The sequence below is a fragment of the Haemaphysalis longicornis genome, unplaced genomic scaffold (assembly GCF_048455015.1).
Source record: "Haemaphysalis longicornis isolate Haplotype H1 unplaced genomic scaffold, Haemaphysalis longicornis Haplotype H1 scaffold_1, whole genome shotgun sequence".
Lineage (NCBI taxonomy): Eukaryota > Metazoa > Arthropoda > Arachnida > Ixodida > Ixodidae > Haemaphysalis > Haemaphysalis longicornis.
The window spans coordinates 18,964,432-19,090,277 of NW_027526203.1; the positions used below are offsets into that span (position 1 = coordinate 18,964,432).

Sequence of the window (125,846 nt, forward strand, 5' to 3'; positions counted from 1 at the left end):
ACCTTGCAGATATTGCATTACTTGTCCCATTGCATAGATCAATCTACCGCGCAGGGCCACGCCAGGATGTTCTTAGGCGTGTCAAAAGAATGGCGGTACCGCCATGGGTGAAAACATTTTTCTTTAAACTTCACGCTGGCGTGCAACCCGTAAAGACGTGGCAGAAAGAGAAGGGTTTGTACCTTTCAGGGGGTGTTCAGTGTTATCCGTGCAAGAAACCCGAGCCGATCGAACATGTGGTTTTAGATTGTTGGGATGGGGTATTTTTTCTGGGACGTGCTTCAGCGCACATTATTGAAATATTTCCCGCTAGACGCACACGGAATCCGTTTTTTGCCCATCGAAAGTGAGTATGGTGTACCGTACGACCTCGTCATGGTTCTGGCGCTGCACGGCATTTGGAAGTCGTGTATGGCCATACGCCATCGTGATGTTGGTGCCAAACGCTCTAAGGAGTATTTTTCTGAGTCCATTCGGTTGATTATTGAAGTATGGAGGGCTCAGCCCGAGCCTCCAGAATGGTTGCTTGTGATGGAAACATTAACAAGCAGGAAACAATTTTAGCTGGCCTTCGGCTACCCAAGCGTCGCTTAGCAGTTTCATCAATGTAGTGTTTTGTTGTGGGTGTTGGTATTGTCAAAGTAAGGCAATAAAGAAAAAAAGTGTCGGAATGGCGCAATCGTATTGACGTCGGCTACATATCGCGAGGGACCCAGGTTCGAATCCGAACACGGGAACCGTTTTTTGTCTTCCATTCCCACACTATCATCACCATCGCCAGTGAAAGTTGGCTTTCCTGCAGTGCGTTTTGTGATCACTCCACGACATTTTCCCACCAACGAGAGGTATACAGCTTCGCTGTAAAAAGACCGAAGGTTCGTCGAGGAAGGCCCAGACTAGCCGTGGGAGCTTGTTGGAGGTAAGCCTTTCGTTTGGATAAGATTTATTTTGAATTACGGATGCCCTGTAGGTAGTATTGCCTGCTCTGACTGTTATTTAGGTACCGGTTACGGTAACTTCGCGTCTCGTGCAGTTCTCTTTCTCCCCCTGTCCCTCTTTTTAGACACGTGCGTGAAAGCTTGATCGGCAGCGTGCGATGTACCGTTGTTTGCGGATCGTCCTGGTTCCCCGGTGTCGAATGTTGCATCCACGCACACCAAACGTAATCTAATTAGCAGTTATCAAGCCGCTGGTGGTTTGTGCATACTCAAGTTGTAGTTATACAAGGCGCCGGATTCTTTAAACTGGCGGCCGTCTTTGGGAATGACGAGATTGTGGCGTTAGAAATGCGTGTTTTTCGTGGTTCGGGAGTCCTGTGATCGTATCGTAGAAAGCCGATAAAAATAGCGCCGCTCCTAAAGAGGAGCAAAACGACAGCTCGAAGCGACGCGACACTGGGCGCAAAAAAAATAAAGGAGAGGAAAACTGAGAGCAATTTTGACGAGGAGGAAACGAACCAAGGAACGCGACGGTTTCGCTTCGAGTCACTGTAATTTGGCTTTGTAAATATTCCTACAACATTGCGTCTTTTGTTGGTGAGCTTCTAGGTGCTTTCATCTACTTTGCGTGCGAACTAAAGCTGCTCAATTTATCGTCCGTAGACGGAAATATCGCAATCCTAAACGTTATCGGCATGTTTTCTGCATGCGCGTGAGGGTTGAAAAGCAGGCGCTGGCTGTTTAACGAATAGTCATTATAGCTGTACTTGAACCATGATCATCTCGTCCAAACATACTTTAGTGACAATTTCCAGAAGCAAATGCCCCATGCAAAGACAGAAAGAGCTGGACTGTTACATGCTCCAGCCTCCCCCCCCCCCCCCCCCCAACTTTGATCTCAGCATATGAATGACAATTATTCACATGTCTAGTAACAACGTAGTGCGGACAGGGTGCAGAAAAAAAAACCTTTTTAAAGCAAAGCTTTTTACCTTTACCCCCCAAGGGTTCTTTCGCGACCGTTGGTGTCACCAGAAAACTCCAGCGAACAAATAAAAGAATTTACTGGCACCACTGGGAATCGAACCTGGAACTAATAGACTAACAAAGCGGGAGCCCGTTGTCTTACCGATTTAGCTACGAGCCCACACGAAGACGGGGAAGACAGGTGGTGTACTCACCAAGCACATCTACGGGTTTACCCCCTGCGTTCTCCCTGAATGCCACGTGAAAGCATGACGCGACCACTCACGCTCGTCTAGCAGCCCTGTGCGCACCTTGTTCATATGCTAAGAGTTACAAAAATTAAAGGAAGCTCACACCAATGCATGGCATCTCACTTCTAGTACGCCAATGTGCTAAAGCCTGTGGCCTCCAGTGTTCACTTAAAAAATCCCAGCTCCTTGTCGTCCGGCCTCACGCCAAATCAAGGAATACATTCAAATACTCCTTGATGGCCAGGCCATCACTCCAAGCACCAGGGTCAACATCCTGGGCCTACATCTCGAGGCTAACACCAAGAGTGACGTCTCCTTGCGGCGCCTCAAAAACAGCATTAATCAAACCATACACATGATCGGGCGAGTTGCCACCAAGAAGCGAGACCCTAAAATAATCCGGTACCTTTCGATTAATTGAAGCTTTTGTCCTCTCGAGAGTCACTTACGTCAACCCCCTGTCTTCTCAACAAGGAAGACATAGAGATGCTTTATATAATGATTAGAAAGGCGGTCGAGCAGGCCATTGGTCTTCTCATGAGTGCGTCCACACAGAGGCTGCTTAGCACGGGGCTCCACAACACGGTGTAAGAGCTGATAGAAGGCCATCTTTCTAACCAGAAGGTCCGACTCAGAACTGCAGTGGGTAACCGCATGCTTCACCAGATTGGCTGGGCAGCCCAGAATGTCACTCCACTTGACGTACTCCCAGACTCGGCGACTAAAACTAAAGAAGCTCCCTTTGCTTAGAAATATGAACCCCTCACAGGACGAGAGTCACCGAAAAGCACGGGCTCAAGCGCTAAACACCACCCTCGGTGGGGATCATGCAGTTATCTACACAGACGCCTCCAAACATCGAGGGCAGCAATACGCCATCATCGTGGCTACCTCCAGAACCAACCTCCTTGCGTCTACCTCGCTTAGGACCCAAGAAATGACGACAGCCATCGCCTTGGCTCTCGCTAAACCAGGGGTTCGGAGGATAGTCACCGATTCCCAGCAAGCCTACTGGAATTAACAGTCGGATTGGGTGTCCTCACCTGCACTGCGCGTGCTAAAAGAACACTCTCCAAACGGTCCCATTCAGCTCATCTGGACACCCCCTCACGCTTCAATGGAGGGCCACAAATACGCCCACCCAACAAGCCTGCGCTTTTACCTCCCGTGCTATGGAGCTGCACGAAGACAGTCACCCGCTTGTCACGTTCAGGCAGATAACCCAGCATTATCGCCTTCTGAGACAGACCGTACCTTCGCCTTACCCTGACCTTTCCAGAGAACAACAAACTACCCTACGGCTCATACAATCCGGGCTCCTTCCCACACCCTACGTGTCTTCACTTAATGCATCCGAATTGCTACGACGCAGAATGTAAATTTTGCTCAGAAGTAGGAACACTGCACCCCGTAACCCGGGTGTGCGACTTTAGCCCTGAGCACGCTCCTCTCTTTCCGTCAACTACCCAAAAAAGAGCAATGAGAGATGCTGGTGTCCAGGCCCTCTCAATCTACCCAGCTTCAGCGGGTGGACAGAACACAGGCCGCGCGGTCTGCATACGGGCCCCACAGAAGAATGAATCACTCCCCAGGGCTGCACTCTCGGCCGTTCAGAAATCTGAACAGAAGTACTTCTTCCTCCTTCTGCTCCTTCTCTGCCGCAAACCTCGTCGCCTCTGTTCGCGGCGCAGAGACGGAGAAGTCAGATCGTCTAACACCGGGTTGGAGCTTTAATTTTATAGAAACATTTTCCACTGTTGGGCTACACCAATACAACTCAACCAAAAACCGTTCATGCGTCATGCATTGATTTAACCTTACCAAGAATACCTCTTTGAAGTAATAAATGGCGTGGTTAAGTGCATTTTACTTTTCTCTGGTTTTACTACTTGTAAAGTAATGTGAGTGAATTTAAGTGACGTCGCATGGGAAATCGTTTATGGGTGCAGGTTACAGCTTTGCTTTCCAACCACATTCACGGGGTGGATTGGCGCAATTTGTTTGAACTTCGCCTTTACTTTAGAAGGCGCAGAACGTACCACGTAAATGTTGGGCCTGCCTGCCACTTTTTAAATGCAGAGCATTTCTTTAACTCACGATGTCACCCGGCGTTGTCGGCGTGCCTCGGCGTCCGCAACAGCCGTTCCAGGTGCGCCCTCCCCCCACTCCTCCTCTCCCACATCACGCTACCCTCCTCGCTCTCAACAACAGCTCCGCACCCCTCCCCCTACACTATACAAAAAAATATTACTTACCGGCGCCTGGTTTCGATCCCACGACCCTGCGGGCGGAACGGAAGGTACATGGTGCTCTACTCACTGCGCCACAAAGCCGACACAGAATGGAAGGCTACGAACGCGCCTTATATCCTTGACTCATTCAAACTACGTCAAGAAGCTGCTGATACAACGCATTCACTACCTGTTGGCGGAACGCGAGGTACATGGTGCTCTTCCCACTGCGCCACAAAACCGACACAGAATGAAAGGCTACGAACGCGCCTTATATCCTTGACTCATTCAAACTACGTCAAGAAGCTGCTGATACAACGCATTCACTGCCCCCAACTCCCCAAACACCAAACGTTAACGCAATACACCCACCCCCTATGCGACGCATTTACTCGAGTCCCCCTCGCGGGGAGATGGGCCCTTTTAAAACTTTTTTTGAGAGTTTAGTATGTGGAGGAGGGTAGTGCTGTCGTTAAACCGGTAATATTGAGTGATATCTTGAAAGTCAGTAGAGGGACGGACGGTGCGGTATCCTAGTAGCCTGGAGCGACAGAGCGCAGGCTTGCCGTTGAGCAAAGTTATTTTTTTTACCTCTACCCCCCAAGGGTTCTTTTGCGACCGTTAGTGTCAACAGAAAATCCCGCGTACAAATAAAAGAATTTACTGGTACCGCTTGGAATGGAGCCTGGAACTAATAGATTAACAAAGCGGGAGCCCCTTGTGTTACCGATTTAGCTACGAGCCCACACGGAATCCGGGAAGACAGGCGCTGCACTCACCAAGCACATCTACCGGTTTACACCCCCCCCCCCCTCGGCATTCTCGCTTAATGCCACGTGATAGCGTCACGCGACCTCTCGCGCCACTGTGTGCTCTGCCCACGGCACGTGTAGGAGCCCTGTGTGCGCCTTGTGCATGTGCTAGGAGTTACAAAAATAAAGGAAGCTCACACCAACGCGTGATATCCTCCAGTGTTCATGTAAAAAATCACAGCTACTTGTCGTCCGCCCTCACGCCAAAGACACAATAAGGAACATATTCAAATACTCCTTGATGGCCAGGCCATCACTCCAAGCTCCAGCATCAAGATCTTGCACCTACATGACTACATCTCCTGGCCAACACCAAGAGTTACGCATCAATCAAATCATGCACATGGTCAGCCGAATTGCCACCAACAAGCGAGGCCTGAAGGAATCGATACCGTTGTATTAATTCAAGGTTTTGCCATCTCGAGAATCACTTACGTCGTCTGCTCGGCAAGAAGGACATAAAGATACCTTATTTCATTATTAGAAAGGCGGTTGAGCAGGTCGTTGGTCTTCCCATGAGTATGTCCACAGACAGGCTGCTTAGCACGGGGCTCCACATCACTGTGGAAAAGCTGATAGAGGGCTATCTTTCTAACCAGAACCACCGAATGAGCAGAACTGCGGCGGGACGCCGCATCCTTCACCAGATTGGCTGGGCCGCCCATAATGTCACTCCGCTTGATGTACTCCGTGACTCTCGGCAACAATAACTAAAGATGCTCCCATTGCTTAGAATAATGAAACCCTCACATGACGGGGGTCTCCGACAAGCACGGGCTCAAGCACTCAACACCACCCTCGGTGGGGATCATGCAGGTATCTACACAGACGCCTCCCAACATCGAGGACAGCAGTACGCCATCATCGTGGCTAACTGCAGAACCAACCTCCTTGCGTGTGCTTCACTCAAGACGCAAGACATGATGGCAGCAGAAGAGGCAGCCATCGCCTTGGCTCTCACTCAATCATGGGTTCAGAAGGTAGTCACCGATTCCCAACAAGTCTAGCGGTATTACTAGCCGGGTTGGGTGTCCCGACCTGCACTGCGTGTGCTTAAAACCACTCCCCAAACGGTCCCATTTCGCACATCTAGACACCCGCTCACGCTTCCATTGAGGGCAACGAATACTCCCACCAACGATCCTGCGCTTTTACCCACCGTGCTGTGGAGCTGCACGAGGACAGTCACCCGTTTGTCTCGTTCGGGGGCATAACCCAGCATTATCGCCTTCAGACCCAGACCCTACCTTGGCCTTACCCTGACCATTCCAGAGAACAACAAACTACCCTACGGCTCATACAATCCGGCTCCTCCCACACCAGACGCGCTTCACTTACGGAACGTAAATTCGGAACGTAAATTAAATGGTTTTATTCAGTTTTCCCAGAAGCATCTGGACGACTTCCTGGCTAAAAGCTGCTTGAGCAGCTTGACAAAGGCGCAGGAAGCCGTTACAAGGCATGGAGGACGGACCACGTAACACAGATGTAATCATAAGTAACAAAAAAACAAAAATAAAACACGATTTCAATTTAACAAATCAGTTCTACAAATTTTATCAAAGATAATCAAAATTAGATGAAGGAAACAGAGATTAGAGAAACAGGCCAGGAACAGAATGAATAGTTTACATTATCAATAGGAGATTCAAGCACACTCTAAATAAAAATAAAAAATAATACGCTAGAAATATGTAGGAAAAAACATGATTCAGAACACAGTGCATAATCGATTCCAAACACACAGTAAACATACAACAGGACAGAAATAGAGAAGTAAAAACCAGTTAGGTTCAGTTACAATAGGCCAGGAATACAGAAGTAAAAACAAGCTAGGTTCAGTTACGATTGCAGGATGTATGTTCGAAGTTGTTTTCTACTGTACCCAGAAGTATGTTGGTGTCTATTTAGTGTCATGGGAACATTATGAGATAATGACCCAAACTTGTAATTTGTACGAAAATGTGGTATAGCCCATATATCGGTGCTGCGTGTTTTAAAAATCGATGAGTAATGTTGCAATGATGCAAGAGAAGACAGGTAATTAACGATTTGAGGTGAGGAGCAATTAAAGATCTGTAATAACCGAAACTCATACATTTTATCGGCGCGAAGTACATTATTCACTAGAAATGCCTCTTTTGTCGTGTCGGTGCGTTTAAGATTTGATATTTGTCGTATAATTCTTTTTTGTATAGTGACGATCCTATTCATATTTCTTTTAGTTGTGGTAGCCCAAACCAGGTTGCAGTAATTTATATGTGAGTAAAATGAAGCATAGTAAATTTGAAGCTTTGCTTGCTGCGGAAGAATACTACAGCAGAGCGACAGTACCCCTGTCACTGCAGATAACTTTTTACTAAGAGAATCAATGTGAGTGTCCCAATTCAAGTTTGAAGAAAAATATACCCCTAGAATTTTGTGGTCACTGACAATTTCCACAGGCTGATGTTCATAACTAAGGTGGTAAGACGAGGAAACTTGTTTGTTTTTAGCACGGAGTATGATGGCCTTGGTTTTATTGGGATTAATTTTGAGTGTATTTATTTTGGACCACGATGATATCTTATTGAAAAGTTCATTGCATTTTAGAATTATCCGATCTAAATTAGAACCAGAGACTGTAAAAGTGGTATCGTCGGCGTAGATCATAGATTTAACTTCGGGATCAATCAAGACAATGTCATTAATATAGGTATTGAATAACAGTGGACCCAGTATGCTACCCTGAGGTACACCGTGAGTAACAGGTAAAAGAGGCGATTTGTGGTTGTTAATAAAAACACATTGCTGTCGGCCCCGCAGGTAAGACTGTAGCAAGGCTAAAGGGCTCCCGCGAATCCCGTATTGTTTAAGCTTTATCGTGAGAATGTCATGGTCTATTAAGTCAAAGTACTAAAATCTAAAAAAAACGACCTACTGTATATAAATTTTGTTCATTGTTTCCAAGGATGTTTTCTTTTAAAGTTAATAAAGCCAATTCTGTGGATTTTCCCTCTCGGAAGCCAAATTGAGACTCAGTTAGCTCATTTTTTGCGTCGAAGAAATTTGTTAATCGTGAACATATAATTTTTTCTAACCCTTTAGAAAAAACAGGTAGAACAGAAATCGGTCTATAGTTCGATGGATTGTTCATGTCTCCCCCTTTGTAAATCACTGATACCCTTGCTTTTTTCATGGCATCGGGTAAAACGACGCCCAATGTAAATTTTGCTCAGAAGTAGGAACACTCCGCCACATTATCCGGGTGTCTGACTTTAGCCCTGAGCCCTCTGCTCTCTTACCGTCAACTACCCAAGAAGAGACAAGGCAGATGTTGCTGTCCAGCCCCTCTCTCGGCGCCTCCGAAACTAAAGGCGGTGTGCGTATGATTTGTCTGACCCACTGTTCCTGTCATTCGTCCAAGGATTCGGCGCACGCTAAATTTCAATTATAGGCCATACCATCTAGCCCCTACACAAGCCTTTTTTAGCTTCAACGCGGCTTTCATGTGTTTCAATAGCAGTTTTTTTTTTATTCTGAATGTTATGTTCCGGTGTCAATAGTAAAGCTAACGTGCCGCAGTCCGAGGGGTTTTCATTAAATTTCGCTGAACGAGCAAGCGGCAAACAGCGACCTGGCACAGCCCTCACACCTAACAGTCAGGAGGAATCAGTTTTCGAAACTGCTCCCACCCCCCGTACCCCCGAAACACGCTATCGTCAAGCAGCGTCGGTTGCGAAAGGGTCCGGCCCTTATCATTCTCAACCTGGGCCGGATTCATTTATCATTCCACTCCAGCGCAGGCGCATCCTTCTTCTCAACGCCTACTAAGGCGAAAGCTTTAAGTGCCCCAGTCTGCGAAAAAGTGCCGTTGTCGTTGTTCGGTAGGAAAAAGGGCCGCCGCTGTAAAGAGTAAATAAATAAAAAAACACTTGTCGTTCGTTGGGATTTCAACCCGTGCCTCCAGCGCCAGAGAAACGTGCGTTACCAACCACGCTATCTCCGAGTTTGCCAGCGGTGGAACAAAACTTGTTAATCCTTTCTTCGTGGCACATACCCGCATGGGTATTGGCCAGGAATCGAGAGCTTTCAGGGGCTTATGTGCCCACTTCACAAAATTTACAAAAAAAATGGCTTACTATTACGCTACTCCATACTGCGAAATATGACCACAGCCGTTTAGCTGGTTAGACTTTCCAATATATGTTGAGGCAAATAATTTCGGAGAGACGTATGTGTACGGTTACAGACCACATTTATTCTTGACATGTTACTCCTCCTTCGCGGTAAGACTGCCACGTTAATCCGGACATCGCGGGAGCCAGGGAGGGGGTGCTGTCCATCGCAGCGTCGCAGACACGTCCTGTGATGCAGCGCTTTGTTTCCACATTGGTATCGGTGGTCGTACTACGCATTAGTGATCGCGTCCTCGGCGAACACACAACGGCACGCAGTACAGTTTTCCTCTCTCCGGTGTCCTCTTCTTTCGACACACGGCGGCTCGCGGCGAACACACAACGGCACACGCTACAGCTTTGCTATCTACGGTGTCCTCTTCGCTCGACACACGGTGCCTCGCAATGCCGCTTGCCTCGCGTCGGTGTCCTCTTCGTTCTCTCGACACACGGCGGCTCGCGCCACCGGTTTCTCCTCGGTATCCTCTTCGTTCTCTCGGTTACACAGACGCCAACGCCTACGCCGCCAAACCCCGGGAGCGGAGGAACAAGAGCTGCGCTCTAAAATGTGAATTGAACCTCAAAAGTTGGAACATAGTTTGTGCCGCGTGACACCTGAACGTGATGGCACGTGAGTAGAACAGGTGCACACCAGCCCCACAGAACCCTGATTCTCGGAGAGCTGTGGCGGGCCCCAATCAGCTTGCTGACGTAAGCAGTGAATACAACAATGCAATAATGGCTAACGCTAATAATGGACAGTACTTCCAAGATATTCGCACTTTCCAGCAACGGTGGCGCCACCGCGCGCCTTTTTTCCGAAGCTGTTTGTAGATGATCGGCGTCCAGGGTCCAGGGCGGAGGCCGCCGGAGCGTTCGGAAACGTGGGGATTGAGAACGTGAAACCAAAAAGCAATCGAATGTGCTGTGTAGCGCTGTATATAAATCGCTCAGTGCCCGGAAAAGCCAGCGTTCATACCTTTCCTGGAGATAAAAAAGCCCGAAAGGTTTGGATAACTATGCTCCGCATTGGAAAAGGTGTCCGCAATACAATGGGGTTTGCAGTCGTCACTTCAGGAAAGCTGACTTCTTGTGGAGCAATATCCGTAAGTTTAGTTTATCCGTAACGTAAGTCTACCCGTAACGTGCTGGTTTTTGCTAATAAATGCTGCATTCCAGTTGCATTTTGTGCTTTGTTGGGTTGTTTGTATTTCGTTCTCTTTTTAGCATTATTTGTGATTAGTGTTTCGAACTTGCTGCTTTTTTTTTTTCGTTCTCAAACGCCCCACAGAAATGGGCGATGTAGGTATTTGTAATAAATGAAAAAACTTGTTACTGCGGCATCGTGGTTTCCGACAGCGCGCTGAAAGCGTACCACAGCTGATGTAACAGGCCCTGCCGTAATTTGATTGATTGATTGATCGTAGGGTTTAACGCGCCGACGCAACGCAGGCGATGAGGCGCGCCGTAGTGGAGGGCTCCGGAGTAATTTAGACCATTTGGGGATCTTTAACGTGCGCCGAAATCTCATACACACGGGCGTTTTTGCTTTTCGCCTCCATCAGAAAAGCGGCCGCCGCGGCCGGGAATCGAACCCGCGACCTCGTGCTCAGCAGCGCAACGCCTTAGCCACTGAGCAACCGCGGCAGGTAGGCCCTGCCGTAGAGGCGTCAGTGTGTGATATTCAGTTTCGGTATATATTTTTTTATTATTACCTGTAATCTGCATAAACGCCGTTGGATATTTCGTTGTAAAAACAACCCACAAAACTATTATTTACTCGCATTAATCGCACTTAACCCGACACAATTGCGCAAGTGGAAATAACAAAACGCTGCGCTTGGTTGCGTCTACCGAGCTCAGCTTGGAGCCTAATAAATATTCGTAAAGTATGCTTGAAAAATTTTACGACCATGGATAGAAGTGTAGCATCCTTTATAGAACCCGTAGTGCCAACAAACCTTCACGCATTGCGGTTGGCTGGTGACGCCATTCGGTTGCAGGCACAATAGCTGGATGCTGAGCATGTCATCGTTGGCCTCCCTTATGCCGCAAAACACTTTGTGACTGGCGTTATAAACTGCTTCGCCTTCGACAAAGCACCTTCGTGTCTCATCGGCAAGGGAAAAATGATATGAAGAGATACTAATGGGCCAGTATCGGCTTTTTCCTCGAAACACACGCGCTTAGCGACGTCCCGATCATCGTCCCGTCCTCCATTTTGGATACCCCGTCGCGCCACCTATATAGGGAGGCGAAGCTAAAGTTTGCCGGGCGAAGGCAGCGCCGCACTCTCCCCTCCGCGGGAGTACGCGGGGGCTGCCGTCGTCAAACGTCGACAAAAATGAACTCAGTAACTACTCTAAGTTTAAACCGAACTTGCTGGACACGTGCTGACGCGTATGGTTTCATAAGTCAAAATAAAATTTTTACCCTGCCCTCTTCCTAGCGCGAAAAATGCAGCAGGCGCGCAGCGAAAAACGCACATGCCGAAGCGGCGGAAGCCACCGCGTACTCCCGCGGAGGGGAGAGTGCAGCGCCACCCGGCGATTGTTCCGGAGCCTATTCGCTGGAAAGTGGGAATATTGGTTCGGAACGTTTGAGGCACGCACTCCGCATTTAGCGCGTGTATGATAACAAGAAGCTGAAGCAAGAGCACCTGCGGGCGATCTGACATCGCCTTCACTTTTTAACAGGTGAGCTGTTTAAGCTTGCAATGAGTTCCATCCGTGCCTGGCATCGCTCAAAACTCGGTGCTGCAAAATGGAGAGGAGGAAAGTGCAACGCAGGCGATGAGGCGCGCCGTAGTGGAGGGCTCCTGATTAATTTTGACCACCTGGGTAACTTTAACGTGCGCCGAAATCTCGTACACACGGGCGTTTTTGCTTTTCGCCTCCATCAGAAAAGCGGCCGCCGCAGCCGGGAATCCAACCCGCGACCTCGTACTCAGCAGCGCAACGCCTTAGCCACTAAGCCACCGCGGCGGGTAAGGAGCCGACGATTAGTAGTAGTAGTAGTAGAGCCACTTTAGTTTGCATAGGGTTCAGGGTAGGGGGGTGGCGGAGGGCCAAAGGGCCCCCGCGACGTCCAGGGCTCTGTCCGTGATGGCTTCTTGCGTTGCGAGGTCAAAGCACCCCAGAGCCTGCTCCTAATGAGAGGGCGAGGGGAAAGGGGGGAAGAGGTCGCGCGGACACTCACAGAGGGAGTGGAATAGTGTGTCCAGCGCGCCACATGAGGGGCACTGAGGAGAGGCGAATTGATGTGGGTGGGTGTGCACAAGGAGAATGCGGTGTGGAAAGTGTGGGTCTGTAAGAGGCGCCACATGTTCGCTGCCGGCGGAGTAAGTGAAGAGTGCGAGGGAGGGAGGTTCCTGCGGAGGATGCGGTAATGTTGAGTTATGTCCCTGTACGTAAGTAGGTACGCGTGGGACATTTTGGTGATGCGGTGTGTAGGTGTAGAAGAAACGGGAGCCCGGGATATCAAAGCTCTTGCGTGTTGGTGTGCCGTCTCATTACAACCTACGCCGGTGTGGGCCGGAGTCCACAGCAGCATCATGGGGTGGGCAGGGGGTTCAGCAAGGCTTGGGAGTGGGCTAGTTGGTGTTTTAGCATCTTGAAGTGCAGAGGTGCGCTGCCTGACACGAAACGTAGGACAGGGTTAATACCACAAAAACAGACAAAGTGAGGCGCAATGTCTGTTTTTGTGGTATTGTGGTATTGTGGCCTCACCTTGTCTGTTTTTGTGGTATTAACCCTGTCCTACGTTTCGTGTCAGGCAGCGCACCTCTGCACTTCAAGGTGGGCAGGGGGATTCTTAAGAAGAATTTTGAGGACAGCTACGGAAGTAACGCCCTTTGTGTAATTTCGTATGGCAGTTTGAGAGTCACATAAAATAATCTGGGGGTAGGTGATTGAGTAAGGGCAAGGGCAATGGCCGCCTCTTCCGCAGTTACTGAAGAGGTGGTGGCGACTTTAGCTGAGACCTAAGGGATTGATGCAGATGCGCCTACTACAGCGAGTGCGAAGGCAGGACGGGTTGCGTAGGCCGCTGCGTCTACGTAGAGAGTGTGCTCAGAGGGAGAGTAGTGGGAGAGGTGTGCTTGGGCTCGGGCTAGACGGCGTCCGTGGTGGTAGGCTGGATTCATATTTCGCGGAATCGTTCTTAATGTGGAGATGTGCACGGAGAAGGCGGTGGATGTGAGCTGGAAGATCTAGTAGAAGCGGGGGGTTGGCACAAATTCTATCGAGGATTCGCCGACCAGTCGGGGTCTGAGAAACGCGCATGAGCTGGGCCAGGCGATGGGCTTCGAGTAGTTCATCTATGGTATTATGTATACAAAGCGCGAGGAGTCGTTGGGTGGGGGCATGCGGGGGAAGTAGCAGCAGAGAGCGATAGGCTCTTCGAAGTAAGGCATCGAAGGAAGTGCGTTGAGAGGGCGTGAGCTGTGCGTACGGGAGGTGATAGCAAAAACGGCTCACCATGAAGCACTGCACAAGTCGCAGCCGTTCTACTTCCGTTAGTCCATGTCTCCTAGATGCGATACGTTTAATGAGACCAATAGTTTGGATGGTGTGAGTGCGCAAGGTATTTATAGTGGCTGTGCTGTTTCTGTTGGCTTGGAGATGCATGCCCAGAAGACAATGCTGGGAGACTCAGAGGATCGGTTGTCCGTCCATCATTACCTGAATGGAGGTCGAGGGAGTGGGTCTAACCCTAGGTGGAGGAAGGAGCAGGAGTGCTGGTTTAGTAGCTGAGCAAGTCAAGCCTGCTTTTGCAGCAAGATGGGAGACTGTGGCAGCCCCTTCTGAGAGTGTGGCCTCTATGTGGGCGTCGCTGCCTTGCGTGACCGCGTATATTGTGGAGTGGAGGGGTGGTATATTTTCTAGAGCGTTCGCGAGAGGAAGCATGGCGAGATTAAATAGTAGAGGCGAAAGAACGGCCCCTTGGTGGGTGCCTCTGTTAGGCATGTCGAAAGTGTTTGATTTGACGGTGACCAATCGGAGAGTGACGGTGCTATCGGAGAGGAAATTACGTATGTAGGTGTATGTGCGATCACCTAGCTGTAGCGTGTTAATGGAGCTAAGAATGGCGGAGTGCCCTACCTGATCAAATGCCTTATGGAGATCTAAAGCGAGGATTGCCGCATAGTCTGTGGTGGGAGCGTGTTGTAGAATGTCATGGTGAATTTGCAGAAGCGCGTCCTGTGTGGACAGCCCTTGGCGGAAGCCTATGAGGTTGGGGGGAAGGAGGGAATGTTCTTCAAGGTGTGCGGATAGTCGATTGTGATTGACTTGTTCGAAAAGTTTTCCGAGACAGGAGGTGAGCGAGATTGGTCGGAGATTGGGCAGGGCGAGAGGTTTGGCTGGCTTGGGAATTAAAGTGATATCCGAGTGTTTCCAACTCCGAGTTAGTGCACAGGTAGTGTTCCAGTGTGTATTAAAAAGTTGGGTGAGGTGGTCTATAGATTTGTCATCCAGATGGCGAAGACGTTTATTCGAGATTTTGTTCGGGCCAGGAGCTGTTTGCCGGCGAAGGACGCGTAATGCTGCCTCTACCTCCTCTCACGTAATTTCAGCATCTAGCTCCGAATTGGAGGTGCCGGTGTAGAAAAGAGGGCTGGAGTAAGAGGGAAATGGCTTCGGAATGTATGTAGCGTGGAGTTGGCAAAGGATATTCTCTTGGGACAGGTTTAAACCACGGAGAAGCTGGGTTTTACGCATGTGTTGATGCGTTCGAGACTTTGTGGGGTCGAGGAGATGGCGGAGTAATGCGCATGTGCGTCGCGTAGAAAGCTTGCCCTTCATATTATCGCACAGTTGGATCCAGCTTGTTCTGGCCAAATAGGTGGCATGTTTTGGGATTTCCTGGTGAAGTAAATTTAACTTGCGGCGGAGGCGACGGTGGTATTTGTGACGCTTCCACCGTCGCTTGAGACTACCATACGCTTCCCAAAGGTGAAGCATTTTGGAGTCTACAGACTCCGTAGGAATGTCCGGGTTGATTGGGCGTTCGTGCTCTCGTTTTGTGCGAAAAATGGTAGAGACCCAATCCTTAAGTTCTACTCTGTGCCACTCTGTGGGGGTGGTATGTGTTGGCTGTGTAACGGAAAGCGTCCCAATCTGTGATCGTAGTGTGAGTGGGATATTCATGGGGAGATAGCTGCAGTGTGGTGTTGAGTTCGGTAGTATAATGGTCACCTCCAAGTGTATGTGAAGTAGGTTCCCAAGTGGCTGGACCAAGGCAGTGGGGGAGTGTAAGGTCAGGTGCCGTGTCGCTTTGGACGCTGGTACCGACTCGGGTGGCTAGATCGGGCTCATTGTGTGTTGTAATGTGGAGGGCTTGAATAGTGTCCCAAAGGAGGCGGCCTCTCTTGGTGGTGCGGTGATAGTCCCAGGCGATGTGAGGATCGTTGAGGTCACATAGAATGACGAGTGGATGACGTTTGGAGATTGTGAGAGCAGAGGAGAAGAGGTCTCGAAAGATGTGTTTTGTTTCTTCGGAGAGCTGTATGCATTAAGACCGTGGAGTCTGGTCTGTCCAAGTTTCTTCGCCAGTATAACGGTGAAAAGGGGGGGATGTCCGAAGAGATGGTGTGCTGCTCAACGCTACAATTGCGTTGAATTAGTGTGGCCACTTGAGGAATGTAAAGGTTAAGGTAGGGTGTGTAATTTAGGAGTTTTACTTTCGGTCCAGTATCTTGTAAAGCTATATTATCAGGGGTTTTCGGCAATGTGGTGAGGAGCGCCTGCAGGGTGTACCGCCTGTTTCGGTATCCATGGCAGTTCCATTGCCAGAAAACAGTACATTTGGAGTCCTTGGTCGGCATCAGCGTCAATCAGAAGGGGGGCGTACATGGGCGCTAGTGAGGGAGGAGCTATGGACTGGGGCTGTTGGAAGATGGTGCGCATCCATTCAAGTACCTCGGTGTGAAGGTCATGCATTTATTGTTTGAGCGCAGTTATCTGCTCAGTTGTTTTGTTTTGAATAAATACGAAAAGTTCTTGATATTCGGCACGAAGTTCCTGCGTGGTGGAAACAGAGGCCGCGGTTTGGGGAGGCTGATCGGATTCTGCTTTTCGCTTGAGAGGGGGGGGGGGTAAGGGGGGGGGAGTTGAGGCGTTGGCGGCGAGCATGATTTTCCTTCCTCCGCAAGGCGCGCGTTCTCTTGGCGAAGTTGGAGGATTGTTTCTCGCAGTGTTTGCATTTCGCTAAGAAAATGTTTAGTGTCTAGTGTACTGCACGCTAGAGGTTTGGAACTGGGTAGAGAGGAAGGGTATAGTTTGGGAGGGCTCGGGGGGCTCACCTGGGGTGCGGGGCCTCCGGGAGGGCAAGAACGGATTGCTTGTGTGACTAGGCTGTAGTACGTTGGCCGGTGGTGTCGGTGATTGTTTGAGTGGGTGCTGAAGTGACAGGCGGCGTGCTGCTTGTCCTCAGTGGAGTGAGGTGTTGCCCAGTCATGGCTTGAGGAGGAGCTATGGTCTTCCTCCGTGGTTTGAAGCGGTTGGGGCATCCAGTCGACCCAGTGAGGTGGGCTGCGCCACACAGTATACACGAAGGCATGCAGGGGTGGTTTCGCTGGGGTGCTAGCGTGCCGCAGTTGGTGCAGCGGTTCTCGGTGGGTGGGTGAGGGCATACGTCTTTGCGGTGGCCGGGGCGCCAGCAGGCAAAGCATGACCCTTGTCCTTTTGAAGGGGTAGCAGCGCATAGTGGCTGCCCTGTAGCGGATCCAGTAGGGTACTACAGTGCCTTGGAATAGGACTTGCGCAATTGTAGAGCCGTTAAGCCGCTAGCGTCCACGATTCCAAGCGACTGGTTGTAATTCAACAGGCTCTGGAGGATAGTGTTTGTGTCATCTTCTGGTGGTACCGTGAAGATGGCGACTACTACAGTAGCGCTAGGAGGAGGAATTTGGTTGGCCAGGGCGTAAGTGGCTTCCTTCCAGAGGAGGGAGCGGAGTTGAACGTGGCATTGCGCCCTATATTCCGAAGGGGTGCTCACGACAATGAAATTTGATCGGTAGTGCAGGCGTACTTTGTCTGCCGCGTGTCGAGGTAGCGCTGCTTGGTCTTCTAGGAGCCGACGAGTAGGTGTGGGGACTGCGCGCCTCAAGAAAAAACCGCTTCCCGTGGTCGGAATCAAACCTGGGTCCCTGGCTTCATGAAACCGGTGTCTATCCGATTATATATCGCATTCTTGGCGCTCAGCACTTCCTTAGAGTGGGCGTTGGCTTTGGACTTTGGCTGAGTTGAAGGGAATGGGCAGACCTGAGAAAAGCCAAGTTAAAGCTACACTGTTAGTCAATTCCTGGTTATACGATCCGCATGCAGGCGGGCCGCCGCGTCAATTTAAAGCCGCTTATAAAGCGGCAGTTCAGGCGGCCTCGAGCACAAGCGGCCCGCAAAACACGCGGCCCACCGAAAACGCGGCCCGGCGTTTAAGCGGCCATATTGAGGGCCGCCTAACTAGAGGGCCACGTAAATCCCGGGCCATGTGTTCGGCGGGCCGCTAGCCGTAATTTTTCTACCGTAGCCGTAATTTTTCTATTAGCCCGTTAGGCTAATATATTCCCGCTTACGAGCGGCCCCCAAATCATACGGCCCCTCAAATAAGCGGCCTTGTTGCTTTTCATCAAAAAAAAGAAAAACAATCAATGCACTCAGCCAGGATCGGTTCTATCCGTTTTTTTTTCATTCGCATTGACAGGCCAACGCCAGCACCCCGTGGTGAATGCTCTAATATACGCTACGTTATACAAGACACACAAAGTATTCATAACCACATTCACGTAACCCTACGGGGAATCGAACCTGGGTCAACTACAACACATCAAGGGGCGATGAAGAGGCAGACATCATAACCACTGCGCCACGACCCACCGGCTGCTGGGTAGTGCAAGCGTGGGCTTATAAGTATTCTGCATGCTGTTGCGCGTCAAGCATGAGTCTTAAATAACACATTCGGCGGCGGGTGGCTTTCTTTAGACCACCGTTTTTGAATCGCTCTGCCAAAGAGGCATAATACTATATGGTTTGCGGGAATTTAAGTACACTGGTACGAGCGGAAACCTTTTGTCATGCTGTGTGCCCGTTCCAACAGTATGATGCGCCATGCGGGGATTTATTCAATCGATGCAAACGGAATTGATAACAGGTATTCTGCCTGGTTACCGAAAGTATTCTTGGCCATTGGTGGAAAGTGTCCCATATGACAATGCTTGCAAATAACTAACACGTAAGGCGCACTGTTGTACTGCAAATAAGAGCTGTCTCGTCACGAGTGGCAATTATACCAAGCATGAAATGGTGTACTAAATTTTTTCTGCTCGTCGTAGCTCTTCTGATGGTGCGGTTACATGCTTTGACCTTTGTTTTTGTAATAGGGGTGCGGTAGTAAAATACGCAGCTGGTAATGTAATGAAGTAATATTAAATCACCCACTCTACCTAACATTGTGTCGCGACGCCTGCAGAATTGCTGCATCGACGCCCAGGTAAAGAGCCGTTGGGAGGCCAGATACTGCGTTTTCTTTTATGGATCGTGAGCACACAACAAATATCTTAGCGTTTTCTCGCGCAGGCCAGATAAGCGCCCGGCCGTGTAACTTGTAACGTCCTGCATTTCCAGACAAATGCTGGTTTCGCGGAAGTTTCACCTTTATTCATTATAATATCGTAAATGAAGATCATTGGTCAAACAAAATTTTGAGAAACTAAAAATTAGGAAAAATATAAAACAATGACGAAAAATGGCGACCTGTAAAACGATTTGCATTTCCACAATAATGCAGATTTAGCTGAAATTACGCTTTTAATCGTTATCATAGCGTAGATGGAGATAATTGGTCGAACAGAATTATGAAAAACTAAAGAACAAGGACAGTAAAAAATACGGAAATGCTGAGCCTTGTTACGCCCTTCATTTACAAAAAATGCAGATTTGGCGCAAGTAAGTGATTGATAGGGTAAATGGAGATAATTGGATGGACCGGGCTTTGAAAAACCAATAAAATTGGCTCTAACAGACTTACACTCAAGAGAAGCGGCATAAAAACGCGGCGCATTAGCAGACAATTCTCGGAATTAGTGCACTTTTTTTAAGTGGCCTCGTTTCATTCGCGCTTCCGTTATTAACGAGTTATATTATTGTACGCCGAAGCGCAAGGTCGCGGTTCAGCATTTTCAATACTTTCAAGGCAGTTCACCAAAACCATAGCACTTGGGGATGAACGCACCCTAGAGCATCGAAAGTTTAAGCCGTATAAAACAATGCCACAAATAAATGGGTTGCAATGGATGCAATTTCCCTAAATCATTTTTAATTTGTGCCCTTCTGGAACATCTTCATGACCTGTTTTTATGCAATGAGGTTTTACCTTCATAATCTCAGTATATTGCAACCTGATTTATCAGGCCTCAATGCGCATACCACGAAAAAAAAACTCCCTTTATTTATAATGCCATGTTACAAGCAAAGCTGTAAAGCAAGTATCTGTATACCTAAAACCTATCCGGATCTTGAACTGATAGTTTATATGCATACAAGCTTGGGACACGAACAGAGAACTGAGTTGGGTAGGTAAATGTTAAGTATTTTGTCATTCTCGAATTCATGAGCATGCACAAGTGTGAGATGAAAACTACAAAATGACACCATGTCGAAGTAGCGATGTTTTCTTTTTATTTGATATCCAAAATAAAAATATGAACACAAACGACTTATACTGAAATAACAAATACAAATATTAGCAGATTGCCCTTATGAAACACACAAATGAAAATATTTTTGTGCAAGAGCAAATAACGGCCTGTCAAGATAAAATTATTGTTTTTATTTATAGAATTTTCAGCAGCTTGCTGTTTACAAAACAGGGAGGAAACTCGTCTTTTTTCAGGCTACTGACTGTATAACGCCCAACGTTTGGCCTAAAGCTGACGGGTATCTCATGTCCTTCATGCAATATAATACCAAACAAATAAAAAGTACATTCTCTGGGCTTCAATTATGGTCCAGGTACACCACTTCCGATGATGTAGATGGCCTTTGTAGAATCGCCCCAAGCAATCTTTGGGCCGGGAGCTGCTGCTTCTGGAATTTCGCATCACTGGAATCGAAACAGCGTTGTAAACACCTCAAAAACGTTGAGTCACGGGTTGCAATTTGTTGTGTTGGCACTGCGTGAAGAAACGGCAGGTGAATAAGTGACCAGGTACAAAAGGGTGGCGTTACTTATCGGCGGTAAAACAGTATACCCTGAAGGGGCGCAGCAGAAGTATTACAAACGCGTTAGCAGATATGCGAAAATATAAATCAGGTAAGTGCATCGCTGTAGTTTAGGCAATTATTTCTTTCTTACTGCTTGTAGATTCAAACGCACTCCAAAGGGATGTTTTCTTCATATACATAGGAAGGCCGAGCGCTTTTTCAGTGCAAAGGCGTGCGAGAAAACGTTGCCATAATTTTATATGACGGAGACACGTCAATTGCACGCCGAGAAGAAAGTCTGTTCGCTGTTACATACGGAGGGTAATGTGCCCTAGTTTATTTTTATGAAACAATTGGCACCAATAGTATGGCGCAAAACATTTTATTAAAGATGGAAGAAAATTGCTAGCAATATCTTTTGATACAGCATAGGTAAACTGCGCGCACCGAGCAACAGCCAGCTCATCTGTAACAACATTAGAAGCCACAACTTCGAGCGACCTCCACGCCGGCGACGCGCCGCGTGTGCGCTGCCAATGCTATCATGTTTCTCCAAACCGCGAGTTGACACTCCAGACAGACGACAGCTGTGGCGAACACAACAAGATCGGTGCTGGTGTTACTCATACATGTTGCTTCATATGAAAACTTTACCACTTAAACGCACCGTAATGAACTTTACAAATCGCCGCAGAAGCCAGACTACTCAACGCGCCAGAAAAGTCACGAGCCGAAACGATGACGCGAAAACCTAGTTATAAAAAAACGTTACATAACTTTTTGCTACGCCTACCGAAAATGGCAAGCAGTGGCCATGGAATATTGAAAAATACAAAATTCAAACTGGGTTTTATGTGCCTTGACCTGGACAATGAAATGCATGAAAAAATGCAATTTCTTTACGACACCACGGTACCCTTTACGGCAATGGAAGTGCATCACCTGTGCAAGCGTTTTCATTTTTCGCCTGGATCCCAAAACGGCCGTCGCACAGGGAAACCAAATCATCTCTATAAAGCCCTTCAAATATACCGTACAGCCCCGGGTATCGGAGAACGGTTTTGGCGCGGGCTTCTTACGACGACGAAGAAGGCATAATTTCATGGCCTTTACTAATTGTCTGCAAACACCTATTTTTTACAGTCTGCGCCCCCCACCCCTCGGAAAAAAAAAACAAGAAGTCCAGGGATCTATCCTTTCGTGTTCAACCGGGCTATGGCCGCAATACACACACGAGCTGGCTTGAAATGTCGTCGCTGTTCGGCTTGCGTGACCGGTGGGCCTAATATTCCCATCGCATTTGCAGTTGTTTCCACTGTTGCACGAACCTCGAAGCACACATTCGATGTCAGCGGAAGCGAACGTGGTCAAGGAAACGCTCGGAACTAAGTATGAACTACACAGAGCAGGAGTCAAAGCGCGGGACCCCAACTTGCTCCGCGGTCAAATTCCTCGCACGTGCGCGATAGAGACAAATCACCGTACGACAACTCGCCGCGCGCGAACTTTTTTCCACTCCTACTGCGCATGTGCGCGCGAGACATTTTTGAAGGTTTTTCGGCTTTCGCCGCGTCGTCGGGCGCGCGTCGTCGGCCACCGCAAAAGAAGCTCGTGGGCGATTGTGTGAGGAGGAATACGCGCATGCGCTGCAAGCCACACATATCGCTCGGAGCTTCACGATTGCCCCCCTTTTTTATTTTATTTCTGGCGTCAGGCTGTCTGCTAGTTTATAGCCGTGACACTGGCCGTTGGTGCAGCATATAAGCGTGATGCAACCACCTGAGGTTTTGTCACGGAAAAGAAACCTGTCAGGGCCTCTTATATCACGGTATTGAGACTGCCCACCGCATACAACTAGGACGCCATCCGGGACGCGACTAAGAGTGTAGTGTAGAGCACCAGCTCCGCTGATTCCTCAGTCTTCGCATCTGAATCGCGAAGGCGGCGGAATTTTTTGTCATAATCGGGTTTCAATGGAAAATGTAATATAGCAGGGGAAAAATGTTTCCCATAAAATGAATACATGATTAGAAAATTACTACAGTTGCCTCAAAATGACGGTGTAGAAATAATAGGAGCTGTGCGCAATGCTTACAGACGCACGCGCGTGCTTATTTTATCGTTGATTGAAATATTGAGCACGGTGGTCAGTACACTAAATCACGGCAAATCGGCTTAAGACGGGAGGGCTACGTCCACTAGCATGCGCTTAAAAAAATCAGGACAGACATCTAACATAATGCAGACTGCGCATAGGAGGATGCAAATGGAAAAGCAGAGGGGGACTCCCCAAGCGCCTACAAAACTAGCCCCATTAGACTGTAATTTTGGCAACGCTCTTGTAAAACGGCCTTCTAATCCCTCTCCCCTTCCTACAATGTTAATTTGCACCGCCTGGTCAGTTCGATTCAATTCAATTCAATGATGTTTTATTTTAAACACAAAAAACATTACACAATGATGCATACAGGAGGAGATGCCGAAGTCGGAGACTGCATTCAACTTTTATTTTTTCTGTATTTTGTGAACCTTGGCGAAATTAGGGCCGTTGATCGGAACATTCTGAAGGGGACGGCGGCCCTCTTGACCCGAAGGAGTAGCGAGTCAGCAAGGCCTTGAGGAGCACGACGCCAGAGATAGATGTCATGGCCGCCTCGCGGGGAAGACCCGTCTTCTCCGTGCGGAGACATCTTAACCGACTGCGGGCCATTCAATAAAGTTGTTCTCTCTCTCTCTCTCTCTTTCTCTCTCTCTCTCTCTCTCTCTCTCTCTCTCTCTCTCTCTCTCTCTTCAAAGCACGCAAGCAGACTTAAAGGGACCGAGAAACACTCTTCTAGGAAATTACGAAAGCCCTGTGATGCCTCAAGGAATCAATGAAGAAACGCATTGCCGTTGTAATTATTGCCCTACGTTCGGTATTAGGTATGTCACAGGCGATAAAAGTACCCCTCTACTTCCACAGATCGCTTCCTCCTCTCTCTTTGCTTTTTTGAAAGAGCTGGAAACACTGGGACTCTCCGATTTACCATCTCAAAATCACGGAGGATAGTCCGCATGTAGTCCGAAAATTCTCCATGCCGTAGGAATACATATGAAAAACGAATTCCGGATTGCTTCTCGGGAAGTCCGCGGTGAGACCGCGGTGAGTCCGACACGGTAAATGGAAGACTCAACTGTAAATAGTCACGTGACGTCAGGACGCTCCACATCCGGTCTGTGAATCCTGCCAACGCGGCCTGTGCGTTGATCCTGCATCTCAGGCACTATGTATCAAAGCTTGAAAGAACGGTAGCCCTTGCTCTGGCGGCCGCAACGAGTGGTTATAGTTTTCTTTAGGACCTAGGGTTGCCGAGTTATTCAACTTTTCGTCTGCCCGCCTACCCCACCCTTGGTCGCGTCCTACTCGTAACCGGTTTTTGGCCGGATGGTGCGGACGCTAATATTTGGACACTTGAGGTTTTTCTCCTTCCTAACTTACTGTCGGGGCCGGCGGAAGGGTCTTGGAACCTTTTTCAACTATTTATTAGTATCTACCGAGTACATTGATTACTTTTTTTTTCGACTTTTGCTCCACCGGCTTTGCCGGTTACGCTTCCGACGAGGACGGTTTGTTTACGTTGCAAATGAGCGTATAACTTTGCGAAAAATGCGTTTACCGAATTGTCTCAAGTGTCCAAACTATCGGAGCAATTTCGCGATCAAGCGATTATAACCTTTAAGAGGCCGTTATATCGCAGACATTCTAAGAGATAGAAGTGCCTGCCACAAGTACGGAAAAAATCTTGGCACAGTCGACTCTGAGAGTCCGATGAGTGGCAACCAGACGATCTTTCGGTAGAGCGTGCCTTGTTTTCACATTACGCCACTCGCTGGCTTTGCAACCAACGCATGGCGTTTCGTCATAGGCCGGATCGTAATAAGCTGTTTGGTCACATAGGATCATTCGTCATAGGTCAGTTTAACACTTAAGAAAGTTCGTCACAGGAACGCAAAAACAAGATGCGTGGCTTTTTTTAGACGTAAGTGGTGATGAGGCATCACTATAACTACTTTGCACAACTTTTCGCAGTACCGGTCCTCTTAGCGGCCGTCACGGCGATCCTAAACTGGCAGTAAGGCACGCCCCAAAAATGTTTGGCTTCCGGGGAACCCTTGCATGAATTATCCTGGTCCTGCAGTCCATACCGCACCCACCCGTTCCCCTTGCATTTCACATGAATGTCACGATAGCAGGCGCGCGCTCGTGTGACTAATTGGCAGTGACCGTAGCACTCCTTTTTCTTCACTTTTTTTCATTTTAGTTCCTCCCTCACTGGTAGACAAGTGCTCACAGCGTGCTCATTTTTCCCCTTTACTTGGAAAGCTTTTTTTGGGTGCACATAACTCACTCGAATTGTCCGAAAGGAGGATATAAAAACATGCAGCCCTATAGGAGGCATATCCGCCCCTCAAGCAGATAGCTGAGGGGGCGCCCTTTTGTTTATTTTGCCCAAGAGCTACTGCCAAGAATGGCGGACCTGCGCCCCGCGCATGCGCAGATGGCTGCTGGAGAAAGGTTCATCAAATAATTAGTTGCACCACTTGTATAAAACCACTAATAAGTGACACAAAATGGCCCATGTAAAATTTCCAAGAACGATAAGTCGCTTCTACCACTTTCCCTATTACGGGACCACTTAGAACCAGACGCCTGGCCCGTCTTCCTAGAACTTTGTTGGGCTACATCCCTGTCTCGCTTTTCTGTCTTGGGTTATTGAACTCGTATGTATAATCTTGTCTGAACACGCCACCCTACTTGCCCAATCTACCTTGCATTTTTTGTTGAACTTTATAAGATGTACGGCCCAAAGTACAAAAAAACCATATAAACCTGTGCCTCGGTTCTCTATTTCCAGTCGAAAAAAACTACACGTGGACATTCATTTTGTGCACTTGTGACGAACTTTCCTAAGTGAAAAACTGGCCTATGACAAATGATCCTACGTGACTGTAAGGTCCACTTATGAGATCAGCGACCAGGCGCCCGGGCTGCGCGTGAGAACCCGCAACTCTGTCTGGGGGCCCACCACGGTGGACTCTACACCGCAGCCGTCGCCAATTCGTCACGGCGCGCACGGGAGACGGATTGCCTGGCCCATCGGATACCACAGGGATAATCTCCCATTGAGAAAGCAGACGGCGCCGCCGGATTCCGAGAACTGTCGACGTAACTGACGCGCGAGGGTGGAGGAATTACCGGCGTCGAAGCGCGCGCCACGCGAGACACCATTAATTAACGCGCCCCGCGCAGCACAGTGCACCGTCGCCGCCTTTCGCTCTCACCCGCGGGGTCGCGCGCACCTGCTCGTGCGCGAGCGTGCCGTTGACCCAAAGATGGCAGCGCCTCATTGAATATTCCTTAGCGCGCTGAGTGACAGCTGTCTACGTGAATTTGGGCACTCCCTTACGCGTGTACGAACGCCACAGGGGCATTCCCGAGAGAGCGTGATCTCGAGGTGTTATAAGGCCGACCTTGGCCGTTAGAAATCGTTCTTGTCTGAGCGCCGAGCTGGGCAGTTCCCGGCGGGACAAGGAGTCTCGACCGTTGAAGCTAGGTTGGGATTTGTGAGACCCCTAGGTTAGAGGTTAACATTGCGTCGGAGGTTTAGGGTACAGCGCCGTACCGGGCAACTAGACGGATCTTGCGGCGAGACAGAGTCTCGGCCGTCGTTTCACGAGCGGTTTGTGTACGCTCCGAAAATAGGAGAGTTAGACGAAGTTGAGGAGCTCGAGTGATTTGTGCGCACTCGGAGATAGCGTCTAGCTGAAGTTTGAAGTTTTTCCTTTATTACTCACGTACCCAGTTTTCCTACTGTAAATAGCTTTAGGCTGCGAAGCAACTGACCACAGCGGCGGTCAGACTTGTGACGCAGCAGAGAGTGCTAAGAATCCCTGGATCCGGACCGGCCGCCAATGGAATCTGAACCTGCCAACGTTTAACGCGCGAACCTTATCTAGCGAAGCAAGTCTCGAGGTGTTGTTCGAGGAACTAGAGGGCATTAAATGGGATGTAATAGGGCTTAGCGAGGTTAGGAGAGCAGGCGAAGCCCTTACGGTGCTGAAAAATGGACACGTCCTATGTTACCGTGGTCTAGAGGACAGAAGAGAACTGGGAGTGGGATTTCTAGTCAATAAAAGCATCGCTGGCAACATAGACGAATACTATAGCATTAACGAACGGGCAGCAGGTGTTGTAATTAGGCTCAATAAGAGGTACAAGCTCAAGGTGGTACAGGGCTACGCGCCCACATCCAGCTATGACGACCTAGTAGGCGAACGCCTCTATGAAGATGTGGAATCGGCAATGGCTAAAGTAAAAACACAGTATACCGTAGTTATGGGGGACTTCAATGCTAAAGTAGGCAAGAATCAGGCTGGAGACAAGGCAGTTGGGAACTATGGTCTGGGCTGTAGAAATAGCAGGGGGACCTACTAGTTGAGTTTGCTGAACGGAATAACCTCCGCATAATGAATACCTTCTTCTGTAAACGGGAGAGTCGGAAGTGGACCTGGAGGAGCCCGAATGGGGAGCACAAAAATGAAAGAGACTTCATATTATGCGATAACCCTGGCGTCGTGCAGGATGTGGAAGTGCTCAGAAGGGTAAGGTGTAGTGACCACCGTATGGTAAGATCTCGAATTAGGCTAGATTTGAGGAGGGACCGTAACAAGCTAGTACGAAAGAAGCCGATAAACGAACTAACAGTAAGACGTAAAGTAGAAGAATTCAGGATCGCGCTGCAGAACTGATCTTCCGCCCTTAACGAGGAAGCCGAGCTTACGACACAGGAAGCCAGCGACAAGCTTACACGCATCATCACGGAGTGTGCAATAGAAGTCGGGGGCACTATGGCTAGACAGGATACTGGTAAACTTTCACAGGAGACGAAAGATCTAATCAGGAAACGGCAAACCATGAGAATCTCCACCGCAGCTGACAGAATAGAACTAGCCGAGCTCTCGAAGTTAATCAATAGGCGTAAGACAGCTGACATACGGAAGTATAATATGGAGAGGATCGAATACGCTGTAAAGAACGGAGGTAGCCTAAAAGCAGTGAAGAGACGTCTTGGCCTGGGGAAAAGTCAGATGTATGCACTTAAGGATAAGCAAGGCAATGTCATCACAAATAGAGATAAAATAGTCACAGTGGCCGAGGAGTTCTATAGGGATCTGTACAGTAGCCGGGACATACAGCATAATGCCGAACGAGACAGTAGTTCAGAGGAGATAGACATCCCACCAGTAACGACCGAAGAAGTAAGGAAGGCTTTGAAAGAAATGAAAGGGGGCAAAGCACCTGGTGAGGATCAGATAACAGCAGACCTCTTGAAGGATGGCGGAGAAATGTAACTTGAAAAACTGGCAAACCTGTATACGCAATGCCTAATGACCGCAATGGTACCGGAATCTTGGAAGAACGCGAACATCATCCTAATCCATAAGAAAGGCGACATGAAGGACTTGAAAAATTACAGGCCGATCAGCTTACTGTCAGTCGTCTACAAGGTATTTACCAAGGTAATCGCTAACCGAATCTCTGCAACCTTAGATTTCAGTCAGCCTAAAGAACAAGCAGGGTTCCGTAAAGGTTATTCAACAATGGACCATATTCACACGATCAGTCAGGTGATAGAGAAGTGCGCTGAGTATACTGAACCCCTATATATAGCCTTCATAGATTATGAGAAAGCATTTGACTATGTCGAAACCCTAGCAGTTATTCAGGCATTACGGAACCAGGGGGTAGATGAGCATTATGTAAGAATACTAGAGGATGTCTACAGTGGGTCTACAGCTACCATCATCCTCCATAGGGAGAGCAGTAAAATACCTATAAGGAAAGGTGTCAGACAAGGAGACACAATCTCTCCAATGTTATTCACAGCATGCTTACAAGAAGTATTCAGAACATTGGATTGGGAACAGGTGGGAGTAAGGGTTAATGGAGAATACCTCGGTAACCTCAGATTTGCTGATGACGTTGCCTTGCTAAGTAACTCGGGGGACGAATTGCAAAGCATGCTTTCCGCACTGGGCGAACAGAGTAGAACCGTGGGCCTGAAAATTAATATGCAGAAAACTAAAGTAATGATCAATAACCTCGGGACAGCACAGCAGTTTGAGATAGGTGGCGAGGCAGTGGAAGTGGTAAGGGAATATATCTACTTAGGCCATGTTGTGACCCCAGATCCCAACCATGAGGCAGAGATAATTAGAAGGATCAGAATGGGGTGGGGTGCATATGGCAGACATTCTCAGATAATGAATAGTAGCCTACCATTGTCGCTGAAGAAGAAAGTGTATGACAGCTGCATCTTACCGGTACTCACCTACGGGGCAGAAATTTGGAGGCTCACTAAGAGGGTTCAACTTAAATTGAGAACGACTCAGCGGGCAATGGAGCGGAAAATTATAGGTGTAACATTAACGGACAGGAAGAGAGCGGAGTGGGTCAGAGAGCAAACTGGTGTTAAAGACATATTAGTAGAAATTAAGAAGAAGAAATGGACGTGGGCAGGGCATGTAATGCGAAGGCAAGATAACCGCTGGTCATTAAGGGTAACAGAGTGGATCCCTAGAGAAGGCAAGCGTTGCAGGGGGCGGCAGAAAGTTAGATGGGCAGATGAGATCAAGAAGTTTGCGGGGATAAATTGGTCACAGTTGGCACAGGACCAAGGTAATTGGAGAATAATGGGGGAGGCCTTTGCCCTGCAGTGGGCGTAGATAGGCTGGTGATGATGATGATGATGATGAAATAGCTTTATATAAACTCTTCATTACATTTAATCAACCCCAACGCCTTGAGTTAGTCCAATCGACCGCCGTCTCCAAGAACTTCAACACCATCGTCCTGCCAGCCTCCTGCCAAATCGACCGGAGCCCGGGCGATTGGGTTCCTGATCGACACCGGACTTCGGGGAAACGAACAACAAACCATCTTTACTGTGACCAAACGGCCTATTACGAACCGGCCTATGACGAAACGCCATGTGACGAACGGGCCGTATCGCGCAACCAACGACGCAGCACGGGTAATTCATGTCGGTGCAGCGGGCGCGTAGCGCTCGTTTCGGAACTTCGATGCTGAATCGGAGACCGCGCGGCGGCAAGCGGCGGTAGTAGGAAACCCCGCACACGAATGGAGACCGGAAACGCACCATCGTGACGTTGCGTGCGGTGTGACGTCGTTCGAAAACGAACAGCATCGAAGGGTATGGAGGGCTTTCAAATGACGTAGCCAGCGCGGACTGTGGAGTCAGCTTCGTCGGCTGAGAAAGGCTATGTTTAAATATTGCTTACAAATTATACGTAAAACGTAAGGGGCTCAAGCTTGCCTCAAATGGTCCCCATAATCCGTTCTATCAGCTGAATGCATTTGATTGCCACGTTTGAAACGTGTTTCTAGGCAACTTCGAGTGCAAGCGGACTTTTTTTTTTGTGAGGAGTGTAATCAGAGATGGACCTTTATTAAGATCCTGCGCAATAATAGGAATGTACACACAAAGTTTAAAAACTGTAGGTCCAGCACTTTCGGGCTGGGCAATGATATCTCATCCTACCCGTCTTCACTTTCTTAGGAGGGTAAATTCCAAGATCCCGCTGGCTCGTTTGTGGGTTTATTAGAACAAAATACTCAAGTAGGTCTTTGTAATCAAAAGCCAATTGGGCATATCAACTGGGTGAACACATATTGAGTAATCCGTGAAAACACGTAATCTACCCCAAACCCTCATATTGCTGGTTAGGGGAAAACACTGTAAAACACCTTTAAGACATTCGTATAGGTTGCCGATATCAGCAAACACGAGTTCGATGTCTGAACGGACCGGCGATAAAATTCGGTCTGTCGTCGGTGCTTACTTCTCTTAATAGAAATCCCATTGCGCCGAAACCCACACTGGCCGTTCACATGAGCAGGACGGGCTATTTCAGCTATCCTAGCCCCCAGAGAAAAAATAAAAAGGATAACGCTCCTTCTCGCCTCCCGCCTGCTTTTTTAACGTCGCATTTATTTTCCGCAGAGGTGAACAAACGGCGTCCCATGGTGCGTAAAAGGAACTTCACTCCAGACTGAGACGTCGCCTGGTTCGCTGTCAACAGCACCAGCAGTGCTGTCATGACGGTGTGCTTCACGGGAGGTGTAGGTAAAGGAGCACACACGGAAAGGCGATCGGCGATAAAGCCCGCTACTGGAAATGTGAATTCTTTTTCTTATAGTTTTCATTTCCCGCGTTAACCGAATACGTCACCGCGGGAAGTTTGAAATCTTGAAGGCTAGATGCCACATGGTGCCAACCAGCTGAACTAGAAGCTTCCTGTCCCAGATTTCGGGATATGCGCGAAAAATTAGTTATACAGTTTCCTTAAATGAGCCATGGAGACAAAATACAGGTTTGTTTTATTCGAAAGATTTCGTGTTTTATAGTGCCTCCAACGCTTGTCCGGATACAAACGATGCTTTATTCCCTGAGAACCTAGTCAATTGAAGTTGGAATTTTGCTTTTCCCGCTAAATCGTGTTTTTTTGGTCTGCAATAATATCACAGGAACCGAGCGCTCTGCTGCCTAAGGTGCCTTGAATCACACGTCCGCTTTAGAAGGTCGAGACGCATATACGCTTTCGCCGCCATTTTGGGTCACTCGCTCGCCGCCGAAGCAAGTCATTGTATAAAAACCGCGCTAAAAGTATCGCCGCAACGTGGTTTACTGGCGAATCTTGAATCGTGTTATCTGTTTCGCATTGTACCCTACTGCGCGCGTTTTCTCACGTTACCGAACCTAGATGGCGCCACTATAACGTGGCACGCTGTTTTCTGCCTTTGGTTTCTTTTCGTGAAACATACTGCTCGCTCGGTAAGTATGGTCACGTAAGACACCGTTGCTTGCGTCAATCGGCCAGTGTCTTCTGAGACAACTCCGAAGCCCCGCAGTGCTGCGCAGCTAAACCAAGCATAGTGCGCGCAGTACGAACAGCAGTACGCATCGGTACTTCTATGTTTACATGTGCTTTCGTAACTTCCACTGTTTGGGACGGAAAGTTGGGCTAGTTGGTTAGACGATAATGGGTGCATTTTACTAGCGCAAAAGACAGACCACACGAGTAAGTAAAACACAGGACGAACGTTCGTCTTGTGTTTTTCTTACTCGTGTGGTCCGTCTTTTGCGCTAGTAAAATGCACCCTTTTCCACTGTTTGTCCCACTATTCTTATTGCTTTAAAAATATTATGCCCTAAATTTAAGCACAAATAGCTCGTTCTGCAAGCTTACAAGGTCAGCCTAATTTGCGTTTTCTTTTGCCGGCCTCCGACCATCGCAGAGCAGGCTGGTATGATATCATAGGTTCTGTTGCGGGAAATGAGCGAGTGGTTCGAATGGCCCTTCTATTTTTTTTTCTAATTATACAGCTTATTTGAGCGAAGTTTACGTTAAAACTGGTGTCAGTATGATTGTAACGAGGCTATCTTTTGAATGAACCTAACTTGGGTTTTATTTCCATGGCTCCATTAAACCTATCAGCGGTACGTGCACGTAATCTCGTTGAAAGTCGTTGAGCATGCCCGCCTTCGCATTCAGCCCGTCGCTACCTACGACGTGGTGTGCGCAGTGGCTACTGTTACGTTCCCGCAGGTTTACGGAAAGGGTTGTAACACTTTTTACTGTGTGAACTCGTTGCGGAGATGCGTTATGCATTGTCCTTGAGGTGAAATGTAGGAACGGTGTCGCGAAACGTGTAAGAAGCCGTAAGGTGCTTTTTAGGTAGGGGTGATTTCACGACACCAGAGAGGACGCGGCCGTAGTGTTTAGGCCGAGGTGCCCTGTAGTGTGGCTCATGCCGGCGAACGCGAGGAAGTAAACGTATTTTGAAGACGTGAGCATGATGCGTGTACTAATATATATGCTTGCTGTATGCGCTTGTAGACGCACGTATCCGTCAATACCCACCGCGGTGGCTCAGTGGCTAATACCCGTGCTACATGAGCGTTTGGAAGGACATTTCAGTCGAATGGCCTTCGAAATTTCAAATGCCATTCGAACTGGAAAGAGTTCTGTCGATCTCACGACCATTTTCAAAGGCATTTGAAAGCTTCCGCGTTCGCCCGCCATGTTTTGGTGTCGGCACTGCTGCCATGTTTCGTTCTTGACGAAAATTTAATTTTAGAGTGAAAATGGGCAAAAAAGTTATTACTGATGAAATTGATAACGATCTACAAGCGCGCACAAAACATGCATAAGACAGCCAGTTTCTTTTTGTCATTTTTCGCACCGCCGGGGTTGAGAGTACCAAGTTACATCGTAATCGTACAGCGAGTGACAGAGAACGAAAACAATTAAAAAAATGAAGATCGTGCACTTCAAACACCAAGTTTTACTGGTAACTAATTGTTTTTGTTATTACGGCTTGCAGAAACTGATCCCGAGGGTACGACCGTTCGTGTTTAAAAGGCCTTTGAGACTCTCAAAGGCCAGTTATCGTGCTCCTTTGACTCAAATGCCACTTTAATCAAATGCCTTTAATAAATGTCGTGTAGCAGCTCAAAGGTGTCACTTGAGTCAAATGACATTCGACTGGAAAGCCTTCGAAACGCTCGTGTAGCAGGGGTATAAAACGTAGTGCTGCTGAGCCCAAGGACGCGGGTTAGACTTTCGGCAGAAGCGGCCGCTTTTATGACCGAAGTGAAAAGACAAAACACCCGTGTGTACGACATTTTATACGCACGTTAACGATACCCAGGTGGTCAGAATTCATCTGGCGCCCTCTACAAGTTTGCATGCTGCTACATTAACTGTAGATTCGAGCCAACCAAAATAGTTCAAAAGCAGGCTGAAATTCTTTTTGTGTGTCAAATAATGTAGCCATATACAGGACAAAATAAACCATGAAGTTTGAATTTACATGTATTTGACTTCTTTAAGGTGGCTCCAAAAAGAAACATGTAATTGTTGCTTTTGGTTTTTCAGGTGCTGACCGAGTTGGGGAAACTTTTGATCCTAGAAGTTCCTGGCTCGAAGCGCGATGGGCTTATGAAAGGTTGTACTTACATTGGAGGTTATAAAGCGTTAAAGAAATTTCAAGCTTTGCCACATCGTCTCATATTTTTGGTATTTGCATGCCATACTTTGCAACATCCAATCTGCAGTGTGCTAGATGTATTTCATTCAGTATATTTATTAGCAGCCTGCTTAACCGTTCAGTACTTCAATTTTTCAAGCTCGCTCTTTGTTCTTTAGCGAACATTGTTGGAAGTTTTGTCTTTAGCAATTTAATGGAAATATCCCAAACATACTCTGTATAGATTCATAAAGCTTAATAGTGTAGGCTTCAGCTTTCTAGTAAACTTCAGAACCAGTACTTGCAGTAAACTTCAGTACTTTATTGATAACATGCATTGAAGTACTACTCCAGCTTTAAGAACACTCGATACAAAAGCCCCTTCTGTAGCTTGTCTTGGCAAAACCCTAATTATAAATGCTTGTACCACGCACTGTGTGGACCGACAACTTCACACTCTATTCATATTTTTCTTGGCAAGAGTGGGAGAAGTGATGTGAGCAGTAGCTTAATACAGTGGAAAGTTGCGAGCTTATTATAGTAACCGCTTTTCAATACGAAACCACGTGTACACTGCGGGCTGTCATGTTGAAGCATCCTGTTCACCGCGGCGGTAACTGCCTACTACAACTTATTTATATTTATGTTGACACAACAGCCAGCAGTCTATACATGGTCCTTATTGAAAAGTCGTGACGATAAGCTTGCAACTTTCCACTGTATTATGCTTCTGTAACATCACTGTTTGCACTCTTGGCAAGACAAATATGACTATGGTGTGGAGTTGTCTGTCTACAGAGTGCATGGTGCAAGCATTTATAATTAGGATTGTGCCAAAAGCTACAGAAGGGCCTTGTGTGTCAAGTATTCTTAAAGCTGGGGTAGTGATTCAAGGCATGTTATCAATAAAGCACCGGGGTTTACAGCAAGTACAAGTTCTACCTGATTAGAAAAATTTAGGACTAGAAACGGACGTCCGGCGGACATCCCATATCCGCATTTTGTTATCCCCTGGACGTCCTCTGTACCTTTCGGTTTGGAAATGTCCGATTCTGAACATCCGCCGGATGTCGGAAAATCCGGCTTGGACGTCTGTCGGAGGGTAGTAAGATGAGCAATTCCTTTGCTCATCCCACGGATGTCCAGAAAACGTCCGCCGGCTTTCTGCGGATGTCTGACGGACGTACAAATGTTAGACACTGAATGTCGGACGGATGTTCGGTGCACGTCTGTGGTCTAATGGGTGGGAACCTCAACAGTGATGGAACTGCGTTCTCGCGCAATCTAGGCCGTTGCAGGCTACCCCAAAACATTGAGGGCTTGAAGCGTTCTGAGCAAAGCCTGAGCAGGCTTTTGGACCCAGGTTTATTGCTGCAGTGCTTGGACACATTTCTGCAGATCTGCAGCACTCGGTGGCGACCTGGTTGCATATTAAGGTATTGAGAGGGCCAAACAAAAATGCTTGCCAAAATTGGGTTTAAAATTGACCCCAAAAAATATCGCTGATGCCTTTTTCGTAGGAATCGGCAAAACACGAAAGTGAAATGAACCTTCACAGGAGCATTGGAAATGTTTATTGTGCATCCATATGAACTTGCACATCACTATCTATATTAAGTCAGTATGACACCGTTAGACCCATAAACGTTAGACACTGAATTCCACGCGCCGGCACACTGCATAAATCTGACTGAAACCAAGGGCCCTAGGAAACCGTGCGAACGAAACCGAACCGAAATCGGAACCGAAAGCAGTAGGTGGCGGAGGATGCCTCAATTAACCCGCGTCCTAAGTGCACGAAGACGCTGCAATCGACGGGCCAACTGTCGGCGCTTATTAGTGCCATTAAGAACTACTTCGCTTTGCCCCTCCTACGCGGCAGCAGCATCTGAGTAAAGAAGGTAGTGGGAAAGATATAAGGTGCGTTCGATAACCTACTTGCCCTTGAGTCCATAGCACAGTTATGCATAGCGCTATGTACCTCCCGTTGCGGCGATGGTGTAGGTGGTTCGAATCCATTTGGAGCCGCTTCAATGGAACTTTTTCTAGTGATGTCAGTTCCATGGCGGATATGACGCCGGTGGTGATGTCAGTTCCGTGGCGAATAAGACGCCGGTGAGAACTTGGTGCACCCGGGCATAAAACACTTTCGTGTGAAAATTAAACAGGGCAAGGCTGATATAAAAGGGGGATTCGATCTCGAGATGAACGAAAAGCCCCAAATCACTCCACTTGGTAATGGCGGACTCCTGCCTTTGAAGAGTATCTACCCACACGAACTGTGTGTTCTCGAGGAACCTAAACTACTTCATTACCAATTAAATTCGCCGAGGCAGTTCATGCTAACATAGCCATAATGCTAACATAGCCATAGCCATAAGTACAAACCTACACGGAAGGTACTTTTTGTGGGAGTAGAATTCGCTTCACGGTTATTGTTTGCAGTAGCAGTAGATATGTCTACAGCGCCCTGAAATCTTCTCTGAGCAGCTAATATGCCGCCATGAAAGTTGTAGCAGATGATCTGTGCACAGGTTCACCGCGAAGGCAATGATTTTAGAGGTACGTGCATAAATAACATGTAAGCTTTTCAAACAATTCATTATTTGAAATACTGGAAAAATAAGAGTCTTGAATGAGTTTCTCCCAAAATTTTACATTGTTTTTAACTAGCAGGTTGGTCTGCAGAATATCATACACAACAATTATGGCAGACTCTCAGTCAAAGGAATATACTTTAATTCTATTTTCTAGCGGTAAAACATGGAGTTTTTGTCATACTTGTATAATTGTATACACGCTACTCTGTGTTTTTGTGGCAATGTATTTGAATTTAAGGCCAGTAAAATGTTTTAATCTAACCATACGATGACGCTAAGGCGAGCCTGCGGTTAATGGAGGCCCATCACAGCACAGACGGCCTCGATGTGAGGCGCATAAACCCTAGTGCCAGATTGAATTCTGGTGTATATAGTAATAAACTTTATGGCACGGACGATGCAAGACAAGAGAAGAGTCGACGTAAGGAAGGCAAAAGCTCGTTTTGTCTTTCTTGTCTGCCATGTCCCCGTTTCCTAGGGGCCATGCAGTGTGCCTACTTTTTCTCCGTCGGTCACTTGATGATACTTTTATGTCTCACCCAAGAGAAAGAATGGCAAATTAAGGCGATTTAGTGCTGTGTAGCATATAAAATAATGGCGAAATCTTGTGGCCACTTTCATGCGAGCTACGTCTCTTATTTCCAACCTCAGAATTCTCTTACCGTGCTGCGAGTGAGTGAAAGCTAAAAATACCTTCCTACACCAGTTTATAGTTACACGCGTAAAAAGCAATAAAAATATTTCCGCCGCAGAAATCTGGAGTGGTAATATCGATGCGTAGCTGAGATCCACAGGACCCTTGTGTAAGCCTTGACATCAGTCCGAGTGCCTCTGCATTGTTATGATTCCAATAACGTAAGCTCAGTGGGCAGTGTATTTGGGCAGGAAATATGAAAGACAAATACACTTTTCTTTTTCACTGGAGGCTGTTTAAGACACCACACCGGTAAAAGCAAAGTATGCTACAGTCGTAGACCCCATCTGAATTTAGTCAAACAGACAAGATGTGAGCAGTGGTAAGACAAAGGTGCTCCGTGCAAACTCCACCGGTGCGGAAGCCATAAACGGGACGCGTGCATTGGTTCTGATTCCCATGGTGACTCGCATCAGAAGCAGAGCCACAGAACAAAAGCTACGGCGGCCAATGCAGCTTTCCAGTTCCAATCACTCGTCTCCAGTTGTTCCTCAACCCCCGTTTCATGAAGCCTGCGTGAAAAAAAAAAGAAATAACGTTCTGAAGTGGTGACATAAAAGTGCACATTGAGGAAATAATATTTAAGTGAATATTATGCACGCCAAACAAATAAAGAAAGCATGATAGCGAATAATAATTTGCGCGCTGGAGATTTCAATGACGCTTCTCCACTACACCGGCCTTGCTCTTCCTTCTACTGAAGAAGCGGAAGAAATATCGTTACAAACTAGTTACACCCCCTGGTGAACTCTCCATCATTCCTTCATGCACACGACCAGAAGAAGTATTCATCCGCCTTGTCACTTCACCAACATTCCTTCTTGCGCATGTCCCGAGGATGCATTTATTAACAAGGTATGCGTAACCACACATATCGTCCAGAAATTCACGAAGGACCAACTTCCTAACCACCGCAATGTCACATCGGCAACTAGAGCACGAAGGCAGTTTACACACTTAGTATGACCATGGCCATTGACACATTGATCCAAACATAATACACCATGAATCATCTACAGAACTTATCAAGATTTTATTGCGAAATATTTCCAATTTTCATATGCGTATTTTCTAACGCAAGAAGACGATGAGGACACAGCAGAAGGATGCTGACGGGGCAGACGCATTCCTGTGTGTTCTCATTTTGTTTGCTTTAGAAAATATGCATAAGTTATCGCAGTTCGAACGTGCCCAACTGTCCTCTCCAGTTTGCAGTCGAATTTGTCTGATGTGAGCAGCCTGACGAAGAACGACACCGGCGAAGACTTCAATCCATTTGTAAACAACAGACCATGATGGGCTTGACGTTAATTCAACACCCGTATTCCTTACTCTAACCCCTTTCCTCGCAAAGAGCTTTTAGATGCGACTGCATCCCATTCAATCGCCTGGTCCCTCCATACGGCGTTGTTGTTGTCCGTCCACACCCCTCCCCCATTCTCCTCGCCGCGCGAGCTGCGGTCTCCGCCGCTCACCCCCTCTCCTCTCCGATAGCGAACACTCTCTCGCGAGGGTCATTGGATTAGCTTGGCTTGGCTTGGCTTGGCTTGGCTTGGATTGGATGAAAGTGGATTTTGTTGCGTCATAGCCGCGCCACGTTGCGTCATAGCCGCGGCAGGGGGTTCACGGCACATTTCACGCGATGGGAGAATCAACCTAACGGAAACAACAACGGAACCCCCTATGCGTCGCAACTACACAGGGGTTCCCGCGAGGGGAGGTGGGAGTAATTTTTCCCCTACTTTTATAAAAAAAAAGCTTTCCTCCTCTCCTTCCACAGACTCATACAGACGGTCAGTGTCGCACATGAATCACCATCTCTTTCCCGCTCGTTATATCAATCCGAGTGCCTCTAGACACCCTGTCTTTTTCTGATGGGGCCGAAAATTAAATGTTTGACTCTGCACGCAAACAAAGAAACCTACGCGATAAGCATCTTGCCAGAGTCGTTTATTTATTTTTTGCGAATGCCGCACGTGCGTATAAGCTATGTGTTAGGAGAAAGCTTTTGTACTATTTCGCGTTAGCGGACCGGAAGCAGTTCTGTATTCCTAACACATGACCCTTCAAACTCTCCCAGGAACTGATTGACCTTGGTATTGCACAATGCCTCGTGTTTATGGCATAAGTTGGCGTTGGTTACGGTTTTTCACCCGATGATTTGGCACCAAATGAACTTGATTTACCTGCTTCCAGTTACAAATCACATGAAGCATGGGAGCTATTCTGATGCTTCCAGGCTCGGATTAGCATATAAAACTCCGACACAAAACTGAAGAATTTCGCTCCTGTCAGGAAAAGCAGTTGTGACAGAGAGGTGAAGCACGCCCCGCACGCGTGCCCGACATGTCCATCTTTAACATTCGAAGAAAGGTTGCTTGTTACGACGATGTCCCGTAGCGGATAGGGGGTGTCCAGAGGACAGGAGCGTAGAGAGCGCTCACAACGCATTATTTCCATCCACCCGTGGGAGAAGTCCTTTCTGGACGCTCTAATGGCTAATGCACGCAGGCAATAATTGGGCCGTCGGGTGCTGTTGTGCACCTTAATACACGTCCGTCTTATAGGGGCCATGAACACAAAATGGACGAATGGTTCACTCGAAAGACTACCATGTCTGTATAACGCTGACATCACTTTTAGCGCAGACTTCACTAAAATAAGCAGTATAATAAGGAAAACACAGAATAGGCCAGTCATGCGACACCCTAGGTACGGAGGCCGGCAAAAGGCAACGCACACAAAGAGGGATTATAAGCTTTCAGAACAAGCTATTTGCGCCTAAATGTAGTGCACATTCTTTTTATAGCTGTAAAAAGTGATGGTGGAAACAAGGAAAGTTACGAACCAACATGCAAACAAAGACGTACAAATGCGTACGGCGGGCACTATAGCGGGCGAAGCTGCACAGCCATCGGGCGTAGCTGGGTCTGTCTGTCACGACACTGGCCAACTGGCTTAAGCGACATCGCGACGTGCCTGATCCTGTTAGTCGAGCATATCCAAATTTTCACGAACGATTACTATCAAATGTAACCAATGTAAGGCAGGTAAATATCCCATCAGAAAGAGAACAACTTCGGCAGCCTTTTGGAGTGGTATCGTCCGGCAATCTATGAAAGCAGCCGGCAAACAATGCAACAAAAAGACGTTTTGCCGTTCCCAGCAGCTTTAATCAGCATACCAACGTTCGTAGGCATTTTACCTGAATACGTCATTCTGACGTCACGAACCAAACGACTGAGTGGGAGCAATAAAATTTGATCTGAAAATGTTTATTTTTCACTGAATAAAGCATCATTTGCTGCAGGACTAGCTTAATGGGCACTATGAAACAGTCTTCCGAATAATAATAATAATGGTGATGATGCTGGTTCAAGTTTAATGACACGAGGCCAACTAGAGCAAAGAGCGCAAAAAAAGCCATTTAATAAATGATGGCACTGCAAATTCTAAAACCCTCAAGTAAAAGTAAAACTGATACGCACCGCAACAAAATGAAGATGCCTGGTGTATAGGGCCAGGATGATTCTGTGTGATGTGACAAGAGCTGTAGAAATTTTACCTGTGCTAAAATTTTAACAACTGAACAGAAAACATTGGTTTGTCGGCTAAAAAGTGTCATGGATTCAGTGGAATGTGTTGTCTGTAAAGTTCCGGGAAATGTTTCTGTCTTGCTGAGTAAAGTGCCTTGCATGTAATCAATGTGTGAACTATAGATAGACCCTCCACACACCTGCTACACAGGGTTCTTGCAGATAAAGTGAGCAGTTCGGAGTGTATCTCGTGGGTGTCGCCAATTCGTAATCTAGCCAAGGCCACTTCACTGTGTCCGTGCCTGTTTAAGTGGTGCATGGTCCCAAGTGAGGTTTTATTACATGCAGTTTGTTGTCTGCCTGTTCACTAAAATCCGCTGGCTAAGTTTCCCGATGGTGTTGTCTGATGTGTGGTTTGTGGTCGGGTGGAGAGTGCTGTTGTTATGTCTACTGTACTTGTAAGTGCGGCAGTAGCGGCCAGTGCACCCGCTACCTCGTTGCCAGCAATCGCAGCGTTGCCTGGAACTCAGCACAGGACAAAATTAAGTTAATAGGGATATAAGCTCATAATGGTACTGAAATCAAGACTGACAACATGGTTATTGGAAGGCTTTTGACAAGACAACGCCCTCAACACTCAGGGAGTCTGTATAAACTACGCATTGTGGAATGGTAGTTTGGAAGTGATTAGCAGAAAGAAAACTAAGCTAAGCCACTGCCGCGATACTTACATTCAAACGTTTACTAACATTAAAGCAGGGTCTGTGCGCAGCACAGGACACAGTGGCAGTTTCTGAGGCATGTATGTAAAATTGAGCACACTTGTCTGTGCGGTATTGCCGGCACTTCTGGGCACTCCGTTTTTGTTGATATGTATAAAAGGTACGTCCCATGATATATAGAAAAGATGTCATGGGGCTATACAACTCATGACAGACGTTTTTATGGTATCTAAAAAGGAGACAGAGTTCCAACGCTTCCTCTCTAGCCCTGTATGAGAAGGGGGCAGAAATAGATTGGTAGTTTTCAAGAAGCTGGGATACGGATGTGTCATAAAAGACTGACCTAAAAACATGGTTAGAAATTGAGATAGTAAAAGCGTAAATAAGGTCCATGTAGTTTCGCTGGCTTGCTAAGCTCCGCTTGTTACATTTTTCACAGAGGCTTTTGACTGGGCTACTACGGAAGGCCCCAGATGCAAGGCGAAGCCCGACGTGCAGCACAGGGTCCAGCATTTTTAGGGACGTTTTAGTCGCTGACCCCTTGAAAATACTGCCATAGTCCAGCCGGGAGACGCAAAAGAAGTTGTTTGTCTGCACTATAGGATTGGTGTGAGAAGACTTTTCTTTCAGAATGTTCATTATTTTAGGCATTTTTGTCCAAAAGGGGTACTGACACAAAATTTTGAAGGCGCGCTAACTTCGGAGATAGATTGGTGTGAACACACATACATCATCTTCAAAATATCAGCGGCGAATACAGCCTAGAACATATTTAAAATCAATTTTAAAGTGTGCGAAACGCAACCGAGCAGCCAGCAGAGGACCACGCGCAATCGACATCCCAGGGATATTTTGTAAATCAACAGCACCAAAACACACCACGAGTTTGTGATTGCCGCTTCCGCACTGCCGGCGTTTTTCGCCGGCTCGCCCGGCTAGCCGCTCCAATCTGAGGGTGGAGCTTCTGCTCTCGAAAACGAACGACCCGATCGTTGGCGGCGGAGCCGCCATGATTTCGTCGGCTCATCGGGCAGCTGGCGGCGACCAAAGTTCTACACCAATTCCATGCACTCTGTTTTTACTACTTTTTATTTACATTGGAAGCGAAAAACGCCGGAGACACGAAAAACCCAATGAGCGAGCCGCACGGTCGCTGTGCAGGCGGCGGCCACGGCCGCGAAGTGGCGCAGGTCGGCGCAGGTAGCTCGACTGATAGCTTGTTACCTCTGCACGAAATTGTACCCAAGTCCAAACTATAGCAGCTTATATGAGAAAGGAGTTAATGATGCGATAGCGGGTTGCATTAAAAATTGTCATCTGCACCGCTTACAAGAGCGGCAATCGAATATCCGCCGCAGTGCTAAGCCGAACACATCTGTAGGCGGACCTGTAGGCAGTCCGGCCGGCTGCTCCCAGCGCGCGTCTTGCCACCCACTGTCTCGAGCGTCGCGCGTCGTTCTTTAGCCGCGGTAGCATTTGCACTCGCAGCGCCTGCATCACGCACACGGGCGCTTTTTAATTAAGCGGCTGACGAGATCAGTACGTGGGCGCATTCGCACAAACTGCCGGCGATGCGGATTCGACAGTACTACAGCAGCTCTGCTCTGTGATATCCCTCCGACAGTCACGTGGGCAGCTTTGTTCACACAAAATCTATCGTTTCGCGGCACCCGCTGAAACCGAAACTGTGACTGCTGCATTGAAAATGTCTCTAATTAAACAACCATCGCACGCTAAAGCAAACGAGGTTTCTACAGGTGATAAGTAGGTCACTAGCTACTTATCGAAACAAAAAAAAAACAAGATGCAAAATTTTTGTGTCAGTGGCCATTTAAGCTGTTGCAATTAGGCGATAAATGTCAGTTTGCTATATAATATTAAGCTTAAAAACTTCTGTTCCCCTCTAAAAAATTACTACACCATTAAGGGTGACAAAAGGGTCCACATGGATCCCGCGCTGCCTGGTGAACACAACGCAAGAACTTTTGCTAGGGTTTACTTTAAACCATTTGTGTCCTGCCAGTGAGTAAGTTTTTTCACTCCAAGCTGGGCTTCGCGTGCACAGATGTCCATGTTACACAATTTAAGGATATTTGCACATCGTCTACATACAAAGAGCAGAAAATTGTAAGCGGCAACGTTTTCCTAAGGGAACTCATGTTTACTATAAACAATGTGCAGCTTGGAACTCCTCTTCGCGGAACGCCATTTGCTCTTGCACGTGAACCTTTGAAAGTACACTACCAACTTTCAAGCCAAAATTTTCTTTCGGACAAATAACTAGCAAGGGTGTTCATCAAGTTGCCTGAAGCACTAAATGACTTCAGGTCGCTGGGGATCTCGTAGCGCCAAGTGGTGTCATCGGCCTTCTCGAAGTTAAAAACACCATTACACAAAACTGTTTGGGAAGGAAGGCATCCTTTACGTACAATTCTAATGCCGTAAGTTAATTTGTTTGTGGATCGCCGCGCCCTGAAACCAGCCTGGCATATCTCGAGAAGACAATTCTGCTCCAAGAAATTCAGGAGTCTCCTAGGGATAATCGCATGGAGAAACTTGCGCAGGCAGGTTGCAAGGGCGATGGTGCGATAACTTGACGATGACATTGGGTCCTTTATTTTCTTCAGAAAAGCCACTACGATGGCATCCCTCCAAGATTTTTGAAGATGCCACGAAATTCATTCTTTGTTGTATAAATCGAAAAGTGCTTTAAGGGTGTCTGCGTGTATGTGTTGTATCATTGCTTATGTAATATCTGCGCCTGGAGCTGGACGTTTACACGTGCTGAGTGCTATCTTCACCTCACTGAGTGCAAAGGGCGAGTTTTATGAGGTGTTCGACTTACTATTTTCAAGCAGACTTCTTTTCACAGAATTTTTTGTGCTTTATGAAGGTGTTTCGTTAATGTGCCGAACAGGACACGTGTTGAAAATGTTGTTCCAGTGCGTTAGCCTGGTCCTCAAGCATGTCCCCTGTTGTACTGAACACGGGAAGGCTGTTTGTTGGTTGTTGTTTGAGTTTACTTATTCGGGGTCCATGCTTTGCGTGTGTCCGTGTGTGAGCTTATGGATGTCAAGAAGGTGCGCCAACTCCCCTTTTCGCACCACGGCGCACACGCTCGCCAAGTTTACCAAGTGCTTTTGCCCGTTTAAAGGAGATGAAATTCTGTGAGGTGGGGTACAAACAAAGGATATCCCACGCCTTGTTCTCGGCCTCTCGCGTTCACCTGGAGCCCTATTTCCACACGCGCCTGCTTGGCTTGGACGCGGCAGCAGAGGCCTGGGGAATGGATTTTTCGGCGGAGTCGAGGAAGGCCACCGTGATGAGTTGGGGTGCCTCCTCCGCGTATAGATGTGTTATGGACATGCGGGGTAGTTTCGATGTTTCCGTAAATGTACAAGTGTTCGCTCTTGCTTCATTTAACCTTCTAGGGAAAGTTGAACTGTTTGGGTCTTTGCCTATGTATGATAGTGAGTTAGAGAAGGGGTCACTACAAACCCAATGCCAAAGTCAAGATGCCAGTATGTGTTGTGTCCTACATTATAATATGTGGGCTTTTTTTGGAAAGGCATGCTCCCGATGAGGATGTTAGAAACTTCTCTATCGTGTGGCCTCGGGCATCTGTGAGAGAAGTGCCCCAACGAGAATTGTGCGCATTTAGGTCGCCTATTACGATGTATGGTTCGGGAAGCTGGTCAACCAGCGCCTCGAAATCACAGCTCGAAAGTGAAAAATCAGGAGCAATGTAAAGGGAGCAAAGCCTTAATAACCGATCAAATATGGCACGAACTGCTAGAACCTCAAGGACAGTGTTCAGATTAATTAGGTGGCATTGTAAGGATTTGCAGGTGATTACGGCGACACCGCCCGAAGGGTGTGTCACACAGTCCTCGGGCTGCAGTGCAGCCATCCCTATTCTTTCTCAATGCCATATAATTATTCAATAATTTGTGTGTTTGGAAGTTAAATATGTTTCTAGCACACAGATTACTCTTGGCTGATTAGAATGCAGTATGTCGTTCACATCCTCAAGATTATTATGAAGGCCCCTAGAGGTTCAAAGAACAATATTTTCTTTTCCCATTATTAAGTGTTCGGAGCTACTGGAGTGTGATTGTTTATGTAACGTCTCTTGGGGCTGTTATTCTGCGAGGGGGGTGCCTTTTTGGGGGGTTTTGACAAAGGGACCCGTTCCTTTCACTGCGACGCAGATAGGAATGGTCTGAGTTTAATCTTGTCGTCAGATGTCCTAGGTGTGCCCAGCGGACCTGGCCCCCCCCGTACTTAACAATCTTTCGGGTGCCCTTCATGGTCAAAACAGCGAAAAAAGGGCGAAGTCCAAGATAGGGTAAACACAAACACGGCGCTGAGCACGAATACGGCCCTTCGTTGCAGCCGCCACCGCCGCGGGAGTCGGGAGTGCTACGGGTGGTACAGGCGATGCGGTGGCGGTTGGAGCCGCTGAAATTGCCTCCACATCCATCTCCTCGGTGCACTTAGGTGGACTGGGGGCCGGGGAAGCGAAGACGGGAGGGGCGGTCTCATCGGTGCTTGTTGCCGCCGCAACTCGTAAAATGGAATGCGTTTATATTCTACAGTTCAGGGGGAGGGCTAGAGCGAGAAGGAGATTCTTTTTAACTGTTGTACCGGCTCATAGAACTAAACAAGAAAACTGGTTGAGACAGAAAACCATTTGAGATAGATAAAAAGTTAAGGGGGAATTCTCGAAAAGAAAACGCCCGCTGCAGATTTTGAGAAAAAAAAAAGGCTGGGAAAAATAGGTTTTGATACAACGGCTTTGATGAAATGGCTGTCGATAATACAGCGTTCGGTAAAACGACGTTCCATAAAATGACATTCGATAAAACACGTTTAAATAAAACGGCGCTTTATAAGCTGTCGTGACTCTGTCGGCAACAGTCACGTCACGCCCTTGTGTTAAGTTGCACAGCGTTTCCTTCGTACGTTTGGGAAATGTTTGAGTAAATAATTTTGCCTCGATTTCCAGTAGGCGCTGTCTTACTCGTTCTCGTGGTGGACGCAGAGCCCCAACGCAGAGCACGTGGACCTATTTGGGCAGCGGCTGCAGGGTTCTCCTTCGGCGTACACGGGCATGCCTGCCACGTTCCCCCTGCGAAAGTTGCACGAGAGAAACCGGCGTCTACAACACACATGCGACAATGTACTCAGCTATGCTCTACAAATATTTGCGTTAACTGGTATCGCCGTACCCATTTATTGCTAAAGCCTTTTACGTCATGTTTCATGATGATGGTTGGGTTTTTATGGGGCAAGGCCGACTAAGGGAAAAGTGTGCCAAGAAAAAGTTATTTTTTAAGGACTAAGTGATAGTAAACGTAAAATATTTAACTAACATATACGTGAAATGGCATAACAGACAAAGTAGATGACTGGTGTAAAAGGCCAGGGTGTCAACATGCATGGGAATTGATGAGGTGTGAAAACTGGACACCGCTCAGAAACTTAAAAGTACCCTACTGAGTAATTATGGGGTCGTCTCCTAAAACGTACGATGGGTGTAGCGGAATGTGTTGTCTGTATAGCTGTGCGAAGTGTGCGTGTCGTGTTGTTTATAGTGCCTTGCATTCTATGAGGATGTGGATCACGGACAGGGCCTCTCCACACCTGCTGCATAGAGGTTTTTAAGATCCAGTGAGCAGGTGCGAGTGCGTTGCATGTGCCCTATCCATAATCTAGCCAAGGTGACTTCTGTGTATCTAATGCGTGCGTCGGTGGTGTATGGTCCCAAGTGTGGTTTTATTACGGGTAACTTCTCTGTTCGTACACTGCAGTGTGCGTGCCATGTTTTGCGGAGGTGGTGTTGATAGAAGGCTTGAGGTCAGTATGGAGTACTGCTGTTATGTCCAATGTATGTGCAAGGGCAGCAGCAGCGGCCATCTGATCCGCGGTCTCATTCCCAGCAATCCCAGTGTGGCCTGGAACCCAACACACGATCACCTCGAGATTTATTGCATACGCTGACATAAACGCCTTATTATTTAGAACATGGTTTTTACAGGACGTATTGTATGATAGAGCAACACTCAGCGAATCCGGGAAAGTGATAAAGTTAGATATTTTATTTTGGACTATGTGATTTAAAAAAAAGTAAAACTCCAAAGGCTTCGGCCGCAAAAATGCTGCTTTTAGAGTTCAGGGTTTTAGAGTTCCTAAAATCAGGTCTGTTTGCAGCACATGACATGGTAAGGGCAGTTTTGGTTGCGTCAATAAAAATTTCTCCGCACTTGTACTTCTCTCGCAGAAACAAAAAGTGCTGCAGAATTGCCGTTGTTGGTACTCGTTTTATATCTAGAGCTTTAAACGACAAGTCACACGACACAGCGCGAAGCTTTTATGCCGGTAAAAGGTCGGAAATAGATAATTTTCAGGAGTCTGAAAAGGTAACACCAAGTTAAATTTAGACGCTTCATCTCTCACTCGGTGTGAGACCTTACGAACATTAGATTGACGGTTTAAGAGAAGCTGGGAAGTGGTTGTATCACTGATAGCAGGTTTAAAAGGATGGCAGGTAAATTATGAAACTTTAAACGCGTACAAAAGGTCCATGTGTATTCGCTGGTGATCTAATGACCATTTGTGGCATTCGACATAGAGGCTGTGACATGACCAGTGCGAAATGCGCCAGACGCAAGTCAAAGCCCCAAGTGCAGCACTGGGTTTAGCATTTTCAGTGCTGTTTTTGTTGCCGACCCATGAACCACACTCCATAAACTACGCGAGAGCCCACCAAGCTGGTAAATTTTGTAGGCGTAGATGCATGTCTGACCAATATGACTGGTTCAAGAGGTCTTTCAGGATGTTCATCGTTTTCAAACATTTATGTTTAAGTTGCTTAATGTGAGGAATAAACGTTAATTTTTTGTTCAGCTGTACGCATAAAACTTTTGTTCCTTCTTTACAGGAATTGAGTCACCATTAACTTTAATGTCAGGGTCCGGTTGGATACCACGCCTCTTTGACAATATTGCCACGTCACAAAGCCGAGTCTAGATGGAAGGGGGCTTTAATGATTAAAAGCGGCGATCAGAATAGCTAGCAGGCACAGGCCAGGAGAGAGAAGAACACAGAGCAACCAGGCCGAGCCCCTCGCTCATAAAGCCGTGAAGCCGCTTGGCGGCGGCAGCAGCTTGCTAAAAGCTTGAGCCCCACAATACCATGTCATCGTGGCAATACCCCTCTCTTTTTCAAAGCATCGTCTCGATGCTTAACACATAGAGTTAATTAACAGATGTAGATAGAATGTAAAAAAACACACAGCAAAACAGCACGACGGAACACGCAAAAACTTCGCGGCCACTGTCAACGTGAGTGATACGGCTTCATCCGGGCAACATGAACCAATTCATGGAGTGTCCTACTTCGCCTTGACCGCAGTGTTCCTTCGGGAAGAACTTGATTGTTCACTGCGCTTACTTGTCGTCTCACTTTGTAGGGCCCGAAGTAGCAGCGTAAAAGTTTTTCCGAACGTCCCCGGAGTCACACATGGCTCCACACTCAGACTTGGACACCGGGTAGTGAAGTTACTTGTCGGTGCCGTAAGTTGTAGCGGCGGGCATGAATCGTTTGCTGGTGACGGATGCGTTGTTGCGCAAGTTGTCGGGCAGCTTCGGCGCGGCTAGCGTATTCCGTGGTGTCTCGAGTAACCTGGTGGATTTCATCCGGAAGCAGCATCGCATGCAATATAGTCGTCACTTCGCGGCCGTGGACCAACCGGAAAGGAGTAAAGTTTGTCGTTTCTTGAACTGCCGTATTGTATGCAAAGTTCACGTACGGCAGTATGTCATCCCAGTTCTTGTGATCAACATCAACGTACATTGAAATCATGTCGGCAATGGTCTTGTTCGGCCTTTCGGTCAGCACGTTTGTCTGGGGGTGATACGCAATGGCTTCGCGATGGTCGGTATGACAGTTTCTTTACCTCTTCAGTAAGTGCTGCGGTGAACGCTGTGCCTCTATCGGTTATGATGACTGATGGGGCGCCGTGACGGAGTACAATTTTATGGACGAAAAATCGGGCAATTTCTGCCGACGTTCCTTTGGGCAATGCTTTGGTTTCGCAATAACGGGAAGATAATCAGTAACGACTACAATCCACCGATTCCCAGCTGATGACGTAGAGAATGACCCTAAGAAATTCATACCGACCTGCTTAAATGGCTTGCTTGGTGGATCAACAGGCTGAATAAAACCAGCTGGTTTAGTGGTCGGTGTCTTTCGCCGCTGACAGTCACGGCATGTTTTGACGTAGCGCTTGACTTTCGGAGCCAACTTTGGCCACTCGTACTTCTTACGAAGCCTTGCGAGTGTGCGGGTGAAACACAGATGCCCTGACGAAGGGTCGTCGTGGGAGGCGTGTAGGATGTCGTCACGTAGCGCTGCTGGCACAACAAGAAGGTGGGTGGCTCCTGTAGGGTCAAATCCTTTTTTGTAAAGGACTCCGTTGTGTAGCAAAAATGACGAGAACGAGCGCTGGAAGAGCCGTGGAGGACGCGAGCTGTGACCTTCAAGGTACTCATTGAGCGGCAGAAGTTCTGGGTGCTTCTTCTGTTCTTCGGCGAGGTCTGATGGTCCCAATACTCTGAGAAAGGGTGTATCGTCTTCCTGGTCAGCAGTAACTCGCTCCAGGGGGGCTCGTGTAGGTAATCAGCGTCGGTGTGGCGTCTTCCGGACTTATTTACGACCGTCACGTCAAACTCTTGGAGCCGCAGGCTCCACCGCGTTAGACGCCCTGACGGATCTTAAAGGTTGTCAAGCCGAAACAGACAGTGGTGGTCACTGACCACAAGAAACGCCCTGCCGTAAGTACGGGCGGAATTTTGTGACTGCCCATATCACGGCCAAGCACTCCTTTTCGGTCGTTCAATAGTTTGCCTCAGCGCGTGATAACGTGCGACTTGCGTAAGCAATGACGCGTTCAGCACCATCCGGCCACTGCCCTAAGACTGCACCGAGACCGACGTTACTCGCATCGGTGTGAAGGTCGTTGTCGGCGTCTTCGTCAAAGTGTCCTAAAATAGGGATCCTTTCCAGGCGCGCCTTCAGCTCATCGAAAGCATTGGTCTGCTCAGGGTCCCAAACAAATGGCACGTCGTCCTTTGCCAGACGAGTGAGGGGATCGGCTATCTTGGAGAAATTAGCCACGAAGCGCCGGTAGTAAGCGCAGAGGCCCAAAAATCGGCGCATGGCGCACTTGTTAGCGGGCGCCGGGAATGCGCTCACCGCTACCGTCTTGTCAGGGTTGAGGCTGACACCCTCAGGACTAACCACGTGGCCGAGGAACTTGAGCTGTTGAAATGTGAAGCGACATTTTTTCTGTTTGAGCGACAGTCCCGCTGAACGGATCGCGTTCAACACGGCATGCAGGTGATCGAGATGTTCGTCGAAAGTCCGGGAAAAAATGACAACGTCATCCAGGTAAACTAGGGAGGATTGCCATTTCAGGTCCGACAGTACACTGTCCATCATTCTTTGGAAAGTCGCAGGGGCAGAGCAGAGACCGAACGAGAGCACCTTGAACTCGTATAACCCATCTGGGGTGATAAAGGCAGTCTTTTCGACGTTGCGCTTATCAACTTCGATCTGCCAATACCCGCTGCGTAAGTCGATTGAGGAGAAGTACCTGGCATGGCGTAGTTGATCTAAGGAGTCGTCAATCCGAGGCAGAGGGTAAACGTCTTTCTTCGTAATTTTGTTCAACCTCCTGTAGTCCACGCAAAACCCAAGAGTGCCGTCTCTTTTAGCCACCAGAACCACGGGTGACGCCAATGGACTCGTCGATGGTTGTATAACGTCGTCTCGCAACATTTCTTTCACCTGGCGACGTATTACATCTACCTCTTTTGGGGAGACCCTGTAGGGATGTTAACGAACAGGTCTTTCCCCTTCCTCTGTCACAATGCTGTGCCTAATGACTGCTGTCTGTCGGACCTTCGACTAAGGAGCAAACAGTCAGCAAAAGAAGCGATGATGCTGTGGAGTCGGCGCTTTTGGTCTGCCGATAGTTTCGGGTTAACCTCAACCAAATGCCTAAGTTGGAAGCGGCCTGAAGGGTTCCCGTGGTCGAGGTGCTGCTGAATGTTTTCCTTCATCCCAAAGAACGAAGGCTGTCCGGTACAGTCATACACTTCGTCCAGGTGGGCTACTCCAGTCTTTTTCACTAGGCGTTGGTGTGCGTTACCGGAGTTGGTTATCAGAATTTCCGTCCGGTGGTCGCGGAGCTCCACAAGTCCTCGAGCTATGCAAACTTGCCGGTCTAGTAAGAGGGACACGTTGCTGTCAGCGATCCCACAGGTGGCGTCGCTTTCACATTCCACCGTGACGAACAGGCTAGCTCGGGGCGGTACTGTTACATACTCGTCGAAAATGCGTAACACCGCCTTGGGTGGCTCCCCCTCGTTTCGGACAGCTCCCTGGGTAGAGAACGTCACGAGTAGCGCTCGAAGATAAATAATAGCGCCGTACTGATGAATGAAGTCTAATACCAATATCAGCTGCTTGGAACATTCCCGCAGCACTAGGAAGCAGCCAGGGAAATGTCCGCCACGTATCTGGATCCTGGCAGTACATACGCTGATCGGCGTTACCAGATGACCATTAGCCGTACCGATCTGTGGACCGTGCAATGGTGTTACTTTTTTCAGTTTGGAGGCTAGCTCGCTACTAATCACCGAAAAATCGGCGCCGGTATCTACCAACGCCGTCACGTGGTCACTATCGACCATAACCGCAATATCGGCCGAAACTACTTTGCAGTCGTGATTGCGCGTCGACGGAGCTGGTGGGGTCAAGTCGTCGGTGGGGACTGCTGAGGTCGAGTCGGGTTCTGAACAGACTCCGGCGAAGTCGTCTGTATGGAACGTTGATGTCGAGTCGGGTTGTGAGCGGTTTCGTGGGGTACGTGGAGGATGCTGACCTTTCTGAGCGGCGGCGGTCCCACCTCCGGAGGACGCCATCTTTAGTTTCCCCGCTTAGGACTCTGGGTCCGGCCGCTGGTCGTCCCCGAAGAGAATGGACGTCTAGGTTACGTGAAGCGTCGTGGCGACGGCGACCGATACTCATGGCGCTGCGCGGGCGGCGAACGGCGCAGGTGGGCGGCCAGGTACTCTTGGATGTCGTGGGGACGTTCACCGTAGCGCGGTCGTGGAGCATCAGGTCAAAACCCCCGTAGTCCCATCTTTCGATATGGGCAATGGCGAAGAACATGTCCGGCTTCTCCGCAGTGGTAACATAGAGGCCTGTTGTCGGCCGTGCGCCAAATGGTATCTTTCATTGCGTAATGGCCTGGTTCAGTTCGCGGCGCATCATCGGAATATCACTGAAATAGCGGCCTAGGCTGAGGTTGTTGTGCCGGACCATGGGGGCAGTTGGGCGTGGCATGTCAGTGTACGCTATGACGGGGGAGGGGGCAGTAGGGATGCTATGCGATGAAGTAGAGGTTCGCATCGCGTGCCGAATTTCTTCGTGGAGAACGCCGAAAATGGCGTCGACGTTTGGCTGGTGACCGGCGACGTGGAGCTTCACCAGCTCCTCCCACAAGATCCTTCTAATAATCTCTCGGAGATCTGATGTGCCGCAATTACCCGTGGACAGCGAATGGCAGTTGGAAGTTCGAATGGCAGTGGGTGCTCCATCGTGGTCGCTTCCCGGGCGAAGTAAGCTACGGTGGCAGGTGGATCACGCACAAGCCCCGCAAACAGCTGTTCCTTTACGCCGCGCATTTTATGGCGCACCTTCCTTTCTTCGGGCATGTTAGGATCGGCTCGCCTGAATAGCCGACACATGTCCTCAACGAACATGGCAACCGACTCATTTGGCTTCTGCACGCTCACCTGGAGAGCTAGCTCAGCCTTCTCTTTCCGCTCGCTGTCACCGTAGGTGGCGAGCAGCTTCCGCCGAAATTCTGGCCACGTTTCCATAGAAGCTTCATTCTTTGCGAACCAAGTCCTAGCGTTCTCTTCGAGAGCGTAATACACATGCTTGAGCTTCCGCACCTCGTCCCACTCGTTGAACGCCACCACACGTTCGAAGCTGTCCAGCCAATCTTCGGCGTCCTCAAACCTCTCACCGTAGAATGGTCTCGGAGTGCGCGGAGTATGGAGCACCACTGGCGGGGCTTGCGTTCTTGTCTAGCTCGCCGTTGAAACCATCACGACCCTGCTCGGCGCGGCCCTGGTTGGCGTTGCAAGGCGGCCGAACTCAGGCTGAAGGCCACGCAGGCGCCGGCTGGTCTTGTGGACGAGTGTTGTGTCCACCGAGGCCGAACCAGTAGCGAAGCAATCGTCCAGATCAAAGTTCATGGACAGCTACCCCGCACCTCTACCAAAATGTCACGTCACAAAGCCGAGTCCAGATGGAAGGGGGCTTTAATGATTGAAGAGCGGCGATCCGAACAGCTAGCAGCCGCAGCCCAGGAGAGAGAATAAGAACACAGAGCAACCAGGCTGACCCCCCCCCCCATAAAGCCGTGCAGCCGCTTGGCGGCGGCAGCAGCTTGCTAAAAGCGTGAGCCCCACAATAATAATGTCATCGTGGCAATATGATGCAGGTACTTTTCGGGGGATTAAGTTTAAAACTATTTTGATCGGCCCAGAGAGAGAGCGTATTAACACCAAGCTGCCCTTGACGTTCACAGATGGAAAGATTACAAGATTTCAAGAATATCTGTGCATCATCCACATACATAAAATAAGATATTGTTGGTGGCAGTGCTTTTCCCAATGAATTCATCTGTACAAGAACCAACGTGCAGCTCAAAACTCCCCCGTAAGGCACACGATTATCCTGTACGTGAACCCGAGAGTGTGCAGAGCCTACTCTGACCTGAAATGTTATATCAGACATGTAGCTTTCAAGAGTGTTAAACTTGTTTCCTGTTATCGCGGGAACAGGTTAACCGCCAGATCGCGGGTTCGAGTCCCGGCCGCGGCAGCCGCTTTTCTGATGGAGGCGAAAAGCAAAAACACCTGTGTGTACGAGATTTCGGCGCACGTTAAAGGTCCCCAGGTGGTCAAAATTAATCCGAAGCCCTTCACTACAGCGCGCCTCTGATTGTAGGGTTTAACGCGCCGACGCAACGCAGGCGATGAGGCGCGCCGTAGTGGAGGGCTCCGGATTAATTTTGACCACCTGGGGATCTTTAACGTGCGCCGAAATCTCGTACACACGGGTGTTTTTGCTTTTCGCGTCCATCAGAAAAGCGGCCGCCGCGGCCGGGAATCGAACCCGCGACCTCGTGCTCAGCAGCGCAACGCCTTAGCCACTGAGCCACCGCGGCGGGTACTACGGCGCGCCTCATCACCTGCGTTGAGTCGGCACGTTAAACCGTACAATCAATCAATCAATCAATCAATCAATCAATCAATCAATCAATCAATCAATCAATCAATCAATCAATCAATCATGTTACCTCATATTCGAAAAGATTTCGAATGTCTGAGAATGCCATAGTGCTATGCCGTATCATATGCTTTTTCGGTATCGAAAAATACGATCATGCAATATTGCTTATGCAGAAACGCATCTTTTATGTACGATTCTAAGCTTGTAAGTTGATCGTTGGTGGATGGCCCCACCCTGAAGCCTGCCTGGCAGCTGTTGAGGAGACCATCGTACTCCAAAAAGTACACCAGTCGTCGGTTAATCATCTTCTCAAACAGCTTACACAGAGAGCTTGTCAGGGCGACGGCATGATAATTTGCGGGAGAGGAAGGGTCCTTTCCCTCCAAAAAAGCCAGTATGATGGCCTCCCCCCCAAGACCTTGGAAGAGGGCCCGAAAGAAATATTTTGTTGTAGTGGTGCAGGAGTGTTTCAAGTGTATTTGCGTGTAAGTGTTGTATCATAGTGCATGTAATGTTGTCTGCACCTCGAGATGAGGGCTTACAAGCACTGAGTGTTATCTTGAGCTCATGAATTGAAAAGAGGGTAGAAAAGAGTCGGTAGACTTATTATCCTGCAAAGAGTCGGTAGACTTATTGAAAAGAGTCGGTAGACTTATTATCCTGCAAGGACTTCTTTTCGGAGGATGTTTTGTGTTTTATGAAATTGTTGGTGTTGTGTGCTGAACTGGACACCTGCTGGAAGTGTTGTGCGAGTGTGTTAGGCTAGTCTTCCAGTGTGTCCCCTGTTGTACTAACCAGGGGCAGGCTGTGTGTTTGTTGTACTTTAAGTTTTCGTATACGTGTCCAGATTTTGTGAGTGTCTGTGTATGAGTTTATGTACGTGAGGAAAGTGCGCCAACTCCTTTTTTCCCTCATTACGCACGATTTTTCCGAGAGCTTTTGCCCGTTTGAAGGATACGAGGTTATTGGACGTGGGGTACCGGCGATGGACACCCCACGCATTGTTCTGCCACTTGTGCTTGCCTGCAGTCCTCGTTCCCCAGGGCCTCCTTGGTTTGCGCGGCAAACCGGAGGCCTGGGGAATGGACTTTCTGGCAGCATCGAAGATATGCACCGTGAGGAGTTGGGCAGCTTCGTCTACGTACAAGTGTTCTATGGCTGTGTGCTGTAGTTTACATGTATCTGTGAATGCACTCCAGTTTGGTTTTGATTCGTTAAACCTGTTATGAGAAGATGGATTGTTCGGGCCTTGACCTATATATGTTAATGTGTTTGGGAAGTGGTGCCTACAATTTGGGTTCGTGCTCACGTCGCAATAAAGCGACGGAGAGAACTGCAAATCCAATAGCCAAGTCGAGGTGTGAGTAAGTAGTGTGTCCTGTATTTTAATGTTTAGGCTGTTTATTGTTAAAGAGGCATGCTTCCGATGATGTCAAGAATTTCTCGAAAAGGCGACCTCGGGTATCCGTGCGAGAAGAGGCCCAAAGGGAATTATGTGCATTAAGGTCGTCCATAAGAATGTGTGGTTCTGGCAGCTGATCTACCAGTGCCTCGAAATAATCGTAGCTTCAGAACTGGAAGTATGGAGGAATGTAGAGGGAGCACACAGTTACTAACCTGTTAAATGTTATTATATGGATTGCCACAGCCTCAATGGCAGTGTTGAAATTGATGGGGTGGCATGCTAAAGATTTGTGGGATATGATGGCCACACCACCTGAAGAGTGTGTGCAGACAGATCTGTCCTTTCTTAATACCATGTAATCATTGAGAAAGTTTGTTTCCTACTCTGATGTTTTTCCTGAATACAAATGACACTTGGCTGATTAGAGTGCAGCATCTCGTACACATCGTCAAGATTTTTAATCAGGTCCATACAGTTCGACTGAGTTATGTTTCCCTTCCAATTACCCAGTGTAAAACCTACTGGACTGAGCATGTTTACGCGCTTTCTTTCGGACCAGTGACTCGATGCTTTTTGGTCTTTTCTGGGGGCTTTGGCGTTGGGACACGTTCCTTGCGCTGTGCCGCAGACAAGAATGGTCCGACGTCCATTTCTTCGTCACAGGTGTTCAGGGAAGCCAACGGATCGGGCTCCTTGGACAGCGCACCATTCTGGGTGCTCTTTGCTGCAGCCGCCACCGCCAAGGATTTCGGGGTGCCACGTGTGGCATGGGCGGTGCAGCGGTGTTGGAAGCCGCCACTGCTTCCCCCGTCTACATCTCCTCCGTGCTATCGCGTTTGCTTTGGGCCGGTGGAGGGGACCCGGTGGATGTGCCTTCACTGTGAGCGGACACAGCTGACACCACAACCGCTGGTGACTCAACAAGCGATGGGGTGACTGGTTGGGCTGCCGGAGACAACCCAACGGGGGATGGGGTGGGACCAGATCAGACTCACTGAACTGGGTCGCCACCGAAACCAGACGCCGCTCCGCCCCCCGGCCAGCTGCGTCGGAGTATCTTGGAGAAGCGAAGCAGGCGAACCTTTTGCGTGCTTCCTGGTACTAGATGTTCTCCGTTACATTGAAACTGATGATGCGTTTCTCGAGTTTGAACCTGTCACAGGTACGCGAGTGCGCTGCATGGGGTCCTTCACAATTTGGGGATTTCATGCTACTGGCTTTCACAATTATCTGTGGGGTGGTCGTGATCAGAAGAGTTGGCACACGTCAGTTTCCATTGACACTGTAATGTTCCGTGGCCATACCGCTGGTGTTTGTAGCATTGAGGAACATAGGGATGAACTTCACAACGGATGAAGCCCACATTTACGTGTTGAGGGAGGTTGCAACAGTCGAAAGTGAGAATTACATGCTTTGTTTTTATTTCCTGGTTCTCTCTACGGATGGTGATTCTTCGGACTGCTGTAACTCCTCGCTCACCCAGGCCCTCCAGCAAGTCTGTCTTTTCGACCTTAGGGTCGAATTCCGAGATTAAACCTTGGCATGTGTTTAGACTGCGGTGAGGAGTGACCTTAATTTGCAAATTGCCGATCATGCTCTGTTGGAGGAGAATTTTAGACTGTGGTTAATTCTGTATTTCCACAAGGATTTCACCACTGGTTAGCTTTTTGCTTTGCAGTTCTTTCCGGGGATGTTTTCAAAAAACAGCGATGAGGAAGAGTGATGTAGACGTAAGTGTTTCAGATTTCTCTGCAGATTCCATGATCAAAAAACGGGGAAAATTGTCAGGTTTGGAGAATTTTATGGAAGATAGCCTTGAGAAATTCTCTTCGGTGCGGCCCTTTTAGGGGGCCGATAATTCGCTTTGGGGAATTTAGAAAGACCATACGACATGAACAAAAACAGGGAAGGGGGGTACGTTCTTCGTCACCCTTACCCTGATAGCTGAAAAAGACCCGAAGCTCACTGCCTGGTAGACAGACAGGGAGCCCATCCGCCGGAGCTTGACCTGGGCTCTAACAGCCATCGTTTGTGGTTTCTGCGCTTCCCCTTAAAACTCCTAGCCAAGGTAGATTACAGCGGGAGTATGGGGGCTCGGGGTCCACGGTGTCGCCAATACCGTCACCAAGATTACTCAAGGTTCCCTGTGCGGGGTTGCTTCGTGTTTCCCTCTGGCATCCTTTACCATTTCCAGGGTTAATGTTTTCCGCATGACTAGAGTCACCTGCTTGCAGGCTTCCGCTAGCGCACTACTTGGTTAGAAACTCGCATGTCAGTAGTCAGCAAGCTGCAAATTCTGCGGAATGTCTGACAGCTTTACAAAACTCGAACCTGGGACGCTTCCTGCTACTAGAAGGGGGCAATTTAACCGATATCAAAATGGAATATGCATGCTAGTTTGTGACTGTTTTTGTTAGGTTTAAGCAAGTGTTGCGGACATAGCCACTCGAGGTATAATTTTTAGGCGAGAGGCAGGCAACACTACCCGTTTTCTCAGAGAAACATGCGCTTTTAAAAGCTTATACATATAGTGGACGTACTGAGGATGATTTAAAAGTAGGCTTACGAGCAGACAGACGAGGCCTGCATGCGCTCGTCAACGACTGTTGCCTATCGCTTTTCTCATCAAGCACAGAAAGGCAGAACTTATTTTATTTACAATCAAAAGACTTGGCGTTCACCGAATCTATTATTCAGGCTAAGCTTCCCGGTAGCTTACGCTTTAGCGTGTTTTGAAATTTTCAGGTGTAGCAGGCAATGACGCCTCAGCTCAACTACGTCATGACATTCTATCCTCCGTATCAGATAAGGAGCCAGATTACTTTGAGGTTAATAAAAAAGCTGCAACAACATTGTGGGGTTTTCTTCAAGACAGCCACTGTTCTTATTAAGAGACTTGGCAAAAAATCCGGTTCCGCAGTCATACAGGGTTCTTTTTCGTTGCAGCAAACCTGCGTCCTTTTCCACAGCAAGGCGGCAAGTGCGCGATGGTACTGGAGAAAACTAAGATAGAATAGGGCACGCTGAAAATTCAATGTACACCAGTTGCGAAACTCCGCTTCAGAATCTGGACATCCTGGTTCATTGAAGACGGGCGGCAAGTGTATTGTGGCCCCTAGCGGACAAAAACTCAATTTTGCTGCGCATATACTCAATAACAAACTAAAGCTTGACTTTGGGCTAGTTGGGTACACATGACACTTAAGGAAACAGCACGAAAAACCCGGACCTAGAGAGGGCTAACAGACACGAGCTCGTCACGTGAGTAGCTCGTCAGCGCTCGTGTCTCTTTGCCCTCTGTGTCAGAGTTTTTCGCGCTGTTTTCTCAAAAACACAACGCAATAAAAAGCTGGTTTTACAAATTACATAACTTAGATTAGGTAATGTGTACTTATGTTGTCAGGGGTTTTCGTTTATGAATTACGGCAACAGCCCCAAGAACTCGATCACTTGAACTTTTAGTCGGCAGTGGAAGGCTGGTCAACTTGCTGCATGCTCGCGCCTGTTCGCCCCCAGCGTAGGTCACCAACTGTGAACTGGTTGTTGAGACACGGGGCCCACGGGGAGCATTGCAACAGGTGTATATTAAGTAATTCCAGATGACGCTACCGCGAACCGCACACAAGTTCAATTGCACACTGTTCGGAAGTTGCCCCACCACGCGGCTTCACCCCTCCCTCCCGTTGCTCACCCTGGTCCGTAGTTGCACGTGAGTGACCTCTGGTACGGGTACCGGCCAACGTTGTCCCTTCGAGTGTAGGTTGCAACGCCGCAGCCAAGGTACCGCGTGTTTGCCCAGATCATCTGCGTCACGACGTTGAAAGATAGAATTAAGAGGGCCGAAAGATGCAAACCCGGTGGCATCAATGGGAGGAGAAGCTGTCTACACAGGGCTGCAATAAATCGGCATACATGCGTTTCGATCAAAGGTGACGGGACAGCTGAAACATTCACCAGCCAGAATGATGCCGGCAGCAGCAGTAACGAGCATTACACGGAGAATTTAGCTGAGCAGACGAAAAATTGACCTGGTAACGGCGCACACGCCCGAAACTGGCAAACCCATCCGGACAGAGCACTTTGTAGTGACACAAATCGATAGTGTCATGCAAATTCACGTTTTTGTTTTTCAAATTTCGTTCTCGGTCTCTTCCTACCAATGCGCGATTGCAGTGTTATTGTCGGCACCTGGCGATAGGCAGATATTGATTGAGGCAATTGGTCTCCGCTTTAACAATCACCATGAGAGGAAATAAACGTATTAGCATGCAAATATTACTCTAATTCACTGATAAAATACCTAATTCATTAGTTAAGGTCTTACTGTGCCACTAAGAGGGGAAATACCCCTGCAGCGAACTCCGGCAATAGACATTCCACATGATGACGCCAATGACTGGGCACGAGCGCTCTGCCATACAGTGTTGTGGTCTTTGTTCTTATGCACACTTGAAAGCGCTCGCGCACCGCCATCTGACGACATGAACTCAGATGCATGTATATGTGTGTATATTTTATTTATATATGCTTGCGTGTGCCCGCGTGTGTGTATGTGCGTGTATTCTGCGTTACAAAAACAAATTTAATGCTGGACGTGCTACAACTACACAAGTTTTATTTGGTTTTTATCTTTTATTGTATTTCTTTTTCTGTGAGCTTTTAATTGTCCATCTATGAGTGGCATGACAGTACTTGTAAAATGAGAGAACAGGGGAAAAGAGGAAGGGTATTTTTCTCGCTTCGACTATATATCCTTATTAAATCGAGCTCCCTGCGTCTCCACTTTACTCTGGAGCTGCTGCAACGAACATTGAACCCCAGTCAATGCTAGCAACGTGTAAATTACGTTGGACGACGTAAAATTATTTTTTAATTGCTTTAATGAAGTGGATTTCTTTATGAATATTTTATGCAATTTTCAGCATATACCGAGCTCTCGTCGGCCCGTCACCAGTAAAAATGCTTGCTTCATCCTTGAATTTTAAAGGACGAAGCGAACTTAGCTGCTACTTGGAACACTTCCTCATAATATAGCAGATTTTGGTATTAACGGCACCGCGCAGTACGTTAAAACATTTATGAAGGAGTTTGCGGTCGACGAACCCATCATTTTTATGGTGAAAGCCGTAAACACGAGCGGTTACTGTTTACACGACCTAGGCCGCATTTTTGGCGTGCCTGCATTGGCGCCCCAGAAAGAATCAGCGCACCGGTCCGCACGAGTGAGTCCTCTTCTCATCGCATCGTATTTGCACGAAAAATAATCTATTCTGAGAAAAGGAATTTTAAAATACATATGTGCAACAGCTTGCCAGGTAATGCCCGTCGAGGAATGAGTACACCAAAATTGCTCTCGTGGTGTTGACAGATTGGTTTGGATAGCTTGAGGTGGATTTCGGGTGGAGTTCGAGTCCATGGCGATGTTGCTGGACGCTTTGAAGCTGATTTCAGTTGTGCGCCTGATTGAATTTGTAACGCACAGAAAAAATTGACGACTACTTTTAGCGAAGAAAGGTGCACGTTATAATTGTGGAAATATGGTACCAGTTCCACACAAAAGAGTGAATGCTAAAAGTCCTCCGCTCTTGCTTGTGTGCACAGTTTCGTGCGCTTTTGGCGGTTCCCTAGTTTAACAACGGGCCATCCATAAGTAACGGAGAGGATTGAATGGGATGGCAAGGACAGCACGAAAGCTGCCGCCGTTCCGGAATTACTGTAACACCTTGCTGTTATTCTGCACAGATTTTCTGTAATTCCCAAATTACATGCCACAGAAAAAAAATCACCGCAGATGGACTACGTGAATTTAGGGGTTTTCCAGAAATTTTATTTTAGAGCCTTAAAAATAATATCGTACTGACCAGTGATTTGGCTTTTCAATCGGGCGTAACAAAGAGCGCTACCAGTAGATCGACGGTGAACGACTGATAACACGAGCGAATGCGATTAATTCGCAACGGAAATTGGTCCACATATCATTGCTTAATCGATCGATATACCACTTTACCCACGTGCGACGTGCTCAAACCTGCGTAAACTCTTCGATGCCGCTGTCTCCGATGCTGCTGTCGTTGCTACGGTACGACTGCAGGAGATTGGCCCAGATGTGTTTGTACTCCTTCGCCCATGCTTGCGTGTGTGGCAGGTTCAGGTGGTTCAAAAACGGCTCCGAGCTCGCCTCCCAGCCAAGGTTCTGTCCCACAGTGGAAAACCTGACTGCAAAGAGTTCAACATCAGCGATTTTAAAGCGAAAGGACTACTACGCTACATCATTAAGGTCATTCATCGCGTCGCATTGACATTAAGCTACCGGTGCCGAAGCTTCGCCTTTCTTCTTCACCGCTCCGCTTGCTCAGAGCTTCGCGGCTGTGGTACCACATGACAAGGTGAGGGGGAAACAGCTGCATCGTGAGTGCTTTACCGCCAAGCAGCGACTGGACGGTGTGCGCGTGCGACTAAGTATAAGCGAACCACGTCACAAGGCGAAGGTCTAATGGCTGATGTATGACAATACAACGATGACTGAGTTTACATGAACTACGACTAGAGAAGCACTAGGCACGGACACGAACGAGCTGCTTTGCCAGCGGATTTCCGGCGCATGGCTCCTCAGTCTCGTCGTCGATGGCCCGCCGGCTGAGCGATCTGCGCGTGCCCTTCAGTGCAAGCGAAAGAAGGAATCGAATCATCCATAGGATATAGTTAAACGGCAGGCGGCTAATATCAAGCAAAAGCAAGCCCTCATGAAACTCTAGGTGCATAGTCTTTGCTATCGCTTGTGAGAACTTAGAAGCACTGAACCTGAGTCATATTTTCACCCGTGCGGTGAACCGAACACAAAGTTCTACCATAAAGGGACTCTGACACAAACATTTTGCATCTTGTTTTTTTTTTGTTACGATACGTAGCTAATGACTGACTTATCACATGTAAAAGCGGCCTTTGCTTCAGCGCGATTCGGTTGTTTAATTAGATGTATTTCATGCAACCAGTCACAGTTTCAGTTTCAGCGGGTGCCTCGAAAGGTTGTATTTTGTACGAACAAAGCTGTCCACATGGCTGTCGGATGGCTATCACAGAGCAGAGTTGCCGTAGCACTGTAGATTCCGGGCAGGCAGCAGTTCCTGCTAATGCCCGTCCGAACGGATATCGTCAGCTGCTTAATTAAAAAAATTATCAGTGGCTTAGCTCGGCTATGCCAGGATATACGTAGGGTGAGCTAATGTTCAGCGGGTTATTAGCAGCTTTCCTGCTTGTCTAGGATTAGCTTGATTATCATGCTTACAGCTGCTTCAATGACAAACACACGGCATACGCACTATGTCACATGTATATTTATCAAGCGGCTCGGGCGCAGCGCCACCAATCGCCCCACAGCTAAGCTTGTTCCACAGGCCCACGCCGGTGTTGCTGCGACGGACCCGGCATGATAATCAAGTGGACCGGGCCGCCACGTGCGGAACGGGGGTTGGCGAAGACGCTGGGCGCGTGGGGTGTGTGTGAGACGCCGGTCAGCGAGCAACGTTCTGTTGCTCGCTGCAACCACAACCACAGCAACCACAGGACAGCGCCTGTCCTGTGGTTATTCTTGTGTCGGTCCCGTCTTTCGCGTTGTGAATAAGTATGAACACCTACCAACTCGCAACTATCCAACGTTCTGTCGGTTGGTTAGTTGGAGCGTTTAACGCGCCGACGCAACTCAGGCGATGAGGCGCGCCGTAGTGGAGGTCTCCGGATTAATTTTGGCCACCTGGGGATCTTTAACGTACGCCGAAATCTCGTACACACGGGCGTTTTTGCTTTTCGCCTCGATCAGAAAAGCGGTCGCCGCGGCCGGGAATCGAACGCGCGACCTCGTGCTCAGCAGCGCAACGCCTTAGCCACTGAGCCACCACAGCGGGTCAACGTTCTGTGCGCCATGTGACGTCACTGCTCTTCACGCATGCTCAGCACGGCTCTCCAGGAGCCACGCGAGACTGCTGAACCTCGGCCAGTGTAGCTCACGCTACAAAAAAGTGACCGCGAACGTGACGCAGACGCTGTGAGGACAAATTGCTGCCGCGGCTATACAGCGACGCGCGAAGCTCGAGGCTACGCGTGGGGAGACGCGCGCTGGGAGCACCCGGCCACTCTGCCTACAGGTCCGCCTAGAGATGTTAGGCTTAACACTGTTGCGAATTTTCGATTGCCGCTTGCGTAAGCGGTGCAGATGACGATTTTTATTGCAATTTGTCATGACATTGTAGGCGGCCGAATGAAGTGGTGAGGCCTATCCCACATTTATTCACAGTTGCGTGGGGACGACAACATGGGCCCGAGAATCGGAGAGCGCCCGCGTGTACGGATCGTTGTTGGGCGTCGTCCGAGTGCCGACGAGGAAAGGCGTCCGTGCGGAGAGGGTTTTTGGCGTCGCCTACGACATCACCCGCGGTTGCAAAGGTGGGCTGCAGGAATGATTGTAAAATCCAAGCTCGAGCCGGCGAAAAGTGCGTCTTGTGCACATGTGTTGAGGTGCCGCCCTTGCGATATTGTCCCGACTTCTGTAGGTGGCGCTGTTGGGGATGCCGTTGTCTCGACGTCGCTTGAGGTAGTGGTGCCTGTGCCGGCCAGCAAATGTGCCGCTGGAGGTGAAACTCCGTTGGAGTCTACACCGGCTGTAGATGGCGGTTGTGTAGGTGACTGAGGCGGAAGGGCGGTCGCCGCCACGGTAGTGGGTGGCTCACCGTTGCCTTCGCGTAGCGTGGTAGCAGCGGGCGAGGCGGGCAGTGGTCGGCGGGCGGCCGTGATGTCGTTGGCCGCCAGTCCTCTCGTGGAAGGTGTGGCCCAGCAGCGCGGAAGCCATGATGTTCTGTCTCTTGTGGCTCGTCTTGCCTCTCGAGGCCACGCGCTGCTGACGATGGAGGCAGCAGCCAATGATGGTGATGGTGGGCGCCTGCAGTCGATGGCGAAGTGGCCGCTACAACAACATTACCCGCTTTCTCGTATGTGCATCTTTGTTTGAGCCTTTAGTCCCATATAGGGCAGTGTTTACAAGCTCTCTATCGAGCTACCTGCGCCTGCCTGCGCCCCTTGGACGCCGTGGCCGCCACCCGCACAACAACCGCGCTGCTGGCGTACGCGTCTGCCTCAGAGCGCTTGTCGTGTGCCCGGCGCGTTTCCTCGTCCAGTGTAATAAAAAGCCATAAAAGTAGAGTGCCTGCAATTGCTGTAGAACTAATGTCGCGGCCAGCTTCCCGATGAGCCAACAAAATCCCAGTGGCTCCGCCGCCAACCATCAGATCGTTTATAGCTGGAGGGCAAAAGCACTGACCTCCGATCAGAGCCGCGAGACGGCGACAAACGACGGCAGTGAGGAAGCGGCCAACACAAACTCCGGACGTGATTGGATGTTCATTCACTCCCCGTACAAGTAGACGTCGATCTCGCGAGGACCCTGTTCGATGTTCGGTTGCGTCACGCATAACTTAAGGTGGATTTTATTTATGTTGTAGGCTGTATTTTTCGCTGATATTTTGCAGATGATGTCTGTGTTTTTACACCAATCTATCCCCCAAGCTGTCTCGCCTTCAAAGTTTGGCGTCAGTACTCTTTAAGGCTCAGCGATTTTCTTTTCGTAAAGCCCGTAACATTCACAACAAAGAAATTTTTTCCTCGCCCGGCAAGGCAGAGGACCGTAGTAACAGTTCTAATGCCCTCAGTTCTGCCTTTGGCACGTAGTGCCTTTACCCGCGATTATTTCAAGTTATTTTGTCTAAGGATGTGACTGACAAATCTCAACTACAACATCCTTCTAGGCCATTCCACGGTAGGGACTTTAAAAGGTCAACAAGTGAGTTGCTACCGCTAATCGTCCAGGCGTAATACTTTCACTACTAATTCTAGTGAAAATCAACTTCGTCAATCTAGTTAACGAACTCCATTTCACACGTGCCCTCCCCATTATATTAGTGTACGAAGCGTGCTCAAATGCCGACTGTTCGGATGCCTTTTTAAGACCTAGAGAAATATCAGCAGGTACCGCAGAAATAAATGTATATAAGGGATGAAGATACACTGGGCCTTTATAAAAGTCTCCGAACGAATTCAGTCACGCGTACCAGTACTTAGAGAGAGGGCCGCTAAACTACACAGGAATGGAATGAGGGTGCCATGAATGGCGAGGCCGTTAGATTCATCCAACGTTGAGAATGCAAGGGAATCAGTGTGGTACACCAATGGGCAATGATCTGGGTCCAAAGGGGCCATGCAGACAAAATACAAGTTTGTTTTATTCGAAAGATTTCGTGTTTAGCGGCAACCCGACCGCTTGTCCTGAAGTAAATGATACTTTATTCACTGCACAATACATCAATATAAGTTAAAATTTTGATTCTCCCACCAAATAGCGTGTTTTCGTTACGTCTTCAATTACGTCATATGTCATATGCGGGTGAACCTTGTTTACCGTTAGTCAAGCTAGATGGCGCCACCATTCCGAAGCGGACCGTTTCCTGCCTTTTTTTTTTACTGTATTTGTACCTCGCTAGTTTTCGTTCAGGTAGAAAATAATCGTTTCGTGAAACAAGGTGTTCGCTCCACAAATACGGTCACGTAAGACACCGTCGATTACGCCAATCGGTTAGTGTCGTCTGAGACAACCCCAAAGCGCCACAGTGCTGTGTAGCTAAAACAGCATACGGCGCACAGTGCCAATAGCAGTACGCCTCGGTACTTCGGTGTGTACGTGTACTTCAGTAGGTGCCACTGTTTACCCCTCCAGTCTTACTGCTAGAAAAAGAACGTGCCCTAAACATAAGCTCAAAAAGCTCGTTTGGTATACATGTAAGCCGGGCTAATTTGCGTTGGCTTTTGCCGGTCTCAGCCAATCGCACAGCTGTCGCATACGACATCATAGGTCCTGTTGCGGGAAATGAGGTGGTCGGTCGCCTGGCCATTCAATTTTTTCCTAATTGTGTAGCTTAGTTGAGCGAAAGTTACGTTAAAAGTGGAGTCAGTAAAATTGTAACCAGGCAATCTTTCGAATAAACTGAACTATTGTTTTGTCTCCATGTCCACTTGAAAGAATGATACTTTGTGGGTGAGTAAGCCTGCCCGAAACCACCTCAGTAATCCTGACTGTCACACAGAAGATCGGTACCAGTACGCTTCGGCGGAATGAAGGGCGCAGGTGGAATGCATGAAAGCTGCTCTGCGCGACGGACAGGTGCCACTACACTCGAACGGAATTCTGATCTCTCGCGGCATAGAGCAGGATACCCTGGGCGAGTTTCCGACGACTTCATTCTGCGCTTGGTATCAGCGTCCGCACACTGTCCTTTTGCTCCAGCAGCGCAGTCAGAAAGATCAAGTATACGACGAAGAAAGAGAAGCGACGCGGTAGTGAACCACCACAGATTGTCACTCACCATAGCATCTGAGACGAAGATAAGGGACGTGCTGTCGATACCCTGTCGACATGTTCAACCTATAACGTTGTGTACACCTTTCCTTCATTGATTGTAGGGTTTACTGCGCCGACGCCACGTAGGCGATGAGGCTTGCAGTAGTGGAGGGCTCCAGATTAATTTTACGCACCTGGGGATCTTCAACGTGCGCCAAAATCTCGTACACACGGGTGTTTTCGCTTTTTGCCTCCATCAGGAAAGCGGCCGCCGCGGCCGGGAATCGAATCCGCGTCCTCGTGCTCAGCAGTACACCTTTCCTTCAGCATTCGTCCAAACGTGCGCTGTTATTACTGCAGCACCTAGTCCAACTAGCCCAACACGGTACTCCCATTTGACAATGAACCAAAATAATCGCTTTATATCAGACCAGAGCGCGTTAAAAAAAAACACCGCCTGCCAACATTTTAAAGACCAAGCACATCTACGGCTTCAACCCCTGCATTCTCGCTGCATGCCACGTGATAGCGTCACGCGACATCTCGAGCCAGTGTGCGCTAAGCCCACGGCACGTGTAGCAGCCGTGTGCGCGCCTTACGCATGCCCTAGGAGTTATAAAAATTAAGAAAACTCACACCTACGCATGGCATCACTTCTAGTACGCGAACGTGCTAAAGCCTGTGAGCTCCAGTGTTCACATAAAAATCAAAGATCCTTGTCGTCCGCCCTCACGCCAAGCGACACATCAAGGAACACAATCAAATACGCCTTGATGGCCATGCCATCACTCCAAGCCCCAGCTTGAAGAGTTTGGTCCTACATCTCCAATCCAACACTAAGAGAGACGTATCCTCGCAGCGCTTCAAAAGCAGCATCAATCAAATCATACACATGATCAGGCGAGTTGCCACCAAGAAGCGAGGCCTCAAGAAATTCGATGCCTTTCGAATATTTCAAGCTTTTGTCTTCTCGAGAGTCACTTAGGTCAACCCCCTGTCTTCATCACGGCAAGAAAGACATAAAGATGTTTTATATAATGATCAGAAAGGCGGTTGAGCAGGCCATTGCTCTTCCCCTGAGTGCGTCCACGAAGAGGCTGTTTACCACGGGGCTCCGCAGTACTGCGGTGCATCGCCGCATCCTTCACCAGATTGGCTGGGCTTGATGTACTTCCGGACTTTTGGCGACAGGAAATAAAGATGGTCCCTTTTCTAATAAAATCAAACCCTCACACAACGAGGGTCGCCGACACGCACGGGCTCAAGCGCTCGGCACCACCCTCGGTGGGGATCATGCAGTTATCTACACAGACCCCTGAGGGTAGCAGAGCGCCATCATCATGACTACCTCCAGAACCAACCTCCTTGCGTGTGCCTCACTCAAGACCCAAGACATGACGGCAACAGAAGAGGCAGCCATCGCTTTGGCTGCCTCTCAGCGGTAATCACCGATTCCAAACAAGCCTATCGGAATTACCAGTCGGGATGGGTGTCTCCACCTGCACTGCGTGTGCTAAAAAACCACTCCCGAAACGGTCCCATTCAGCTCATCTGGACACCCGCTCGCGCTTACTTGGGGGCCAACGAATACGCCCGCCAACGAGCCTGCGCTTTTACCCCCCGTGCTATGGAGCTGCATGAGGACAGTAACCCGCTTGTCACGTTCAGGGAGATAACCCAGCATTATCGCCTTCAGAGAAAGAGTCTACCTTCGCCTTACTCTGACCTTTCCAGAGAACAACAAACTACCCTACGGCTCATACAATCTGGTTCCTTCTCAGACCCGACGCGTCTTCACTTAATGCATCCGTACCACTACGACGCTGAATGTGAATTTTGTTCAGAAGTAGGAACACTCCGCCACATAATCGGGGTGTTCGGCTTTAGCCCTCAGCACACTCCTCTCTTCCCGTCAACTACCCAAACAGAGCAATGGGAGATGCTGCTGTCGAGCCCCTCTCTGCGTATCCAGCTTCAGCTGGTGGACACAGTATTGGCCGTGAGCGGGACCACGGGCGGCGCTGAGAAGCGCGCCTGCGTGACGTCGGCTTAGGGACTCTTGCATTTGTCGTTTGCTTCACCGGCCCTCGCTCTCCATGCTGTTTCTTTGGGGCGGTTCACTTCTGACGTTTAACAGCGTTAGATTTTGCGCATGCGCAAATTTTTTTTCATAATAAATGACTTAAAATCATATACATTAGCTGAAGGCGTGATTTAAAGTATAGTTTTTGATACTGCTCCAGAAGAAACATTGCCGACGTCGCCCCATTCCTGCGAAGCCGGTCCTGTGCGGAGCGTGAAGAGTCACAGCTAAGCGTCAGCTTCTGTATCAAGAAATCTGTCAAATAAAGCGAACATCCAGCGTATAACAATGGGCAATAGCGAAAATGTAAGACCAAAACAAATTCCAGGCATTTGGGGCTGTCAGCTTTGGCAGAAGGTATGACGATTCCCACTAATCGCAATCAAGGTAAAACAGTTTTTGAAACCTTGCCGAACGCTAGAAAGTATTGCCAATCATCTCACTTTATGTTGTCATGACATGAAAGTATGCCGAAATGCAGTACGGGGCGCAAACAATGAAGGTTGAGTTCCAAATATTCCATTGTGTGTATAGGCGTGTGCTGGTTTCATACCAGGATTTTAACCAGTATGGAGGCTTATTGAGCCAAACAAGGCACGTCTATGGTAAAAATACAGTAACAATATGCTTTTTGAGATTTGAAGGGGTATTTCGGTACGTGTTCCACAGCCATATCTGCCCAATAATCAGATATGCGTTTAGTACAGCTGCACACAAGAGGAGGAGGGAGCACAGGAGGAGAAAACTTTATTTAAATGTAAAATGGATCTGGTTTGTGGGCGGGCTCCTTAGTCCAGGAAATGAGTAAGAGTAAATTTGTTCAATTTATCGAATGTCATCCCATGTAGGCCAGGATTTCTTCTTTATGCCTGAAGGGGTTAAGAAATGATAAAGAGCTGCTTGGGCTTAGTCATTGGTTTCCATTCTTGTTATACTGAAAACCGGCGCGTATATGATCTATTGCATTCGTTAGCGAGTTTATAAAGCCTTCCACACCCTAATGATGTCATAAATGTTCGGGTCGAGATGCAGTTCGTTACGATAACGATGGTTACAATAGAAAATCAGGGCACAAAATTACCTTCGAGTACTCGACAATGTTGTCTCCTACGTTTCGCGGTGGCGTAGCAGAAACTTTGTCATTGCATTTTCATGTGAATAAACAACGCACGCTGCGGATATGTCGCTTCATGTACGAGGCCATAACGAAATCCAATTTCTGAAGAGAGCGTATGCCTTACAGCTAACGTGAAATATCCACACGAACTTCGTGAGCCGACCAAACATCCCAAAACCTCCTAATCAGACATTTGTGGCGGTGCAGAAAAATTAGTGCGTTGGGCGCAGAATTAACAATTATGCAATACAAGTAATGATGATGGTTGGTGTTTAATGGCGCAAGGCCGACGAGGGCAAAGAGCGCCAGAGAAGTTATTTAATGAAAACAAGTGATTACCACAAAAGGTAGGTATAAAATGTGTAAACTGGACATAGTAAGATCAATAAAGATACTGGTGATGGCTGGTGTATAGGGCCAGATGTGATTACGCATGATAGGAAATGAGGTTTAAAAACTTAACATCTGACAAATATTTAAAAACGCGTTTCACAGAAACCATGGCATCGTCACCTAGAAACAGAGATGGGTGTAGGGGAATATGTTGTCTGTAGAGTTCTCTGAAGTGTTTGTGTCGTGTTGTGTCAAGTGCCTTGCATTGCACGAGTATGTGGACTACGGATAGGCCCTCCCCACACCTGCTACACAGGGGTCTTGGAGATCCCGTGAGCAGGTGGGAGTGCGTTACATGCGTATGGCCTATCCGTAACCTAGCTAAGGTAACTTCAATGTGCCTGTTGTGTGAGTCAGTAGTGTATTGTCCCAGGTGTGGTTTTATTACATGTAGTTTGTTGTCTGTCTGTTCGCTCCAGTCTGCTTGCCAAGTTTTACGGATTTGTTGTCTAATGTGTGGCTTGAGGTCTGTGTAAGGCAGTGTTGACATGTCGACTGTGTTTCGGAGTGCAGCATTGGCGGCCATTTCATCCGCCACTTCATTACCGCCAATGCCAGAGTGGCCTGGCACCCAACACACAGTCACCCCAAGGTTTGAAGAATGAGCTACCATAATCGTTCTGAAGACAAGATTAATGACATGGTTTTTTGATGACTTTCCGGATGATAATGCACGGACGACGCTCAACGAATCTGTATAAATGACGGATGTAGGAATATCATGTTCAACTATGTGACTTACAACTAGAAATATGCCATATGCCTCTGCCGTAAAAATACTTGTAGTAACATTCATTGTTCTACATGCTTCAAAATTGGGCCCATGCGCAGCACAAGACACCGCAGTGGACGTTTTAGATGCATCGCTGAAAAACTCTGCAGCCCTGTATTTATTCTGCAGATGCATGAAATGCTGCAAAATCCCACTTCTTGGTGTCCTGTTCTTATTGTATTGTACGAAAGACAAGTCACATGCTACAGGACGAAGATGCCATGGTGCTACAAGATCAGTGTGAGATGATTTGAATGTGTCTAAGAGGGAGACCCCATGAATAGTCACCTCGTCCCTCACTCTCTGCGAGAAGGGAACGGAAATTGATGGGCGGTTTAAAAAGAGTTTAGTTGTGGACGTATAATTAAAAACCGGTTTAAAGGGATGGTTATTCATTGATGAGAATTTAGAGGCATATAGGAGGTCAACATAAGTTCGCTGGTACGCTAAGCACCATTTGTCGCACTCTGCATAAAGACTGTGGACAGGACTGGTACGGAATGCCCCACAAGACAGGCGAAGCCCCAAGTGAAGCACTGGGTCGAGCATTTTAAGTGCTCTTTTTGTGGCTGACCCATACACAACGCTTCCGTAGTCCAACCGTGACCCCACCAACGCGGCATAAAGTCGAAGCAGGAGTTGTTTGTCTGCACCGTACGATTGGTGAGACAGGACTTTTAGAATATTCATTGTTTTTAGGCATTTTTGTTTGAGTCGTTTTATGTGGGGTATGAATGAGAGTTTCTCGTCAAACACCACACCCAAAAACTTGTGCTCTCTTTTTACTGGAATGGAGTCGCCAAAGAGTTTTAAGTCGGGATCGGGCAGGATGCCCCGCCTTTTTGAGAATACAACGCAGGTACTTTTAGAAGGATTAAGTTTAAATCCATTTTCATCTGCCCAGCGAGAAAGTTTATTTACCCCAAGCTGGACCTGACGTTCACAAATGGATATGTTACATGATTTGAAAGATATTTGAACGTCATCTACATACATCAAGCAGGATATGGTTGGTGGCAGTGCCTTTCGGAGAGAGTTCATCTTAACTATAAACAAGGTGCAGCTCAATACGCCACCTTGAGGCACGCCATTCTCCTGCACGTGAACATTTGAAAGTGCCGAACCGACCCTGACACGAAATGTTCGTTCGGACAGGTAACTTGAAAGAGTATTAAGCATGTTACCTGTCACACCATAGGATTTTAGGTCTGCAAGAATGCCATAACGCCATGCCGTATCATAAGCTTTCTCGATATCAAAAAATACGGTCATGCAGTACTGTCTGTGTATAAAGGCATCCTTAATGTAAGATTCCAGTGCAACTAATTGATCATTTGTGGATCGCCCTGCCCGGAAGACTGCCTGGCAGTCTCGTCCTGCCAGGCAGTCCTGGCGGTCTCGAGAAGACCGTTGTACTCAAGGAAGTACACAAGCCTACGGTTTATCATCTTCTCGAGGAGCTTGCACAGGCAGCTTGTCAAAGCAATGGGCCGGTAACTAGAAGGAGAGGAAGAGTCGTTCCCTTCTTTTAGGAAAGCCACTACTATGGCCTCCCTCCAAGAGCGAGGAATGTGCCCCCAAAGCAAAATCTTGTTATATAGGTGGAGGAGTGTTAGAAGAGTGTCTGAGTGTAGGTGCTGTATCATTGTATATGTGATGTTGTCTGGGCCTGGAGCTGAGGCTTTACAAGTGCTCAGAGCGGTCCTCAGCTCATGAAGTGAAAACTCCGAGTTATAAGAAGAGGTTGACTTATCGTTATCACGTAAAGACTTCTTTTCGGCCAATTGTTTGTGTTTCATGAAAGTGCTAGTGTAGTGTGCTGAACTGGACACGTGTTGGAAGTGTTGTGCGAGTGTGTTAGCCTGGTCTTCCAGTTTGTCCCCTGTTGTACTGACCAGGGGCAGGCTGTGTGTCTGTTGTCCTTTTAGTTTGCGTATTCGTGTCCAGACTTTGCGAGAGTCAGTGTAATAGTTTATGGATGTTACGAATGAGCGCCAACACTCTCGTTTTGCCTCACGGCGCACACGTTTTCCCATCGCCTTAGCCCTTTTGAACAATAAAAGGTTTCCCGACGTGGGGTACCTGCGCAGGATACCCCACGCCTTGTTCTGGGCCTCTCGCGCCCGCCTACAGTCCTCATTCCACCACGGTTTCCGCTGGTTGCGCGGGGCACCAGAGGCGTGGGGAATGGACTTTTCGGCGGCGTCGAGGATGTGCGCCGTGAGGAGTTGGGTAGCTTCTTCGACGTGTAGGTGTCCTATGGATGTGTGGTGTAGTTTGGATGTCTCTGTAAATGTATTCCAGTTAGCTCGTGCTTCATTGAACCTATTATGGGAACATGGACTGCATGGGCCTTTACCTATGTATGTGAGTGAGGTGGGGAAGTGGTCACTGCCATATGGGTCAGTGCCCACACCCCACTCGAGAAGAGGAAAGAGAACTGCGGAGCCAATCGCCAAGTCAAGACATGAGTATGTGTTGTGTCCTATGTTATGGTATGTAGGCTGTTTATTGTTGAAAAGGCATGCTCCAGAAGATGTAAGGAATTTCTCTATAAGGCGACCTCGGGCATCCGTGCGAGAAGAGCCCCAAAGAGTGTTGTGAGCATTAAGGTCGCCTGTCAGGATGTATGGTTCGGGCAGCTGGTCAACCAGCGCCTCGAAGTCAGAGCTTAAAAGTGAAACATCAGGAGGAATGTATATGGAGCATACCGTTATCAATTTATTAAATATTATTGTTCGAATTGCCACAGCCTCAACGACAGTGTTCAGAGTGACAGTGTGGCATGCTAAAGATTTCCGGGCAATTATGGCCACACCCCCAGAAGAGTGCGTGCAGCCATCCCTGTCCTTTCTGTATATCAAATAACTATTCAAGAAATTTGTGTTCTTGGAATTCAGGTGTGTTTCCTGAACACACATTACACTTGGCTGATTGGCATGCAGAATCTCATACACGTCGTCAAGATTATTCAGAAGGCCTCTGCAGTTCCATTGAACGATATTTTCTCTTCCCATTATTATGTGTTCAGAGCTACAGGAGTGTGATTATTTATGTAGGGTCTTTCGGGGCTTGCACTCTTGGAAGGGGTTTTCTGGCCTTCTCTACTGACCTGGACGTCGCAGCCCGTTCCTTCCGCTGCGATGGAAGGCGGAAGGGCTCGACGTCCATGTCGTCATCTGAAGGCAAGGGGGTGCCCAGCGGAGTGGGCCCCCTTGACATTGTACCCTTTCGGGTGTTCTTTGCCTGCGCTGCCAGTGCCGAAGGCGTGGGGAGCACCACAGATGGCACCGGCAGTGAGGCGGAGGAGGGGGTCCCTACGACTGCCTCCGTCTCCATCTCCGTGCCCTTGCATGTGCTTTGGGCCGGTGGAGAGGAAGCAGTGGATGCAGCGGCATCCCCAACAAACGTTGTTGCCACCACAGCCGCTGCTGGGTGAGCTAACGGTGCAGAGGCTGGTTGGGCTGCCTGGGGCAACCCTGGGGGGGGGGGGGGGGGGGGCGGGGGCGGGACCAAGTTTGACTCGCGTTACTGGGTCCCCGCCGAAACTAGACGCCGCTCCGCCCCCCGGCGAGCTGCGTCGGCGTACCTCCCCAGGGGGAAAGAGGCGAACCTCTTTCGCGCCTCCGGGAAGGTGATGTTTTCCGTGACTTTGACGTTGATGATTTTCTTTTCAATTTTGAATGTCTCGCAGGCTCGCGAATACGCGCCGTGAGGTCCTTTGCAATTCACACAAAGCAATTCGTTAGAGGGACAATTATCAGAGTGATGACCTTGTTGCGCGCACTTGGCGCAGGTTAGTTGGCCCCGACACGAGTTGGTACCATGCCCGAACCGCTGGCACTTGTAACAGCGCCGCGGATTCGGGATGTACGCTCGGACAGAGCACCGGATGAATCCTGCATTGATATGGTCTGGAAGAGTTGCACGGTCGAAAGTGAGAATTATGTGCCTGGTAGGTATTTCCTTATTATCTCGTCCTATGGATATTCGCCTGACTGCCGTCACACCCTGATTTCTCAGGCCTTCTAGAAGATCGGCTTCCGTCTCGTTTGCCAGATCTGACTCAGAGATCACGCCCTGCGAGCTGTTGAGGCTGCGGTGGGGCGTGACCTTGATGCCAAGATCGGCAATACGGGTCTGGCTCAGGAGGCTTCTGGCCTGTTGCTGGGTGGTGACTTCTACCAGCAACTCTCCAGTTCTTTGCTTTTTGGCTTTGTAGTGTTTACCGATTATTCCTTCTATGAATTTTGTAGTCAGAAAAACGGACATTGAGGCAACTGGCTTGTCTTTTTCAAGGGATTCGATAATCAAGAATCGGGGATAGTTATCAGGTTTCGGGAGAGTGAGAGTTGGAAGGGGTGGGTACGTAACATCGGTGCGGCCCCTTTTCAGGGACCGATCGGGTTTGCGGGGGGGTTTTGATTTATCCATGTTGCATTGGAAAAAAGTAGGGGACGGGGGTACTTTCGTCTCAAACCTTACCCTAATAGCTTGAGAGGTCCCGGAGCTCCCTGCCTGGTGAACAGACAGAGAGCCCATCCGCCGGAGCTTGACCTGGGCTCCGACGGCCACCGTTCGTGGTTTCTAACCCTCCACCTATAAACACATCGCCACGGTTGGATCCAGCTTATGTTTGGGGGCTCGGGGTCCGCGGTATCGCCAGTACCGTCACCAAGATTGCTCAAGATGCCCCGTGCGGGGATGCAATACAAGTAAACAACGACGAAAGAAATAATTGACAGCAGTTTTATTTCCTGGTACGCGATGCGCGTATGCGACCTTATGCTCGAAGCGTAGGATTAGACTTCTTAGGAGCATCTCACAAATACTTCAGGGAGGCCTACGCATTTTGAATAGTTACCGAGGAGCACTGAGCACTGATCCTCCCAAAATAAGCTAGCAAGGACGAGTTACACGCAATGTTCTAAGCGATGCTCTAGGAAAGTAGTTCTCTCTCTCCTCGTGTGTCGCAAACTTGTGCGAGATACAGCTTAAAATTATTCAGAGGTGCCCGAAGCTGGCAAAATAACTGAATTACTGAAAATTGGCTTTTTAATGCACTGAAGCATCAAAGCGGGCGATTTCTAGCACAGGCACTGCTGCCCCTCGCAAGCGGAAGACAGCGCCGGTAGGCTAGCAGCGGCGCGAGTGTAGCAGACGACAGCGGCGCGAGTCCCTTAGCCGACGTCAGAGCCAGGCGGCGCCACTCAAACATCTCACCGCCAAAAGGCAGCGCGGACTGCATATGGGCTACAGTCAATAAGGAACCACTCCCTTGGGCCTCACTCTGGGCCGTTCAGAAATCTGAAGCATTTCCTCCTGCTCCACCTCCTCCTCCTGCTTATCCTCCTCCATTTATTCCTCATCCTTATCCTCTTCCGTCTCTTCCGCCGATCTCGCCGTCTCTGTCCGCGGTGGGAGAGACGGAGACGTGAGATTGTTTAACGCCGGGTTTGAGGTTCCTTTAATTTTATATAAAAAGAGTTTCCACTCAACTCAAACTGATGGAGGCGAAAAGCACGAACGCCCGTGTGTACAAGATTTCGGCGCACGTTAAAGATCCCCAGGTGGTCAAAATTATTACGGAGGCCTCCACTACATCGCGCCTCATCGCCTGCGTTGCGTCTGCCCGTTAAACCCTACTATCAATCAATCAATGAAACTCAAAGAGTTTCCAACACAACTCAACGAACCAACGTTCATGCATCATGCATTGATTTAACCTTACCAAGAATGTCTCCTTTAAGTAATAAAGGCTGTGGTTAAGTGCATTTCACTTCTCTCTGGTTTCACTATTTGCAGAGCGACGTGAGTAAATTTAAGTTATGTCGCGTAGGTAATCGGTGTGGGTGCCGTTGACAGCTTTGCTTTCCAACCACATTCACAGGGTGGATTGGCGCGATTTTTTTTTCTCTAAGCGAAGGTGGTGTCCTCGTTTCATACCCCATCAACAATGATTGGTCTTGTAGTTGATCTGTATATACGTATAGTGTTGGCAACAAAGGCCTTCTTCCTGTGTAAGTAGTCGCCTCGGGGTCTCCTTGCTCTGTCGCCTGTTGTAGGGTTTCCAACCTCTTCTTCCAACTGCCGGCAATTCAAACTATTTATAGCACTGTCGATAATGTGGATGGTTAATTAACAATCGACCAGTCAACAAGAAAAAAACCGTTGGTACTGGACTACCTTTATTATATCGATCGACTGCCAGTAGCATAATATAGTGGAACTGATGATGATGATGATGATGATGACGACGGTTGGTGTTTAATGGTGCATGGTTAACAAAGGCAAAGAGCGCCAATTACAATGGAACTCTTCGTACAATTGTATTTATCCCATGCCGACAGATGCCCCGGCCCCACCCCCAGTTTAAAAAAACAAGGGGGGGGGGCGGCGGAGGGCGGCAGGGCACTGACTACCCCTCAGCCAATCATTGAGTCGTGAGGTTTCTGCAGCCCGCTCCGCTCCCGCCGGCAGACTGAGATGAGCGGAGCATCAAGTTTCTTTGACGCTTCTTAGCACGGCCTTTTCTGCGTGGAAACCAAAAATTCCCTCAAAAGAAAAACATATCTGTGACAAAATAAAAAAAAACGTGCTTATTGCTGTTTTAAACCGTTTTATTATTATTATGGTTGTGTTTAATGGCGCAAGGGTATCTGCGACCAAAGAGCGCCAAGATTCTGTTAGGTGGTCCTTCTATGTCAGGTTTGTAGTTAAAATGTGTATGAGATGAGCATGGGCATGGCACTACCTAAGAAACTATATGTGGGTGTAGAGGGCCCGTAGACTAAAACATAAAAATACTGATGATGGCGGATGAGAGGAACAATGGTTGATACACGAGGGCGCCTGGAGCCTCAGAGCATGCTGCGCAGCCAGGCTCCCTGTGCGCACAAAACAGTCCTCAGAAACTCCCTGAAATAGGAGAGAGTCTGTGGTCTGAAGTCACGCCCTGTATGAAATGAGTTTTAAGAAATCGACATCTGCAAGATAAGTTAAAAGACATTTGTAAGAGAACATTGGTTCGTCTCCTAAAAATAGTGAAGGGTGTAGTGGAATATTGTGTGTGTAGAGTTTAGGGAAGTGTCGTTTTCTGGCATCATTCATGGACGTGCACACAGTTAACATGTGGAGAACGGAGAGCCGTTCCCCACACTTCTCACAGACTGGTGGGAGTTCGCCATTCAAGAGGTATGCGTGCGTGGCGTGTGTGTGGCCTATTCGCAGTCTACAAACGAATACCTCTGTGAATCTACCTTGTTTCTCGGTGAAATATTTGCCTATGTAAGGTTTAACTGTGTGTAACTCGTTGTTGGATTCTCTGTCCCATTCCTGCTGCCACATTTCACGAAGTCTCCGTCGTACAGCTGCTTTCGTGTCCAGATATGGAACCAGAGGTTCATCCACGCGAGTTGGAAGAGCAGCTGCCGCAGCATACCGGTCGGCGATTTCGTTCCGCCGTATGCTGCTGTGCCCCGGCACCCAGCACACTACTATCCTCATATCTGAAGCATAAGCCAACATCATCTTCCTATAGAGCTGGTTTAATACAGGGTTTTTACTTGGTTTGGCCAAATTTAATGTCATCACGACAATGAGAGAATCTGAAAAGATAACAGACTGTTTTATGTTTGTTTCTGTGATGTACTCTACCGTAATAAAATTCCGTATGCTTCTGCTGTAAAAATGCTGCAGTTTGCGTTCAGTGTCTTTGTACCAGTGAAGTTGGGGCCCTGTTCAGCGCATGAGACACCGGAAGGGGAATTCGAAGCATCTGTGTAAAATGTAGTGTAGGGGTACATGTGTTGCAAGTGTAAAAAATGCTGTAAAATAAGTTCTCTTGGTGTGTTTCTTTTGCTTATTTGTCTAAAGAATACGTCTCAAGACACTGAACGCAGGTCCCAATGAGCAACGAGGTCGGTGGAGCAGTCTTGTATAAGTCATTAAATGAGACCCAAAGTTCCTGTGCCAGCCTTCCTGTTCCGAAGGGGAATGGCATGGTGATAGATGTACGGTTAGAAAAGAAATCGCTAGCCGACGTGTCCGTGATGATCGAATTACATGGATGATTAGTCAACGATATCTTGAGAGCATACGTTACTGCGGTATACGTCCGCTGGTGCTCTAAGCACCATTGGTCACACTGAACATATAGGCTTTGGATGGGACTTGTCTGAAAGGCACCGGACGCAAGCCGGAGCCCTAGGTGGAGGACTGGATCCAACATTTTTAAAGCTGTTTTAGTGGTGGATCCATATACGACACTGCCATAGTCAAGGCGCGACCTCACCAAGCTGCTGAAGAGACGCAGAAGGCACGTTTTATCTGCTCCATAGGACTGATGGGACAAGATTTTCAGAATGTTCATTGCCCTGATGCATTTATTCTTTAGTTGTTTAATGTGCGCAATGGACGTAAGCTTGTCGTCTAGCACAACACCAAGGAATGTATGTTTCTTTTTTAACGGAATGTCCGTACCATTCAGAATAATATCAGGGTCAGGCCTTAACCACGCTGCCTCTAAAACAAAACACAGGTACTTTTTTCGGGGTTTACCTTCAAGCCATTCTCATCAGCCCACTTGGCAAGCCTGTTCACACCTAGTTGGACCTGCCGCTCACATATGGATAGGTTACAGGATTTAAAACTCATATGTATATCATCCACATATACGGAGTAAAAAATAGTTGGCGGCAGTGCCTTTCAAAGAGCGTTCATCTTAATGATAAATAGTGTACAGCTGAGTACCCCACCCTCTGGAACTCCGCTTTCTGGTGTGTGTATTTCCGAAAGTGCTGCACCAAGTCTTACTCGGAAGATACGCTCAGACACGTAGCTTTCTAGTGTATTCAGCATGTTTCCTGACACACCGTATGACTTCAGGTTGCGCAGGATACCGTGACGCCATGCAGGGTGATACGCGTTTTTCAAATCAAAGAAAATAGACATGCAGGGCTGCCTGTTGAATAAATGCATCCTTCACGTACGACTCCAAGGCCACCAACTGGTCAGTCGTGCATCTGCCCGACCGAAATCCTGTCTGGTAGCTATCGAGGATTCCGTGATATTCTAAGAAGTACATAAGTCGTCTATTAATGATCTTTTCAAGCAGCTTGCTTAGACAGCTGGTAAGGGCAATGGGACGATAACTAGATGGAGAGGAAAGATCCTTGCCTTCCTTCAGAATTGGTACGACTATTGACTTTCTCCACGCCCGTGGAAAGCGTCCAAGAGACCAAATGTTATTAAAGACGGAAAGAAGAGCGTCAATTGTGTCCGCGTGGAGGTTTCGTACCATTCCATATGAGATTTGGTCTGGGCCAGATGCTGAATTTTTACATGCGGCCAGGGCAGCCTGAAGCTCGTGGAGCGAGAATAGGGAGTTGTAAGAGCCCTTCGATGGCTTCTTGTCCCGTATGGCTTTGTGTTCAGCGGACGTTTTATACTGTATAAATGCGCTCGTGTAATGTGACGAACTTGATACGTGTCCAAAGTGTTTTGCAAGCGTGTTTGCCTGGTGTTTAAGCGTGTTGCCTGTGGTGCTGACAAGGGGTAAATTGTTTGTCTTGTGTCCTTTGAGTTTCCCTATTCAATTCCATACCTTGGCTGTGTCAGTGTAAGAATTAATAGATGATATAAAAGACCTCCAACTATTGGTTTTGGCTTCTTTGCGGATGCGCTTTCCCATGGCTTTGGCGCGTTTAAAACTATGAGGTTCTGGGCAGTGGGGTATCTACGAATAACACCCGAGGCCTTATTTTGTGTTTGTCGTGCAAGCCTGCATTTCTCATTCCACCAAGGCCTCCTCGGATTAGAACTACCACAAGATGCCTGGGGAATGGCACTTCGGACAGACTCAAGGATACGACATGTAAGAAAAACAAGATTCATCGATGCCCAAGTGACTGATGGTTGAGTAAGAAAGTTTTGATTTTTCCTTCAACTTTCCCCAGGCAGCACAGGATTCTCTGAACTTTTTATATGAGATGGAACAGGTGGGGCCTGTTTCTACACATGTGAGGGTAACTGGGAAGTGGATACTTCCGTAGGGGTTAGTGTCGACCTCCCATTCAACAGATGGAAAAAGAATGGAAGACCCAATAGCAAAATCGTTGTGTGAATATGTGTGGTGTGTTTGTAGTATGTTGGCTGTTTTTTTGTTGAATAGGCAAGCACCGGATGATAAAAGAAACTTTTCCAGCAAGCGGCCCCGGGTACGTTCAGACCCCCAGAGTTCACAATGAGCATTAAGATCGCCTACTAACAAAAAAGGTGGTTAAAGCTTGTCTATTAAAGACTCGAAATCTGAACTTAATAGGGGGTAGTCAGGCGGAATATATAAGCAGCAGACTGTAATAGTCTATTAAAAATTATTTCCCGGATAGCCACTGCTTCGAGAGGAGTAAGTAACTGAAGGAATTGACAGGGGACAGATTTTTTCATGACAATCGCTACACCACCAGAGGAATGAGTGGAGCTGTCTCTGTCGTTCCTGAATACTGTGTATTGAGTGAGGAAGTTGGTTTGTGTGGGTTTCAGTTGTGTTTCTTGTAGGCACATGATATTTGGCTGATACGTGTGGAGAATTTCATTGATGTCATCGAGGTTTTTTATTAGGCCCCTACAGTTCCATTGCATTATACTTTGGGCTACCTTTAAAGCCTAGGAGGACTGCGGTGCTGTGTATGGGGTTTTCTGGGTAATGCTACCTACGTCACTGCGCCTGAATCAGGGCCCATGACAAAGGGAGCTTGGGGTCTTTTGACGTGTGGGATGCAGGCCGAGATGGCGTAATATCCATGTCGTCATCGTAGTTTTGAGGCGTTGACGAGATGGAGGTCTTAGGACGCCCACCCCGCAACGTGTTTGATGGAAGGGCAGGAGATACCGCAACCACCTTTTTTGATATGTCTGACATGTCTGCGGAAGAGGGGCCTCCCGCTTCCACATCCATTGCACTGGTGTTTCGGCGGCCGGAGTGTGCGGAGTGGTGACCGAAACGGCAGTTCCAGCGTTGTTTTGTTCTTGTGTAACACCTGCAGCCGCCGCAGGAGTTGCAACAGGGTTTTGGGCTGCCACAGGCAGCGCTCCAGGGGGCGGAGGCGGGACCAAGTCAGCTTGGCTGCCCTGAGTACCCGCTTAATTAAACAAGACGCCGCCCTACCCCCCGGTGGGCTGCGTCAGCGTAGCTCCCTGGAGGGAGCAGTGCATGCCGTTTACGCGCATCTTGGAATGACAGATTTTAGGTCACTTTGATGTTGATGGTCTCTTTTTCTTGTTTGAATTTCTGGCAAGAGCGAGAATATGTTGCGTGGGGTCCATCACAGTTGCTGCACTTGAATTGTGTTGCTTTGCACTCCCCAGTCAGATGGTCGTGTCCGGTGCACTTAGCACACGTTTGGTTCCCTCGGCACCCATTAGTTCTATGCCCATACCGTTGGCACTTAAAGCAATGGCGTGGGTTGGGTATATACTTGATTAGGAGAAGACAGCGCGTTTTACACACGGACACAGGGAAGAGTACTTGACACGCAACAGTTTTAATGAAAAAAAGACACCTATATATATACGCACAGTAGTCACGCTTATCTGGGCTTTTATACACGGCGCATGCGCAGAAAGTCCGATTCTTTTTTAGTAAGGGCTAGTGACGGTGAACTAACGCATGCTCGCCCAAGCCTGTGGATTAGTTCAGCTTCAATAATCTTCCGTGTGATACGGTCTGAGCATTTCTTTACGACAGCAGTTCTATCAAGGAACGGTACACATCCGCACGTGTGGCAGTGCTGCGCTAAATATCTATCGATCACTTTATTTTTCTTTTCGAGTGCGTTGTTTACCTTATTTGCATGTTCCCTTAACCTGTCGTTCACACATCTTCCGGTTTGCCCTACGTAAAATCTGTTGCATCGGAGTGGAATTTTGTAAACGACCCCTTCCACGCATTCAACATATGCCTTCCTGTGCTTCGTGTTGCAGTGCCTTCCCCGCACGGCCTCTGGGTCACTCAATCTGCACAGCTTCAACAGCTTGTTTGGGGCGGAGAAAACGACCTTCACATTTGAGCGCTGGGCCATTTTCCTCAAGTTATGGGAAAGTTGGTGCATATAGGAGATCACCGCAACCTTCTGCCTGCCCTTTATAGGATCAGCACGAGGCGGTTTTCCCACGCAGTCCTCCGAGTAACCCCTCTGCAACGGAGGTGAGCACCGGCGCCGGGTAGCCAGCGCCCTGCAGGCGTTCCACCTCGCCGTAGAAGCTGGCGGCAGTAAGGTGCGGACATGACTTTTCAATGGCATTCTTGAAGCACACAGTGACTATTCCCCTTTTCACAATCTTCCAATGGGTGGAGTTGTATGGTAGAAGGGGTTTTTGGCGCGTGGTTCATAGCACCAGGAGACACCATCATTTCCAAATGTAATCCGGACATCTAAAAATCGCAATAGCCCCCCTTGATAGAACTGCTGTCGTAAAGAAATGCTCAGCCCGTATCACACGGGAGATTATTGAAGCTGAATTAATCCACAGGCTTGGGCGAGCATGCGTTAGTTCACCGTCACTAGCCCTTACTACAAAAGAATTTGCCTTTCTGCGCATGCGCCGTGTATAACAACCAAGATAAGCGTGACTACTGTGCGTATATATAGGTGTGTCTTTTTTTCATTAAAACTGTTGGTTCAGCGGTCGTGTGTGTCAAGTACTCTTCCCTGTGTCCGTGTGTAAACCTCGCCGTCTTCTCCTAATCATGTTAAACCAACACGCCCAGATAGCCACGTTAGTGCATTTCATTTGGGTATATACATTCTGGTCTTGCAGTGAATAAAGCCAGCGTTGACAGACTTTGGTAAAGTGCAACAATCAAAGGTTAAAATGATGTGCTTTGTCCTTATTTCCTTTCCGTCGCGTCTCATTGTGATGCGTCGAACAGCGGTTACCCCCTGCTCGCGCAAACCATCAAGGAGGTCCGGGTCAGCTTTATTTATCAGTTCTGCTTCGGAAATGACTCCTTGGCAGCTGTTGAGGGTGCGGTAGGGAGTTACAGTGATGTCAAAAGTCGGCTAACTTCGTTTGCTTCAGTAGGGTGTTCGATTTGGTCCTTGTTGTTCACTTCAATAAGCAGGTCTCCAGAGGTTAGTTTTTTCACTTGGTAGTTTTTGCCTGCGAGACTTTCTATAAACTTTGCTACTAAGAACAGGGACCTGCTGGTAATAGGCGTTGCCTTATCAGCTGCCTGCATTATTAGAAAGCGTGGAAAGTTGTCGGGATTGGTGAACAGCAGGTTTGAAATAGGCTTGAAACTTGCTTCTGTGCGGGCCCTTTTTGGGGCCCGATCATTTGAAGAGAGGGGTTTTGAGAATACCATGCGCCATAGTATAAAGCAGGGGACGGGGGTTCTTTCTTCATTGACCTTACCCTGGTAGTCAATGAGGTCCCGGAGCTCTCTGCCTGGTAGACAGACAGGGAGCCCATTGGCCGGAGCTTGACCAGGGCTCCGACGGCCACCGTTTACGTCTTCTACCCTTCACCTTTCGACACCTCGCTAGGGTTGGACACAGCTTATGTATGGGAGCTCGGGGTACGCGGTGTCTCTGCTCATCGTCACCATGAATACTTAAGGTGCCCTGTGCGGGGGTTTTAAATCGTGGCTAAGGCGTTGTGCTGCTGAGGCAAACGAGGCGGGTTCGATCCCGGCCGTGGTGACTGCTTTTCAGATGGAGGCGAAAAGAGAAGACGTCCGTGTTATGAGATTTAGGCGCGCGTTAAAAATTCCCAGGTGGTCAGTCAATCTGGGCCCTCCACTACGGCGCGCCTCATAGCTCAGGTTTAGTTCGGTGCGTTAAACAAAGCAAAAACAATTAAGTATTTGGACCCATATAGGCGCCGTTATGATTAGTCATTCACCCAAACAAGCTGCGAAGGCAAGCATTATTTATGAACGGGTCACACTTCCGCTCTCCGTCTGCCTGATAGCGGAGTGGCAGCCTCTCTGGGCTTGGGTCCCAAGGTTGAGCGCGGAGTACAGGCTCGCTAGTGTCATAATCCGGATTCAACACTAGCACTCGGAAACCCAGTTCAAAGTGTATTTATTCTGCAGAAGTTTAATTTTATTCATGCTGCAGTCTTGTCAGCAGGCCTCGCCGAATTTCATTTAGGGCATTGCATTGAAATATTGGTGCTTACTGGAGCGCTGTGGTCCGTTTTCTGTTGGCGTTTTCTTGTTTTTTTGTGTTGGCATTGGCATTGACATTTTCTTGTGTTGGCATTGGTTACGGGACTGGGAAAGATAAAAACTTTGTTCTTCATACTGCTTTTATTTTGTCCACCGAAACTGTACAAGGTCTAAGACGTGGATGTATTAAGTTTCCCACGAAAGCAATCGCGCACCCGGTTAAGTAATACATGCCAAGCGGAGCAACAAAAATCTAAAGAGAAATTACGTTTTTTTAATGGTGCGAAAATTTAACAAAACATTGTATGTTACACCGAGAGCTGTGAATTCGAAGCGTTATCGCTTTCACGCGCGTTCACTGGTGAGGGACCTTCGTTAAAAATGCGGCCGCCTCTTAGCGTACGCACTTGCAATCGTGCCTGTTTAAAGAAATGCGTGCTTTTGTCGCTGGCCGGCGGGATGACGTGCCAGCGCACAGGCAATTTTAGTGGTTTTATATTTTTCGTGGCTCTCTCCAAAATACCAGATAGGTTCTCGAACACAGCTTCGAAGTGGGGCGCTGTCACGTGTAAAGCAGGACGTCGCTGTAAAAACCGCATGCAGCGACAGCGACAAGCGGCGCGAAAAACGTGATTGAATGCATACAGAAAACAGGTAGTGTAGGTGACAGCGTCAAGAAAAAACAGACACTGCCGTCAATGCCATCCCTTGTGTCGCTCGCTTGTGGGCTGCGTCTGACCGGCCGAACGCGAGCCCGATCCCGGCGGGCCTGGCACGGCTGCTGCTTTGCCTTGAGTACCCTTTGTAGGCATCGCGCATGAGGGTTTATGAGTAATTTACGCAATATTTTAATGAAATGTTGCTAATAAATGAGCCACACTAGTAGCTTGTGAGTTGCGCACTTTAAACCCCACATGATTTTTGGCAATGTTCTTTCTGCCGAGCTCTTTCTGCACACATACTTTGGAGTAGTGGCATAAACTTTTTTCTCCTTTCCAAACTAAAATGGGTTACTGAAACTTGCATGTGCCGCAGATGGTATTAGTTCCATCTGCACCGTTGCTGCGGTCACATTGCGGCATACCCAGCTCCAAGTATTACGTGGGCTGACCTTGGTGATTTTTACAGTGACTGCTAACTCCTTAGGTTGTCCCTTTTCCGAGCCAATCTGAGGGGAAAGGGGGCTACTGAAGGGGATTCCACCTCCCTTCTGCCCCAATTCCCGACTCTGGCAAAATAAAGTCGTTCACTCACTCACTTACGCCTGCCAAGAGTTCAGTCTATTACCCAAATGTGATGTCTCTTTGTCGGCAACACCAAACTAAGCAACGCAAAAGCGAACGCTTGTGTGGTTGCCCAACGGCGGACGCGTAATAAGACCTTATATGACGCTCTCCAGGAGCTGTGCCGTTTATTTTGTTTATGTTGAACATTAGTTGCACGGCTAAATTGTGCTGCAGAGCAGCTTGAAAATCTAGAAAGAAAGTTTTGTTTATAGTTGGCGGCAGTGTTTCCTGAGGATGAGGCGTTGATATATCGATAAGATTTAATACAAATTATGTAATATGCCAAACACTAAGTTCACCCAAAATTACCTGTATTACACTCTGCAGAGATATGAAGCCAGAATTCTGTTACACTGACATGCGCTTCTGCTTGTTGCCCATGGGCGCCGAGCCTGTCACGGTTAGATCGTTTTAGCAAACATCAGTTTTTGCAGTAAAGCGATCAAAATACCCGCTATACGAGATCCCGGAAACACACACGCAAACAAACAAAAAATTGTGACGAAGTATTGTAAACATATGTTGGACACGGCATCGTCTACCCACCGTGGACAACGCTACCTCGAGGCGAATTTCATTTCCACCACGGCCCAAAAAGCCGTCAATTTAAGCCAGATCGCTTAAACGGGTCTTATGCAACAACTTTCCTGCGTAAAGTATATTACGGAAAAGAACGTACAACACGCTACAACGAAAAATTCATCGAGCCGCCGCTGGCGCCCATGCGGCGCGGAGCAAACGCCCAAGCCAGCGAATCGGCCAGCCATCAGAGGGCGGTGCGCACGCAAGATGGCGGCGCCCTCGTTGGAACGGTCTTATCTAAGCTATCGCCTACAATATCCGTTTGCGGTACCCACCGAGTTGCCCTTTTCTGTAGGGGTTCTCTCTGATTCCCCCAACGAAACTACGGAATTCCTGAAGTTTCCGCAGTAGAAATCGTGAACCGCGTCATACCGGTGGCCATTTCACCGTCGCGACTTTGGGTGAGCTTCCCAAACATCTCACTACTGTGGAGATGACGTATAATACAGAAAGGATGAGGGGAAAGTAAGTTTTGTTGTAATGAAAACATGGAGCTGTTGAGAATTGTTCTTCGAATTTCGACTAGGCCGCATTTTTCCACCTCACTAAAGTGCAGGAAATAAAAGCAAGGTAAAGGGTTTGCGACAGGGGAGCGAACACAATTCGAACGCCACCTGATTTGTGCAAACTCCGCGTTTCAAGGACTACGCACCGGGTGGCGTCAATGCGTAACACGCGTGGTTATGTGACTGAGGGCGCCCCGCCTTCATTTACTGGATAAATTACTAAGTTTTCTATGTTTTCGCGTTCCCCTAGTTGCGGCTATTTGAACATTCGTGTAAATACAGCAATCTTGAATTGAACTCTGGATCGTTTGCATTGTTCATCTGAAGGCTCCAGAGCACGCGGCTTTGCCGCGCCTTCAGTTACGCTCAGTCGAGTGGGAATTCGTTTTTACCTAAAGCCAAGTGCGCCCATTCGGTTTTACGACTCTTTCGAACAAAGAAAAGCCAAAATATTCACGCCTAAATACGGCGTAAATCGACAAATCGACACCGACGGAATCATCGCACAGCCACAACGCCTTAGCCATTGCGGTACCACAGCGGGTGAGTTATTTTGAGCAAATGTTACGAATATTTTCCACTCAGCCCACATGGAATACGCCTCTTGCGCATAGATAGAGAAGACTGGGTGCCATTTGACAGTGTCATGTTGTTGGGCCTGCACAGTATTTGGCGTTCGGTCATGGATTGGCTTCATTTTGATGTAAACGCGTAACCGACGCCCCAGCATTTTCGGGAAAGTGCCTCGCAATTCCTTGAAATTGAGAGAGCGAACAATCTCCACCTGAGTGGTTGTCAAAGATTGAACCCATAACTGCGCTTAGGGAATTTTAATAGACAACGCCGGCCCTTGATGGCATGGCGGCATTACTGTTGATTTTTGTTTTTCATTGTACCTGGTGTCTCGTGTTACTGTCAAAGACAGACAATAAAGAAAAAAAAGAAACTCTCAGGAGTAACAGAAATCGGAACGATGAGGGAACCTGCAGCCATGAGAGTCGGCAGGATTTTGTCTTGAGGAAAGCAAACCCATTGCGAACCCGATGAAAGCAAACCCGGGAGAGGGCGGGGTTAAGAGGAGGAATTGTTCTGGTTGTGGCTGGGGGGGGGGGGGGGGGGGGGGGCAAGTGCTCTTTTTGCACTCTCCTGCCGACGCTTATGCCTCCAGCCCAGAACCACGTGCACGCGGAGCCTCTGTTCTCGGGCGATTCTGTAGAAGGCCTATACGCGCATCGGTAAGCGAACGGCTTCCTAGCGAGCAACGCGTTCAGCAGGTGTCTCAACAGCGTGACGCCTCCGCGCTAATTGTGCATTGCGACGTCGTGTTTCGTTGCAGTCGTGGCAGACATTCCAACGGACACTTCCCAATCGTGAAGCCTCGTTCTTTATGTTGTGGTGTCCTTGTCCAAAATAGTTGTCACAGCACGCGACTCACCTTGCACTGCGCTTTCCGAAGTTTTGATAGCCACGCGAAGAGTGCACACCCGCTCAACGACTCATCACTATAGGAGCTTCACCTCTGCCCGCATCGGCGAGCCCGCGCCAACATGCATCCGGCGAACAACGCAGGAGTAACAACCGCGACAGCAGCGATTAGAGGCTAACAATGGTTTTGTCATGCAGTACGTCATCTGTTTTCGGGTCAGTAATTCTTTGGAATATCCCTATCCCCGCAAGCACAAAAGCAACGTTTGTTTTTTCCAATGAAATTGACGCTTAACAGAAAGACTCGCTATACCCCTGTATCTTGGTTATAGGCGTCTGAGGAAAAGACGTTATGCTCAAATCATGGCACCTGCAGAAACAACTCAGTTAATTTTGCGAAATGTTCAGGGGCCGTAGTTTTGCTTGATGCATCGAGCAGGCAGTCTTTTATAAAACCGTCAGAAAATACACCGGCGTAAACTCACGAATTTTCCTTTCACCGCGCTCTTCGTGTTGAGAAGTGCTACACTGGCTGGCGTGCGCCTCGGCCACTGCGGCCAACTCGTCGTCCCATTTCTGTAAGAGATGGTGGGCTAATGTCAGTAGGCCGCAAAGGTATCTGACAAGTTGTAACACATTAATAGCGCTGAAAGGTGTCTCCGGTAAGCCTGTTGATGCTTGCCATCAACAGTCCCTCATCACGCGAGCTGTGGGAAAAAGTTGTGCTCTAGCGCTACCACATATCTGTAGCCAATTTTAATACCCTCGCTTGCTTCACTGTAGCAGTGCTCGAGCGCGGTAGCCTCGACGCAGCTCACATCGTATTCTGTGACTATTCCTAACTGACGCCAAGGACGACGGCGTCCCTTCAAATGTGATATTGAATTTAACACACCACGAGGCCATTAGTAACTTCGGCGAATGATTTTTTGGCAGTGCGCAGAAGTGATGCAGGCTGTACGTGACTCCGGGCACATAAAGCTAGGTCAACTGGACAAGACCCGACCCAGTCCGCCCACACGGGTCATATTGTACCCATGTACGCTGAAACAACGCCTTTCGGCTGGGGAGAGTACTTACCGCTCTAAAGTGCTTTACGCCACAACTGCTTGACGTAAACGCCTTCGACGCGGGTGACTCAGATACCGAACAAGTGCTTTTTGTGCACAACTTCCTTGCATTTGCATTCAAATAAAAAAATGGCCGCGTAGCAGCTTTCTTCGCTGCAAACATCAAAAGACGATACCACGTCTTCTTTGTCTCCTCCTCCCTCTCGTCGTATTCCTCTTTCTTCTTGCTCCTACTATGATGAATGAAATAAATTTTTGCGTAAATAAATTCAAATAAATTAAATTCTCCCGTGTTCACACTACTTGCGCATTATCTTCTGGGACGTTTGTTTCTTACGTCTTGGCCCACATCAAGATGCAGCTTCAGCTCTTTTGTCTTTGTTTCTTTTGCCTTGCATCTCCAACGCCGGTTTTAAAGCGTTGTTTTTTAATTTCTTTCGTAACTACCAATCAAACGTTTATTATCAGTAGAAGAACGCTGGTTTTCTATGTTATGCAATTATGTTTCGCCTCAAATATGCAGAAGCCTTCCCCTGCGCTAAATAATGTGGACATATATTCGCGATGACAACAGCTTTAGAAGTTGGGAATGATGTAACAGAGTGAATCCTTAGAGAAAACACGTGGCAGGGGGTGGCAGAAAGTGAGGTGGGCAGATGAGAGCAAGAAGTTTGAGGGGATAAATTGGTCGCAGTTAGCGGAGGACCACGATAATTGGAGATTTATGAGAAAGGCCTTTGCCCTGCGGTGGGCGTATACAGGATGCTGATGATGATGACCTCGTGGTCAATCATTATTGCAAGTTTTGTGGCTGGGTGATTGGTTGAATGTAGTGACAGACAGACACAGAAATGCAGGCAGACACATGGACAGACACAAACTGACAGAGAGAGAGAGAGAGAGAGAGAGAGAGAGAGAGAGAGAGAGAGAGAGAGAGAGACATACAGACAAAAACAGACACAGGCAGACAGTCACAGACAGACAGATTTTCTGCGTTTCGGCAGCTCAGGAATGACAAGCGTCTTTAAAATTCGGTATTCTTAACTTCCGGCTGTAGCACTCCCTAGACTTTAAATCGTTTCATTGATTGTGGGGCCGAAGCTAGAGCTGGGGTATGAGGGGCGCCGCAGTGGAGGGCTCCGGATTAATTTTAATCACCAGGATAAAATCAGCGTGCGCCTATATCTCGATACACTGGCGTGTTGGATTTTCGCTTACATCATAAGACCAGCCACGGCGTCCGGGATCGAACCCTTGCCCTTGGTCTCAGCAGCATCACGCTTTAGCCACTGCGCCACTGCGGTGGGTCCGAAGGTTTGATTTATTGTAGGGGGTTTAACGCGCCTACGAGACGCAGGCGATGTGGCGCGCTGTAGTAGAGGACTCCGGATTAATTTTGAACGGGGATCTTTAACGTGCGACGAAATCTCGTACACACGGGAGTTTTTGCTTTTCGCCTCCATCAGACAAGCGGCCACCGCAGCCGGAACTCGAACCCATGACCTCGTGCTCAGCAGCACAACGCCTTAGCCACTGAGCCACCGCGGCGGGTGGTCCGAAATTTTAAATTCGGAGGAAACATTGTCTGTCATTATCAGTACCTGCCTTATCATGACCACTGCGAGGTAGAGGCTTGTCCCATAAACTTCCCATTTCTATTACCCCGTTTCATGCGTTTCATCCCTTTGCAGCCTTTGTTACTTGGACAGTTCCCCTCTTGTTTGCCCTCCACATACCATTCCCTACTCAACTCGACTCCTTCTCTCTGAACTTGGGCTACACTTCTACTAGTGGGCTACAAGTCAACTAGTGCCTGCGACCCGAGTTCGTTTCCTATTCACGACGATCGTTTCCTATCACTGAGCCCTAAGCAAATAAAATTTTTTTTGGTAATCGTCAGGATTATACAGAGCGAATATCCTAAAACTACGGAAGACAGAGTAACTATACGGACAAGCGTTAGCATGTAGTATGTTACATCGGATTTCTGTGTCGGTACTGTATGTCTTCTGGAGTCCCCAATGAGGTTGCGCTGAAGCGCTGATGTTTTACAAAGATGAACTCGCTAGGTGAGAGCAAGATTGTACTCTATCTCGGAATATTTCTTTTCATTGTTGTTTGAATGACAAACTTCCTTTGAAAGCGCTTAGCAAGACCTAAGTTAGTGCTCACGAAGTTCGTCGCACAAGTACATGTTGGTTGTGGACTATTATCTTTATGACCGAGGTAACCTGCTATTTGTTACTAAGAGGTACTTCTGGAACGCACACTACATGCTACTGATACCACGCCCGACTTTTTTGCCGTAGCCGAGGCCTGAATGAACTATGGGTGCTGCACCGCTGAAACAACAGCTGGGGGCCATAATGAAGGCGCGCCAAAATTTTGACTACCTTGGGATCTTTATTTAACGGACGTAGAAGAAATTTCGACATGCGGGCATATTCGTTTATTTTTGCGTCTGCCTCACAAAAACGATCACCGCGGCTGGGATCTAACCGGTGTCTTAACCACAGCAGTGCGTAAGTCCTGACAACTGGTCCAATACAATTTAATTAATCCATCTCTTCAAGCATTTCATAACCAGTGGTGATGGGCTGGCATTTGGTTGGTTGTCTAATATTTTCTTAGATTTAGTGGTAATAATCTTCGACCACTGCGGCTTTCTTAAGACAACCACCGGCCATTTTGCTGGTCTTCTGCAGAATCACTAAACAAGACGATGTTATTCGAAAATTTCAAGTAGCACAAATATTCCCCATATACCTGCATAAATCACTGTCACCACTCTAAACTTCGAAAATTATTTCTCTGTACAGATTTTTAAGCAATTTCGCTGATACCGCGTCTCTCACTCACGGCGTGTGAGATAGGAAGCTTGCTGTTTTCTTTTTAATGACCGCGAATTCTTTTCTTCGTAACCACCTACCGACAGCATGACAAGGAATCTGTGCTAATGAGAACGGTTGATGGAGCCCTCACAATAACTGACTGCTTAGTGGACTGCTTCCAGTTACCAGGACTCCGCGAGGAAAAAAAAGGAGCGGGATTGGGGGTGCTCCTGCTTTTTGCTCTTTCGCTGCTTGGCCGTTGCCGGTTGATGAGTGGCGGTGGGTTTTCACCCTCAATCTCGGTATAACGTTACTCTTGCTGGCGCACCTAGGTTTTCGCCCGTAGGTTTGATGACAAAGCCATGGTCGCTGAGCACCGGAAAGCCAAAAATTTAGAGCAACCGTTCCCACACCATTCAGTACGCCTTAGGCCCTCTTTCCAATTGTTTTATATTCCCGTTTGCCTGTTTGGCGTTTCTTCGTAACGTATGGCAAACACCCAGCCGACTCGAGCACTTCACCTTGCATGCGGTACAGCGTTCTTATCGTTGAGGTATCCTTTCACGAAACGTACTACTAAACATCGCTACCAAGCAACATATAGAGTGTTGCACACGGTGTGCTGGGGAATGTGAGAACGACCAAACTTTCCATTTCACTCGGGCCGCTAGAACGTTTATCAGTTCTTAGGGTGGACATGACATAGCATAGCATAGAAGTTGGTACTAGTACGGTCACATTACCGGGTTCTGCGAAGCATCGTGCATATGCAGTGCGTGTTGGGTGACGTTAAAATTTCACCGTGCGCATCGCGCAATCGGAGCGTACGCTCGTTGTCTGCTAACTCCAATTCGCTTGCAGTGACGGAACTCTATACCATTGTACGATTGACTGGGCACTGGTAGGTGAGTAAGTAGTTAAAACGTGTGTTCAGTAGAAAATAAATGAAAAAACAAATACCACCCCTTCCTAAGAAAGTTGAGGGAAGCGCTAAAGCTAAAAGTGCGACAAAGCTTCGCTGAAAGCGCGTCCGATCGACCTTCAAACTGACAAATACCCAAATCGCAAACGAAAAACAAACCAATTCGATGGTTTTTTGCGCACTAGTTAAACCCATCTACGAACGATCTAAATGCATACCGATGCATAGTTTACGAGATTAACGTATACTATTGTCCCCCTTCTTCATGATAGATTCGCGTACTTTCTTATCTAGAACCGTTCCGTTTTCGCGATTTTGAAGTAACCGTTTTAACTAAATGGAAGTTAGGTTTCACACACGCGCCGTGTGTCCAGATATCCTATCAGAGCTTCTCGGTCGAACAACCGGTCTATGGGGAAATACATTAGTTTTTTGACAGGACGCCATCGGTCCCACTAAGAAAGCTTTCGCCTTAAGCGACCCTGCAACGGTTTTTCCAACTTTTTTCTAAATCCCATACTTTCAGAAGGTAGTCAACCAATACACCCAGTACTTATATTACTGGGTCGCAGTACCTCAGCCAAAAATTACTGCTCTACGCCCATCAGATAAACTAGGAACTCGTTCAAAAGATTTTTCTCTCTTTCTTGTTCTTGGCGTTCTTCGACCGCTCGAATGACGTTATTAAGGCGACATAGTTGCTATTGACCGGTTTTTCCTCAGCTGCCACAATGAACGCATTCGATAGCCACTTCAAAAAGAAAGCCACAAAAACAAAGCAGAAACGGAAGCCGTATCTGCTGCTACGAGCAAATCACGCAGTGCCGCTCTGTGCCTCCTAAAACTATAGCTTTCGCAATGCTTCCACAGGCGTAGGAAAGAGTGAAATAGTGTATCGGAAGTGTTGCAGAGGCCCTTCAAATAATTGTAACGCTGCAAGATGGAATCAACGATTGATTGATTGATTGATTGATTATTTAATCGAATTATCAATTAATTAATTAATTAATTAATTAAATTATTAATTAATAATTGTGATTGATTGATTGATTGATTGTGATTGATTGATTGATTGATTAACTGACTGACTGACTGACTGACTGACTGACTGATTGATTGATTGATTGATTGATTGATTGATTGATTGATTGATTGATTGAAGGGTTTAACGCGCCGACGCAACGCAGGCGATGAGGCGCGCCGTAGCGGAGGGCTCCGGCTTAATTTTGATCACCCGGGGATCTTTAACGTGCTCCGAAATCTCGTACACACGGGCGTTTATGCTTTTCGCCTAAATCAGAAGAGCGGCCACAGCGGCAGGGAATCGAACCCGTGTCCTCGTGCTCAGCAGCGCAACGCCTTAGCCACTGAGCAACCGCGACGGGGCTGCATCGACGAGAAACCATGGATTGTGATGCGACATCGACGTTGTCGGCACCAATGCATAGCGAAGGGAGCGCAAAGCGCATGTCACGGATGCGGCCGGCGTACTCAACAGCTTGAATTATTCGGTTAACTCTTTAAAGGCGGGTTTACTCAATACCCTACGTAGCATTGCAAGAGTCTGCTCGCTGCAAATGCCGCGCTCTTGCTGCACGGGATAATCTTATTAAAATTCGTCGTAGTTCTGCATCGTGCAACAAGACGGCTTAAGTTTAAGTTTGTGCATTGCTTGTGTTGACGTCACCGTAGCTGCCATGTTAGAGCACCGCTTGCGTGGTGAAAGGCTGTCCACCATGCCTATCTGCCGCAGCAATGGGGAAGCTGAGAGGAGTACTCGAGAAACGGCAGTAGTGGCGTCACATGCGAGCTATCCATTTGTAGTACCTCTGACGATTGCCTATCTTGGCACCAGTATCACGTCGATAAGAGTGTGTACTATTTTAACGTGCGAACAACCGCAATACGCGTGTGCGTGAGATGCTGGATTCTCGCGCCACTGTGATAGCCTTCGGAATCACCACCTACACTGTATGAGCATATACGCAGAATGCTTAGTTCATTGATATTCCGCTCGTGAAGGGAGCCCCACACTACGATCTAGATTTTAATTGCGGCTTGAAAGCCTTTTTGTACTGTAGCATCGTTATGTCGCGCGTGTATACTAGGAGCCAAATTTCGTGGCTTGAACAGAATGAGGCGAGAGTCGGCTTGCTGGCGATGCCCAACGCAGCAGGCAACGCGAAGATGCTCGGAGGACGGGCAGGCGCGGTAAAAGCGTAATTTCACCCCACAGGCCTTGCGCTTGGGCTATACATTTTGGAGCTTCCCGTAGACTGCCTGATCATAACAACTGCCAAGCGTTCTCTAATTCTCCGTAACCGTTGTTTCCTCCTTCCCTATCATTCCGCCCTGCGAAGCAGGGCCCTGCTGAACGGTGTTTCAGCGCCTACCGACACGCGCCTGCGCGCTGTAGGTCATCGTGAATGGGATATCCCCTCCAATTGTTTATGCTAAGTCGAAGAATCACTGCCGACTAAAGCGAGTGCTTCCAATCACTTACAATTACCCTCTGACGCTGTTTGTGGCCCTGTAAAACAAAATGCACTATTCGGCTTCTTGTGGTTTCGATTTTTCCTATGAATAGGCACCCTGCTTCCACTACAGGTGCGGAGATTTCAGATGAATCTCAAACGTGTTGAAGCTTGGTCTGGTTGGTACAGGCAAAAGTTTTATAACAGTAAACATGCGAGCGCGTGCCGCTCAACACATGTAGAGCGCTCTAGTGACAGACTCGCGTGTTGTCGCAGTTGGCGCGGTTAGCGGGCGCACTCCCTGAAAGCGCTTTATCGCGCGCCTGCCTGCTGCAATGTAGTTACGTCACGGCATTTGGAAATAGGAAGACGTGAGGATAACGCATTCTTATCGCCCAATCAGGCAGCGAAAATCAAACGTTTGAATATATTCTCCGGGCTTCGTGCTTAATGGAACGCCCCTAGCTGTACACCCGGCGTCAAAATAGGCCGGGGGCACGCGAGCGCGTGGCAAAATGCATCGCCGCGACATCTGACGTTGCACATCTGGTATCGAGACACCGATGTGCGCGTGCGCGTCCAACCACACTCGCTAGCCTGTCTTTTCATTGGCTTCAAACGGCAACGCTTGTCACATTCAGCGCTTGACGCCAGGGGCCACTTTCTTTGGGCAACCCCTCTTGCTCGCACACCGCTTCAGCGGCCGAGGGCGAGGGTGAAGATGCGCTGCTCGCTCTGCGCTGCTTTGGCAAAGGATACATGGAAACGGGACTGCTATCTTAGTTTTAAATACTGCATTTTTTTACAGGAAAGCTGTCTATGGCTAGGATCCAGCAGATCGTCTCCGGCAATAGAGCAATGTAGACAAGAATGTAGACAAGATGTTGACAAGAACTGCGTCTTAGGCCGGGTTCAGAGTGTTGTCGGAATTGTCGTAATATCTTTAAGTAATGACGTCATTTGACGTCTCAGCCAACCGAACTGTGTAAAACGCCGCTTTTTTACGTCCATAGCGCACGATACTGCTGTTACGTATTTAGTCCGAACATAGCATTAGGCGAGCGCATATCATTGTCGCGTGAACGTACCCCTCACGTTTTCTCCAAGCGTCGAGCGCCTCGTGCGGGCACAGCATACTGCCCCTTTCCTTCCCCCACCGCACACTTTCGGAGAGCGCTGTTTGGCGCCACCACGGCGAACCTACTCCCCTCCCAATTTCTTGACATTCTCCTCCTTTGCTTTCCTTCACTCGTCGGCCTTCACATCATTCGCTCGGTCACGACGACGCCGACGCGGCTGAGCCCAGAGAAAGGCGCCAAAGGGCTGTTCCTTAAAATGTCTTCCCAGCAATTCATTTGTGTTAGGAGGTGAAGCAGACATTAAGGGGATCGTTGTAAGCTTGATCTTTGTAAGATGGCTTTCCCACATCGACTGTTGAACAGTTAAGTCAATCTTCGGAGGGAATACCATTACATAAAGTGGCTGTAACGCTTGTTTTATTGAATGTATACCGAAACAAATTATATGACAATTATCCGCTAAGACGAATCTAACACAAAGCCGGGTTTTATATTTTTCCAAAATTGCATGGTTCACAGTGTAAATATTGTGTAATTCTCGTCCCCTGTCAGTACATATATGATTTTACGGTAGGGAAACGGACAGCCCCATGTTTGTCCACCGGAAGAAAACTCTAGTTAATCAAAAGTTCATTCAGTCAATTAACCGGGAAGTATGCTGAATCGCAAATTACAAACAAACGTGTTTTGCTTCGTGCACACCTTGGACCCAGTCAAAGCTCACGTTGAGGCTTGGCATCGCAGCTTTGATGGTCATCCTTCTTCACAGAGTAGAAGGGCACTGAATTTTTTGTAAATTTTTTGTCAGACCAAGGACCACGCCGCACTCTTCTCCCGTTTCCCCTTTTTTAATTGTTTCAGAACGTGTGCAAGTTGAAGTCTCATCACACCTTCATAAAATAGATTATTTCTCGCTTCAGTTCGTGTTCTGTTTGTGTACTCATTCTTAGTTAACAACCAATTGCATGTTTTACGAAAAAAACATTAAAACTCGTTGCACCGATTATGATTGATATCTACTGAAACAGCGCGGAGCCGCCGTTACTACCGTTTTCTCCAATACATGGCAATCTCTCTCCGTAGATTGCATTATAATGACACCAAACTAATTCTCCAACATCTACAAATTCACTACCTAATTACGACAAGTCAACTAAACTCGGCATAGCGGTATAATCGTCCTATCAGCATAGTTTCATAGAACTTGTTTTTGGATACATTTATTAACACATGCGTTAAAGCCGTTTTATTTAATCATACTGCCTCCGTAGATTTCCATGCTTCGCTGCGCAAAAGGCAGTGTCGGGAGGCCAGCTTGCAAAGACCAGGCTTCCGCCGATCTTCATAAAGTCGGCTTTACCTGTAAACACAAACGCTTTGCTGGGAACTCCGGTGGGAGCGTAAAACGATACAAGAACACGCTGTAGTCAAGCCCAGCCCAAGAACAGCGTCGCTGTTAGAAATACTGAAGTGGGAGAGCATATGTGGGACACAATGTTGTCACCGCGAGACGGGCAAGATCAGTTATCTGTCATAGCAGGGCAGGGCGAGCAACGCATCTTCACTCTCACCCTCGGCCGCTGAAGCGTGTGCGAGCAAGACATGCTGAGCATAGAAAGTGACCCCTGGCGCCAAGCTCTGAATGTGATCAGCGCTACCGTTTGAAGCGAAGTAAGAGACAGGCTAGCGAGCGTGGTTGGACGCGCACGCGCACATCGATGTCCCGACACCAGAAGTGCAACGTCTGATGTCGCGGCAATGCATTTTGCCACGCGCTCGCGTTCCCCGGCTTATTTTGACGCCGGGTGTACATCTATCCTCTGAAATCGTTTTCACTTATCTGAAGTAGCTAACCAAAGCAGACAACAGCACAATCAATAGTTGTCAGGGTCAGGGAATCCGCCAAATGTACGAACTACGAAAGTTACCCAACCTATCGCTAGACCGCTCTGCATGTACAGGGGGGATTAAAAGAAATACAAACGACGGAGCACACAGCCTCTGACGCATGCCGTACCGTCTGGCTGCACGGTCAGTAAACTGTGCGCATGCGTAGTTCTTTAAGGGCGTTTGAGAGTGCGGCCTAATGTTAGGGGAAATGCTTGGTAAAGAAGCGACGCCGGTAACTTATGTTGAGGCGCCATTCCGTGCTCTGTCGCCACTGAGCATCTTGTTATCTACTACATTCGGCAGCCAATCGCGCAGCAGGCTGATTGCCGCTAGCATGATGCCGTTCAACGATCATCCCGCTGAGTGGCGACACAGCGTGAAAGGCGCCTCAAAATAAACGACTGGGGTCGCTTCTTGATCAAGCATTTCCATTAAACGTAGGCCACGCTCTCAAACGCTCTCGAAGAAGTGCGCATGCGCGCAGTTTACTGTCAGTGCAGCCAGGCGGTGCAGCATGCGTCAGAGGCTGTGCGTTCCGTTCGCATTTCTTTTAATCCCCCCTCTACTGTGCGGCTTCACGTGTTTACTGTCACAAAGCTTGCGACTGTACATGATCCAAGCGATGAAAACCTCCCGACGGACTGGAAACAAGAGAAATAATAGAAACACTTACTCTAAGGTAAACTCAGCGCACTTGTTTGTATCATTTTTCTTGTGCCCCACCCACCAGCCGTGGTGGCTCAGTGGCTAAAGCGTTGGGCTGCTGAGCACGACGACGAGGGTTCGATTCCCGGCCGCGGTGGCCGCTCTTTTGATGGAGGCGAAAAACAACAAAACAATCCCGGGCCATCTCCACTAACTTGAAACCTGGTGAGGGGCGAAGCATGCAGTGTATAAATGTATTCGTGGTGCCTTGGCGTTTTTGCCGACAGAGGTGAAACCGTTGGGGTGTACAGGTACACAACTTTGCTGTAGCGCTCTATCGCGAGGCATAAACGAGTGTCCCGGTGTTTTTTAGTACGCGTTACTTTCTAACGCAAGGTGTAAATCAGTTTCCCGGTGTTTTATAGCCGTAACTGCATGAGACGATTACGACGACGACAGGAGACACCGCAGCCCCTGAAACATCCGTGTGTACGAGATTTCGGCGCACGTTAAAGATTCCCAGATGGTCAAGATTCCCTCCCCTACGGCGCGCCTCATCGCCTGCGTTGCGTCTGCGCCTCAAGCCCTACAATCAAGCTTTGTGTCCGGTCCGTCGAGCTGTTTTCCTCATAGCGATCAGGCGAATCCTGTTCAGCCGCCGCTCTTTTTATGATAGCTGTATTGGCCGAGACGGGAAACAGCTTGACCAGTCGGGGCGTCTCACCAGCTCGAGCATGTTGCTAGCCGGCTTGAGTCCCGGCAGGAGTCCTACGGCCACCTTGCTCCGGAGCTCGTTGTGCGCCCTGAGCAGGCTCATCTTCTCGTCGGAGCTGAGCCCACGGCCCGAGATGCGGCAGCTGGCGGGCCTTCCCTGCACAGGGCCTCGCTGGTCGGCGCGCCAGGACCCTCCGTGATGCACGGCCACGGATAGGCACAGGACCAGCAGCGCCAACACCAGAGTCAGCTCGGGCATCGATGACAAGGCCCTGGCCGGAGGCAGAAACAAGCGCACGACGAAATCGAACGCCGTCAGGGCAAGATAAAGCGGTAACCGCACGCTGCGCTCTGCAGCGCCAAGTGTTGAAGGCGGCGGCTTTGAAAAGTCTTGTGAGTACGGAGGGACTGGTGTGCAAAGAGACACTACACCGCGGGGCTGGTTCGGAGCCCCGCGTGAGCATAGGCGGCCTGTCATTCGTTCTACGTCAGTTTCGGTAGCGTGCACCAGCCTTCGAGCAAATGATCATGCGTGATTCAGGAACAGAATTTATCTCGAAAGGGGACGAAGAGTAAGCCTATTGAGCACTTAGTATCACCATTTTTGTGTTATAAACGATAAATCCGTAGCAAAGCTAACGTGACCCATGGCTACTGTACGGAACAACATTATCACACGAAAGCGCGAAACGAGCACGCGCTCAGGAGCAGAGCGCATACACCCTCCCAGGCAGTTTACGCGCAGTCAGTGGCGTAGACCATGCGCCGGCAAGATAACACCAAGTGAGACTCGTGGCGTCATTGAGTGAGGCAGTGATAGCTCTATTTACGTGTTACGTTCTCGATTTCACCTCCCTTATAGTTTCGTCAAAGCAAATCGCCCAGACGGCACTGACCATGCTGCTTTCGTAGCTTCAGCCACTACCAAGGTGAAGTAAAGTAGAATATTCTAGCTCACTGCAGAGTTCTTCGACATACTATAAAGTTACGAAACTCCGCTTCAGAATCCGGGCGGTGCGAGCCCACGGGCTTTGTGGAAGCTGAGGGGCAAGTGTACCGGCCCGGCACCTAGGGTACGAAAACGGGACTTTGCTTAACATTTCGTTATTAACAAAATTTAATAAAATGACTCTTGCTTTTTAAATTAGAAAACAGAACTTAGGCAATATATATATATTTGTGTTTCCTCGGTTTTTATTTTTATGATTTACGGCAGCAACCGCAAGCACTTGACCACTACTGCAATTTTCTGCCGACAAATCACAGGACCGCCCATAGAGTTTCGTACTAATATATACTAGAGGGAAATCTGGCGCCACTGTCTAGGGGAGCCGCGCTTCAGCGAGCGTGCCGTCATGTACCCGGCAGGTATACGTTCCACTTGTCCTTGGCATGGCTCATGAACAGGCTGAAACGTTGGCTCTGGCTGCAAAAAAGCAACAATATTACCTTAGATAGTTTATGGAATTTGTGTTGTCATAAAATTGAACCTCCAAAATGTCAGTAGTTTTTTAGAAGCTTAATGTACGACGAACAAAAAAAAAATGTTACTTTTTTTTCATTAATTTCGGCTTCAAGCCAAAAAAGAAGCCGTATGGCTATCTAAGCCAAGCAGGGGAGGAACGTCGCTAGCAGCAATGGCGCCACCGCGGCAGCCCGCGACTGCAGCGACAAATTTCCCTCTAGTATATATTTGTATGAAACTCTATGGGCCCGTCAACTCTCCCGTGCTTGTCCCTGCTTGCCCCAGCGCTGGAAGGGGGGGGGGGCACCCACGGGCCGCCTTTTGATACATGGGGCCTATGGAGAGTTTCGCGATCGGCTTATATCGAGCAACTCCGATTCTCTGAACGGTAGTATAAGCCTCCGCATGGCTGCCCATAGGGGGAGCCAAATTTGACCGTAGCGCCCCTGACATAAATTTTATACAATAAATAATGTTTGCAATATTACTCGAATTACTTATATACTTCAATAAACAAGTGAATAAATAAATAAATAAATAAATAAATAAATAAATAAATAAATAAATAAATAAATAAATAAATAAATAAACGGCATCGCGTTTCCTTCTTTCTCCAAAGTTTTACGCCGCTTTTGATGCTCTTGCGCCCCATGACATACGCGGCACGGTAGAAAACAGAGAATGCCTGCCTTTTCTTCAACAGACTTCTGTTAGCCATGATAAATGATACCAACGATAGTCGGCGTATTTTTGGATTTTAACATTCCTGGTCTCCTGCAGACATACTGTAGAGAAACAACCTTCCTATGAGGCATTGGTCGAGAAAGCCAGCCATGGAGGCAAAAATGAAAGTGAAATGATGAAGGGGTTCTCATAATGGCCCGAATGGCGTTTCCGGCTGTCCGCTGTTAATAGTGGAGAGTGCCGTTTTCGTAATGCGATATGAAGGGCCACAATTTTCGCCAAAACCTGCATAGCCCTAAGCGGGGGCTTAAAACAATGGTGAGACAGGCAGGGCCGCCTCAGTAAAAGTGAAGAATTCGAACCCTTTAGATGATTAGGGCGCGCACATCGCCTCCCTCCCCTCCCATTGTGCATATGCCTACGGCCAGCTGTAACCAATGCCTCGTAGTTCTCCCTGGATTACAAACCTTGACTGGCTTGGGGATGTTTAATTTTTCCGGCCTCATCTGTGTCGAACCAGCTGCTGCCGGAAAGCTTGGTACAGGAGAGCATATTTCTTAACTTGGTGGGTGGGGAAATCGTGGAAGCGTTTCGCAGCTGTAAGATTGTGCATAATTTGGCAACAATGTGCAAACAATTAGATGTCTGGCACCTGCATAAGTACAACACTCTAATTTCCACAGCGCCAATTTCTCTAGCTCCACGTCTGAGCCTCTTTTTTTGTTGTTGCAGTGCCCCTTCGTCTCATTTTATCGATTCAGAGTACATTACGGCTGGTGATTATGCCCCAAATTGCGCCAAAAAGAGCCCCAAAATAAGCGTTTAGTGAAAGCAGGCGGCTTCTTAGCTTCAGGGTGTAACCGTATTTTGATCAAGATGAAAATCATTTCCATTCAGCCTGATGTTGAGGAAGAGTCCTGTTCGAAGCGGGGATAATGTTTGTCAGCACTCATGCACTGCTTCAGGTAAGTTTGTGCAGTTTACTATGAATAAAAAGTTTACCATCCCTTCTTAAAGACAGTTGGGAGAAGAGAGAAAGCGTCTTACAATCCAAGGAAAGTGAGTCAATCGATCATCAAGCCTTCAAAGTCACGAATCGCAATCGAAGAACGACCCCTTGCGACGACTTTCCCCGCGCTAAGTGAACGCATCTATGAACGGTGTAAATGTACACCGATACGTGGTTCATGAGATGAGAGGTATTATATTGCGCTCCTACTTCATGATCGATGCGTATACTATTTTAGCTAGCACCATTCCTTTTTCGCGATTTTCAAGTAACCGTTTCCACAGAATGGAAGCTCGGCTTCACGCACGCGACCTGTGCCCAGAGATCTTATCGGAGCTTTTCGGCTGTCGAATACGTCTGTGGGGACATACATTAGAATTTTTTAACAGAACGCCATCGGTCCCACCAAGAAAGCTTCCACTTTAAAAACTGGATAGAAGGCCATTTATGGCGCGTAAATGAGTTTGAATTCAGCGAAAATGCATACTGAATAAATAAGTACTTTGGGCTGAAGGAAGGAATGTTAGCGGAGGTTTTGTTCGCGCTGTTTTTTTTTTACATTTCGGTGTATTCCTTACAGCTTCAATATAATACGTTGGTCAGGTGCCGTTTTGCCGTCATCACATTAAGAAAATCCTAACTTATGTTTCAGCAAGTCGATGATATAGGTAAAACGCATGATTGAATCCTTGTAGGTCGTTGAGTCATGAACACACTGCTGGTATCATGTACTAAAACCAAGTGCGATGGCTTATTTGTTTGAAAAACAAGAACAAAATATCACATTGTGCTTTGTCAGTTTACTGCAACGGGTCACTATAAGGTGCTTCTATCCGTGCTGCCCATTGTACAGTGACAGCAATTAAGGGAATAAAACGTGACTTGTTCTGCATGGCCATATCGAAGAAGGCAGCCCCTCGGGCCACTCTGCATTGAAAGCTGCGCTACGCGCGAATTTTCTCGGCGCGCAGGGCGAGCAAGGACTTCTCCAAGTAGAATTTGTCAGGTCTGCCGTGACGACGGTGATATCACCTATTCAAGCCGAGGGCAATCACTGGGGCTCTTCGATTTACAGTCTCGGACTCGCCGCGGATAGTCCGCGGGTAGTCCGAGTATTGCCCGAAGCCATAGGGATACATGGAAAAATCGAATGCCGGACTGCTTCTCGGGGAGTCCGCGGTGAGTCCGAGACGGCAAATCGAAGAGCCCCACTGTCCAAAAGTGACCGATGAATCGGACTACTGACGGATCATCGCTCCTGCTGTGGCACACTTCGTTCCCCCCTGGAAATGCATTAGTAACGTCACTTTAACGGCATGTGACTAAATATGCGGAAGGCAGAAGAAGACAGGCATTGGGAGTCACGTGGCAACGCAAAAAACCTCACCCGGCCGGCCGCCAGAAGCCATAACGACTGGAGCTCGCACTGGCGGCAGAGGAGTAGACCGTGGACGAATGGAACGAAGTTGTATTCATGGGCGAATCAGCTTTCTGCACACGCTGGCACCAACAGCGGCGAGTTCGGCGTCCGTTTAGCTGCAAGTGCGAATGTGAAGGTTACAACGTAACTTGTAACCGGAATTCAGACCGCGCATTATCCCATAAGCCGTGAGAGGATAGGATAAAAGATGAGAAAGCTCAATTTAAGCGGTGAAAAAGGCCGGTAACAAAATTGCAGAACTCTTCATGAGTCATCCCGGGTCACGTGGAGGCGTAGTTATTTACTCTGGAAATGAATAACCGGTGTGGATACCTGTATGTTGATACCCGAAACCCTAATTGTCAACGTCCGATGGATATCTTGGAAGCTGCGTTATTTTACACTTATTATGCTTGCATTTGAATTTGTTCCGTGCAGCACTTCTGTGTCTAATTGTGAAAGCCCTAGCTCAATCATCTGACTGTTTATGGCTTCTGAAGAGTTTGGCGCACTTACGCTGGGCCTGTAAACACCTTGTTTACTGTTTATTTTCCTAGTGTTTTTACGGTGCCACTGCGCAGTTACTGCACTATTAATCGAAACAAATGCGTACTAGCAGGTACCCTACATCCGGTATATAACGAATGCAAGTTCGTGATCAGTTTACTCAGTCAAAAGTTAGACAGATGAGCATATCTACATGCCATGCCGTAGGCGTTATTTTGGGTTTCGTGGCGTCTTCTCTGGATGCGGATTGGCTACGTATTTATAGAGTGCAGAATAACTACACTAGTATGGAAAGTCACAAAAAAGGGCAGGGCAAGAGTTACTGACATTTATTAGTTTGAAGGGCAGGTATTATTTATGAATGTGCATTTTTTATTCCTAGCAGTTGCATCCCCTCTGGGAACGTGGCGGCGCGTTTTTCTTTTGACGGAGTTCCGGTCCAACAATGCTACTCACTTTATAATTGATTGCATAGCCTTCATGGTGCGCAATGAGGGTGCGCGCGACACGCCGCTCCCCGGATTGACCGCGTGTTTGAAAATGTTTGGAACACCCGTGTAGGCAATTAGACGTTAATCCAGAGCTCACCACTAAAGCGTGCCTCACGGTTCTTAGAAGTTGAGGCGTGTTAAGCCTCAATTTGAATCTAAATTTGAATCAATTTGAATTGGGCGGCACCCCTCCCCCCTTCGCTGTGTTGGCATACCCCGAGAAGGTTATCAACGCAGCACCCCGACGGGCCCAGGGACAAGTCATGGCAGGAATGGTGCCACCCGAATGGCACCGGCCAACGACGGTCGTTTCTTTCCACGTTGCTGACACCGAGCCCAATCTTTGTTGGTGTTCTTAGGCATACTGACAAGATTACTAGGCACCAACGTCTTCCCGCATCTTCTAAAACAATGATTGTTCTAGTCGGCTGTGCCGGAAGCTGTGTATGCGTGATATTTGTCGTCTCTTTTTTCCCAGCAACCTCAGAATAAGCGAAGTGCATGGGGCTAGGTGCAAGATTTGCACATTTTTAGCGAGCTAACACGAGACCACTCTAATTTTAACTGAAAGAGCGGCGGCGAAACGAATATTAGTCGCGTTGTTCCCGAAAAGGTCTTTAAGTAATATTCGCTAAAGGAGCACAGAGGTTCTTGTAGTTTTTGTTAAAACCAAACGATTTCGTTTAAAACGTGTAAGTTTGTTTAATGTCTGAAATTTTTGAACGACCTAGAGTAGAGCCCAAAACACATACAAGATAGTTAAAGTTGCGATGGCATGTCAGCCTCACGACATTTTTGAGCGAGTTCTGAGAGAACCGATAATTTTCATAGCGCTTAGGGGCTTTTAGCAGGCATTTAACCAACTCGAAAGCAACTGCTCGCTCACATCGAGTGATCACCTTACGCCGGCTCAGGGCAGCACGCGCTAGAGATGGGAGGACGCGTTCGTGACCTAGGACCAGTGGACGGTGCGTGGAGCCTGGAGGCCGAACCGAAGAGATAAGCGTGAAAGAAGAGAGGTCTATAGGGCTCACCTTTCTCGGAGAGCGCAGAGAGTGGAGCAGTTGAGAACGGCTCCTGTCGGGTGGGAAGACAGAAACACCGAAAACAATGAACACACAGCAGCCGTAGGTCTCCACCCTTCACGGCTTCAGCATGAAAGGTAAGAGCGCACCAGTGGATGACATTTTTGAGGAGTATGATGATAGCAAATACGGCACACATAATGAGGGCACAGCGCCTGGACGTATAAAATTCTTGTTAACATGCGCCACCACGTCAGATCGATCCCATTACTCTGTGTCGCATTCTTACCGTTCGCGCCCTAATATTGCCTTTTGCGTGGGCTGACATACTAATTACTTCAATGGTTACAACCGATCATGTGGATCGTTTGTAGGATTGCGCTGGGTATATCATGAACCATGTTTAGCCAACTAGGCCGGCACCAATCTTTACTAAAGATAATGTGGAGTCGCAGCATTGTACTTGGTGGTACAAAGCACCTTCTATTAATATTAGAAAGTGGGCGGTGCCATGGTCCTTTATTGTGATATCCGATATATTGTTCTGAAAAGTACTGTTACGAGTGAGTCGGATGATGTATGCGCTATCTACAAGTATAGCGCCTAAATGGGTCTGCTGGGGGATGAATGAAAAGGCGGTGACTCTTTGCCGTAGGATCTGAAGCCAGGGCCAAAAAGGCTTGAGTGTCACCTAGAGATTCATGCGAAGAAGAAATTTAGCATCTTCTGATAACTTATGACTCAAAATTGTACGAATGCTTCGCTTTTACCCAATTTTCTGAACATATAAAGCAGGTGGATCAGTAGCAAAACTACAATTAATAACTACTCAATAGCAAAAAATTGCAGTAGGCGCTGATCATACAAAGGCGACTGTCTTTGTCTTGTACTAATCGTGAGTATGAGATAAGTTAGAAGTTAGGTGTTATTCTGGACGCCACTTACGTCTGGCAGTTCGCACGGCGGCGAGAAGGCACCATTTAGGTGCTCTCATGCTTTGCAAGCAATGGATGAATTTACGGTGGTATCGGCGGCAACAACTCATAAAAAATACTATGATGTGGTAGGACGCACAAGCACACATACGACAAAACCAAGAACTGGAAAGGCGCATTTTAACCACACCCGTACGCTGTATGTCTAACACGTAACTACCCCGAGGCAATATATGGTAATCTAGATGAAGCATTACTACGCCTACATTCAACAACAGCAGGGGACGCCTAAAATGTGGCCGCAATATAGGCTAGGCGCCAATATAGTACGTTGTTTCTAAGTGTCAATGTTCTCGTAGCTGCGGTAAATGCGCGATTGGAGGTTTAAAACAAGAAAACAGTGGATTGGTTGATGACCAATGCATGTGGACAAGTTTCTGTATACGTAAAATTCATAGGCACCGCAGGCGGTCGGAAGTAGCCCCTCTAGTAAGAATTCGTCACTCACTGAATTGTTGCCGCCAAAGCAAAGAGCATGCAAATGCGGTGACATATTGCAATGTGCGAAGAGGAACGAAGCTAGTGGGCTGTCCTCTAAGAATGATATCAGCTTCCGATCAACACTCCCGCGTAAAAAGTTGGCAAGCATCGCCTCACCTGAACGGAGTTTGCAGCCTTCGTCTTCTTCTTTTTTTTTCTTCTTGTTTCTGTTTCTGAAGGCAGGCACCAGCGGATATTTTTTTAATCGATGGAACGAGGCCAGCAGACTTCTGGTTCTGCTAGCACGCTAACTAGTCACCGGATTCATTATTTTTATATCTTATCCGAGTACGTTTCAAATATACTGCACTTCAGTTATTGTTATACGTGAATCACAGAAGAACCTATGGCATCTCCATAATCGAATAAGTATTTTAGCACTGTTAAAACATTGATTTTATTCCGCTTCCGGTATTTTGGTTATCCAGGCGGAATGAGAAGGGGGACAATAAAAGGGAGACGAAATTGAGGATTTCAAGCACTGTTTTAAGCACCCACCGGCGGCAAGAAACATCGCAGCGCATGTTTGCTTCCAAAAGTCGTCAAGTGTATAAAATGCGAAGGTTACCCTCTAAATTAGCTCGAAAAAATAATGAATCCCGGGAAAGTTTAAACGAGAGTGCGTTTTTAGCAAGGCGTGCGCATATTCTACCCAATCTCGGCCAATCTCCGGCGTGGGTATGTTGTGAGCAAAATGTTCCGCGACCGACACCTGCACCAGCTTATTATTCCCTCCGTGGTCCTGCAAACTGATACCCCTGTTACGCGGCAAATAAAATTTAATTTAAAGTGGATGACAATAATATTAGTGACATCCGGTGGGGGCGGGCGGATCGACACTGAGAAAGACAAATTTGTGATACAATGATAGCAGGTACGATTTGCAAACTTGAAGAATTGCATGATAATAATCTACGTGTCCCTATACTCTTTTTAAAACTTTTTGACGTATTGAAAACAATCAGAATAGGCTTTTTTTAAATAAAAAGGGTGTGCCACTATTTTTATTGACATAGACATCACAATCCGAGAGAAGTAAGCAAGAAATACGCATCTTGGGGGCAGCGAAGATGGCGGAGCTTTTCGAATATGTTTGCGAATGCGTCGTTTGCGTTTTATGTATGAAAGCAACACGCAGGAAAAACAGATAAGTGATACACTGACAATTTTTGACCCAGTCACTCGTCCGTTTGTTACGAAACGTAATTGTTTAGGGGAGGGCCACTGCTGCCGAGGCTACTCATTTGGTATGGAACCTGAAGCTAATGTGTTCCCTGAACTCCTTTAATCCCCGAATACCATCCACGATGAACACCACTCTGGATTCTCGTTTAGCGCCGAAGTAGAAGCCTTAACGGCTAATGTCATTCGCTCCAGATGTCGTTAGGTTTGCCGTATGACCGAGGTATTAAGGGAAAGGACGAATTCATATGGGCGTTATTTGACGAACCCGCATGTACAGTAGAAGCGGTTTGTGGCGGAACGAGTTGAAGAAAAGCGTGAAGCAGCGCCCAGTTACCACACTGTGTCGGTCCTTACAAGCTAACAGCAGGAAAAATAGATAAATAAAAAAAACGAATACTTGCCGACACACGACGTCACTTCCGGCCAGCGCTTTAGATGCACGACATTTGTCATAACTATAAGAGGATCGCAAAGGCGGCAAATATGAAAGTCTTTATTGCTGCTCCGGCAGAGTTAGGGAAGCTTAGCAGGCTAACCGATCCCAATGTCGTCACGTTCGAGAATCGTGCTGAAACACTATGCAATAAGTTCGTTGAATGTGCATAAAGGTGCGCCGTATTGCCGTCCGCATTTGCCGTCCGCACCTCCACGGTGTCGGCTTCATGCAACTCGGCCCTCCACCTCAACAGGTTGCCGACCCCTGCCTTAGTGCAATGTTGCTCAAGACATGCTTTTTTTCGTATTTTTGTCTTTTTTTACGATGGCCGCATTTTGAGGGAGCCAGACAGCGCTTCTACGAAAAGCGTGCACACTAAGGAGAAGAACGTAGCCTGCAAGGGTAAGCTGCGGTCGGCGATTTTCTGCGAAAAGTAAGAGGCCCCGGAGAAACAGAAGCATACCAAAGAAGCAGCACCATCCAAGAGTTGTGAGGACATGTCGGAGGATCACGCTGGCGGGACGTATTTCCCGTCAGCAGGAAGGCGAGCCATTCTTCCATTAATTACCCTAGTTGGAGCCCCGGTCGTCCATGGCAGTAAACTTAATTTTCCGGATACAAAAGAGCGAAGTCCCTTTCTTAAGAGATGATGGTTAAAACCGAAAGCTTTCTCCGGTGAAACCTAGGTCAAAGTACAAAATGCAAAACCCAAAGTGCTTCGAGCGTGTCGGGAAGACGCAACCGGATAGACGTCGGCTTTATAACGCGATGACGCCAGGTGAAACCAATTGTGAAACCAATTGTGTGAAGCTGGCTGCCCTGCAGTGAGTTTTTGTGACGGGACGGCCGCAATCACTGAGGAATACAAAGTTTTGCTATAAATAACCAACGCACCTAAAAATATCCCCCAATAGTACAAGTAAAGCAATTTATTGAATGAGACGGTGGAAGTCTCATTTGGGAAAGGGAAGGTTGGGCGGGGTTGTGTGGCTCACAATGGAAGCTTTGACGACAAAGCTCCACAAAGAGATAAATGTCTTTATATCGTCGGTGCGCGGCCGTAGCCAAACTTCGTAGAACACCCCAGAAACGGGCTGATGCTTGTCGTGAATAGTCTTAAAATTTTCGAGTAATCTAAAATCTAAACGTGCCGACGCTACGCAGTCGATGAGGCGCGCCGTAGGTGAGGGCTCCGGATTTATTTTGACCACCTGGTGATCTTTAACGTGTGCCGAAATATCAAACACACGGGCTTTTTTGCTTTTCGCCTCTCAGAAAAGCCAAATTCCAGAACTTGTGGAATTTCATCGGCAGTTGGTGCTATTGCGCGATTGACAAACATTATTCCAACGAAAGGGAAGCTTTATTGTGGAATTCCTTAGTTGTTTCACCTATTCAATATTGCAGTGCTGTATGGTGCACTACGGTAGTTACAAATATAAGAATACAGATGTTACAAAAATTAGCCATTGGATACCTTACCAATGTACATTTTCTTCCTGCCACTGGGGATCTTTTCTCAAAATAAAAGATTATTCCTATTTTAACAGGAAAGTGTTTTATGCCGGGGTACACAAACCTCAGATACGTCATATCTATCACGGATATGACGCCAGAAAAAGTTCCATTGGCGCGGCGACGCTAGGTTTCAAGCCCACGATTACTCTGGCCGCAACGGGAGGAGTGAAACGCTCTACCGACTGAGCCATGAAGTCTTTTACATTTTAATTTAATGCCTCTTTAGACATACACAAACAACAGGTACATACAATGGTTAAAAGCCGCCAGGCAAAACCCGGCTGATGATTGTCGCACTAAAATCTTTTCAAAGAAGCGAGGTCGTTTAACATTGCCACTGAGTCAAGCGGATGGCTATGAATACTGTACAGTTCTCTCATTTGCACCATACTTTGAATGAAGTTTTCGCGTACCGGCCGGGCATTTACATCTGTATGTCCTGCCCCCATCCTATAGTCTTACATGGGCTGCTGAGCCATGAAGTCATGACCGGGTAGTTGTACGAACGCGCCTTATGTCCTTCCCTCTAAGTTGTACATTCAGGTGGTGCTGCCGTTTAGGAGAGGTGAAGCGAAGTAGTGCGTCATGGCGCTAATGATCGCCAATAGCTGGCGCCTCGAAAGGGCAGCGTCTAGTAGCGGAAGCTGCTGTGTTTACCCGTCCGCCGCCTATGTGGAACGCCGCTCAGCGTTCTTCCTATTTTTTGTCTGTACAAATATAAAACTTTACAAATACAGAATCGTTTTGTCAAGTGCAACGATGACTTTATATTAACTCTGTCTAATTTGAGAGAGAATCGCCACAGTCGACAAACACGACATAAAGAAACATGGATGTACTATCGAGGTACTATGACTAACAGTCGCTGTATCATACCTTGCCAGGTTTTTTAAACCAATTATTCAAAGACCATTTTGACCCATTTTGAAAAAACCAGCAATGCAATTAGGCTTAGCAACATGTATCTTATAGCACCAACGGATTTTTGAGAACACTTTTCGGTATAATTACATAGCAAGAAATAAAAATATATGAAAACTTATATTTTCATTCATTCATTCAGTGTACCCCTAAAGGCCCTCTCGCGAGGGTATTACATAGGGGGGAGGGGGGCAAGACAACATTATACAAAATTACTAACAAAAATACAAAACGCATTATAACCAGTAATTAGTCGCAACGAAGGGAAGAAACAATAAATACAACCTACAGCCATACCGCGTTGTACAATCGTTAAACAATCAGATAAATTGGGAACATGACTCGCAAGACCTCAAGAATTTGCTTGACACTATTGCGCCCACAATATTGGCTGAAAAAGAAAACAATATAACGCAAAAACAAAGAACAGAGAACATAACAAGTGGCAGCGTATGCAGAAATAGCCGGCAGCAAGAGCAGCGTATGCAAGCTACTGCCAAAATTTATGCTAGAGGTAAAAACTACAGAAAAAAAATTCTAGTTAGTGACCGTAGTGTGCAAGAGCTGCAAGAATTTATTAGAATCTTTTTCGGTGGCAACATGTGCTGGCAAGTCATTCCACTCAACAATGGTGCGCGGTATGAATGATTGTGCGAAACGAAGTAAATGACATTGTGGGCGTTTAACTTTATTGGGGTGATCGCGTCGTGGAAAGAGAGCAGAGGGGCTTTCAAAAAAACTTTCACGCAGTGACGGGTGGTTATAAAGCTTGTGAAAAAGTGATAAGCGCGCATGTTTCCGGCGCAGTGCCAAATCAACTAGTTCAGCACGGTTTTTCAAGTTAGTGACGCTGGAAAAGGAAGAATAATCAGAGTAAATAAACCGAGCAGCACGGTTTTGCACGGATTCAATATTTGATACGATGTAGGCTTGATGAGGATCCCAAATGGCGCTAGCATACTCCAATTTAGGGCGAATTAAAGTGGTGAAAGCAATCTTTTTTAACTGTGATGGAGCCATGTTTTAAATTACGTTTTAGCAACCCAAGCGAACGGTTAGTGCTTGCAAGAGTAAGTTCGACGTGATGCTGCCATGTTAGATCCTGCTGAAAGTGAAGGCCAAGGTACTTGTAAGAAGATGTGAACTCAAGTGGCGCATTATTCAAGAAGTACTAAGTGGGAATACGGTTAGTAGCGTTAGTAAAGGACATAAACTTAGTTTTAGAAACGTTTAGTGACATAAGCCAGGTTGAACACCAGAGGTTAATTTTGTCCAGATCAGATTGCAAGGTAGAACGGTCGGAATCAGAGGAAATGGTACGATATATTACGCAGTCATCTGCAAACAGTCTAACTTGAGAAGATACAGGGTTGGGAAGATCATTAACATAGACAAGGAAAAGGAGAGGACCAAGGACGCTACCCTGGGGGACGCCAGAAGTTACCGGAACAGAGGAAGAATTTGCATTCATAGCAAAGGTGAATTGGGACCTGGAGGATAGGAAAGCTTCAATCCATCTAAGAACGTCCGGGTGAAGGTTAAGTTGTGCTAGTTTCAGAATTAATCTGTGGTGAGGAACGCGATCGAAAGCTTTAGCGAAATCCAAAAAAACCGCGTCGACCTGGCATCCGGCATCCATGGATTTGTGAAGATCGTGAACAAAACCGGCAAGTTGGGTGTCGCAGGAATAACCCTTACGAAAACCGTGCTGACAATTAGAAATGACGCTATGTTTTTCCAAATAGTTTATGACTTGACTGTGTACGACATGTTCCATGAGTTTACATATGGTATTAGTTAGGGAAATGGGCCTGTAATTCAGCGGGGAAGAGCGGTCAACAGATTTGAAGAAAGGGACAACCTTAGCTGTTAGCCAGTCTTGAGGTGCAGTTCCGGTAGATAACGATTGTGAAAACAGAGCGCTTAAGAAGGGACTGATGCTCAATGATATGCCTTTAAGGATTTTATTATTAAAGCCATTATTGTCGGCTGTTGTAGAGATTTTCAGTTTCTGAAGAAGGCACAAAATACCGGCTTCACTGATAGTAATATCCGGCATTGTTGTAGCGTATGAACTATTTAAAATGGGAGCGGATGAAACATCCTCTCTTTTAAAAACACTTGAAAAAGCCTGATTTAGCTGCTCTGCGCATTCAGAATCGGGGACTGAAACGCCGTTGTCATCGTTTAAGATAATGTCTGGATTACTTTTAGGGTTTACAACTCGCCAGAACCTGCGTTGGTTATTTGCAAGGATCAATGATAAATCATGGCTAAAAAAATGACGGCGGGTAGATTTTAGTAATGATTGATATTCTTTATCACATATTTTGTATTTATTCCAAGAGTGTAAATTATCATTTTTGACGGCCTGCTTATATAAACGCTTTTTTTTATTGTTCAAACGTCGGAGCTGCTGCGTAAACCAAGGAACCGTGCTTCGAGTTCTCATCGTTAGTACGGGTATAAATTTGTCAATTAGACCAAGAAGTTTACTTTTTAACAGCAGCCAGTTTTCTTCAATCGTGCGGTGGAGATGCCCATCAATGAATTGCTCATAGAAGGAAGATAATGCTAAGTTCATACCATCAAAGTTGCCTCGGTTATAGCACCTGATAATTTTGTTAGTTGACATTCTTTCTACCACTGGGCAAATCAAGTTTCCAGTAATAATGACATGGTCGGAAAGACCATCAAAAGATTTTGTACAGCTATTTGTAATTATCATATATTGTGTCACGCTTTCCTCAATATCTTGTGCTTACCAATTTCTGCACTCCTCCGTTTAAAATAAAAAATGTGTGAACTGCCATGTTGTCAATTTATAGATCACGTCTCTTGTCAAGCTGTTTTTACAACTTTTTGTCCCGCCTCCTCCTTCCAAGGAAAATAAAGATGATAAATGAAGATCATGACGACGACGATTATGATGATGATGATGATCGCTCTTCCAAACTGGGTGGTGCGCGTTACTAGTCACTCCATGACCAGCGGGGAACCGCAACAAAAAGGTGGCTAACGTGATAACGAAAAAAAAAGTAAGCAAAAGCAAGGTCATGTCGTCAGTCGTCTAGGTCACGTCGTCAACCGTGATGGAGTTCGTCCAGATCCCGATAAAATTACAGCTGTTTCCAAGTTTCCCACTCCGGTTGATAAAAGGGCTGTTCGACAGTTTTTGGGACTATGCTCCTACTACAGGCGCTTTATCGCAGTTTTTTTCTGAATAGCCGCTCCACTTACTCACCTTACCCGGGATGACGCTGTTTTCCAGTGGACCGCCGAGCAGCAAGACGCTTTCGACGAACTTAGACACCGCCTACAGACACTACCTGTCCTAGTCCACTTTGACGAAGAGGCTCCTACGATCATTCATACCGATGCAAGCAACGTCGGACTGGGAGCCGTTCTTATACAGCTACATGATGGAGTCGAAAGAATGGTTGCTTACGCAAGTAGGTCTCTGTCCCGTGCGGAGATGAACTATTCAACAGTCGAGAAAGAATGTCTAGCGGTTGTTTGGGTCACAAGCAAATCCCGTCCATACACATACGGCCGGCCATTCAGTGTTGTGAGCGATCACCACTCACTCTTCTGGCTAGGAAACTTGAAAAAACCTTGTGGACATCTCGCACACTGGAGTCCGATGCTGCAGAAATTTGACATGATTATTAAATAGAAATCTGGAAAGCAGCATAGCGAGGCTGACTGTGTCACACAAGCCCCCGTTCAAGCTATCAGCTGAATTTATAAAGGCAACGTGGGTGTGCAGTAGGCCTACATTACATACCTTTGTGATTGTTTGATTTATTTTCGTTTTTAAGGCGCATTGTAAAATGCCTGATACTTGCGCTGAACACAGAAGTCGACTTGACCCGAAAAGCCTATTGGCGGCTATAATATGATAGCCGGAGTGCGCACTTTCGTACGCTCCCGAGGACACAAAAGAAAATTGGGCGGCTCCCTCGCCCTTTCCTCCATGCGTATATCAGTGCTCATCAAGATTGGCAATGATGTGTATATGATTGAACATCACAAGAAATCGGAGGCCGGTATCGCCTAGGTCACAGAGACCTTCGAATGCTGTAGGAAGAGCCGAGTAGTACAAAGGCGTGTGTGCGCTGTGCCACATTCTTTGCAGGAGGTTCAGCGGGACACCACGTCATCTATTGTCCACTTCCTTTTTTTTCGAGGTCAGAAACCGCGAAAGTTAGGAATCGCCAGAAAAACGCAGGCCATCTCGTTGGAAAATTTAGCAGACAAGATCTCTTGGGGATTTTCTTGCGATTGAGAGTTTAATGACGCTGCACTTAAATTCAGCAGTCCCCTCCTCTTGAAATTTCTGTAAACTAGACAGCTTGCTGCGGTACCAGCGGTGCGCCAAGAAAGAGATAAGGGGAGAGCATAAAGCCGCCATATTCTGCCTACGTCAGAAGTAGCCGTGGTGACCAGAGTAAGGCCTAGGGGGCGTGCTATGCTAAGGCCTCTGCTTATCAAAGAAATCTGGTGTACGTATTTTGTAGTAGTTTGAACTTAGGTTAGTCTACACCAAAAAAAAACTTCAGCATAGTCTACCATTTGAACCCATGAAGAACGAGTGGCAGGCGGTAACTGTCTGTATCCCCCACACTTTTTGTTCCATCATCTATTCTACAGCAGTGCCCTTTGCGGATTTCCAGTTGTTGGACCTCAGCGCCTCCCATTGAAAATGCCCTTGCTTTTGCCACAATTAAAATATTCTAGTTCACTGTAAGCCTGGGGCCCTATTCTCGACTGCATAAATTCACGGGGAATTCGGCATATTTTTGGCGTAAGCAAAACGTAAGCAGTCAGTGACGTGTGCACGTATAGGTATGACGATATGCAGTGTTATTCGACGCTTAGCTTATAAAGATCGAAACAAGGTAATAAATATTGCCCAGAGAAAAGATCAATGCACTTGGCATGCCTTATAAAAAATATGACGGCAGCTCAGGCTGGCAGGATAAACCCATTTTTTAAGGTTAAAATCGGCGTCCACACCACAAAGCTATCAATAAACGTTGATCCGAAAGCTACACAAGCGAAGTAAAGGCGTGTGTAAAGCTAAATAATTTCACCTAATCTTTCTCGCCGACTCTATTTATTTCAATCGCTTTTAGTAACATAGTTGAGCTCTATGCTTCAATGCAACTTTTGTTGCGTTATCACCTTCCGACCCTTCGCCGCCGCCGTGCTATTGACGGCTGCTATGGTACAAGTTTATGCTGTGAGCACAGAAAAAGACGGTGCGACCATCGGTTGTATGACGCGGTAAGAACAGCGAAACGAGACGCCTGACAACGGCAGAGCGTACTGGTGTCGACGTTTCACTCATTCGTCAAGCTGGAACTCAATAAGCGCAGTAATGAATAAAACAGTCAGTTTTCTTTGCTGATTTGCTCTTGAATTTTATCATGCGACCCACGAGCTTACTAGGAGGAGTGTGGACAAATGCCATGCGCTGGATTCTTTGTAATGAAGAGGCTTGTACTGCCCTCGTATGTTGCTGTTGCGCCAAAGAAATAAGTTCTATTTTTTGCCAAGCATAAAAACAAAATACGGAACGTTATTGTTATGCTCCGTTATCCGTGACTCGGAAGCAGTCAAAACCATTGCTTCTTTCGCTAGAAAACAGTTTTAAATCTCGGGTCGTGCGAAACTGTGCCTGCTGGAAATTCACTGGGATTTCACGGTTCCCAAGGTCAGTAAATATCTTGCCCTTTTTCACGGTGCCGGAAGCCATATGCACTTTGTTGCGCAACGTCACGTTACTTTTGCGAAGGCTGCAGTTGCCAATGTGTGACGTAAACGTTCCAGCCAACTATTTACATTACGTCTTCTAAGCCAATCACAGAGAGGGCGTAACTTAAAAGTTGTATTGTTGTTGAATAGTAAAGACAGGTCTACGTTGGCATGCTTGCTGCATTTCGTCTATTTTATTATTTCCGGTCAAGAATTAGGCTCTTTCAGTAAAGAGAAATAAGGTAAAACTTTAAAACTGGGGCTAGTAAACGTCAAGTAACGTCAAAATGACGAACGCCCCCACAACCGCTTTGTCAGCCGGAAGCACGCGACCAAAACTGAAAGCCAATCAGAAAAGACTTCCGGCAAGATCACTGTTCACGGTGAATTCACGACGCCGAGAATATATAGGCACCGGACACTGAAGTTTACCCTAAGGTCCCTGAAATTACTAAGTAGCACCATCTTTAGATCTCGCCGCCTTTCGCCCTCGCCCGCGCTCCTTTCCTCCTTCGTTTTCTGCCATTTTCTTTTTCGCCGGCGAACGCCACGCGCCATTGGCGAACGGCCAGTGACGTAGTACCTCGTCCCCGCGTTGTTTGTTTTTTCTTCTCTTCGCAGTCACTGTCCATTTAAATTCGCCATTTTTGGCCCAGCTGCCTCGGAGCAGGTCTTATCTAAGCGGCCAGCGTATAACAACCGATAACAACCGAAGAGTCAGCTGCTCGTTTCAAACAAGAGTTGCGTCGGCGTCACTTTACGTAGCTTCGCGATGCCGAGTTGTTGTGCCTTCGGCTGCTCGAATAAGGTCAGTGCAGTCGCAGCCAGCTTGGCTGTAGCAAGCTGTAACTTATCAAAGCCCACACATGAATCAATGTTAGCTGTACAGCATAAAAAGGATTTACAATTGCGCTTGTTAGCGCGCTTCTGGCCTTGGAATACAGTAGTTATTATAGAACTGGGCACTACAGCTAATTGTAAGCTGAGCGCATTCTTTAACTGCGCGTTCTTTGTGCGAGCCTGTTCCAGATATGCCCGACAGGGCCTTACTCGAAGTAATTGTGAACGCCAATCGCACGAACATTGCTATGCCACAGACGCACTGCCAAAAGTACAGCCGTCTTGGGCGAGGCCAACGAGGAGACGCGAGAACTTTGACCTTGACAGCAGCCTATAACGACGTGAAGGTGTCAAAGCACCGGAAAGTGCACGGAATAAAGGTGGCATGAATGTCAGTAGCTAATGCGGGACGCGCACTGACCGCTGCCTAATGATCTACAACTAACGCAAAAAACGCGAACGCAAAAAAGCCAGCGCAGCGCTCGAACTGCCGCGAACCAAGGTCACCGCGAACAATGCGCAATCCCTCTGTGCAGCGCTTGCACGACCACAACTTAATCACGCAAATGCAAGAACAGAATTACTGTAACAGAGCAATTTGAAACGTCCACGTTCGATCCTTTCGCGTTCACGAACTATCCTGAGCCTGCCGCACACGTCAACAAACACCGCGCTGTGCGTATGCGCCAGCGGCATCCATCCCGCAAATATCCCCTTCTACATAAAAATATACAACAAAACAGCCTCACTTAGGGCGTGTTGGTAATACGGGGCTCTAGAAATACTATTAATGCTACCAAAGAGCGATTGCGGCGCGAAAACAAGAGCAAATTGCATGAAAAACTGCAGCGAGCGGCCCGAAGCGTTGCGAGGGCGTCTGCTCTGAGGGAGCCAAAAAAAATGGCGGCCCCGCCGCGGAGTTAAAGGGACAGCGGCGCCGCGGGTGAGGGGAGAGAAAAAAGAGGAGGGCAGCGGAGAAGGAGGGAGCAGTTGGCGCTACCTTAGTAATTTTAGGGATCTTAGTTTACCCGTGACTGCAGCGCCGCCTCTTGCCACTGCTTAGCAACGCAGTGTCGGTGGATGTAGCGACCGGTTGTTCAGCGCACATGAAAACACGCGTGCTGCATGCAATTCGACGTTGCGTGGCTGAAGTTTTTAAAGGAAAATAATTATAATGGCAAGTTGCAACGTCCAAACCTATCAAAATGCTGGGGCAAGAAGTCGCAGCCCCGCTACGTCTGCGTAAAGGGCTGTCACAATCGCGAATGGCAGCCTCGCATGGTATTGTACAGGTTTACCGCACAGTCGTGCTGTACGTTAAACATCGCCTGTGCTTTTAAATGCAGAGCATTTCAGTAACTCACGATGTCACCCGCGTTGGCGTCCGTAGTCCGCATCGCTCCCCGTCGGTCTGGCATTTGATTGGATTCGATTGGATTGGATTGGCTTGGATTGGTTTGGATTTGGATTGGATTGGATTAAAGTGGATTGTGTTGGATTGTGTTGCGTCATAGCCGCGCCACGTTGCGTCATAGCCGCTCCACGTTGCGTCATAGCCGCGGCAGGGGGTTCACGGCACGTTTCACGTTTCACCATCGACTTCATCGACAATGTCTACGCGGGAAGAGAAGGCGGCGCGGCGGCGTGCTGCGGACGCTGAGCGCAAGCGCCGCAAGCGAGCCGCCGACGCCGAACTTCGCCAGCGAGAAGCCGCAGCCATTCGTGAACGTCGGGCGGCGATGCGGGAGGGAAAACAAGCACAAAAAGAACAGAACTCCTGCTGGCGCAGTTTCAGGCAGGGGGCGCGCGAGCACTGCGAAGGCGGGAAATTTGAAATGCGTCGGGTGGTAGCAGTGAGCGGATAACGGCGCTACAGCCCATTATGGCGAATCAGTGCTCTGCATTTCCAATAGTTTTCACGTAGAGTGGAACGGCTGTAACTTTTTTATAACTTGATTATGTCGTGGACGACCACGAACAAGGGATTTTATTTATTTATTAGTCGTGCGCAACCGTGTATCGCCAGTTGTTTTGTTCAGGGAATCATTTGTATTTGTAAACAAGCCTTGCTCCCTCCTCACTTTCGATATATTGAAAAGCCTCCATAATGCTCGATAATTCGTTTGGATTTATTGCAAATGTTCTATTGGCACTATGTGAAGTGTGCGTGGGAGGCGCGCTACTAATTTATGGACGGCTCAATTTCACCGGCTTGCTACGAACTCTATCAGAACCACGCACCCAATATCGTCACGTGCAGTCATTCACCAGAAAGCTTGTTCTAGCGCTGGCCTTGACATCCGTCTCTGCTGTCCTTGCGTCAATGCATGTACAGACGGAGTTTGGTTACAGAAAGCGACTGTAACTGTTGTAATAACCCGGAAACAAATTGTATGGCAATTAGCCGCTAGGACGGCTCTGACATTACGCACAAAATATAAGACGAAACTAAACGGAATCTTATTGAAGACAATAAAGACAACCCCCAGTTCCGTGCTGTGAGCAGATTTCACACTGGGTGGAGCTAAGTTTACTTTGTCATCAGCTCATAACGTTTGCAATGCTTTGTTTAACCAGTGACTACAAAAAAAAAAACGAGCTGTAGAACGGCCACAGAATAATGTAGTGTAGTATGGTTGCGCGAAGATTCAGAAAAAAAATTGCGTCCCATCCGCGCTGCGGTGGTGGACTGCGAAGCTGTAAACGGGACCCAAAACGATTACCCATGCCACGTCACTTGAATTCACGCACGTGGCTCTACAAAGAGTTAAGCCAGACACGACCGAACGCAGCAGCGACGGCTGAAAGAAAGCGGAGAGGAGTATCTGGTGAAGGGTGAGGAGGAGGGCGGCATACGTGGAGGTGGCGTCATCTCTCTCACTGCCTCCCCTTCATCCTTGTTTCATGCATCGCCGCCAAGGAGAACCCTCCCCGCCCTCCCCCTCTCCAGACGCTGTTCAGTTCACCGCTAATCCATACCACGTGAACGCCGTTATCATACGTTATGCAGTTTGCACTTCACACGAGGGATTTGGATGAGCGCAGGTCGTAGAAGCGCCGCTGGGCTAGTTGAGTGCACCGTCTGTCTCCCTGTCTCCTCGAGTGGGCGTAGCTGAGTCGGTAAGACGACGGGCTGTTGTTCCGTTACTTTGTTTCGGTGCAGGTTCAGTACCTGGCGGTGCCAGCAATTTCTTTCATTTCGTCGCGGGAGTTTTATGCCGACGCAGACGGTTGCGTAACAACCGTTGGGGGGCCGAGAAATACTGCTTCGCAGTAGAAACAGAAACATGCCCCGGTCACGGAGCGCCATTGTATGCGCTTGAATCACTTATGAAGCCATGATACAATTAAAATAATTATTGCTAACCTGAGGACAAGCGCTGTAACGATCACAATAGTAATACTGCATTTCCATGCAGGAGGGCTGGGTGTGTTGGAAAGGCCAAAGGCCCATACCGAGGAGCACAGCGCGCTGGCCTGTCTGTCTGTCGCGTCGATTACTTTCACGGCGTACACGAGCCCGGCGGCGCACAATTTTTGTGGCTCCCGCGCACGCGAGCCCGAAGACAGTAGTCCACCCGCCTAATTGTCCGGAAACCGCACAGAAGGACTTGAGACATGGGGAATGTATTCGCCAGAACAGTTTGCGATACCGAGACACCTTCCAAAAACAATTGCAGAAGCCCGGCAATAAGCAACTAAGAGGTCTCGGACATATCAACGCGCGCCCGCCGTCTGACTTTCACCGACCCAGAGTTTGCCAAAGCTTTTATGGGGTGGCGCTGGGTGTACTTATTTGTTGCGACCCCTGTGCAGTGACCGGTCCTGCTACGTCTCGAATAGGGCCGTGTCTAGTGCAAGGGGCCCTTTACGAAAGAACGGATGCTCAGCCCAAGGACGAGGGTTCGACTCCTGGCCGCGGCGGCGGCTTTTCTGACGGAGGCGAAAAGCGAAAACGCCCGTAGGTGCGATATTTCGGCGCACGTTAAAGATCCCCAGGTGTTCGTTTGTTTATTAAACTTTTGACAACAAAAAATTGCCAAAGTACTGAGGCAAAAGGTCACTGTAATAGTCGCTTGACTAGGCTCCTACCACCTGATAGCGCAAGCGACCGGAACAGAAGCAACTATTCATCCCTAAATAAATACAAATATTCATACACACTTTTAGCATAATTTAGGGCAAAATTAATTCAGAGCCTTCCAGTACGTTGCGCATCATGGCCTGTGCAGCGTGGGTGCCTTAGATCTCATAATTCGATTATTACGAAAGAGCGGAGCTCTGGGCTGTTGGTCGACTTGTATTGTTCAGAGCCCGTGGTAGGCCAGGACTGAACAGGGAAAAACATCAGATTTCACGGGGAATTTGTTTGCATTTGTATTCTTCTCGCTCGCTCTGTGAGCGAGATTTATCGATTAATCGAGTTTCCACCGCACCATTACCTACGCCAACGATCTTATTTTGGGCAAGATCTGAAGCAGTTATCTTTTTATATCGCGCACATCCGGGATAGTTGAAATTGGTACAATTTTAGAGCGCCTACGAAACAATAGGGGCTAGTAACCGAAAACACGCGAACCGAGTGCGCGGGTGCGTGATTCCTTTTTAACACCGTTGTTGAAGGCTAAAGCGTGTATGTATCATCAAACGCGAAAAGTGGACGTGAAAAGTGACTGTCCTCGTCGTAAACAGAACGATGCCAAAAGTCACGAGACCTCAACGGGGAGAACTGCGCAGTGCAATCGTACTGAAGTGCTGTGGAGTCGTTGCTGTGTTATATCATATACGCTGGTTGCTGCTCGGCGTGCGAATATTTGATAGAACAGCACAAGGACCAAACGGGGACCTGCGCAGTGGGGTAGCGTGGTAGCATTCTGGCACCGTCATTCGTCGTTCAGAGTAGTACACGCTAGCAGCCTCAGATGTATCTGTCATTATTTTACTGTGTGCAGGTTGTAATATGATTGGTTCCTTAGCACAAAAAACCCCTTCAGATCTGACGAACAAAAAAAATTTACCATGATTTTTTTTGTAAATCGTATGGGTGTGTGCTGTGCATGAGAATTGAGGAGGGGGTATAGGCAGCCATCCATTTTTAATTACGAAGTAACGACTACTCCATCTAACCAGAAAACTGGCGCTCGGCTTCTGTAGCAGCGAAAGGGCTCCTACACATCCCAAGGGCTGCAACGCGTAGCACATACCTGCAAAGGGGCATTGAATGATGTTTTCACGGGATTTCTCTGACGTTAGGCCTGAGGTATCCGTCCTAGGCCTAATAACGTTAACACGTACCTGCAGCTTGGTTTATAAAGAGTTTGATGTTGCTTGGAACACCGTTAAAGGGACATGGTAGTGAATTTGTCAAGCTCCAGTTTTTGCTTGGACTGCGTAGACTGGCCCAAATGAACACGTTTTTCATCGTTTATCCGGGCGATACGGCGGTATTTATTTTATAAAACCTCAAAGAAGGAAAACTATAATGCGCACTTTGCGGCGGCTGCACCAACTAACCGCAGTGACGTCAGGTAAAGGTGCTACGTGATTGGACGATGTCCAAGATAAGCACTCAAGCAAGTTTCGGTTTCGGTTCTGTGAAACAACATGCTTGACATCCGACGTTATCGTTGGATGCACATTTTAGCAGGGTGTCGAACCGAAAAAAATACCGGTTCGGTTACGGTTCGGGTTCGGGTGAAATAATTTCGTTCCGGTTCAGTTCCGGTTCGACAAAATCACGTACCGAACCGGTTCGCGAACCGGTTCGGGAGCTTGAACCGGT

At 47.9% G+C, this 125,846-nt stretch overlaps 1 protein-coding gene across 1 annotated transcript; it reads right to left on the reverse strand.

Moving 5' to 3' along the window:
- Positions 1–37,159: 37,159 nt before the first annotated feature.
- LOC144163300 (scoloptoxin SSD976-like) lies at positions 37,160–101,967 on the reverse strand. The gene is made up of 6 exons (XM_077694214.1): positions 101,339–101,967; positions 90,189–90,279; positions 62,015–62,202; positions 59,678–59,790; positions 46,225–46,332; positions 37,160–37,455 (listed from the first exon to the last, which is right to left on the reverse strand). Exons 1-6 carry the CDS (start codon positions 101,804–101,806, stop codon positions 37,356–37,358), a joined length of 1,068 nt encoding a protein of 355 aa, XP_077550340.1. The 5' UTR covers positions 101,807–101,967; the 3' UTR covers positions 37,160–37,355.
- Between the last annotated feature and the right edge of the window lie 23,879 nt (positions 101,968–125,846).

What these genes read in the sequence shown, in the direction of transcription:
- LOC144163300 (XM_077694214.1), bottom strand. Translation starts at nt 101,806, where the DNA reads ATGACAGGCCGCCTATGCTCACGCGGGGCTCCGAACCAGCCCCGCGGT. An exon ending in ACGTGCAACTACGGACCAGG is followed by an intron (nt 46,333 to 59,677) that starts GTGAGCAACGGG and finishes CAACTTTCGCAG; the next exon opens with GGGGAACGTGGCAGGCATGC. An exon ending in TGCGTCCACCACGAGAACGA is followed by an intron (nt 37,456 to 46,224) that starts GTAAGACAGCGC and finishes TTTTTCACGCAG; the next exon opens with GCTTCATGAAACGGGGGTTG.